The sequence below is a fragment of the Salmo salar genome, chromosome ssa12 (genome assembly GCF_905237065.1).
Source record: "Salmo salar chromosome ssa12, Ssal_v3.1, whole genome shotgun sequence".
Lineage (NCBI taxonomy): Eukaryota > Metazoa > Chordata > Actinopteri > Salmoniformes > Salmonidae > Salmo > Salmo salar.
Genome location: NC_059453.1, coordinates 5,534,762 through 5,650,969, shown reverse-complemented (window position 1 = coordinate 5,650,969; position 116,208 = coordinate 5,534,762). Strand labels below are relative to the sequence as shown.

Below are 116,208 nucleotides of genomic sequence, written 5' to 3'. Positions count from 1 at the left end.
CTGGTCTTACACTGGTCTCTTGAATAATGTTTACATACTGCTTTACTCATCTCATATGTATATATACTTCTATTCTACTGTATTTTAGTCAATGCCACTCCGACATTACTCGTCCTAATATTTATATATTTCTTAATTTTTTTAAAACTTTTACATTTGTGTATATTGTTAGATACTACTGTTTGGAGCTAGGAACACAAGCATTTTGCTACACCCACAATAACATCTGCTAAATGTGTATGTGACCAATAACATCTGCTCCAAAATGTGTATGTGACCAATAACATCTGCTTAATATGTGTATGGACCCATAAAATGTGATTTGATTTGATACGTAGCCGATGTAGATGCCCAGTTGGTCTGCTTTGGTTACAGGGGCCCTGGTCATGACATCAACCTGGCTGCTCCAGGCCAGGTCCTAATAATATATGGAGTGGATCTGACTTTTTAGGAACACCAGCACAAGTTAGATATCACTGTTGGAGCTAGGAACACAAAGCATGTTAGATATCACTGTTGGAGCTAGGAACACAAAGCATGTTAGATATCAGTGTTGGAGCTAGGAACACAAAGCATGTTAGATATCACTGTTGGAGCTAGGAACACAAAGCATGTTAGATATCACTGTTGGAGCTAGGAATACAAGCATGTTAGATATCACTGTTGGAGCTAGGAATACAAACATGTTAGATATCACTGTTGGAGCTAGGAATACAAACATGTTAGATTCGTTTTTTTATTTAAATTGGCAAGTCAGTTAAGAACGAATTCTTATTTACAATGACGGCCTACACCTGCCAAACCCGGACGACTCTGGGCCGTATCTCCACACAGTTTGCGAACAGGCACACGTGCTCAGTGGATGTGTTTTAATGTAGTTTACAATGGAAGTTACCTGCTGCAGTGTATCTCAGAGTTCTGTGCTCAGCTCTTTTCCCCGCCAGTTACTCTCTGTGTATCGTACAATGCGTCCATATGGCAGAGGGAGAAACATAACAAGAGTGAAGAGGCCTACCCACCGTCCCTCCATAGATGAAGCCCCATTTGTGCAGAAGTCCACCATTCAATCCCTATGGGGAATCTGTTTTTTTCCCCCATCAATATAGTCACGCAGCACACTGAACATCCTCTTTGTCCCGGTTCATGCTTGGGAATCGGGAGACAGAACAATATGTCCTCGCAAATAGAATCCCCCGACATGTACAGGGAACAAAAAAGTAAACGCATGGGCATCTCGGCCTTGACAGCTAACGTCCATTTGGAGAGCGTAAACTGGGGAGTTTTGGACTCGTTCAGTCAGTTTCCTCTTGATTGCTAGCAATAACATAAATGATTTGTTTACCAGTGTTCTCTGATAAAAGTATTGATGTGAGTTTCTGTGCCTCTGCCTCCCAACACATTGTTTTCACCATATCAATTGCGGCCGGTAATGTCAAAGTCTCTGCAGTAGTGTGTGGTTTCATAGCGTAGCAGGCCTAGTCATTCACAGTGGGAATGATTCAATAGTGTGTGGTTTCATAGCGTAGCAGGCCTAGACATTCACAGTGGGAATGATTCAATAGTGTGTGGTTTCATAGCGTAGCGGGCCTAGACATTCACAGTGGGAATGATTCAATAGTGTGTGGTTTCATAGCGTAGCAGGCCTAGACATTCACAGTGGGAATGATTCAATAGTGTGTGGTTTCATAGCGTAGTGGGCCTAGTCATTCACAGTGAGAATGATTCAATAGTGTGTGGTTTCATAGCGTAGCAGGCCTAGTCATTCACAGTGAGAATGATTCAATAGTGTGTAGTTTCATAGCGTAGCAGGCCTAGTCATTCACAGTGGGAATGATTCAATAGTGTGTAGTTTCTAGTCATTCACAGTGGGAATGATTCAATAGTGTGTAGTTTCTAGTCATTCACAGTGAGAATGATTCAATAGTGTGTAGTTTCTAGTCATTCACAGTGAGAATGATTCAATAGTGTGTAGTTTCTAGTCATTCACAGTGAGAATGATTCAATAGTGTGTAGTTTCTAGTCATTCACAGTGAGAACGATTCAATAGTGTGTGGTTTCATAGCGTAGTGGGCCTAGTCATTCACAGTGAGAATGATTCAATAGTGTGTGGTTTTATAGCGTAGTGGGCCTAGTCATTCAGTGAGAATGATTCAATAGTGTGTGGTTTCATAGCGTAGCAGGCCTAGTCATTCACAGTGAGAATGATTCAATAGTGTGTGGTTTTATAGCGTAGTGGGCCTAGTCATTCAGTGAGAATGATTCAATAGTGTGTGGTTTCATAGCGTAGTGGGCCTAGTCATTCACAGTGGGAATGATTCAATAGTGTGTGGTTTCATAGCGTAGCAGGCCTAGTCATTCACAGTGAGAATGATTCAATAGTGTGTGGTTTCATAGCGTAGCAGGCCTAGTCATTCACAGTGAGAATGATACAATAGTGTGTAGTTTCTAGTCATTCACAGTGGGAATGATTCAATAGTGTGTGGTTTCATAGCGTAGTGGGCCTAGTCATTCACAGTGGGAATGATTCAATAGTGTGTAGTTTCTAGTCATTCACAGTGGGAATGATTCAATAGTGTGTAGTTTCTAGTCATTCACAGTGAGAATGATTCAATAGTGTGTAGTTTCTAGTCATTCACAGTGGGAATGATTCAATAGTGTGTAGTTTCATAGCGTAGTGGGCCTAGTCATTCACAGTGGGAATGATTCAATAGTGTGTAGTTTCATAGCGTAGTGGGTCTAGTCATTCACAGTGAGAATGATTCAATAGTGTGTAGTTTCTAGTCATTCACAGTGAGAATGATTCAATAGTGTGTAGTTTCTAGTCATTCACAGTGGGAATGATTCAATAGTGTGTAGTTTCATAGCGTAGTGGGCCTAGTCATTCACAGTGGGAATGATTCAATAGTGTGTAGTTTCATAGCGTAGTGGGCCTAGTCATTCACAGTGAGAATGATTCAATAGTGTGTAGTTTCTAGTCATTCACAGTGAGAATGATTCAATAGTGTGTAGTTTCATAGCGTAGTGGGCCTAGTCATTCACAGTGGGAATGATTCAAGTGCATCAGCCAGGCCTTTTTCCTTTGATCTAAGGGCCCTCTGGTTGGATCTTTTAGATTTTAATCAATTTCATTTAGATTAAGGTTAACCACATTACAATGATTTTGAGAAATTTAAAAAATATATATATAATATATATATATATATATATATTTTTTTTTCCTCCTTATTTTGGAAATTCTCTAGCGACCCCATTTTAATATCAGGCGAATATTAGGTAACACTTCATCTTGTTCCGTTATTCAACTAAGCTTCATAGACTTACATTTTGGCGAGCAAGAATGACTAGCTCACAATTTTAAACATAACTTTTCATTAATGTGTTTAAAAATATTTATTTGATGGTTAAGGTAATTGACCCATTGTCAAACGCACTGTTAAATGATTTAACAATTTAAAGTATTTTATGATGTTAACCTTTTGTGAACCCGTTTTTTTTTGCCTTTGGGATTTGGGCATCAGACTTCAGAGCCCTTTATTGCAAAGTTGGGGGTTGCATTTTGGGGCGGCACGGAGAGGCCGCGCCTCCGCAACGGGACAATCAGGGTGGTGCAGAGATGGTGTCCAATCCGCAGACGCAGCTGCTGGCTTTGTAAACTTCACATAGGCATTTGGTGGCTATACTTCGACTGTGGAAGAAGGAAGCGCCATGGCCAGAACCAAGTGAACCGCTCGCAAATCCACCGGTGGCAAAGCACCCAGGAAGCAGCTCGCCACCAAGGCTGCGCGCAAGAGCGCCCCGGCCACCGGCGGCGTGAAGAAGCCTCACCGTTACATGCCCGGCACCGTGGCTCTGAGAGAGATCCGTCGTTACCAGAAGTCCACTGAGCTGCTGATCCGCAAACTGCCCTTGCAGCGCCTGGTGAGAGAAATTGCCCAGGACTCCAAGACCGACCTGCGCTTCCAGAGTTCTGCCGTGATGGCCCTGCAGGAGTAGCGAGGCCTACCTGGTCGGCCTGTTCGAGGACACCAACCTGTGCGCCATCCACGCCAAGAGGGTGACCATCATGCCCAAGGACATCCAGCTGGCCCGCCGTATTCGCGGAGAGCGCGCTTAAACGATGACCTGATCTCCAAAATCCCCCAAAGGCTCTCTTAAGAGCCACCTCCCATATTTCCGTCAAAAGGGCACACTTGTTCCATTTCTACACGTCCCTCTACATTTCCCACCATGTATGTTGTTGACGAACACGTCGTGTTCCCTGCTCTCGAGTCACTACAGACCGTGGTTCGATTCCAGGCTGTATCACAACCGGCCGTGATTGTAAATAAGAGTTGGTTCTTAACTGACTTGACTAGTTAAATAAAGGTCACATAGAAATAAAAGCTGCGTATTGCACGTTTTACTTGGCGGATTTCTAGCTTCAATATTATCTGCTAAAGAGAGGGATGTGACCACGAGAATGTGATTAGATGTATATTAGTATGCCTATAGTAGAACAGTCAAATGTTTACAAAGGAGGGGAAAATACACTAGCAGTAATGAGTGATAGTAATGATATAGGGCAAAGAGTCCCAATAATAGTGTTGGCATGGAGAATTGTCACAACGTAGCGAAGAAAAACATTGCATGCCAACTGACTTTGAAAGTCCCATATTGCAGTGCTGCTGAGAGACTCATGCTGAGGGGAAAACTTTACCGTGGAGCACGGAGGCCATCTAGTGGTTAAACGCGGGTACTGCCAACGTGTGAGCACGTCATAGTGGCTCCCTATCGGTAATGATCTTCAGCCCAGCGTTTCCCAAACTCGGTCCTCGGGTCCCCAAGTGGTGCACGTTGTGCTTTTTGAGAATCCAATTGCTCTTGTAATGTAACATCAGAAAAAGCATCAAATAAAATCACCAAACAGTACAATGAAGAAATGTTCCTTGTTGTATAAAGTGTTGTTTGAAGGCCCCGTTGGGAGTCTGTCAATTGCTTTGTAAAAATCGCCATTCCATCATTCCTGTCTCATGTGGCCGTTGAAGACGTGTCACAATCCTTGGTGGCAAAAACTCCATGTATTGATCAGATAATTACAACGTGCATTGGCCAAAAAGATGGTGCGTTGGGATGCTAGCGGAAACTTTAACATTTGTAATAAGCATGGTAACAAGCATTCATTGTTACACCCCTGTAATTACAGACAGCAATTACCACCAGTTAGATGCTACTATTACAGAGTAACTAGGAATTATTGTAATTTATTACAATATTTGGTACAGTGTAATTACATGTGTAATTGCACTGTACTAAAACAGACATTCAAATGAAGTGCTACCGAATATTGAAAGGAGAGGACGCTTTCAGAATGAAAAAGGGTGTTACAGTGGAAGAGGAGATAGAGGGTGTTACAGTGGAAGAGGAGGAGATAGAAGCTTTCAGAATGAAAAAGGAGGAAGATGAGGCTATCACATTGAAAGAAGAAGAGGAGGATGTTATAGTGAAAGAAGAGGAAGAACCTTTTGGAGTGAAAGAGGAGGAGGAGAGGAAGATTAACACCAGTGAGTTGCGTCATAAAAACAGGGGCACAAATTCTGCACTTGTTGAACTAATGTGTTGTTCAGTACTGTAGGAATATTTATAGGGGCAATCTGTGATTGGTACATGCATTTTTGGTAAATGTGTTTTTTTGCAATGACCTACGACAGAATAAAAGATGTAGTGAATATTTGTCTTATCTTCGTTTCTCACTCCAGTCTGCAGATGGCGACTTAAGTCTTTCAGTTGAGGCCTCTTGCGTGACGTCTAATCTAGTGGACGGGAAAGGACACTTCGATAACAACACGGTTACTGATTCAACCATCTCGCTAGTCAACATAAAACCGAAATATTGAATCTTTTGCTATTTTTGTGTATATTCATCTCAGTGTTTTAAACACACATTTGGTTAAGTATCTACTGGTTAAATGAACATAATTTACTTGTTACATTTGCAAATGTGTTAAGGTTATTTCTGAACCTAGCACTAGGCTAGTCGCTAGCTAACATCCCCGGACCATGAGCACACTTAGATACTCCACCCCTGCTAAAGAAGAGGAGGTCTGTTGCACAGAGAAAGAATCTCTGGGGCTGAACTTTGTCGTGAAAGAAGAACATGAGTATATTACAATGAAAGGAGATAAAGACGTTTTTAGAATTAAACAGGAGGAAGAGGAGGCTATCATATTGAAAGAAGAGAAAGAACCTTTTGCAGTGAAACAGGAAGAGGAGGTGCTCACATTGAAAGAGGAGGATGTTACAGTTAAAGAAGAGAAAGAAACTTTAGGAGGGAAAGAGGCAGAGGGGATAGAGGCTGTCACAGTGGAAGAAGTGGAGGTAGAATATTTCAGAATCAAAAAGGAGGAAGAGGAAGATATCACATTGAAAGAAGAGGAGGATGTTACAGTAAAAGAAGAGGAAGAACCTTTTAGAGAGGAGGAGGAGGCTCTCTCAATAAAAGAGAAGGAGGAAGGAGAGGAGGAGACAGAAGATCTGATTAACACCAGTGAGTATTGGCTTAAAAACAGGGGCACAAACTACCCTTGTTAAACTAATGTGTGTGTGTGTGTGGTTTTAAAGGAGCATTCTACTGAAGTTATACACATGACTTGTTAAAGGGACATGCATTTTTTACTTTTAAATTAATTGTATATAGCCTACCACAAACTTACACCAAACTTTGCCCCGCCCCCCTATGCTTTAGCAGCGAACAACGCAGACGGAATCAAATCAAATATTATTTGTCACCGTGAAATGCTTACTTACAAGCCCTTAAACAATGAAGTAAATAAAGTCAAGTAAAAAATAAAATTAAAAGTAACACAAGGAGGACGCATGGCTCTCGACCTTCGCTTCTCCCGAGTCCGTATGGGAGTTGCAGCGATGAAACAACACTGTAACTACCAATTGGATACCAGGAAATTGGGGAGAAAACGGGGTAAAAAAGAACAATAACAAGGCTATATACAGGGGGCACTGGCATCGAGTCAATGTGCGGGGGCAGAGGTCAGTCCAGGCAATTTGTACATGTGGGTAGGGGTAAAGTGACCATGCATAGACAAACAGTGAGCACCAGCAGTGTAAAAACAAAGGGGGGGTGTCAATGTAAATAGTCTGGGTTTCCGTTTGATTAATTGTTCAGCAGTCTTATGGCCTTGGTAGAAGCTGCCAAGAAGCCCTTTGGACGTAGACCTGGCGCTTCGGTACCGCTTGCCGTGCAGTAGCAGAGAGAACAGTCTATGACTTGGGTGACTGGAGTCTTTGACAATGTTTTGGGCCTTCCTCTGACACTGCCTAGTATATAGGTCCTGGATGGCAGGAAGCTTGGTGCCAGTGATGTACTGGGCCCTACACACTACCTTCTGTAGCGCCTTACGGTCGGATACCGAGCAGTTGCCATAAAAGGCAGTGATGCAACCAGTCAGGATGCTCTCGATGGTGCAGCTGTAGAACCTTTTGAGAATCTGAGAACCCATGCCAAATCTTTTCAGACTCCTGAGGGGGAATAGGTGTTGTCGTGCCCTCTTCACGACTGTCTTGGTGTGTTTGGACCATGTTAGTTTGTTGGTGATGTGGACACCAAGGAACTTGAAGCTCTCAACCCGCTCCACTACAGCCCCGTCAATCCTAATGGGGGCCTGTTCTGGCCTCCTTTTCCTGTAGTCCACGATCAGCTCCTTTGTCTTGCTCACATTGAGGGAGAGGTTGTTGTCCTGGGACCACACAGCCAGGACTCTGACCTCCTCCATATAGGCTGTCTCATCGTTGTCGGTGATCAGGCCTACCACTGTTGTGTCGTCAGCAAACTTAATGATGGTGTTGGAGTCGTGCTTGGCCATGCAGTCGTGGGTGAACAGGGAGTACAGGAGGGGACTGAGCACACATCCCTGAGAGTCCCCCGTGTTGAGGATCAGCGTGGCAGATGTGTTGTTCAGGATCAGCGCGGCAGATGTGTTGTTACCTACCCTCACCACGTGGGGGCGGCCCATCAGGAAGTCCAGGATCCAGTTGCAGAGGGAGGTGTTTAGTCCCATGGTCCTTTGCTTAGTGATGAGCTTTGTGGGCATTATGGTGTTGAACGCTGAGCTGTAGTCAATTAACAGCATTCTCACATAGGTGTTCCTTTTGAGGGAAAGGGCAGTGTGGAAGGCAATTGAGATTGCGTAATCTGGATCTGTTGGGCCGGTATGCAAATTGGAGTGGGTCTAGGGTATCCGGGAGGATGCGGTTGATGTGAGTCATGACCAGCCTTTCAAAGCACTTCATGGTTACAGACGTGAGTGCTACGGAATGGTTGAAATTTAGGCAGGTTACCTTCACTTTCTTGGGCACAGGGACCATGGTGGTCTGCTTGAAACATGTAGCTATTACAGACTCTGTCAGGGAGAGGTGAAGACACTTGCCAGTTTGTCCGCGCATGCGCTGAGTACACTTCGTGGTAATCCGTCTGGCCCAGCAGCCTTGTGAATGTTGACCTATTTAGAGGTCTTGCTCACATCGGCTACGGAGAGCGTGATCACACAGTCATCCAAGAACAGCTGGTGCTCTCATGCATGCTTCAGTGTTGCTTGCATCAAAGCGAGCATAAAAGGAATTTAGCTCGTCTGGTAGGCTCACGTCACTGGGCAGCTCGCGGCGGTCATTGCGGTCATTGCTGTCATGACGTTGCCCTCTTTGAGTACAGCGAGCACAGTTGATCCCCTCTACCATCTCCCTACTCTGCACCATCTCCCTCTGTCTCCTACACCCAGGCTGCTGTGGTCAGAAGGCGGTCGTAAATTCCAAAGGGAATGTCCTGCCTCACAGGCCACAGTTTTGAGACAAGGTGGTTTCATAGAGAGACAAAGGAATTCTTTCACCTCACAGGACGGGGGAACCGAACGACATTTATGTTCTGGAAAAGGTATAAAAGATCGGTGAAGTATCCAGCTACGAACTGGTCCGTTTGGTACAATTTTATGAAACTCATGAGACACAATACAGCCACATTACCATGGCTCTTTTTATATAATAGCCTCAGTGGTGAGACTTACATCTAAATGGTTGTATAAAATTATTGAATAAGGATAGAACTGTTTGTGATATTGTGCAATGTGATTTTGGACTGCTAACCTGTTAGGGCTAGGGGGCAGTATTTACAGGGCCGGATAAAAAACGTACCTGATTTAATCTGGTTATTACTACTGCCCAGAAACTAGAATATGCATATAATTATTGGCTTTGGGTAGAACACACCCTAAAGTTTCTAAAACTGTTTGAATGGTGTCTGTGAGTATAACAGAACTCATATGGCAGGCAAAAACATGAGAAGATTCTGTACAGGAAGTGCCCTCTCTGACCATTCCTTGGGCTTCTTGGCTCTGTTTATTGAAAACTTAGGATCTTTGCTGTAACGTGACACTTCCTACGGCTCCCATAGGCTCTCAGAACCCGGGAAAAAGCTGAATGATGTAATTCCAGCCCCTGGCTGAAACACATTAGCGCCTTTGGTAAGTGGTCTATCAGAGGACCATCAGACTGAGGCGCGTGCACGGGGCGACACCATGTTTTTATTTTCTCTCTCTTTGTACTAAAACACGATTTCCCGGTCGGAATATTATCGCTTTTTTACGAGAAAAATGGCATAAAAATTGATTTTAAACAGCGGTTGACATGCTTCGAAGTACGGTAATGGAATATTTAGAATTCTTTTGTCACGAAACGCGTCGGGCGCGTCACCCTTCTTTACCCTTTCGGATAGTGTCTTGAACGCACGAACAAAACGCCGCTATTTGGATATAACTATGGATTATTTTGAACCAAACCAACATTTGTTATTGAAGTAGAAGTCCTGGGAGTGCATTCTGACGAAGAACAGCAAAGGTAATAACATTTTTCTTATAGTAAATCTGACTTTGGTGAGGGCTAAACTTGCTGGGTGTCTAAATAGCTAGCCCTGTGATGCCGGGCTATCTACTTAGAATATTGCAAAATGTGCTTTCACCGAAAAGCTATTTTAAAATCGGACATAGCGAGTGCATAGAGGAGTTCTGTATCTATAATTCTTTAAATAATTGTTATGTTTTTTGTGAACGTTTATCGTGAGTAATTTAGTAAATTCACCGGAAGTTTGCGGGGGGTATGCTAGTTCTGAACGTCACATGCTAATGTAAAAAGCTGGTTTTTGATATAAATATGAACTTGATTGAACAAAACATGCATGTATTGTATAACATAATGTCCTAAGATTGTCATCTGATGAAGATCATCAAAGGTTAGTGCTGCATTTAGCTGTGATTTGGGTTTATGTGACATTCTATGCTAGCTTGAAAAATGGGTGTCTGATTATTTCTGGCTGGGTACTCTGCTGACATAATCTAATGTTTTGCTTTCGTTGTAAAGCCTTTTTGAAATCGGACAGTGTGGTTAGATTAACGAGAGTCTTGTCTTTAAAATGGTGTAAAATAGTCATATGTTTGAGAAATTGAAGTAATAGCATTTCTAACGTATTTGAATAACGTGCCACGGGATTCCACTGGCTGTTACGTAGGTGGGACAAAATCGTCCCACTGGCCCTAGAGAAGTTAATGAAGGAAACTCCAATTCCCTTTGGAGTCTTAACTAAGTCATCGGCACGCCCCCAGGGACACAGACGGACCTGGCATCATGTGACAGACTTTTCTACGTTCAGTATATAAACCCCCACCCAGAATTTCTTTCTTTAGACCAGCTTACCTCGAAGAGAGGGCCAAGGTTTGACCATGCATTCCTCTACTGAACTTTAACCAAACCACGTGGTTAAACTATCGAAACAGAATAATAACAAGTCTTTGATATTAATTACTAGTCTGCAGCTAGAAATTCGGTATCATTGAATGCGAAGACCGACGAAACATCCATTCTATAACGACATGAAGGAATGTCACTTTGAAAGATCCATTATAACCGAGAGAGAGAGAGAGAGGACGAAACTTTCCAACAAAGATCACGACGACACACTGAGCGTAAATATATATATATAAAATTAAAGTATGGCATAATTCTACTTTTTTTATTCATTTGCATCACTGTCAATGACATACTTTTATTTTGGAGGCAATCCGGAAAGTCCACTATTGTGCCTAATCCTTATTGTGGCTAGCTTCACAACATATAATCCGGTACGGTCGAACCTCACTAGCCAGATGAAGTTAGCTGGCTGCTTATAACATTAGCTTTGGGCAACAGGGTTAAGTAGCTGGCTAGCTATTTATTTTCATGAATTAAAGTTTAATTTCAATAGGCGAACAACAAGTGGCAACCTAGCTAATACTTACTCACAAGGATTCCTAAGAATAATGAAAATGACTGCAGTTTAGTACTGGTCATTGTTTTCAGGCTGGTTGTATTGTTGCTAGCAAGGTACCAAGCTAAAGCTAGCTACCCCAGAAGTTGCGATCGAACAAATTATGCTTTATTACCAACGCGGTATTGTAAACACATTGTTCGTGTCCGGTGTTTGCTTCTTTGCAGACTTTTTTGTACAGCTTTGACAGTGCTACTGTATCTTTTTTTGACACGCAAAGACCCAAACGGCGTTCCGTAGTATGTATGTCGTGAAGCTAATAGCAGTGACGCTATTGCTGTGTAACTCCGGTAGGGCAACATCTGAAAAATAGCGCACTTGGTAGTGTGTACCGGTGCTCGACCAGTCGGCGAAAGCCAACATAAACCACGACAGAGAACAGTTGCTTGTCAAGGGCAATGAATTCCATTATCTTGGCTTTAATGGATTTCGCCTTAGAGTTGTCTCGCTGAAATGTTCTTACTCTGTCAAATGACTGCTCGACTTGTTGACTGCCTGATCCACACAGCAGACATTGTGGGCTAGGTTAGGAATGCTGTGTTGCATGTGTAGCGCCAAATTTTACATGGCTTCATTACGTCATGTACAGTTGAAGTCGGAAGTTTACATACACCTTAGCCAAATACATTTAAACTCAGTTTTTCACAATTCCTGACATTTAATCCTAGTAAAAATGTCCTGTCTTAGGTCAGTTAGGATCACCACTTTATTTTAAGAATGTGAAATGTCAGAATAATAGTAGAGAGAATTATTTATTTCAGCTTTTATTTCCTTCATCACATTCCCAGTGGGACAGAAGTTTACATACACTCAATTAGTATTTGGTAGCATTGCCTTTAAATTGTTTAACTTGGGTCAAATGTTTCGGGTAGCCTTCCACAAGCTTCCCACAATAAGTTGGGTGAATTTAGGCCCATTCCTCCTGACAGAGCTGGTGTAACTGAGTCAGGTTTGTAGGCCTCCTTGCTCGCACACGCTTTTTCAGTTCTGCCCACAAATTTTTTATAGTTTTGAGGTCAGGGCTTTGTGATGGCCACTCCAATACCTTGACTTTGTTGTCCTTAAGCCATTTAGCCACAACTTTGGAAGTATGCTTGGGGGTCCATTTGGAAGACCCATTTGCAATCAAGCTTTAACTTCCTGACTGATGTCTTGAGATGTTGCTTAAATATATACACATAATTTTCCTTCCTCATGTTGCCATCTATTTTGTGAAGTGCACCAGTCCCTCCTGCAGCAAAGCACCCTCACAACATGATGCTGCCACACCCGTGCTTCACGGTTGGGATGGTGTTCTTCGGCTTGCGAGACTCCCCCTTTTTCCTCCAAACATAAGAATGGTCATTATGGCCAAACAGTTCTATTTTTGTTTCATCAGACCAGAGGACATTTCTCCAAAAAGTATGATCTTTGTCCCCATGTGCAGTTGCAAACTGTGGTCTGGCTTTTTTATGGCGGATTTGGAGCAGTGGCTTCTTCCTTGCTGAGTGGCCTTTCAGGTTATGTCGATATAGGACTCGTTTTACTGTGAATATAGATACTTTTGTACCTGTTTCCTCCAGCATCTTCACAATGTCCTTTGCTGTTGTTCTGGGATTGATTTGCACTTTTCGCACCAAAGTACGTTCATCTCTAGGAGACAGAACGTGTCTCCTTCCTGAGCGGTATGAAGGCTGCGTGGTCCCATGGTGTTTATACTTGTATACTATTGTTTGTACAGATGAACGTGGTACCTTCAGGCGTTTGGAAATTGCTCCCAAGGATGAACCAGACTTGTGGAGGTCTACAATTTGTTTTCTGAGGTCTTGGCTGATTTGTTTTGATTTTCCCATAATGTCAAAAAAAGAAGCACTGTGTTTGAAGGTAGGCCTTGAAATCTATCCACAGGTACACCACCAATTGACTCAAATGATGTCAATTAGCCTATCATAAGCTTCTAAAGCCATGACATCAATTTCTGGAATTTTCCAAGCTGTTTAAAGGCACAGTCAACTTAGTGTATGTAAACTTCTGACCCACTGGAATAGTGATACAGTGAATTATGAGTGAAATAATCTGTCTGTAAACAATTGTTGGAAAAATTACTTGTGTCATTGTAACGCCCTGGCCATAGAGAGGGGTTTTTGTTCTCTATTTTGGTTAGGCCAGGGTGTTACATGGATGGGCATTCTATGTTTATTTTTCTATGTTGGTTTGTTTCTTTGGTTGGCCGTGTGTGGCTCCCAATCAGGAACAGCTATAGTTCGTTGTTGCTGATTGGGAGTCATACATAGGCAGCCTGTTTTTCCTTTGGGGTTTGTGGGTGATTGTTTTCTGTTTAGAGTTTTTCCTGACAGGACTGTTTTGCTGTTGTCTTTGGTTTATTTTTGTAAAGTGTTCTCTTTTCTATAAAATTTCTAAGATGAACACACATCCTCCGCTGCACCTTGGTTTCATTACGACAACGGCCATTACAGTCATGCACATAGTAGATGTCTTAACTGACTTGTCAAAACTATAGTTTGTTAACAAGAAATGTGTGGAGTGGTTGAAAAAACGAGTTTTAATGACTCCAACATAAGTGTATATAAACTTCCGACTTCAACTGTACATACATTTTTTAAAAGGCACACGGAGTCTCCATATCAATGCATACACACAGACTATCTAGGTGAAATAGGGGAGAGGGGTTGTGCCGTGAGGTGTTGCTTTATCTGTTTTTTGAAACCAGGTTTGCTGTTTATTTGAGCAATATGAGATGGAAGGAAGTTCCATGCAATAAGGGCCCTATATAATACTGTACGTTTTCTTGAATTTGTTCTGGATTTGGGGACTGTGAAAAGACCCCCGGTGGCATGTCTGGTGGGAAAAGTGTGTGTGTCAGATCTGTGTGTAAGTCGACTATGAAAACAATTTGGGATTTTCAACACAATGTTTCTAATAAAAAAGAAGAACTGATGCAGTCGGTCTCTCAACTCTTAGCCAAGAGATACTTGCATGCACAGTATTAATATTATCCCTCTCATTACAATGAATTACAATGATGTCACAGTAGTGTCACCAGTAGTACATTTACCGTTAATTACCATCATTTCTAATATACAATATTTGTTTGGTTACGGTAATTTCTGTTAATGCATTCACTATGCTATTACAGTCTTACCATTGTCATGGACACGTTGTTTGCAGAGAGCACTATCTAGGCTACACTTGTGAGAAAAAAAGTTTGGGTTTATTTCATTGCATTTACGAGTTTTATTTGGAGAGCTCCTGTCAATCTTGAGTAAGGACACTCGCCTGATTACACATCGAAGTAGGCCTGTAGGCTACCTGGCCTGATTACAGATAGAAGTTGGCCTGTAGGCTACCTGGCCTGATTACACATAGAAGTAGGCCTGTAGGCTACCTGGCCTGATTACAGATAGAAGTAGGCCTGTCGGCTACCTGGCCTGCCCTCAAATGTAGGCCTATAAATGTGCACATTTCGGGGTCGGATTCTATTTCTTATTGTCTTAACTCACCATAACTGCGGAGCCTCTCAAAGTATTTTTTTTTCTTCGCCTCAAACAGCAAGTTAACAAGGTCTGTTTTTAACATCCATTGATAATGATAACAGTTCCCAAACGTAGCCTATTTAAGGAATCTTTTCAGCTCTCTCCCTTTGGAAAACCACTCAGCATGAAAGGGAAAAATGTCATGCTGTAAAACTCTGAGAGCCCAGAATATTTTATACAATGTTGCAACTTTGCTAGGGAGAGCTCTGACCAAGTTAATAGTTGGTACAATGTTTCCAGTTCCTTGCAGACAGGCCATGTGTAGCCAATGTGATTTACAGGATCATTTATTTTTATCAGGATATTTTCTACCTGTGGGCTGCAATGTTTTTATTTGTTGTCTTTATGTAGGCTATTTTTACATAGTTGTTAATAGAAGATAGATTTAGGTTTGTATCATTTAGATAGGATTTTGATGAACTAAATTCCATTGATTTTGAGATATGGAGACTTTATAATAAAGAAAATGAAACTGTTCCATGAAAATGTGCATATGAAAATCATAACTGGTCATAACTGGTCATAACTGATCAGTAGAAATGGTACGATAACTTGGTACTCCAAACGGAAAAAGGTTGCCGACTGCTGGCAACTTCAGGAGTGTAAAGTCAGAATCTGTGAAGGCCAGCAGTAGCAGCGGAAGGAGGGTCGGGAACAGGTTTTTTAAATTCTGATTAGGCTATTTGGATCTCTGGCTCCCTCTTTAGTCATTTGTGTATAACTTTTTTTGGCGCAGTGCTTAAAGCATCAGACAAGCCCAATAGCCTACATAGAGTTAATTTTATTCAAACATAGGGTGTCTAAATATGGAAAAATACACGTTTAACATTTTGATCAACCGATTGGTCAAAAGAGCAGGTGACTCTCGGTCGACCAAGAGTTGTTTTTGTCGGGGACAGCCTTACTCCGGAGGCATCCAGAAGCCAAACTAAGCTCCGTACCCAATGAGGAGGGCTCCATATAGCTCCGCATTGACATGATTGGTTGACGCTAGGTGAGGGCGGGAGGTCCTGTATTAACACAAAAACTCACTTCCTCGACAACTTCCTTCACAACAGCTCTGCGCTGCTTGGCGCAAGAAGTATGAATGCTCTGACTTCTGTAGCGTAAATTCTGCACGGCCAATGTAGCCGTTGGATTGACCATGCAGGGAATTTTAGTATTGTAGTACCGTCTAGGGGCTCTGGGTAGTGTTAGCTGGCTGGAGGGATGAAGTCAGACACTAACGTCTAAGGGCTCTGGCTAGAGGGATGATGTGACACGCTGATGTAACAATTGCTTACCACCATGGGCTACTGTATGCTGAAGCTTAAACTCTATTGGACCAGTTAGTTTCTCTACTGGAGCAGTAGGGAGAAATGAAAACCGCACAACTGAATAATTTAGGGAAAAGGATGCCCGGCTTGTATTTGGTAAATAGAAATTCTTACAAAAAATCAATCACCTTGAGTAAATATTTATATGTGAAATTTGTACAATGAGCTCAATATAAATTAAATACATCAACAGCGCAATAGACTTAGATATCGGCCATGTATCCCACCTTATGTTGCACATTTTGGGGAATATTCAGAGGTGGAAACTTTCCGTGGGAATATATGGGAAGTAATTGAAATATTTGGAAATTAATATTAATACCATTTAAATGTAAATGTTTTTTGCATTGGATATATTTATCATATGGAGACAGAAACATAAACCTTTTACCTTATCATAAGTAGACATAATTGCAAATGATTAAATCCTTCCAATAGAAATAAAAAAGTCGGTAATCGGTGAGGATGACGAATGCTTCCTTGGCGCCCTCCAGCCAGTGTCTCCACTCCTCTAATGCCAACTTCACCACCAGGAGCTCACAATCACTGACGTCGTAATTCCTCTCTGCAGTGGACAGTTTCTTAGAGTAAAATGCACACGGGTACCATTTCTGTGGATTACCCTGTCGTTGAGACAGAACTACCCCCCCACGCCCACCTCTGAAACGTCCACCACCACCACAAAGGGTATCGTGGGATCTGGGTGTTTGAGCAATGGGGTGTAGATGAAACGTCCCCTGAGTAGACAGAAGGCCTCGTTGGCTGCTGGGCTCCACACAAACCTACGGGAACCAACCTTGAGGTGAGAGGAGCGGCGATGGAGCTGAAGTTCCTAATGAAACGGTGGCAGAAGTTGGCAAACCCCAAAAACCATTGTAACCCCTTTATGGTGGTTGGGACTGGCCATGACCTGACCGCATCTACCTTCTTGTCGTCCATCCTCACTCCCTGCGGGCTTATTTGGTAGCCTAAGAAGGAGACAGCCCTCTGATGAAATTGGCACTTCTCAGCCTTGGCGAACAGGTGGTTAGCCAGGAGGCGTTGCAGGACTGCTCGAACGTGAGTGATGTGATCCTCCAGGGTAGCCGAGTAGACCAGGATGTCATCGATATACACGACCACCTGGTGTCCGAGCATGTCCCTGAACACCTCGTTAACGAATGCCTGGAACACTGACGGAGCATTGGCTAAGCCAAATGGCATCACCAGGTACTCGTAGTGGCCAGACATTGTGCTAAACGCAGTCTTCCACTCATCCCCCTCCCGGATGCGGATGAGATTGTAAGAACTCCGCAGGTCCAGTTTGGTAAAGAACCGGGCCCCGCGGAGCTGTTCGATGGCTGCCAGCACCAACGGAAGAGGGTACCGATACTTCGTGGTGATTTCATTGAGTCCTCTGTAATCAATGCATGGACGTAACCCTCCATCCTTCTTGGCCATGAAGAAGAAACCAGCCGACGCAGGAGAAGTGGACGTGCGGATGGAACCTTGTTGGATGTAATCCCTCTCTGCCCTCCGGGGGAGGACGAAGATACATTTAAAACAGCCATGAACCCCTCCATATGAATCTAGCTCCTTCTCTCCTCTCTCCCAGACTGCCGTGGCACATTCCAAATGCCCGCACAGTCGGCAGAGAAATAACCGTGGCAACCATGGCCATCTCGGTGGTGGGAGCTCCCATCCGGTGCGTAAAGTAGAGGGAGCACTGAAATAGGAAGCCACGGCATTTAAAATGGGATGCCGTCGTATTTATCTGGGAGGGACAAATGGGCATCGCTGACCTGAGCGGGTTGCTGAATGGGCTGTTTTTGGTAGCTCGACTGATTGTAGAGTATCCTCCGGGGAAAAACTAATTCTGATTGGCAGGGCCTGGCTCCTCAGTGGGTGGGCCTATGCCCTCCCAGGCCCACCCATGGCTGCGCCCCTGCCCAGTCATGTGAAATCCATAGATTATGGTTTAATGAATTTATTTAAATTGACTGATTTCAGTCTATGAACTGTAAATCTGTAAAATATTTGAAATTGTTACATGTTGCGTTTATATTTTTGTTCAGTATATATTGAAAGCAGGTGCTTCCACACAGGTGAGTCAATGTGCTAACACTAGGTACCAGAATCTCGCAGTATCCCTTTAAAGCCACAGTGTAAGATGTTTACCATCAAAGAGTGGGCCACCAACAAAACATTATTACCAATGGATCAAATGCAGCCTATGACATTGATTGAAATACTGCAGTCCTCAATATATATTATTATAGAGCTCTGCTCAGCCTAAAAACATGACATTATCTATTATTATAGAGCTCTGTTCAGCCTAAAGACATGACATTATCTATTACTACAGAACTCTGTTCAGCCTTAAAACATAACATTATCTATTATTATAGAGCTCTGTTCAGCCTAAAAACATGACATTATCTATTATTATAGAGCTCTGCTCAGCCTAAAAACATGACATTATCTATTATTATAGAGCTCTGTTCAGCCTAAATACATGACATTATCTATTACTACAGAACTCTGTTCAGCCTTAAAACATAACATTATCTATTATTATAGAGCTCTGTTCAGCCTAAAAACATGACATTATCTATTATTATAGAGCTCTGCTCAGCCTAAAAACATGACATGATCTATTATTATAGAGCTCTGCTCAGCCTAAAAACATGACATGATCTATTATTATAGAGCTCTGCTCAGCCTAAAAACATGACATGATCTATTATTATAGAGCTCTGCTCAGCCTAAAAACATGACATTATCTATTATTATAGAGCTCTGTTCAGCCTAAAAACATGACATTATCTATTATTATAGAGCTCTGCTCAGCCTGTAACATGACATTATCTATTATTATAGAGCTCTGCTCAGCCTGTAACATGACATTATCTATTATTATAGAGCTCTGCTCAGCCTGTAACATGACATTCCATGAGAGCAAGATTCTAGTTGGAACTCTACATCTTTTGTTTTTCAAATTACACCAAGATTCTTTTTAAATTAGAATTTGTTTCTAAACTGGCCTCAGGTTGAGGGATCTGATTTAGATTTAACCTCCTAGCAAGAGAGTAGTGGAGGTTTCATTCAGTTCTCTCTTTAAATAAACACTGTCTTTGGCAGGAGAAAGACCAGACTCAGAGGAACCAGAGACGTCCAAACCAGCAAGACGACGCAACTGCTCCCACTGCGGAAAGGGTTTTAACCAGTTAAGGGACCTGAAAAGACATGAGAGGACACACACAGGTGATAAATCTTTCCAATGCTCCCAGTGTGTAAAAAATGTTTCCTCATCAGGGTGCCTGAAAAGACATGAGAGGACACACACAGGAGAGAAGCCTCATCACTGCTCCCAGTGTGGAAAGAGATTTACTCAGTTAGGGAGCCTAAAAATACATGAGAGGACACACACAGGGGAAAAGCCTCATCACTGCTCCCAGTGTGGAAAGAGTTTTAACCGGAAAGAATACCTGAAAGAGCATGAGAGAATACACACAGGAGACAAGCGAGATAAACCTTTCCAATGCTCCCAGTGTGGGAAGAATTTTTCGTTGTTAGCGATCCTGAAAATACATGAGAGAATACACACAGGGGAGAAGCGAGATAAACCTTTCCAATGCTCCCAGTGTGGAAAGAGTTTTAACCTGAAAGGACAACTGAAAAAGCATGCGAGAATACACACAGGGGAGAAGTCCTACCACTGCTCCCAATGTGAAAAGAGTTTTGCCTGGTTAGCTGACCTGAGAAGACATGAGAGGACGCACACAGGAGAGAAGCCTCATCACTGCTCCCAGTGTGGAAAGAGTTTTAATCAGAAAGGAAAACTGAAACAGCATGAGAGAATACACACAGGAGAGAAGCCCTACGACTGCTCCCAATGTGAAAAGAGTTTTAGCCAGTTATGTCACATGAGAAGACATGAGAGAATACACACAGGAGATAAGGATGTAGGCTGCTGAACAGTGAGACATAGGACAGATGAAGGTCCAATACATGGTGGGACAGTAGGCCCCAGAGACTCTGAATGTTTCTTGACTTTCCAGTGTTTTCCCTCCTGCATGTTTTATAAAGGATTGTGTTTGTGGATTTGTTTTCTGGGTGCAGGATTTTGGTTTGTGCCCAATGCACAGCTGATTCAAATAACCAACTCATCATCAAGCTTTTCTTATTTGAATGGGCTGTGTAGTGTTAGAGGACCTGAAATCACATGAGAGAATACAGAGGCTTTGTTCTCACTGTTGTTTTTGACTGAGAATTGTTCTGATTTTTCTCTTTTCCTTTAAGTTGTTGTAATGTTCCGGATTCACTGACCTTCATGTCTTAAAGTAATGATGGACTGTCGTTTCTCTTTGTTTATTTGAGATGTTCTTGTCATAATATGGACTTGGTCTTTTACCAAATAGGGTCATCTTCTGTATACCACCCCTACCTTGTCACAACACAACTGATTGGCTCAAACGCATTAAGAAGGAAAGAAATTCCAAAATTAACTCATAACAAGGCACACCTGTTATTTGAAATGCATTCCAGGTGACTACCTCATGAAGCTGGTTGAGAGAATGCCAAGAGTGTGCAAAGCTGTCATCAAGGCAAAGGGTGGCTACTTTGAAGAATCTAAAATATATTTTTATTTGTTTAACACTTGTTATTTCGTAGTTTTGATGACTTCACTATTATTCTACAATGTAGAGTATAGTTATAATTTAAAACTCTTGAATGAGTAGGTGTGTCCAAACATTTGACTTGTACTGTACCTTGTCCATAATATAGAGGCCTATGGGATATTCATTGAAGAGGTTAGGAAGGAGGATGGTAAATGTGATCTGCATATTGGCATACATTTGTATGCCTTCTCGTCTGTGTACCTGAAGATGCAGACACAAAAATGAGCCGTTCAGTCATTTGCACCCAATACAGCTAGCCTTCAACATATTCGAATCTCTTTGTTGATTGATATCAATTGAATTTAGTTAATTTTCTGTTTTAGAGGGGCCCCCGTGTTGAGGATCAGCATGGCTACAGACGTGAGTGCTACGGAGCGGTAGTCATTTAGGGGTACTATGATGGTCTGCTTGAAACATGTAGGTATTACAGACTCAGTCAGGGAGATGTTGAACATTTCAGTAAAACCCTTGCCAGGTGGTCCGCGCATGCGCTGAGTACACGTCCTGGTAATCTGTCTGGCCTCGCGGCCATGTGGATGTTGACCTGTTTAAAAGTCTTGCTCACATCGGCGTCGGAGAGCGTGATCACACTGTCGTCCGGAACAGCTGGTGCTCTCATGCATGCTTCAGTGTTGCTTGCCTTTAGCTCGTCTGGTAGGCTCGCATCACTGGGAAGCAGCTTGGTAAATTGACAGTTATGCCAGAAGCCTAGAGGGTTTTTTCCCAGGCGATAACAGGACTACACTGATAACTCCAGCTTGGTTCCTATGTTTCCTGGCTCCCGAGTGGGTGGGCCTATGCCCTCCCAGGCCCACCCATGGCTGCGCCCCTGCCCAGTCATAAGAAATCCATAGATTAGGGCCTAATGAATTAATTTCATTGAACTGATTTCCACACAGGTGAGTCAATGTGCTAACACGAGGTACCAGAATCTCGCAGTATCCCTTTAAAGCCACAGTGTAAGATGTTTACCATCAAAGAGTGGGCCACCAACAAAACATTATTACCAATGGATCAAATGCAGCCTATGACATTGATTTAAATACAGTAGTCCTCAATATCTGTTATTATAGAGCTCTGCTCAGCCTAAAAACATGACATTCCATGATCACCAGATTAGAGTTGGAGATAATATACTGTGTTATATCTGCTATGACACTTTTATCTAAAGCAACTTAGTCATGCGCGCATACATTATAACATATGGGTGGCTCCAATGGGAATCGAACTCAGGACCTGTGGCATTGCAAGCACCATGTTCTACCAACTGAACCACAAGGAGCTCTACAGTTGTTTTTAAAAACAAATAATTGTTTAAATTATTAAATGTTTGAACACTGGCTCTGATTTGGATTAAACTTCATAGGAAGTCAGTTTTGTCACGTGGAGGTTTCATTCAGGTCTCTCTACTTAAATAAATACTCTGTCTTTGGCAGGAGAAAGACCAGACTCAGAAGAACCAGAGCCAGAGACGTACAAATCAGCAAGACGGCACCACTGTTCCCACTGTGGAAAGAGTTTTACCCGGTTAGGGCCCCTGAAAGTGCATAGGAGATTGCACACAGGAGAGAAGCCTTTTCAATGTTCCCAGTGTGGAAAGAGTTTTACCGAGTTAGGGCACCTGAAAGCACATGAGAGAATGCACACAGGGGAGAAGCCTTACACATGCTCCCTATGTGGAAAGAGTTTTTCCTTGTTAGCAAGCCTGAAAAGACATGAGAGGATCCACACAAGAGATATGCTTTTCCAATGCTCCCAGTGTGAAAATTGTTTTTCCTTGTTAGCAAGCTTGAAAAGACATGAGAGGAAACACACAGGTGATAAGACTTTCCACTGTTCCCAGTGTGAAAGGAGTTTTACACGGTTAGGGAACTTGAAAAAACATAAAAGAATACACTCAGGAGAAAAGCCTTTCCACTGCTCCCAGTGTGGAAAGGGTTTTACAGAGTTAGGGAACCTGAAAAGACATGAGAGGACACACACAGGAGATAAGCTTCATCGCTGCTCCCAGTGCGGAAAAAGTTTTACCCAGTTAGCACACCTGAAAGTGCACGAGAGAATCCACACAGGAGAAAAGCCTTACCAATGCTCAGACTGTGGGAAGACCTATTCCTCATCACGGTCACTTAAAAGTCATGTGAGAATCCACGCAGGAGGGAAGAAGCCTTCCCCTAGTTTGTAAATTGATATATTTCACATCACATTGACTTAATTTCTTCTCCTAGTGGGTAAATTGATATTTTTTACATCATATTGACTTAATTACTTGTGTAAATTGATATTTCACATCGCATTGACTTAAAATGAACCAGAGAACATACACAGTGCTCCCATTGTCTCATATTGTTGACTGAGAATGTGTTTACTTGTTTATACCATATTAAATTAAATGGTACAAAGTATACTCAAACTGTATTTGAATGTTTTTATTAGAAAACATGAACTGAATATGGAGTATGTCAGATTGAATATAAAGTAGATCAGATTCCATGTGTTTAAATTGTCCTTTTTTAAACTCTATGTGTGTGTTTATCTGGGTGTGTCATTCCTCCAGCACTACAGATAATCAAGTGATATTTGGATGTGATGCATTTGCTCCATTGTTTACATTTGCATTGTTGGCCCACTCTGAAGATTTGCATCTTACAGAGTGTGGCTTTAAGGCAACGGTGTCAAACTCAATCAGCAGACGGGCCATATTGATAAAACAGCTAATTTGCCAGTCAAATCAAATCATGATGTTTATTATAACAGAAAACCGTGCCTATAACTGGCCCAAACTGGCCATTGATTTATTAGAAAACATATGGCCCTTTGTAATGTCCACGAATGTACATAGGATGCTGTATATAGCATTTTAACATATTAAAACAAAAGAGATAAATATCCTAATATCTGTCCAGCCTTTGCTGCAATGCTTGCAGATGTGCATAATATGCCCCGCAACACTAATCAAAAAGTATTTAATAAAAATAATAATTCCAAATAACAAAAAAAATGTAGCTACGGGTTGTTGTAACTGAAAACAATTTTTATTTAAAAAAAAAAAAGATTCACTGCATGTTTCACCGGTGCAGTTGAATGCAGCATTGCAGTATGGTGCCACTCTAAATGTCTTGTAGTTGATTCTAGACTATAATAATTCTAATTCTAGCTCTAATGGTGTTGTAATAGAGGGCCTACATATTTCTCCTTTGCATAGAGTTTTGTTGCAATTTTAATATTTTTTGGGCTATTCATTGTCAAGCTTATCTGCAACATTATAGTAGCCCAGGACTGTAGCATATGTCTGACACTTTCCCTCCGCTTACCGCTGTAAAAACGGGACACACAAAAGCAGCGCAATTGACGTTGAATTTACAGATGCGAGCACATCAGGCTGTAATTTCATAAAGTAGATTAATCAACTGTTGACTCATTTATACTCGCTTGTGTGTCCTATTCGGCCCACGGGCCTTGTGTTTGACACAAGCGCAAAGCCTATTAGCCACATTATGACTGACTTGTGACCATTGCCTTTAGTAGAACCAGAACCCCACAGTAGAGGTGTAGACATAATAAATGTAATAACAGAGTCCCACAGTAGAGGTGTAGACATAATAAATGTAGTAACAGAGTCCCACAGTAGAGGTGTAGACATAATAAATATAGTAACAGAGTCCCACAGTAGAGGTGTAGACATAATAAATGTAATAACAGAGTCCCACAGTAGAGGTGTAGACATAATAAATGTAGTAACAGAGTCCTACAGTAGAGGTGTAGACATAATAAATATAGTAACAGAGTCCCACAGTAGAGGTGTAGACATAATAAATGTAGTAACAGATTCCCACAGTAGAGGTGTAGACATAATAAATGTAGTAATAACAGAGTCCCACAGTAGAGGTGTAGACATAATAAATATAGTAACAGAGTCCCACAGTAGAGGTGTAGACATAATAAATGTAGTAATAACAGAGTCCCACAGTAGAGGTGTAGACATAATAAATGTAGTAACAGAGTCCCACAGTAGAGGTGTAGACATAATAAATGTAATAACAGAGTCCCACAGTAGAGGTGTAGACATAATAAATGTAGTAACAGAGTCCCACAGTAGAGGTGTAGACATAATAAATGTAATAACAGATTCCCACAGTAGAGGTGTAGACATAATAAATGTAGTAACAGATTCCCACAGTAGAGGTGTAGACATAATAAATGTAGTAACAGATTCCCACAGTAGAGGTGTAGACATAATAAATATAGTAACAGAGCCCCACAGTAGAGGTGTAGACATAATAAATGCATTTCTATATCTTCGTAAATCTTTTCTACAATGGAGGAGGAATACCAAGATGGAGGAATACCATACAACAAATGTATTTTCGTTCGAAAAAGTTAATCCTTTATGTTCCAATAGCTTGTTCTTGTTAGCGCGTTCTGAAGGCTGCACCAAAAGTTCCGTCGTGCGCGGGACTCCACTTTCGAAAAAATGCATTTTTTTTTTATTTAGGTTCGTTCAAACGTCAAACGTTGTATAACATAAATCTTTAGGGCCTTTTTCAACCAGAGCTCCAATAAGATTCAAGGGGGACGATTGCATTGTGTTTCAAAACGTTTCGAAAGGGGAGGGTAGCCAGGGGCGCCGGCGTCATAATGGTGATGGCCCTCTCCGTGTGACCACGTTCCACTGCGTCTCATTCATTCAGTTTTCACAGTAGAAGGCTCAAATTACTTTGTAAAGACTGGGGACATCTAGTGGAAGCAATAGGAAGTGCTCAATGAACCATTGCTCACTGTGTGATTTACAGGCAAACTGATGAAGTTGAGTCCGCAATTCAGAATTCCACTTCCTGTTACGATCGGTCTCGGGGTTTTGACTGCCATATGAGTTCTGTTATACTCACAGACACCATTCAAACAGTTTTAGAAACTTTAGGGTGTTTTCTATCCACAAGTATGAATTATATGCATATCCTAGCTTCTGAGTTTGAGTAGGAGGCCGTTTAAAATGGGCACGAATTTTTTTCAAAAATCGCTGTAGCACCTCCTATCCTAGGCGAACAACAAGAGGTTAAACTCTATAAAGGGTATGTATCTATTACATCGATAAACAGTCATCTTATTAATCATTATCTCTTATCATCATTCTGAACAGTCGTAACCTTCTTGGATCAGCAAAAACCCCAGCCTTACTCATGATTCAGTACTAAACAAATTGGTTTAATTATTTATTTACTAGCTAACTAAATAATAATGTTCGGTCAGAACCAGCCCTCCTTAGGAAGGTTGTTGGCCTTTCAGTGGCAAGCTCTATGGCTCCGATTGTCCGAAAGAGATCTCCCCTTTCCTGTCTTCTACTGTTGTTCACTCTGGAAGATAGCTAGCCAGCCATGTCGACGTAGTAGGATAGTCTCACTTAGAGGAGCTTTTCTAGATATTTGACTCAAGACAGCTAATCAGCTGTCTCAGAGATTGTCTGGGAGGTGAGCTTCTCGCCTACACCTCGTGTTGATTATTCAGGATTCAGACCACGATGGACAAGAGCTGCAGCTCGCCGTCTCTCTGGTCTAAAGGAAGGTGAGTTTATTTCTTCACCTCGTGTTGAGGTTCAAAGTCCAAACCATTTCAAACATGTGGCTCCTGCCTCACATTTCCTGGTCTAATGTTAATTTTGTTGGCAATACTTTTGATGCACTCTCGTCAAAAGGGGATTGTTCCGTTAGTCTGACACGATCTCCAACCTCATTTGGGGCGTGGCTATTTACTTATACACAGTTTATAGGAGATAGATGATCTTATACCTCCTAATACCTCCTAAAATCAGATTCCTATCTTAACAAAACTACTGTCATCATTTGTCATATTGTATGTACAACAGATAAAGGGGATATACTTTCCAAGTTACAGTATTTTGTCCGTACAGTTTTTAATGACATCACAAAATGAAAAGCAATATTACATTCATTTTCCATAGCTCCCCACTTATCATGATCCAAGATGGCATAGCTTGCTACTTCCCACTTATCATGATCCAAGATGGCGTAGCTTGCTGCTCCCCACTTATCATGATCCAAGAGGGCGTAGCATGCTACTCCCCACTTATCATGATCCAAGATGGCGTAGCTTGCTGCTCTCCACTTATCATGATCCAAGATGGCGAAGCTTGCTGCTCCCCACTTATGTTTGAATTATTGTTCCATTATTCACGTTTGACCATGTTAGAGTTTTGGCGGGAAAGGTCTTTGAAACAAAGGCACATTTCTATGTGCATTAGAAGAAGACTCTCTCCCCTTTATCTTCAACCTTCATTTATGACAGGGTGTGGAGGTGTCAAAATCCTCCTCTCACCCTCTGCGGGTGAGAGGAGGTCTGGTTATTGTCAACCATTGCCAAGCTGATCTGACCCATTGTGATCTTCACAGGACAGTCATGACATACACCTGTGCTTGCTTGTCCATCTCTTTAGTGGGAAGGTGTTTCATCTGTGCTAGCCCAGGTGATATTTAATAGTAGCTGGTCCAGGTGATATTAAATAGTAGCTGGCCCAGTGCTCTAGTGGTCTTGAGATGTGAAGGGTCAACACCTTTAGTTGACTCTACCTATTTGATTTCTTTTAAAAAAAACATCCTTCATCTGATCTTCCCTGTTTTTGTTTTGCTCCACCATTTTGGTTTGCTTCCTGTCTAAGTTTGGTGTGGGTTTTATTTTGTTTACCTCTTCTTAGGCAAATTTTGGTTGTCTTTTAGGTCCCAGTTGTTGTTGCTAGGCAACTTTCAGTGGACACCCCCATGAGTGTCTTTCAGAACCCCTCCTAAAACCCCACCTGTTTCGTTTTGGTAGTTGTCTGTGACTCTTTGTTCGTTCCCCCTTCTGTTTGAGCAGCATTACTTGGTTTTCTTGCTGGGGAACGTAACAGTTAGTAGCTAGCTCGAAGTGAACGTTATTTATACTAAACAAAAATATAAATGCAAAATGCAACAGTTTCAGTCAATTGAAATAAATGAATTAGGTCCTAATCTATGAATTTCACATGACCGGGAATAGAGATATGCATCTGTTGGTCACAGATACCTTTTTAAAAAAATGCCTAATGATCTGGTTACGGTATTTTTGTGCATTTAAATTGCCATCGATAAAATGCAATTGTGTCAGTTGTCCATAGCTTATGCCTGCCCATACCATAACCCCACCGCCACCATGGAGCACTCTGTTCACAACGTTGACATCAGCAAACCACTCGCCCACCTGACACCAAAGATGTGGTTTGAGGTTGTGAGGCCAAATTCTCTAAAATAACATTGAAGGTGGCTTATTATAGAGAAATTAACATTACATTCTCTGGTAACAGCTCTGATGGACATTTTTGTGCGTATGGAACATTTCCCGGCATCTTATTATAGCTCATGAAACATGGGACCAACACTTTACATGTTGTGATTAGATTTCTGTTCAGTGCTGCTTCAATTTTTACTTCCAATAAAAAAGTGACTCCAAAATGACAACATTATTTACCATTCAGTCCCTATAAGCAAAAAACGTAAAACCGAAACACAACCAAAACAAACTGCAAGTGCATGCAACAAGTTTAAAGAGTCACAAGCAAAGTATTGACTACTTTAATACACTAAGTAACATTTTCTAAAGACATCAATCAAATGTATTTTAAGAAGCCTTTTTTTTACATCAGCAGGTGTCACAAAGTGCCTAAAACCTCAGACCAACGATGCCCATGTAGAAACAAACACTTATAACATCTTACAATGGGGGGGACATTCATCGTTTTGTTTACCCACTAGGTTGTTTTTCAATGTTAGTTAGTTTGCTCCTACTGTCTGCTGCTAGTGAAGAGACATCAGAGATCACCATTCAATGTTAGTTAGTTTGCTCCCACTCTCTGCTGCTAGTGAAGAGACAACAGAGATCACCATTCAATGTCAGTTAGTTTGCTCCCACTGTCCGCTGCTAGTGAAGAGACATCAGAGATCACCATTCAATGTCAGTTAGTTTGCTCCCACTGTCCGCTGCTAGTGAAGAGACATCAGAGATCACCATTCAATGTTAGTTAGTTTGCTCCTACTGTCTGCTGCTAGTGAAGAGACATCAGAGATCACCATTCAATGTCAGTTAGTTTGCTCCCACTGTCCGCTGCTAGTGAAGAGACATCAGAGATCACCATTCAATGTCAGTTATATATACACACTAGATGAGAGGAATGGAGTGCTGTTTTGAAGCCACTGCGCCTCCATTTTGGTACTCCACCACCATTCTAAAAACTATTTAGGAAGCTATAGAAATGTATTTATTAATGTCTACATTTGTTGTATTCTATTACAGACACCTTCCTGCATACTTTTAAATGATATTATGTGAACTAAACACAGAGGACTATTTGGTCTAAATGGGGGAGGAGAGATGAGAAACACAGTGAGATGTAGGACTCTAGACGGATGAAACACATTTTGTCATGGACATTGAGGGTTTCCACCATTATAAAGCAGTCAACTGGGTGGGACTTTCCTATTGGTTAAGGAAGTATCACACGATTCCATCCAGGTCATCAACTGGGTGGGACTTCCTATGGCAGTGTTCCCCAACTGGCAGCCTGCGGGCCGAATTTGGCCTGGTTTTATTTGGCCCCCAAAGATTTCTGAGCAACAAAAACAGAAGAGTTTTTTTTGTGTGTGGGGGGGTGGGGGGGGGACATAAAAGACTGTAAAATCACCAGCTCCAAGTGATTTTAATTCAAGAAATCTGTTCCCAAGTATTCCCATGCATAATAGAGAGACACGTGATTGTATAAAAATGTAAGCAAGGCGGTAATTTGCAGTCTACAAATTAGTTGTATTTCTGTTCCGACACTCCGCACAATAAAAAAAATAAATCGGCATGCGGCTGAATCTAGTTGATGATCCCTGTCCTATGGGTTGAGGGAGGATGACATGATTCCATCCGGGTCATTGGGAGGAATCAGCCAATTAAAATGATACTTGCCAGCAAACGTTCCATAACTGCAGGTTAAAGTAAAATCACCAACCTTTACTTTAATACATGTTCCAACACCACCCCTCTAGGTGGCAGTATGCACCTTTTCATTTTGTTTTACCAACTCATAGAAGTAGTAGAAGAAGAACACAGACTACTTCAACATGGAGAAGGCCTCAATGGCGTTACCCTGGCGCTTACAGATACCCTAATGGGACTTCTAAAAAGGTAATGTACCAATACTTCTCTATTGTTTTCCACCTTCAGACTACTCACCCAGAACTGTCCAGCACTACTCTCAAACTTCAGACTACATACATACTGGCAGACAACAAGCTCCATACTATACAAGAAGATTACATACATAATGGCAGACAACAAGCTCCATACTATACAGGAAGATTACATACATACTGGCAGACAACAAGCTCCATACTATACAGGAAGATTACATACTGGCAGACAACAAGCTCCATGCTATACAGGAAGACTACATACATACTGGCAGACAACAAGCTCCATACTTTACAGGAAGACTACAAGCTCCATACTATACAGGAAGATTACATACATACTGGCAGACAACAAGCTCCATACTATACAGGAAGATTACATACATACTGGCAGACAACAAGCTCCATACTATACAGGAAGATTACATACTGGCAGACAACAAGCTCCATACTTTACAGGAAGACTACAAGCTCCATACTATACAGGAAGATTACATACATACTGGCAGACAACAAGCTCCATACTATACAGGAAGACTACATACATACTGGCAGACAACAAGCTCCATACTTTACAGGAGGACTACAAGCTCCATACTATACAGGAAGATTACATACTGGCAGACAACAAGCTCCATACTATACAGGAAGATTACATACATACTGGCAGACAACAAGCTCCATACTGTACAGGAAGACTACAAGCTCCATACTATACAGGAAGATTACATACATACTGGCAGACAACAAGCTCCATACTGTACAGGAAGACTACAGGCTACATACTATACTGGCAGACTACAGGCTCCATACTATACTGGCAGACTACAAGCTCCATACTATACTGGCAGACTACAGGCTCCATACTATACTGGCAGACTACAGGCTACATACTATACTGGCAGACTACAGGCAACATGCTATACTGGCAGACTACAGACAACATACTATACTGGCAGACTACAGACAACATACTATACTGGCAGACTACAGACGACATGCTATACTGGCAGACTACAGACGACATGCTATACTGGCAGACTACATAATATACTGGCAGACTACAGGCTACATAATATACTGGCAGACTACAGGCTACATGGTATACTGGCAGACTACAAGCTACATACTGTACAGGAAGACTACAGGCTACATACTATACTGGCAGACTACAGGCAACATGCTATACTGGCAGACTACAGACAACATACTATACTGGCAGACTACAGACAACATACTATACTGGCAGACTACAGACGACATACTATACTGGCAGACTACAGACGACATGCTATACTGGCAGACTACATAATATACTGGCAGACTACAGGCTACATAATATACTGGCAGACTACAGGCTACATGCTATACTGGCAGACTACAAGCTACATACTATACTGCCAGACTACAGGCTACATAATATACTGGCAGACTACATACTATACTGTCAGACTACATACTATACTGGCAGACTACAGACTACATACTATACTGGCAGACTACAGGCTACATAATATACTGGCAGACTACATACTATACTGGCAGACTACAGGCTACATACTATACTGGCAGACTACAGACGACATACTATACTGGCAGACTACAGGCTACATAATATACTGGCAGACTACAGGATACATACTATACTGGCAGACTACAGGCTACATACTATACTAGCAGACTACAAGCTACATAATATACTGGCAGACTATATACTATACTGGCAGACTACAAGCTACATACTATACTGGCAGACTACAGGTGAGATACTATATTGGCAGACTACATACTATACTGGCAGACTACAGGCTACATACTATACCTACAGACTACAGGCTATATACTATACCAGCAGACTACATACTATACTGGCAGACTACAGGCTACATAATATACCGGCAGACTACAGACGACATACTATACCGGCAGACTACAGGCTACATACTATACTGGCAGACTACAGGCGACATACTATACTGGCAGACTATAAGCTACATACTATACTGGCAGACTACAGGTGACATACTATACTGGCAGACTACAGGCGACATACTATACTGGCAGACTACAGGCTACATGCTATACTGGCAGAATACAGGTGACATACTATACTGGCAGACTACAGGCTACATACTATACTGGCAGACTACATAATATACTGGCAGACTACAGGCTACATAATATACTGGCAGACTACAGGCTACATGCTATACTGGCAGACTACAAGCTACATACTGTACAGGAAGACTACAGGCTACATACTATACTGGCAGACTACAGGCAACATGCTATACTGGCAGACTACAGACAACATACTATACTGGCAGACTACAGACAACATACTATACTGGCAGACTACAGACGACATACTATACTGGCAGACTACAGACGACATGCTATACTGGCAGACTACATAATATACTGGCAGACTACAGGCTACATAATATACTGGCAGACTACAGGCTACATGCTATACTGGCAGACTACAAGCTACATACTATACTGCCAGACTACAGGCTACATAATATACTGGCAGACTACATACTATACTGTCAGACTACATACTATACTGGCAGACTACAGACTACATACTATACTGGCAGACTACAGGCTACATAATATACTGGCAGACTACATACTATACTGGCAGACTACAGGCTACATACTATACTGGCAGACTACAGACGACATACTATACTGGCAGACTACAGGCTACATAATATACTGGCAGACTACAGGATACATACTATACTGGCAGACTACAGGCTACATACTATACTAGCAGACTACAAGCTACATAATATACTGGCAGACTATATACTATACTGGCAGACTACAAGCTACATACTATACTGGCAGACTACAGGTGAGATACTATATTGGCAGACTACATACTATACTGGCAGACTACAGGCTACATACTATACCTACAGACTACAGGCTATATACTATACCAGCAGACTACATACTATACTGGCAGACTACAGGCTACATAATATACCGGCAGACTACAGACGACATACTATACCGGCAGACTACAGGCTACATACTATACTGGCAGACTACAGGCGACATACTATACTGGCAGACTATAAGCTACATACTATACTGGCAGACTACAGGTGACATACTATACTGGCAGACTACAGGCGACATACTATACTGGCAGACTACAGGCTACATGCTATACTGGCAGAGTACAGGTGACATACTATACTGGCAGACTACAGGCTACATACTATACTGGCAGACTACAGGCTACATGCTATACTGGCAGAATACAGGTGACATACTATACTGGCAGAATACAGGTGACATACTATACTGGCAGACTACAGGCTACATACTATACTGGCAGACTACAGACGACATACTATACTGGCAGACTACATACTATATTGGCAGACTACAGGCTACATACTATACTAGCAGACTACAGACTACATACTTTACTGGCAGACTACGGGCTACATAATATACTGGCAGACTACAGGCTACATGCTATACTGGCAGACTACAAGCTACATACTATACTGGCAGACTACAGGCTACATACTATACTGGCAGACTACAGACGACATACTATACTGGCAGACTACAGACGACATACTATACTGGCAGACTACATCCTATACTGGCAGATTACAGACTACATACTATACTGGCAGACTACAGGCTACATAATATACTGGCAGACTACATACTATACTGGCAGACTACAGACGACATACTATACTGGCAGACTACAGGCTACATAATATACTGGCAGACTACAGGCTACATACTATACTGGCAGACTACAGGCTATATACTATACTGGCAGACTACAGACGACATACTATACTGGCAGACTACATACTATATTGGCAGACTACAGGCTACATACTATACTAGCAGACTACAGACTACATACTTTACTGGCAGACTACGGGCTACATAATATACTGGCAGACTACAGGCTACATGCTATACTGGCAGACTACAAGCTACATACTATACTGGCAGACTACAGGCTACATACTATACTGGCAGACTACAGACGACATACTATACTGGCAGACTACAGACGACATACTATACTGGCAGACTACATCCTATACTGGCAGATTACAGACTACATACTATACTGGCAGACTACAGGCTACATAATATACTGGCAGACTACATACTATACTGGCAGACTACAGACGACATACTATACTGGCAGACTACAGGCTACATAATATACTGGCAGACTACAGGCTACATACTATACTGGCAGACTACAGGCTACATACTATACTGGCAGACTACAGACTATACTGGCAGACTACATACTATACTGGCAGACTACAGGCTACATACTATACCTACAGACTACAGGCTATATACTATACCGGCAGACTACATACTATACTAGCAGACTACAAGCTACATAATATACTGGCAGACTATGTACTATACTGGCAGACTACAAGCTACATACTATACTGGCAGACTACAGGTGAGATACTATATTGGCAGACTACATACTATACTGGCAGACTACAGGCTACATACTATACCTACAGACTACAGGCTATATACTATACCGGCAGACTACATACTATACTGGCAGAATACAGTTTACATACTATACCGGCAGACTACACACTACATACTATACTGGCAGACTACAAGCTACATATTATACTGGCAGACTGCATACTGTGCTGGCAGACTACATACTATACTATAAGACTACAAACTATTCTGGCAGACTACAGGCTACATACTTTACTGGCAGGCTACAGACTACAGACGATACAGGAAACAACAGACTGCAGGCTACATGCTAAAGACTACATGCTACATACTATTTCCTGGTTAAATAAAGGTTAAATAAAATAAATAAAGACTACATTCTCCATACTATACAGGAAGATTACAGACTACAACATTTAATGTTATAACATATTATTATTGAAATAAAAGAAAAACAATCATTGAAAGTGATTCACTGGCTCGCTAGCTAACGTTACTTGTATGATCTTTGTAAGAATTCCATTTGCATTGCTAGTTATAGCCTAATGTTAGCTAGCTAACATTGAACCTAGTTGGTTAGCTTTATTATGGTTCATTGTTTAGCTAGCTAGCTAACATTAAACCTAGTTGGTTAGCTTTATTATGGTTCATTGTTTAGCTAGCTAGCTAACATTGAACCTAGTTTGTTCGATTTGTTATTATTCATTGTATAGCTAGTTAGCTAGCAACCATCACTCTTGTGTTCCAATGGCACGTTGTGTTAGCTAATCCAAGTTTATCATTTAAAAAGGCTAATTGATCATTAGAAAAACCCTTTTGCAATTATGTTAACACAGCTGAAAACTATTTGTCTGATTAAAGAAGCAATAAAACTGGCCTTCTTTAGACTAGTTGAGTGTCTGGAGCATCAGCATTTGTGGGTTTGATTACAGGCTGAAAATGGGCAGAAACAAAGACTTTCTTCTGAAACTCGTCAGTCTATTCTTGCAAAGAAAAAGCCATATCTCAAACTGGCCAATAAAAGAAAAGATTAAGCTGGGCAAAAGAACACAGATACTGGACAGAGAAACTCTGCCTAGAAGGCCAGCATCCCTGAGTCGCCTCTCCACTGTTGATGTTGAGACTGGTGTTTTGCGGGTACTATTTAATGTAGCTGCCAGTTGAGGACTTGTGAGGCATCCGTTTCTCAAACTAGACACAAATGTACTTGTCCTCTTGTTCAGTTATGCACTGGGGCCTCCCACTCCTCTTTCTATAATGGGCCTTTGTACGCCTATGTAGATATTCCATAAAAAATCTGCCGTTTCTAGCTACAATAGTCATTTACAACCTTACACCAAAAGTGCTTTTCTTTAAAAAAAAAAAAAAAGAAGATATTTCTAAGTGACCCCAATCTTTTGAACGGTGGTGTACATGTCTAGACACTAGTGACCCATCCACGTAGCTAGATGTTATAGCCTCTCTTTGACCCATCGATTTAGAGAAGTGTGTCTGGGAGGCCTCATCTTATAATGCTAAAATATTTGTATCTGGAATTTGTCTTTCAGCATCAGTAGAACACACCTGACTCTCCTCCACCAGTCATACAAGGAGAATGGTCTAATACCTCCCATCATAAAGACCTGTAGAACACGCCTGACTCTCCTCCACCAGTCATACAAGGAGAATGGTCTAATACCTCCCATCATAAAGACCTGTAGAACACGCCTGACTCTCCTCCACCAGTCATACAAGGAGAATGGTCTAATGCCTCCCATCAAAAAGAGAGCTGGCCCAAGCAAGCACAGGTTACACCTGAAGCATGAGGACTTGCAGCGAGTTGTGAACTTCATCAACAACTACGCAGAGAATAATGCAATAGTATTACCAGGACACCACCCAGGACACAAACACTTTGGTGGAAAGCTGCTGCCATCTCATGTGACAAAAGCAGCGGTGTGGCATCTCTACAACACGTTTAGATTATTTAATTTACTTTCAACATGATTGGCACTACTTTTATTGATCTCACATTATTTGTGTATTTTCCAGAGCTACATGCAGCCAGGCTGTCTTCCTTCAGGAATCTATGGAGAAAATTGCTGCCCCACATCTCCAGCACTAAGTCCAGGACAGACCTGTGCTGGCAGTGCCAAAGGAACAACAACTATCAGGTCTTCAGATCTGCCAGAAGCTGTTAAGTCAGCCAAGCTGAAGAAGCAAGAGCAGCATCTCCTGCTTGTTCAGAGTGAGCGGTCTGTCTACCAGAAGATGGTTGCTGACTGCAAGACCACCTGTCAAGACCTGCAGTTGTCTCTGGGGGGCCCTACTGAACCAGCAAGTAAAGACATCAGGATGCATTACAGCTTTGGTTTTGCTCAACAAGTAAGCAACATTTCCTCCTTTTTATAAATGAGAAGCAGGCACACGCATCTTTCACTGACCTGTGTAAAAATAGAGTGACAGGGATGTAACAATTTATTTTTGTCTAATGTGCTTTTGTTATTTGCAGGTGCACTATCCTTCTGACCCTATGCAGCCAGGTCCTATCTACTTTTTAACTCCTCGCAAGGGTGGCTTGTTTGGTGTCTGATGTGAAGGAATACCACAACAAGTCAACTACTTGATTGATGAAGGCATGTCATCCAGCAAAGGCAGCAGCACAGTCATCAACTACATGCACCATTTCTTCACCAACTACGGAGTTGGGGAAACACGTGTGGACCTGAATTGTGATAACTGCAGTGGCCAAAACAAGAACAAGTTTGTGCTCTGGTATTGTGCCTGGCGTACCATGCACAACCTCCACCACAGTCTGGACCTTCACTTCCTGATCACAGGCCACACCAAGTTTGCCCCCGACTGGTTCTTCAGCCTCATCAAGCAGCGCTTCAGAAAGACCAGAGTGAACAATTTGTCTGAGATTGCTGGTGTTGTGAAGGACAGCACTGTGACAGGAGTCAACATCCCACAGCTGGTTGGACTGGAGGACGGTACGGTGCTGGTGGAAAGCTATGGCTGGCAACAACACCTGACTCCGTACTTCAGGCCGCTGCCACAGATCAAGCAGTACCAGCACTTCAGATGAATATCATTTTCATGGCATTGTATGAAATGAATGTAATTATCTAAACTTGGGAGGTGAATTGATGTTATGAAAGGTTGTAATGCCTTTCCTGTTTTACAGCTTCGATGCTCTGGAGCCTGGTGTTGTTGTTATTCCCTGTTTTACAGCTTCGATGCTCTGGAGCCTGGTGTTGTTGTTATTTCCTGTTTTACAGCTTCGATGCTCTGGAGCCTGGTGTTGTTGTTATTTCCTGTTTTATAGCTTCGATGCTCTGGAGCCTGGTGTTGTTGTTATTCCCTGTTTTACAGCTTTGATGCTCTGGAGCCTGGTGTTGTTGTTATTTCCTGTTTTACAGCTTTGATGCTCTGGAGCCTGGTGTTGTTGTTATTTCCTGTTTTACAGCTTTGATGCTCTGGAGCCTGGTGTTGTTGTTATTCCCTGTTTTACAGCTTCGATGCTCTGGAGCCTGGTGTTGTTGTTATTTCCTGTTTTACAGCTTCGATGCTCTGGAGCCTGGTGTTGTTGTTATTCCCTGTTTTACAGCTTCGATGCTCTGGAGCCTGGTGTTGTTGTTATTTCCTGTTTTACAGCTTCGATGCTCTGGAGCCTGGTGTTGTTGTTATTCCCTGTTTTACAGCTTCGATGCTCTGGAGCCTGGTGTTGTTGTTATTTCCTGTTTTACAGCTTCGATGCTCTGGAGCCTGGTGTTGTTGTTATTCCCTGTTTTACAGCTTTGATGCTCTGGAGCCTGGTGTTGTTGTTATTTCCTGTTTTACAGCTTCGATGCTCTGGAGCCTGGTGTTGTTGTTATTTCCTGTTTTACAGCTTCGATGCTCTGGAGCCTGGTGTTGTTGTTATTTCCTGTTTTACAGCTTCGATGCTCTGGAGCCTGGTGTTGTTGTTATTCCCTGTTTTACAGCTTTGATGCTCTGGAGCCTGGTGTTGTTGTTATTTCCTGTTTTACAGCTTCGATGCTCTGGAGCCTGGTGTTGTTGTTATTCCCTGTTTTACAGCTTCGATGCTCTGGAGCCTGGTGTTGTTGTTATTTCCTGTTTTACAGCTTCGATGCTCTGGAGCCTGGTGTTGTTGTTATTCCCTGTTTTATAGCTTCGATGCTCTGGAGCCTGGTGTTGTTGTTATTCCCTGTTTTAGAGCTTTGATGCTCTGGAGCCTGGTGTTGTTGTTATTTCCTGTTTTACAGCTTCGATGCTCTGGAGCCTGGTGTTGTTGTTATTTCCTGTTTTACAGCTTCGATGCTCTGGAGCCTGGTGTTGTTGTTATTCCCTGTTTTACAGCTTCGATGCTCTGGAGCCTGGTGTTGTTGTTATTTCCTGTTTTACAGCTTCGATGCTCTGGAGCCTGGTGTTGTTGTTATTCCCTGTTTTACAGCTTCGATGCTCTGGAGCCTGGTGTTGTTGTTATTCCCTGTTTTACAGCTTCGATGCTCTGGAGCCTGGTGTTGTTGTTATTTCCTGTTTTACAGCTTCGATGCTCTGGAGCCTGGTGTTGTTGTTATTTCCTGTTTTACAGCTTCGATGCTCTGGAGCCTGGTGTTGTTGTTATTTCCTGTTTTACAGCTTTGATGCTCTGGAGCCTGGTGTTGTTGTCGCCAAGGAGCATTCTGACTCAGTCGGGACCAGGTTTCAGCTGCTCCGCAACACTGACATCCTTCCTCCCATAGATGGTCTGCCTGTACAAGCACCACCTAGACTGGACACAGCTAGACAAACGTATCTTTTTGAGAAGATCAGGGAGTTCTGCGACGAAAAGGCCATGGACATCACATGCCCTGCACCAAAGTCAAGGGCAGGACAGAAACAAGCTATCCGAATGTAGATTCCCTTGTTCATGCGTGGTGTGGACTGGGGGAAGAGTTCTCAGTAATCCGGACTATCTGCAGTATCTCTATTCACATAACTCTCTCCTACCACACAGGCCATACGTTACTGCTACAATTTTCTTTTTATCCTGCTGCTCAGCCACTTTACCCCTGATTGAATACTTATAACTACTACCTCCTGTATCACCAGTATCACTGATATCTGTTTTTGTTTTTTTGACACTTTCTGTTTTTGATATTGCTATGCAAATATGCAAGTAACCATTTCAATGCACCGTGTACACCTTCTGTATCCTGTGCATGTGACAAACATTGATTTTTATTTGATATATAGTGTGTGTTTACCAGAGACAGTAATGTAAAGAACAACATGACCTGCACCAAAGTCAGATTAGGATATAGGACAAGATGAAGTGTATTTTTACCTGGAGTTTTCCTTATTGTAGTTTACTACGTCTACCACTTGTCTTAATCTTTGGTTGTTTACTACGCAATCTTACTCACTCTGTTTAGCACATGGCCTCACATGTGAATCCTTAAAGAGATGGGTGGGGCTAAGGCTTAAAAGGGTGTGAACGATGCTGAATGGGTGCAGACCAAGAAGAGCTCTCAAATAGTAGTACCAAAACATTCAAGTGCCATTTTCTCAAAAGTGGGGTTACAAGTTTATCAACTTTCAAAGCAGAATTACTTTCCCATTGTTCCTCTATTGTACAGTAGTGTATGATATACCCATTTGTAGCTCTGAGTCTCTACTTTTATCCAATGTAAAAATTAAAATATTTTTTTTTTTTTTACAACATAAGACAGAAAGAGATGCTGTTCTCTTAGAAGTTTCCAGTAAAATAAGTCCTAAATGTAAGGGATCGTTTGTCATCTGTAGCCCCATGATATCAGAGATTCCAAACGATGTAACAGAGCAGTACCTGAGATTATCTGTCTGGATCAAGTGCCATTCTGGGACTTTTTTGTGGAATTGTTTTGGTATTGAGTATTGTGATACTAAACCTGGTATCTAAGTCAAACTTCTGGTGTCATGACAACACTAGTATATAATGACGAGATGCATATGTCTCTGTTGTCCCAAAGGCGGGAAGGTAGGTGACAAGTTTAGGTCCAAAATAAACATTGGCCTTATTTTGGAACCTCGCTTGGCCTTTTCCTCTATGGTTTACACACTAAAGCTCTTCACGGATCCATCTGTACCTGAATACCCGAGACCCGGTCAGGTCCGACTCGAGAATTCAGGGTTCTGGGTTGGATCTGATCTGATCGTCAGGAAGCTGGGTTGATTACCATCCAGATAATCCGTCTGTCTGACTCTAGTGTTAGGTTCTTATTTTCCAGAGTAAATAATCCACGGACATTAGAGAAGCTTTAACCAAGTTTAATTCTTCCCAAAGGTTCTGTACAGCTGAAATCAGACCCCCAAACATTTCAGACATCACAGTTTATATGAATCCTACTTCATACACTCCTCCACCTCACAGTTTATATGAATCCTACTTCATACACTCCTCCTCATCACAGTTTATATGCATCCTACTTCATACACTCCTCCTCCTCACAGTTTATATGAATCCTACTTCATACACTCCTCCTTACAGTTTATATGAATCCTACTTCATACACTCCTCCTCAGTTTATATGCATCCTACTTCATACACTCCTCATCACAGTTCATATGAATCCTACTTCACGCACTCCTCCTCACAGTTTATATGAATCCTACTTCATACACTCCTCACAGTTTATATGAATCCTACTTCATACACTCCTCCTTAGTTTATATGAATCCTACTTCATACACTCCTCCTCACAGTTTATATGCATCCTACTTCATACACTCCTCATCACAGTTCATATGAATCCTACTTCATACACTCCTCCTCACAGTTTATATGAATCCTACTTCATACACTCCTCCTCAGTTTATATGAATCCTACTTCATACACTCTCCTCCTCACAGTTTATATGAATCCTACTTCATACACTCCTCATCACAGTTTATATGAATCCTACTTCATACACTCCTCATCACAGTTCATATGAATCCTACTTCATACACTCCTCCTCACAGTTTATATGAATCCTACTTCATACACTCTCCTCCTCACAGTTTATATGAATCCTACTTCATACACTCCTCATCACAGTTTATATGAATCCTACTTCATACACTCCTCATCACAGTTTATATGAATCCTACTTCATACACTCCTCATCACAGTTTATATGAATCCTACTTTATACACTCCTCCTCCTCACAGTTTATATGAATCCTACTTCATACACTCCTCGTCAGTTTATATGAATCCTACTTCATACACTCCTCCTCACAGTTTATATGAATCCTACTTCATACACTCCTCCTCCTTACAGTTTATGGCTCCACAGGAAAGAAGGTAACCAGATACCAACCCTGATTACTCCCTTAAGGGGAACTGACCTCACCCCTCACCTCCTGACCTCAACCCCTCCTTCACCTGATCCACAGATATCCATCTGTCTTCCCTATATCAACATATCACTCTCCTCACCTCCTGACCTCAACCCCTCCTTCACCTAATCCACAGATATCCATCTGTCTTCCCTATATCAACACATCACTCTCCTCACCTCCTGACCTCAACCCCTCCTTCACCTAATCCACAGATATCCATCTGTCTTCCCTATATCAACACATCACTCTCCTCACCTGACCTCAACCCCTCCTTCACCTAATCCACAGATATCCATCTGTTTTCCCTATATCAACACATCGCTCTCCTCTCCTCCATCAAACACATTCCAAAGCTGCCTTCTTTCTTCTGAGAACCATTAACTTCTAACATAACCCAGTCTCTTTCATTTCCTATCATTCATTTAATATCTCAATGTTCAAAGTTTAGCCGATTCCAACACTATGAATTAGAAATTCTGCTCTCAGTCTGAGTAATGAATTTAACTCAGATTTAATTATTGATCAGTTTCTCTGCTTCTCGGCAGAGAAACTGTTTTGATGTTGACGAGTTATTAAGGATAGAGTGAACTTGTCACGATCGTCGTAATAGATGGACCAAGGCACAGCGGGTACGTGAATGCTCATTTTTATTTATCCAAAACAAACACGAAAAAACGATAAACTGACGACAAAACAGTCTTGTAGGCAACACACAGCAATACAAGAAACAATCTCCCGCAAACCCCAAAACAAACATACTCCTAATTATAGGACCTTCAATCAGAGGTAACGATAGACAGCTGCCTCCAACTGAAGGCCCCAACACCAATTAGCAAAACATAGAAATATAAACGACTAGACAGAACATAGAAATATAACCAAAAACCCCGGAATACATAAATCTAACACCCCTCTACATACACAACCACCCCAAACCATATAAAACAAATACCCCCTGCCACGTCCTGACCAAACTCAAATAACAAATAACCCCTTTACTAATCAGGACGTGATAGTACCCCCCCAAAGGTGCAGACCCCGGATGCACCTGACAACAAAAATACCCAAAAAAGGAATCCCTAATCTAAAGGAAGGGAAAGGGGGGTGGCTGCCGTCAACGACGGCTCGCGTGCTACACCCCCCCTCCCCAAACCTCCTACAGTGGAGGTGGCTTAGGCTCAGGCCTTAGTCCCCTACCTGACCAGTCCACCCCCACTGAATACCTCTGCCTGAAGCCTGTCACTGAGGACCCTGGACTGTACTCTGGGAGCTCCGGACTGTAGGACGACTCTGGGAGCTCCGGACAGTGGGCCGTCTCTCTTGGTTCCGGACGCTCTGGACGAGGCACTGTCGCCGGACGCTCTGGACGAGGCACTGTCGCCGGACGCTCTGGACGAGGCACTGTCGCCGGAAGCTCGAGACTGGGCTGATGCACTGGAAGCCTGATGCGTGGGGCTGGTAGTGGAGGTACCAGACTGGAAACACGCACCTCAGGGCTAGTGCGAGGAGCAGGAACAGGACGAGTTGGACTGGGCTGACACACTGGAAGCCTGGTGCGTGGTGCTGGTACTGGATGTGCCAGACTGAAGACACGCACCTCAGGGCTAGTGCGAGGAGCAGGATACACTGGACCATAGAGGCGCACTGGTGGTCTCGAGCGCAGGACTGGCACCGACCGTACTGGCTGCGTGCCCACTTCCCCCTGGCAAATGCGGGGCGCTGGCACTGCGCACACTGGCCTGAAAATACTTGGCCTCGCCACAGTACGCATTAACCCGAAGCACGGGACCTGTCCCGTCATTGGTTCCTTAACAAAAGCACGGGGATTTGGCATGCTCCTGATGAGGTGGCAGATGGTCTCCTGAGGGATCTCCTCCCAGACCTGGACTAAAGCATCCGCCAACTCCTGGACAGTCTGTGGTGCAACGTGGCGTTGGTGGATGGAGCGAGACATGATGTCCCAGATGTGCTCAATTGGATTCAGGTCTGGGGAACGGGCGGGCCAGTCCATAGCATCAATGCCTTCCTCTTGCAGGAACTGCTGACACACTCCAGCCACATGAGGTCTAGCATTGTCTTGCATTAGGAGGAACCCAGGGCCAACAAGGTCTCACAAGGGTCTCACAAGGGGTCTGCGGATCTCATCTCGGTACCTAATGGCAGTCAGGCTACCTCTGGCGAGCGCAGGGAGGGCTGTGCGGCCCCCCAAAGAAATGCCACCCCACACCATGACTGACCCACCGCCAAACCGGTCATGCTGAAGGATGTTGCAGGCAGCAGAACGTTCTCCACGGCGTCTCCAGACAGTCACGTGCTCAGTGTGAACCTGCTTTCATCTGTGAAGAGCACAGGGCGCCAGTGGCGAATTTGCCAATCTTGGTGTTCTCTGGAAAATGACAAACGTCCTGCACGGTGTTGAGCTGTAAGCACAACCCCCACCTGTGGACGTCGGGCCCTCATACCACCCTCATGGAGTCTGTTTCTGACCGTTTGAGCAGACACATGCACATTTGTGGCCTGCTGGAGGTCATTTTGCAGGGCTCTGGCAATGCTTCTCCTGCTCCTCCTTGCACAAAGGCGGAGGTAGCGGTCCTGCTGCTGGGTTGTTGCCCTCCTACGGCCTCCTCCACATCTCCTGATGTACTGGCCTGTCTCCTGGTAGCGCCTCCATGCTCTGGACACTACGCTGACAGACACAGCAAACCTTCTTGCCACAGCTCGCATTGATGTGCTATCCTGGATGAGCTGCACTACCTGAGCCACTTGTGTGGGTTGTAGACTCCGTCTCATGCTACCACTAGAGTGAAAGCACCGCCAGCATTCAAAAGTGACCAAAACATCAGCCAGGAAGCATAGAAACTGAGAAGTGGTCTGTGGTCCCCACCTGCAGAACTACTCCTTTATTGGGGGTGTCTTGCTAATTGCCTATAATTTCCACCTGTTGTCTATTCCATTTGCACAACAGCATGTGAAATTTATTGTCAATCAGTGTTGTTTCCTAAGTGGACAGTTTGATTTCACAGAAGTGTGATTGACTTGGAGTTACATTGTGTTGTTTAAGTGTTCCCTTTATTTTTTGGAGCAGTGTATATAGTACACATAATAGTAAGTATTACTATATAGTACATGTGTAATAGTAGGTATTACGCTATAGCACACGTGGTATTACATTTTAAAGTAAATAGATGTAGTCAATATCAGCATAGAATAGGTTAAAAAAATATTATATTCTAATGGCCCATCCACAGGGCTCCCTGTATTTAATGGTCCGTCCACAGGGCTCCCTGTATTCTAATGGCCCGCCCACAGGGCTCCCTGTATTCTAATGGCCCATCCACAGGGCTCCCTGTATTCTAATGGCCCGCCCACAGGGCTCCCTGTATTCTAATGGCCCATCCACAGGGCTCCCTGTATTCTAATGGCCCATCCACAGGGCTCCCTGTATTCTAATGGCCCATAATCTAAATATCAAATAAATTCTACTGGACTGGAAAAGGAGGATAATGGACCGAACAAAACCAATTTTGGTGAAATACAAAAACAAATACATGTAAAACCTAATAATGTTTGTCCAGTCGCTGTTTGATAGGGACATAGTATAAACAATTCAACAGATCATGATTTGCCTGGGATATTCTTAGTGCATCTAGGCGGGTCAAAAGAAAATAATAACTGAACCCGGCGGACAGACACAGCCCATTAAACCACATAGGAAGATAGTTTTATCACATGGAGGTTTCATTCAGGGCTCTGTTTAGTATTTAACTAAATCATTTGTTTGTCTTTAGCAGGAGAGCGACCAGACTCTCACTCTGACAGCGGGGAGAGTCATTCAGGGGAACCAGACCCAGAGACGTCCAAACCAGCGAGACGACACCAATGTGGAACTACTGTGTGGAAGTTTTATCCGATCACAACACCTGAAATCACACAAGAGAACACACACAGGAGAAAAGCCTTACCACTGTTCCCAGTCTGGAACGTGTTTTACTCGGTTAGAGAACCTGAAAAGTCATAAGCAAATACACTCTGGAGAGAAGCCTTACCACGGCTCCAAATGTCTAATGGCTTTTACATGGTTAGCGAACATGAAAACGCACCAGAGGACACACACAGGAGAGAAGCCTTACCATTGTTCCCATTGTGGAAATAAATGTAGTCATTTAGTGAGCCTGAAAATGCATGAGAGAATACACACAGGTGAGAAGCCTTACCTCTGTTCCCACTGTGGAAAGAGTTTTAGGGTGTTAGCCTTTCTGAAACTGCATGAGAAAACACACACACACGAGAGAAGTCTTACCCCTGTTCCCATTGTGGAAAAAGTTTTAGGTGGTTAGGGACTCTGAAAACGCATGAGCGAATACACACACAAAAAAAGGAAAAGCTCTACCAAAAGCGGTTTACCCAGTTAGAAGCCCTGATTATGCATGACAGGACACACACAGGAGAGGATAAACCTTACCACAAGAGATTTAATTGGTTAAGGCACCTGAATAAGCATGAAAGAATACTGCTCTCATTGTGGAAAGACATTTTCCCAGTCAGAGGACCTGAAATCACATGAGAGAATAGAGAGGCTGTGTTCTGACTTGTGTTTTTGACTGACAATTTGTGTTTTTGTTTCATCCTCATGAAATCAAATTGTATATATGAAACCAGGATAAGGTTACTTTTGTTGTTTTTTCATTTTGAGACATGATCATGTCTAATATCAGATGTCTATTGGGTTTTGATGATGAGCTTTGATTGATTGATTTGATACAAGTATAAACCCTCTGTTGTTCATGATATGCTTTTCATATTGCAAAATGTACATAATTATATAAGCCTTTGTATTTATTATGGATCCACTCTACTCTTCCTGTGGTCCAGCAAAATTAAGGCAGTTCTACATTTTTATAACATTACAATACATTCATAACAGATTTCACAACATATTAAGTGTGTGCCCTCAGGCCTCTACTACCACATATCTACAACACAATCCATGTGTACATGTGTGTACAGAGCAACGATTTTCCCAGTTGTTTTAAAAGTCACATTATTCAACCATGGGAAAACACGGATTTGATTAATGCAACATACTTTTTTGGATTAAAATATTCATATCTTTCAACTGTGTTAGCCACTAGTGGACGTTCATTATATACATCTATGTATTGTTACACCATGCAGGTGGAGTAAAGACCTAGTCCTAGTTAGTCTACTTGTATTAATATGAAATTGCCTTACGCGCTGTTCGGACGCTGAATTTATGGCGATTTGAACTGAATAGAAAAATAACAACAGTAAACATGTTGACCCCCACGAGTGATGCAGCGCCCCCTTTGGCCAATCAGGATCTATGGAAAGACGCATCATTCCCCCAAGTTTTGTCAAAGTTAGGCCAGTGGTGTCTGAGATATTTTTGGGGTTAGCTAGACTCATATCCCTGAGCATGTGTGCCAAATTTCAGCACTCTGAGTCAAATAGATCAAGAGATATAAACATGTGCCCATTATAGCTCCACCGTGTGGTTGATATGAATGTTATTTAATATATTGAGTCTTGACAGTGTCTGCAAATGTTGTTACAATACGAATATCCTTGACTGATTTATATGTCTTTATGTGACAGTGCACATGGGTGTTTAGAGACCTTTGGCCATAGATGCCACATATCAAGTTTGGTGCAGATCGATCATTCGGTGCCGAAGAGTAGCGTTTTAAGTGTTTTTCACAAAATGTAAAAGTTACCAAAGTCAGAAGGCCCGCATACTTGACCAATCAGATGAGGGAGTGTATTCAGATTTGCGGGAAAACATTTGTTTAAATGACATTCGGAAAGTATACAGACCCCTTGACTTGTTCCACATTTTGTTACTTTACAGCCTTATTCTAAAATGGATTAAATAAAATCATCAATATACAAACAATACCACATAATGACATCACAATACCCCATAATGTCAAAGCGAAAACAGGTTTTTAGAAATGTTTGCAAATGTATTAAAAATAAAAAGACATACCTTATTTACATAAGTATTCAGACCCTTTACTATAAGATTCAAAATTGATCTCAGCTGCATCCTGTTTTAATTAATTGGACATGATTTGGAAAGGCACAAACCTGTCTAAGGTCGTACAGTTGACAGTGCGTGTCAGAGTAAAAACCAAGCAGTGAGGTCGGAGGAATTGTTTGTAGTGCTCCAAGACAGGATCATGTTGAGGCACAGATCTGGAGAAGGGTACCAAAAAATGTCTGCAGCATTGAACACAGTTGCTTCCATCATTCTTAAATTGAAGGAATTTGGAACCACCAAGACTCTTCCTAGACCTGGCCGCCCGACCGAACTGAGCAATCAAGGGAAAAGGACCTTGGTCAGGGAGGTGACCAAGAGGTGACCAAGAACTCCTGGCAGAGCTCCAGAGTTCCTCTGTGGAGATGGGAGAACCTTCCAGAAGGACAACCATCTCTGCAGCATTCCACCAGTCCGGCTTTTATAATAGAGTGTACAGACAGAAGCCACTCCTTAGTAAAAGGCACATGACAGCCACTTGGAGTTTGCCAAAAGGCACCTAAAGACTCTCAGACCATGAAAAACGAAATTCTCTGGTCTGATGAAACCAAGATTTAACTCTTTGGCCTGAATGCCAAGTTTCACGTCTGGAGGAAACCTGGCACCATCCCTACAGTGAAGCATGGTGGTGGCAGCATCATGCTGTGGGGAAGTTTTTCCGCGGCAGGAACTGTGAGACTTGTCAAGATCGAGTGAAAGATGAACGGAGAAAAGTACAGAGATTCTTGATGAAAACCTGCTCCAGAGCACTCAGGACCTTAGACTGGGTTGAAGGTTCACCTTCCAACAGGACAATGACCCTAAGCACACAGCCAAGACAAGGCAGGAGTGGCTTCGGGACAAGTCTCTGAATGTCATTGAGTGGCCCAGCCAGAGCCCGGACTTGAACTCGATCGAACATCTCTGGAGACCTGAAGACAGCGGTGCAGCGATGCTCCCCATCCAACCTGACAGAGCTTGAGAGGATCTGCAGAGAAGAATGGGAGGAACTTCACAAATACAGGTATGCCAAGCTTGTAGCGTCATACCCAAGAAGACTTGAGGCTGTAATTGCTGACCAAGGTGCTTCTGAATATTTATGTAAATGTCATATGTATTTTTATTTTATACATTTGATAACATTTCAAACAACCAGTTTTTGCAAGAATTGGCAATGTCACTAACATTCATAACATTGAGAAAGGACCAATGTCACTAAAATTCATAACATTGAGCTTTGATGCACATGTACTGACCTCGCCTTCTGGATGTTAGCGGGGTGAACAGGCAGTGGCTCGGGTTGTTGTTGTCCTTGATGATCTTTTTGGCCTTCCTGTGACATCGGGTACTTTAGGTGTCCTGGAGGGTTGCGCTTTCTTCACCACACTGTCTGGACCATTTCAGATTGTCAGTGATGTGTACGCCAAGGAACTTGAAGCTTTTCACCTTCTCCACTGCAGTCCCGTCGATGTGGTCAGCTCTTTCGATCAGCTCTTTCATTTTGGTTAAGTTGAGGGAGAGATTATTTTCCTGGCACCAATCCGCTAGGGCCCTCACATCCTCCCTGTAGGCCTGGGGGGTTGGGGGCAATTCCAGTCCTCTGGCGCCTGATTGGTGTCACAATTTTGCCCCATCCCCAGCTAACACACCTGACTCCAATAATCACCTAATCATGATCTTCAGTTTAGAATGCAGTTTGATTAATCAGCTGTGTTTGCTAGGGATGGAGAAAAAGTGTGGCATCAATCAGGCCCCTGAGGACTGGGGTTCCCACCCCTGCTGTAGATGTCTCGTCATTGTTGGTAATCAGGCCATCAGGCCTACTACTGTTGTGTAGTACAGTATTTAAATTCTCTCATTAAAAAAATCTGCACTAATCCATCAACACACGGTTGACTTTGTACGTTTACATATAATATTACACTTCGATTAAACAAACGTTTGCCCCCCCCAAATTTTTTACAATTTTTATTATCACCTGCGTTACCCACTCCAATCAGCAGATGGCGATGTGCATATTTTAGGCCATGCTGCCAGTGTGACGTCTAATGTAGCGGACGGGACACTTCTTCAACAGGAACAACAGTTAGTCGGCCACCTCCGTAGCCGAAAACATTAAATGTTTTTAGGCTGTTTTGATGTACATTAGTCAGTGTGTTTTAAACATACTTCTGTTTTGTCTACTTGCTGGTCCATTTAATGTATTATTTACGTTGTTTATCAGGTAGCTGGCTTGCCAAATTAGCTTTGCACTAGGCTAATCGCTAATGCTAAGTAGCTAGCTAGCTAACATCCCCGACCATGAGTTCACTAAACTACTCCACTCCTGCTAAAGAAGAGGAGGCCGTCACAGTTAAACAAGAAGTAGAGGATGAGGCTTTTACAGTGAAAGAAGAAGAGAAAGAAGTTACAGTGAACGAAGCTTTCGAAGTGAAAGAAGAGGAAGGAGAGGAAGAGGAGATGGGAGACCAGAGTAACACCAGTAAGTATGGTCTTAAAAACTGGGGCACAAACTCTTCAGTCCTTGAATATTGCTAGGTCACATGTTTGAAAACCAGCTATTGAAATGTAAAAGTTACTAATATTTATTTATAAACGTGGAAGTGCTTTATTGGAAAACCATAGGGTGAACAATCCTATGGGAAAACCTACCATGTGAACGATCCTGAGTTGGTTTTAGGTTTCTAGGTCACATTGTGAATGAGCTATTGAAATTAAGTTATTTGTTAAACATTTTATTATATAAATGAAAATAGTGTGCAACACTGGACAGTTGAAATGAGGTTTCTAAATCATGTGGTGAAAGAGGTGATTCTCATGAAAAGTGTCTGTGGACATATTTCTCATTACGTAACACTTGTTCAAGTTGCTGTAAAAACTCCAATATTTGTTTGTATAACGTTTTATTCCCCCCATGATGCATCATCTAGTGGAGTAGTCCTTAGATGAGCACACGTTATTTAACATTTCACTTACATGCGTTCAGAATGAGGGTCTTTTCTCAAACACCCCCTTTATGACACTGAACCTTGTCAATACCAAAATGACAAAAAAAGCAAAAATTTGAGAAACTTAGAGACCCATTACCTTACCAACATGGAGACATGAATGGGCTTTAGTGATGTGGTAAACACTTAGAGAACCATTACCTTACCAACATGGAGACATGAATGGGCTTTAGTGATGTGGTAAACACTTAGAGAACCATTACCTTACCAACATGGAGACATGAATGTGCTTTAGTGATGTGGTAAACACTTAGAGAACCATTACCTTACCAACATGGAGACATGAATGGGCTTTAGTGATGTGGTAAACACTTAGAGACCCATTACCTTACCAACATGGAGACATGAATGTGCTTTAGTGATGTGGTAAACACTTAGAGAACCATTACCTTACCAACATGGAGACATGAATGTGCTTTAGTGATGTGGTCAACACTTAGAGAACCATTACCTTACCAACATGGAGACATGAATGGGCTTTCGTGATGTGGTCAACACTTAGAGAACCATTACCTTACCAACATAGAGACATGAATGGGCTTGAGTGATGTGGTCAACACTTAGAGAACCATTACCTTACCAACATGGAGACATGAATGGGCTTTAGTGATGTGGTCAACACTTAGAGGACCATTACCTTACCAACATGGAGACATGAATGGGCTTTAGTGATGTGGTAAACAGTTTGCTGACTCATATGTCTCCTATTACTTCCAGATGAAGCTAAGGGCCTCTCATTACTAAAACACACATTTCTCTTTACCGCATCATTTTTAGGCCCGTTTCGGTAATGAGAACCTTCATTTCAGTAATGATAATAAGCTAATTCTAATGTATCGTCAATGGGTGTGCTGTGCTGGTAACTTTCATTATTTACTAGGACCATTGCTTTCACCTATTGTATAGATTATTTTGTAAACCAAGAGTTATCTGATTAAGTAGGGTTTGTCAATAAATATGGGTGTAAAAACCCTACTGTGAGGGGAAAAAAGTATTTTATCCCCAGCTGATTTTGTACATTTGCCCACTGACAAAGAAATGATCAGTCTATAATTTTAATGGTAGGTTTATTTGAACAGTGAGAGACAGAATAACAACAAAAAAATCCAGAAAAATACATGTTAAAAAATGTTATAAATTGATTTGCATTTTAATGAGGGAAATAAGTATTTGACCCCTCTGCAAAACATGACTTAGTAATTGGTGGCAAAACCCTTGTTGGCAATCACAGAGGGCCAACTACAAGAAACGTCTGAAACCAGGTTTGCACACATCTCAGGAGGGATTTTGTCCCACTCCTCTTTGCAGATCTTCTCCAAGTCATTAAGGTTTCGAGGCTGACGTTTGGCAACTCGAACCTTCAGCTCCCTCCACAGATTTTCTATGGGATTAAGGTCTGGAGACTGGCTAGGCCACTCCAGGACCTTAATGTGCTGCTTCTTGAGCCACTTCTTTGTAGCCTTGGCCGTGTGTTTTGGGTCATTGTTATGCTGGAATACCCATCCACAACCCATTTTCAATGCCCTTGCTGAGGGAAGGAGGTTCTCACCCAAGATTTGATGGTACATGGCCCCATCCATCGTCCCTTTGATGCGGTGAAGTTGTCCTGTCCCCTTAGCAGAAAACCCCCCCCAAAGCATAATGTTTCCATCTCCATGTTTGACGGTGGGGATGGTGTTCTTAGGGTCATAGGCAGCATTCCTCCTCCTCCAAACACGGCGAGTTGAGTTGATGCCAAAGAGCTCCATTTTGGTCTCATCTGACCACAACACTTTCACCCAGTTGTCCTCTGAATCATTCAGATGTTCATTGGCAAACTTCAAACGGGCATGTATATGTGCTTTCTTGAGCAGGGGGACTTTGCAGGCGCTGCAGAATTTCAGTCCTTCACGGCGTAGTGTGTTACCAATTGTTTTCTTGGTGACTATGGTCCCAGCTGCCTTGATCATTGACAAGATCCTTCCGTGTAGTTATGGGCTGATTCCTCACCGTTCTCATGATCATTGCAACTCCACGAGGTGAGATCTTGCATGGAGCCCCAGGCCGAGGGAGATTGACAGTTCTTTTGTGTTTCTTCCAGTTGCGAATAATCGCACCAACTGTTGTCACCTTCTCACCAAGCTGCTTGGCGATGGTCTTGTAGCCCATTCCAGCCTTGTGTAGGTCTACAATCTTGTCCCTGACATCCTTGAAGAGCTCTTTGGTCATGGCCATGATGGAGAGTTTGGAATCTGATTGCTTCTGTGGACAGGTGTCTTTTATACAGGTAACAAGCTGCGGTTAGGGGCACTCCCTTTAAGAGTGCGCTCCTAATCTCAGCTTGTTACCTGTATAAAAGACACCTGGGAGCCAAAAATCTTTCTGATTGAGAGGGGGTCAAATACTTATTTCCCCCATTAAAATGCAAATCAATTTATAACATTTTTGACATGCGTTTTTCTGGATTTTTTTGTTGTCATTCTGTCTCTCACTGTTCAAATAAACCTACCATTAAAATTATAGACTGATCATTTCTTTGTCAGTGGGCAAATGTACAAAATCAGCTGGGGATCAAATACTTTTTTCCCCTCACTGTAGGGTTTTTACACCCTACAATCTGGAGTTTGTGTTTCAGCAAAGAGCAACACTGCCACTTAAAGAAGGATATCCCCCCCCATTTTGACATGCGCACCTGTTTTAGCACCTACCTATAGTGTTGTTAGATATCCCACCTGTTATAACACCTACCTATAGTGTTGTTAGATATCCCACCTACCTATAGTGTTGTTAGATATCCCACCTACCTATAGTGTTGTTAGATATCCCACCTACCTATAGTGTTGTTAGATATCCCACCTACCTATAGTGTTGTTAGATATCCCACCTACCTATAGTGTTGTTAGATATCCCACCTACCTATAGTGTTGTTAGATATCCCACCTACCTATAGTGTTGTTAGATATCCCAGTTGTTGGTCTATATCCCACATATTTAGATACTTAATTAAAAGTCATATCATGTTATGCCATTTTCCCTTAGAATCCTATTCAACATAGAAATACATCTACAATACCTGAGAACCACACTTATCCACGTCTGATAGAGATCAGTACAGTTTGATGATGTATTGGGTTACTGAATCTCTGATAGAGATCAGTACAGTTTGATGATGTATTGGGTTACTGAATCTCTGATAGAGATCAGTACAGTCTGATGATGTATTGGGTTACTGAATCTCTGATAGAGATCAGTACAGTTTGATGATGTATTGGGTTACTGAATCTCTGATAGAGATCAGTACAGTTTGATGATGTATTGGGTTACTGAATCTCTGATAGAGATCAGTACAGTTTGATGATGTATTGGGTTACTGAATCTCTGATAGAGATCAGTACAGTTTGACGATGTATTGGGTTACTGAATCTCTGATAGAGATCAGTACAGTTTGACGATGTATTGGGTTACTGAATCTCTGATCAGTGGGTAACAGCCGGCCCCCCTACCAAGATGGTACCGTAATGCACCAATATTTAGGAAATATTAGTCTCAGTAAAACGGATACTATGTAATGTTGTCTTAATATGATTGATTGTGCATTTTGTTCTTTATCCAAATGTGTACATAAAAATAACATAATTATTACGAAGTAGATAAATACAGATCTGAATCTTAGTGATCCAAGAGCAATTATGGTGGAAAATATTTATATTTTTGTCAAGTGACAGCTATTTTCTCTGTTATCCTGTTGGGGCTAGGGGGCAGTATTTTCACGGCTGGATAAAAAAACGTACCCGATTTAATCTGGTTACTAATCCTACCCAGTAACTAGAATATGCATATACTTATTATATATGGATAGAAAACACCCTAAAGTTTCTAAAACTGTTTGAATGGTGTCTGTGTATAACAGAACTCATTTGGCAGGCAAAACCCTGAGACAGATTCTGACAGGAAGTGGATACCTGATGTGTTGAATTACCTTTAAGCCTATGCCATTGAAACACACAGGGGATTATTAATCTTTTGGCACTTCCTATTGCTTCCACTAGATGTCACCAGCCTTTACAAAGTGTTTTGAGTCTTCTACTGTGAGATCTGACCGAATAAGAGCCTTGGAACGGTGATGGCCGATTAGACTCTGGCGCGCGAGGTCATGTTGGGTACCCTCGTTCCAATACGTTTTAAAAGAGAATGCATTCGTCCACCTTGAATATTATTCATGTTCTGGTTAAAAAAGGCACTAATGATTTATGCTATACAACGTTTGACATGTTTGAACGAACGTAAATATATTTTTTCCCCTCGTTCATGAAGTGAAGTCCGGCGGGCTTAGATCATGTGCTAACAACACGGAGCTTTTTGGACATAAATGATGAGCTTTTTTGAACAAAACTACATTCGTTATGGACCTGGGATTCCTGGAAGTGACATCTGATGAAGAGAATCAAAGGTAATGGATTATTTACATAGTATTTTCGATTTTAGAGCTCTCCAACATGGCCGTTCGTCTGTATCGCAAAGCGTATTTTTCTGGGCGCAGTGCTCAGATTATTGCAAAGTGTGATTTCCCAGTAAGGTTATTTTTAAATCTGGCAAGTCGATTGCGTTCAAGAGATGTAAATCTATAATTCTTTAAATGACAATATAATATTTTACCAATGTTTTCTAATATTAATTATTTAATTTGTTGTGCTGACTTGACTGCCGGTTATTGGAGGGAAACGATTTCCTGAACATCAACGCCATAGTAAAACGCTGTTTTTGGATATAAATATGAACTTGATAGAACTAAAAATGCATGTATTGTCTAACATAATGTCCTAGGAGTGTCATCTGATGGAGATTGTCAAAGGTTAGTGCATCATTTTAGCTGGTTTTATGGTTTTGGTGACGCCTGTCTTTGAATTGACAAAACATTACACACAGCTATTGTCAATGTACTCTCCTAACATAATCTAACTTTATGCTTTCGCCGTAAAGCCTTTTTGAAATCGGACAACGTGGTTAGATTAAGGAGATGTTTATCTTTCAAAGGGTGTAAGATAGTTGTATGTTTGAAAAATTTGAATTTTGACATTTATTTGGTTTCAAATTTGCCGCTCTTGAAATGCACCTGCTGTTGATAGGGTGCACCACGGGTGGCACGCTAGCGTCCCACATAGCCCCAAGAGGTTAAACTAATCTATAATGAGCCTTTGGCTGATCAGTGGGCCAGCCCACTTACCAAGATGGGCCAGCCCCCCTACCTAGATGGGCCGGCTCGGTTTTCTGATAGGCTGAGCTAAGTTCACACAAACTCACATTCAAAGTCAACCGCAGCATCAGCAAAGAGACCTGCGTTTGACTCTGTCATCAGTTAGACAGCCAAGATCATGGACCGTATGAAATGGAAAGGGTGACTCTGTCATCAGTTAGACAGCCAAGATCATGGACCGTATGAAATGGAAAGGGGGACTCTGTCATCAGTTAGACAGCCAAGATCATGGACCGTATGAAATGGAAAGAGTGACTAAACGTGGAAAGAACACTTTCTACATTGTCACCTCACTCAAAACGTTTTTGGGTTGGCTAAAACAATTATTTGGTCAAACAGTAAAGTGCATTATCCTCGTGATTCCTGTAGTGAAAGTGTGTATGCCCTACCCCTGTTTCACCGGGGCCTGCTGCTGTAATGAGCGAGCCACTCTCCTCTTGCCCCGTGCGCTCCAGAGAAAGATGCAGAAATAAGCTTTTTGTGAGTATAGAAAAATTCTGCAATCTTTTATTTCAGCTCATGAAAGATGGGGCCAACACTTTACATGTTGTTTATGTTTTCGTAAGGTATATTATTATAGAAACCGCTCAGGCAATAAACATGACATTATCTATTATTGTAGAGCTCTGCTCAGCCTATAAACATGACATTATCTATTATTATAGAGCTCTGCTCAGCCTCTAACCATGAAATTCCATGAAACAAAAATAGATTTGAAGCTTTACTGTTAGTGGTGATAAGTGGCAGTGAAGCAGGGCTCCCTTGTAATAGATTATATTTGAAGCTCTACTGTTAGTGGTGATATGTAGCAGTAAAGCAGGGCTCCCTTGTAATAGATTAGATTTGAAGCTTTACTGTTAGTGGTGATAAGTGGCAGTGAAGCAGGGCTCCCTTGTAATAGATCTGTATCTCAATGGGTCTCCCCACTAAAATAAAGGTGAAATAAAACAAACAATGTTTTATTATTATTTCGCACTTGTTGCAAATATCTCAATGCCCGATTGTTTGAAAAAAGTATACTTCAACAATATTGAAGTACTGTATGTCAACACGACAACTCACACACCAAAAAAACGGCACAGATTGGCCCATAGGTGGCACTGTAAGAAGCATTCAAAGTAGAAGGTTCAGCCCGCCACCCTGTTTGACGTACTCAAATCATGTCCGTCTCTCGTACGTTTGAGTAAAGATAAAACAAATAAACATATCTCTAAAGATTAAATAAAATTCCATCTTTGTTAAAAATAAAAATAATTGTCTTCAATTAAACTGTAATAACTCCACTTCTCTCTATCAACTTGAAAACTTGAAGTGTTTTGATCGTTACATGTCCACAAGGGAGGATGTATAATATGTATAATACTTCCATGCTGCTGTCTCTGTCAGCCTGGACCTCGCTTTGTTCACGGGGGGCTTTGTCATTCTGAAACAAGGAAAGAGCCTTCATCAAACTGTTGCCACGAAGTTGGAAGCACAGAATCGTCAAGAATGTTATTGTATGCTGTAGCGTCTAAGGCACTGCATCGCAGTCACTACAGACCCAGGTTCGATCCCAGGCTGTGTCGCAGCCGGCCACGACAGGGTTACCCATGAGGCGGCGCACAATTGGCCCAGCGTCGTCCGGGTTAGGGGAGGGTTTAGCCAGCCGGGATGTTCTTGTCCCATCGCGCTCTAGCGACTCCTTGTGGCGGGCAGGGCACATTCACGCTGATGCGGTCACCAGTTGTACGGTGTTTCCTCTGACACATTGGTGCGGCTGGCTTCCGGGTTAAGCGAGCAGTGTGTCAAGAAGCAGTGTGGCTTGGCAGGGTCATGTTTTCGGAGGACGCATGACTCTCGACCTTCGTCTCTCCTGAGTCCGTACGGGAGTTGCAGCGATGGGACAAGACTGTAACTACCAATTGGAAATCACTAAATATGGGAGAAAAAGGGGGTAAAAAAAATGATAAATACGATTTCCCTTCAAGGGGCCCGAAACATGATAAACAGACCATTATGCCTTCTTCATCAAACTTTACAGTTGGCCCTATGCTTTGGGGCAGGTAGCGTTCTCCTGGCATCTGCCAAACCCAGATTTGTCCCTTGGACTGCCAGATGGTGAAGCGTGATTCATCCCTCCAGAGAACGCATTTCCACTGCTCCAGAGTTCAATGGTGGCGAGCTTTACACCACTCCAGCCGACGGCATTGCGCATGTTGATTTTAGGCTTGTCTGCGGCTGCTCGGCCATGGAAACCCATTTCATGAAGCTTCCGACTAACAGTTCTTGTGCTGATGTTGCTTTCAGAGGCAGTTTGGAACTCGGTAGTGAGTGTTGTAGCCGAGGACAGACTATTTTTACACGCTACGTGCATCAGCACTCGGTGGTCTCGTTCTGTGAGCTTGTGTGGCCTACCACTTTGCGGCTGAGCCGTTGTTGCTCCTAGACGTTTCCACTTCACAATAACAGCACTTACAGTTGACTGGGGCAGCTCTAGCTGGGCAGAAATTTGACGAACTGACTTGTTGGAAAGTTGGCATCCTATGACGGTTCCATGTTGAAAGTCACTGAGCTCTTCAGTAAGGCCATTCTACTGCCAATGTTTGTCTATGGAGATTGCATGGCGGTATGCTCAATTTTATACACCTGCCAGCAACGGGTGTGGCTGACAGCTGAATCCACTCATTTGAATGGGTGTCCACATACTGCTGTATATATATTGTGTATATTTATTATGATAAACACAAGTGTTTTTTTAAATACCGTAAATTCCGGACTATAAGCCGCAACTTTTTTCCCCACGCTTTGAACCTCGCGGCTTAAACAATGACGCGGCTAATATGGGTTTTTCCCACTTTCAAAATTTTTTCTCAAAAAAAAAAACATTCTGTGACGTGCTCAGTTTTTTGGCGGCATGAAGCTTTCTTTAGACCAATGAAATTGCCGATCTGGTTAAGGTCAAACAGTGACGAGAGCGACAATGAAAATGATCCAATATCGGATGAAGCAATTCTGAGGCTATTCAACTCCGACACCGAAGGAGATGACCTAAGTGGTTTCAGTGCACAGGAGGAGGAAGATAGTGACCAATGACTTTCTTGGTAGGCTACTGTTTACTGCTAATTTTTTATTTTTTGTTACGAGCAGTGTTTCGTTAAAGCCTATTTATTTTTGTTACAAGCCGTGCTTCGTTAAAGCCTGTGTAAAGTTAATTTGTTTCAATGTACCGGTAGGCACCTGCGGCTTATAGACATGTGCGGCTTATTTATGTTCAAAATAATATTTTTTTAATTCAGTGGGTGCGGCTTATATTCAGGTGCGCTCAATAGTCCGGAAATTACGGTATTGGAAATATTCTGAAAACCTGACCACAAATGTTCTGAACTCAGGTTATGGAGGGATCTAGTCTGTCTTAAAACTCATAGGGAGTAGGATTGCGTAAATCTGGTAACTTTCCATAAATTCCCTGGTTTTCCAGAAAACCCGGTCAGAAGATTCTCGGAATCAGGAGGGAATAAGTACACATAGTACACATAGTAAGTAGTACTATATAGTCAATATCAGCATACACGTGTAATAGTAGGTATTACTATATAGTACACGTGCAATAGTAGGTATTACTATATAGTACACATGTAATAGTAGGCATTACTATATAGTACACGTGTAATAGTAGGTATTATATAGCACACGTGTAATAGTAGTAGTACTGTATAGTCAATATCAGCATACGTGTAATAGTAGGCATTACTATATAGTACACGTGTAATAGTAGGTATTATATAGCACACGTGTAATAGTAAGTAGTACTGTATAGTCAATATCAGCATACGTGTAATAGTAGGTATTACTATATAGTGCATGTGTAATAGTAGGTTGTACATGTGTAATAGTAGGCATTACTATACAGTACACGTAATAGTATGTTTTACTATATAGCACACGTGTAATAGTAGGCATTACTATATTGCACACGCGTAATAGTAGGTATTACTATATAGTACACGTGTAATAGTAGGTATTACTGTGTAGCACACGTGTAATAGTAGGTATTACAATCCCATTTTAAAGTAAATAGATGTAGTCAATATCAGCATAGAATATGTAAAAATTAAATAAACTACATTTCCCAAGGGCCCTCCCCAAGTCGCAGCTGGTATAAACCTCCTCCTTCTATTCTAATGGCCCATCCACAGGGCTCCTTCTATTCTAAGGGGCCCGTCCACAGGGCCCCCTCTGTTCTAATGGGCCCGTCCACAGGGCCCCCTCTGTTCTAATGGGGCCCGTCCACAGGGCCCCCTCTGTTCTAATGGCCCGTAATCTAAATATCAAATAAATTCTACTGGACTAGAAAAGGAGAATAATGGACCGAAGAAAACCAATTATGGTGAAATACAAATAAATACATGTAAAACCTAATAATGTTTGTCCAGTCGCTGTTTGATAGGGACATAGTATAAACAATTCAACAGATCATGATTTGCCTGGGATATTCTTAGTGCATCTAGGCGGGTCAAAAGAAAATAATAACTGAACCCGGCGGACAGACACAGCCCATTAAACCACATAGGAAGATAGTTTTATCACATGGAGGTTTCATTCAGGGCTCTGTTTAGTATTTAACTAAATCATTTGTTTGTCTTTGGCAGGAGAGCGACCAGACTCTCACTCTGACAGCGGGAAATGTCATTCAGGGGAACCAGACCCAGAGACGTCCAAACCAGCGAGACGACACCACTGCTCCCAGTGTGGAAAAAGTTTTATCCGATCACAACAACTGAAATCACACAAGAGAACACACACAGGAGAAAAGCCTTACCACTGTTCCCAGTGTGGAAAGTGTTTTACTCGGTTAGATTACCTGAAAAGTCATAAGCAAATACACTCTGGAGAGAAGCCGTACTCCTGTTCCCATTGTGGAAAAAGTATTAGGTGGTTAGGGACTCTGAAATCGCATGAGCGAATGCACACACAAAAAAAGCTCTACCAATGTTCTTTGTGTGGAAAGCGGTTTACCCAGTTAGAAGCCCTGATTATGCATGACAGGACACACACAGGAGGGGATAAGACCTACCACTGCTCCCAGTGTGGAAAGAGATTTAATTGGTTAAGGCACCTGAATAAGCATGAAAGAATACATACACAGGAGGAGAAGACATACCACTGCTCTCATTGTGGAAAGACATTTTCCCAGTTAGAGGACCTGAAATCACATGAGAAAATAGAGAGGTTGTGTTCTGACTTGTGTTTTTGACTGATCATTTGTTTTTGTTTAATCCTCATGAAATCAAATTGTATATATGAAACCAGAATAAGTTTACTTTTGTTGTTTTTTCATTTAGAGACATGATCATGTCTAATATCAGATGTCTATTGGGTTTTGATGATGAGCTTTGTTTGATTTGATACAAGTATAAATCCTCTGTTGTTCATCATATGCTTTTCATATTGCAAAATGTACATAATTATATAAGTAGCCTTTCACAAGCCTTTGTATTTGTATTTATTATGGATCCCTGCTACTCTTCCTGGGGTCCTGCAAAATTAAGGCAGTTCTACATTTTTATAACATTACAATACATTCATAACAGATTTCACAACATATTAAGTGTGTGCCCTCAGGCCTCTACTACCACATATCTACAACACAATCCATGTGTACATGTGTGTACAGAGCAACGACTTTCCCAGTTGTTTTAAAAGTCCCATTATTCCACCATGAGAAAAACGGATTTGATTAATGCAACATACTTTTCTGGATTAAAATATTAATATCTTTGAACTGTGTTAGCCACTAGTGGATGTTCATTATATACATATGTATTGTTACACCATGCAGGTGGAGTAAAGACCTAGTCTGTTCATTTTAATATTACTGTTAGTCTACTTGAATTAATATGAAATTGCCTTATGTGCTGTTCGGATGCTGAATTTATGGCGATTTGAACTGAATAGAAAAATAACAGTAAACATTTTGACCCCCACGTGTGATGCAGCGCCCTCTTTGGCCAATCAGTGTAATTTAGCAAATGCCGGATCAATGGAAAGACTCATCATTCACCCAAGTTTCGTCAAAGTTAGGCCAGTGGTGTCAGGTATTTTTGGGGTTAGCTAGACTCATATCCCTGAGCATGTGTGCCAAATTTCAGCACTCTGAGTCAAATAGATCAAGAGATATAAACATGTGCCCATTATAGCTCCACCGTGTGGTTGATATGAATGTTATTTAATATATTGAGTCTTGACAGTGTCTGCAAATGTTGTTACAATACGAATATCCTTGACTGATTTATATGTCTTTATGTGACAGTGCACATGGGTGTTTAGAGACCTTTGGCCATAGATGCCACATATCAAGTTTGGTGCAGATCGATCATTCGGTGCCAGAAGAGTAGCGTTTTAAGTGTTTTTACAAAATTCAAAAGTTACCACAGAGTCAGAAGGCCCGCATACTTGACCAATCAGATGAGGGAGTGTATTCAGATTTGCGGGAAAACATTTGTTTAAATGACATTCCGAAAGTATACAGACCCCTTGACTTTTTCCACATTTTGTTACGTTACAGCCTTATTCTAAAATTGATTAAATAAAATCCTCAATATACAAACAATACCCCATAATGACATCACAATACCCCATAATGACATCACAATACCCCATAATGACAAAGCGAAAACGGGTTTTTAGAAATGTTTGCAAATGTATTAAAAATACAAAAGACATACCTTATTTACATAAGTATTCAGACCCTTTGCTGTAAGATTCGAAATTGATCTCAGGTGCATCCTGTTTTAATTAATTGGACATGATTTGGAAAGGCACACACTTGTCTATATAAGGTCGTACAGTTGACAGTGCGTGTCAGAGTAAAAACCAAGCAATGAGGTCGGAGGAATTGTCCGTAGCACTCCGTGACAGGATTGTGTTGAGGCACAGATCTGGAGAATGGTACCAAAAAATGTCTGCAGCATTGAACACAGTTGCATCCGTCATTCTTAAATTTAAGGAATTTGGAACCACCAAGACTCTTCCTAGACCTGGCCGAACTGAGCAATCAGGGGAGAAGGACCTTGGTCAGGGACCAAGAACTCCTGGCAGAGCTCCAGACTTCCTCTGTGGAGATGGGAGAACCTTCCAGAAGGACAACCATCTCTGCAGAATTCCACCAATCCGGCTTTTATAATCGAGTGAACAGACAGAAGCCACTCCGTAAAAAGGCACATAACAGCCCACTTGGAGTTTGCCAAAAGGTACCTATAGACTCTCAGACCATGAAAAACAAGATTCTCTGGTCTGATGAAACCAAGATTTAACTCTTTGGCCTGAATGCCAAGTGTCACGTCTGGAGGAAACCTGGCACCATCCCTACAGTGAAGCATGGTGGTGGCAGCATCATGCTGTGGGGAAGTTTTTCCGTGGCAGGGACTGTGAGACTTGTCAGGATCGAGGGAAAGATGAACGGAGAAAAGTACAGAGATTCTTGATGAAAACCTGCTCCAGAGCACTCAGGACCTCAGACTAAGGGCGAAGGTTCACCTTCCAACAGGTCAACAACCCTAAGCACACAGCCAAGACAACGCAGTAGCGGCTTCGGGACAAGTCTCTGAATGTCATTGAGTGGCCCAACCAGAGCCCGGACTTGAACTTGATCGAACATCTCTGGAGACCTGAAAATAGCTGTGCAGCGATGCTCCCCATCCAACCTGACAGAGCTTGAGAGGATCTGCAGAGAAAAATGGGAGAAACTTCACAAATACTGTTGTGCCAAGCTTGTAGCGTCATACCCAAGAAGACTCGAGGCTGTAATTGCTGCCCAAGGTGCTTCTGAATATTTATGTAAATGTCATATGTAATTTTTATTTTAGAAATTTTAACATTTCAAACAACCAGTTTTTGCTTTGTCATTATGGGGTATTGTGTGTAGATTGATGACATTCGGGAACAAGAATTGGCAATGTCACTCAAATTCATAACATTGAGAAAGGACAATTATTTTGGTCAAAAGGGTAAGTAGCATGCTCTTCTTTCAGATGCCTAGTAGCTAACTGTTAATAGCCTCATCTAAAATGAGTTCGCTAGCTGGCATCAGGGATTCCATTCCAAGCACAGAGGAGTTATTCTACTGGATAGAGAAACGTTGTTAGTTTCCATACAAGTCTTTCATTCTAATAGTAATATATATGTTGTTGACCTTCACCAGACGTCCAGCCTTTAACAGGAAAACAACAGTTGGGAGAGGAAAAGGCTCCTCTTTAAATGGGGTTCCATTTCAAGTTGTTGGCACAAAGACATATGAATGTCACCGAGGGGTAAGACAAACAAAGGGAATATGAGGCTGAATTTACAAGGCGGCAGTAATTGCTTAGACTGGTCATTGAAATTTATAAAATACATTTTAACAACATTCATTTCATTTTAATCATGTTGAATTACTAACTAACAATGGAATGTTCCTCAACAAAATGGAAGAAGATGGGACTTTAAAACAGATGTCCCAACTCTGTGGTCACTAAAGATCCAATGGCACTTATGAAGCCGGTCATCTGATTGGTCGAGGAGTCGGGCCTTCTGACATTGTGACTGTGGTAACTAGTGACGACCATGGGTCCCTGAGGCAAATTGGTTCCTTGTGAGGAAAGGGACCTATGTACTGATGACTTTAGGTCAAACGGGTGGAAAGGGCGTGACCTTTCAAAAGTTTACATTATCAGCGCCACCATCTGGCCAATCAGTGTCATTTTGTAAATGCCAGATCTCTATGGCAAGACGCATCATTCACCCAAGTTTCGTCAAAATCAGGCCAGTGTTGTCTGAGATATCGCATGTGACTAAGGTACCAACATACTAAAAGTACTAACGGAATAAGACCGTTCCACAGTCACGTCCACAATTCATCTAAGGGAACAATTAAGAGCAGCTTGGCAGGGTTAAGAGCTTTGCTTGAAGTAACGATTGGATTCATACAACCGCTCTCAACACTGCAGCAGACTCCCTCGTTGGTCTAGGGTCGAAATTAGGTATAATAACAAACTCTCACAGAAGTCCTCCACCTGTGCTTCCGTTGTGGGTGTGGTAGAAAAATCAACTGTTATTTGGATGCAAATAACATTAATAAGCATTATAATTTCCCCCGACAATGGAAGAACTGCTCAAGCACGCTTCATGAAACAGTCGTACTACACCTGCACCACGCCGAAAGAGCTGCCGAACAATCGTAAAAAGTACAACAATGCGCACTCTATTGTTTCAGAAGGCTAACCAATCTCCTTGCTCCGTCCAAACGCTACGCCACAAACATTAGTTTGTTCTCCGCAATGAGTCTGGATCAGAGTACAGAGTACTATGATTATTATTATTTGACCATGCTGGTCATTTATGAACATTTTAACATCTTGACCATGTTCTGTTATAATATCCACCCTGCACAGCCAGAAGAGGACTGGCCACCCCTCATAGCCTGGTTCCTCTCTAGGTTTCTTCCTAGGTTTTTGGCCTTTCTAGGGAGTTTTTCCTGGCCACCGTGCTTCTTTCACATGCATTGCTTGCTGTTTGGGGTTTTAGGCTGGGTTTCTGTACAGCACTTTGAGATATCAGTTGATGTACGAAGGGCTATATAAATACATTTGATTTGATTTGATTTACTTCCACCACGACTTCTAGAACAGAAACACTAACTGTTCTGATTGGTCCCAGAAACCGATGGGTTGGGTCAGAGCGGAGGTTTGAAACATCGTCATTGGAGTTGCTACTCTGATTGGTTGGAGATGAGCCAATCGCTGATTACTTTGTTTTGTGTAACACCCCTCATGTTGACGTCACCACAATCGACTTCAATGACGTCAGTCTCAGACTGAAGTATGTAGCGAACGATAGAACAGTGGAATAATTCAGTTTGAGACGTTAGGAAAGATTAACGACAGAGTGGCCTAAGAGAAAGTGACATTTTTTTGTTTGGTGTGGCGATAGAGCCCTGCATGAACTAGGGCTTTAATGCTCATGCGGATGCGCTGTAAAATCAAATGTAATTGTATTGGTCACATACACATAATAAGCAGATGTTATTGCGGGTGTAGAGATATGATTGTGTTCCTAGCTTCAACAGCGCAGTAGTATCTAACGATTTACAACAATACACACACATCTAAAAGTAAAATAATGGAATTAAGAAATATATAAATATTACGACGAGAAATGTCGGAGTGGCATTGACAAAAATATAGTAGAATACAGTATATACATAAAGTGAGTACAACATTATGTAAACATTATTAAAGTGACTAGTTTCCCATTTGTTTTAAGTGACCGGTGATTCCATGTCTATGTACATAGAGCCGCAGCCTCTAAGCTGCAGGGTTGAGTAACTGGGTGGTAGTCAGCTAGTGATGGCTATTTAACAGTCTGATAGCCTTGAGATAGAAGCTGTTTTTCAGTCTCTCTGTCCCAGCTTTGATGCACCTGTACTGACCTCGCCTTCTGGATGATAGCCGGGTGAACAGGCAGTGGCTCGGGTGGTTGATGTCCATGATGATCTTTTTGGCCTTCCTGTGACATCAGGACACCTAAAGTACCAGGAGGGTTGTGCCTTCTTCACCACACTGTCTGGACCATTTCAGATTGTCAGTGATGTGTACACCAAGGAACTTGAAGCTTTTCACCTTCTTCACTGCAGTCCCGTCGATGTGGATGGGGTCAGCTCTTTCGATCAGCTCTTTCGTTTTGGTTAAGTTGAGGGAGAGATTATTTTCCTGGCACCAATCCGCTAGGGCCCTCACCTCCTCCCTGTAGGCCTGGGGGGTGGGGGGCAATTCCAGTCCTCGGGCGCCTGATTGGTGTCACAGTTTTGCCCCAGCCCCAGCTAACACACCTGACTCCAATAATCACCTAATCATGATCTTCAGTTTAGAATGCAGTTTGATTAATCAGCTGTGTTTGCTAGGGATGGAGAAAAAGTGTGACATCAATCAGGCTCCTGAGGACTGGGGTTCCCACCCCTGCTGTAGATGTCACGTCATTGTTGGTAATCAGGCCATCAAGCCTACTACTGTTGTGTAGTACAGTATTTAAATTCTCTCATTAAAAAAATCTGCACTAATCCATCAACACACGGTTCATTTGTACGTTTACATATAATATTACACTTCGATTAAACCCCCCCCCCAAAAAAATTGTTTTATTTTTATTATCACCTGCGTTACCCACTCCAATCAGCAGATGGCGATGTGCATATTTTAGGCGATGCTGCCAGTGTGACGTCTAATGTAGCGGACGGGACACTTCTTCAACAGGAACAACAGTTAGTCGGCCACCTCCGTAGCCGAAAACATTAAATGTTTTTAGGCTGTTTTGATGTACATTAGTCACTGTGTTTTAAACATACTTCTGTTTTGTCTACTTGCTGGTCCATTTAATGTATTATTTACGTTGTTTATCAGGTAGCTGGCTTCCCAAATTAGCTTTGCACTAGGCTAATCGCTAATGCTAAGTAGCTAGCTAGCTAACATCCCCGACCATGAGTTCACTAAACTACTCCACTCCTGCTAAAGAAGAGGGGGCCGTCACAGTTAAACAAGAAGTAGAGGATGAGGCTTTTACAGTGAAAGAAGAAGAGAAAGAAGTTACAGTGACAGAAGAGAAAGAAGCTTTTGAAGTGAAAGAGGAGGAGGATGTTACTGTTAAACAAGAGGAAGAAGGAGTTTTCGGAGTGAAGGAGGAGGGGGAGATTACTGTCACGTTGAAAGAGGAGGAGGAAGGAGAGGAAGAGGGGCAGATTACTTTCACGTTGAAAGAGGAGGGAGGAGGGGAAGAGGAGGGGCAGATTACTTTCACGTTGAAAGAAGAGAAGGAGGAGGAAGAGGGGCAGATTACTTTCACGTTGAAAGAAGAGGAGGAAGAGGAACAGATTACTTTCATGTTGAAAGAAGAGGAAGGAGAGGAAGAGGAGATGGGAGACCTGAGTAACACCAGTAAGTATGGTCTTAAAAACTGGGGCACAAACTCTTCAGTCCTTGAATATTGCTAGGTCACATGTTTGAAAACCAGCTATTGAAATGTAAAAGTTACTAATATTTATTTATAAACGTGGAAGTGCTTTATTGGAAAACCATAGGGTGAACAATCCTATGGGAAAACCTACCATGTGAACGGTTTCTAGATTTCTAGGTCACATTGTGAATGAGCTATTGAAATTAAGTGGTTTGTTAAACATTTTATTATATAAATGAAAATAGTGTGCAACACTGGACAGTTGAAATGAGGTTTCTAAATCATGTGGTGAAAGAGGTGATTCTCATGAAAAGTGTCTGTGGACATATTTCTCATTACCGTAACACTTGTTCAAGTTGCTGTAAAAACGTTTATTCACCCATGATGCACCGTCTAGTGGAGTAGTCCTTAGAGGAGCACACGTTATTTAACATTTTTCACTTATATGCGTTCAGAATGAGTCTTTTCTCAAAAAAAACCTTTATGACACTGAACCTTGTCAATACCAAAATGACAAAAAAGCTCAAATTTTTGAAAAACTTAGAGAACCATTACCTTACCAACATGGAGACATGAATGGGCTTTAGTGATGTGGTAAACACTTAGAGAACCATTACCTTACCAACATGGAGACATGAATGGGCTTTAGTGATGTGGTCAACACTTAGAGAACCATTACCTTACCAACATGGAGACATGAATGGGCTTTAGTGATGTGGTCAACACTTAGAGGACCATTACCTTACCAACATGGAGACATGAATGGGCTTTAGTGATGTGGTAAACACTTAGAGAACCATTACCTTACCAACATGGAGACATGAATGGGCTTTAGTGATGTGGTAAACACTTAGAGAACCATTACCTTACCAACATGGAGACATGAATGGGCTTTAGTGATGTGGTAAACACTTAGAGAACCATTACCTTACCAACATGGAGACATGAATGGGCTTTAGTGATGTGGTAAACACTTAGAGAACCATTACCTTACCAACATGGAGACATGAATGGGCTTTAGTGATGTGGTCAACACTTAGAGGACCATTACCAACATGGAGACATGAATGGGCTTTAGTGATGTGGTAAACACTTAGAGAACCATTACCTTACCAACATGGAGACATGAATGGGCTTTAGTGATGTGGTCAACACTTAGAGACCCATTACCTTACCAACATGGAGACATGAATGGGCTTTAGTGATGTGGTCAACACTTAGAGAACCATTACCTTACCAACATGGAGACATGAATGGGCTTTAGTGATGTGGTAAACACTTAGAGAACCATTACCTTACCAACATGGAGACATGAATGGGCTTTAGTGATGTGGTAAATACTTAGAGACTCATTACCTTACCAACATGGAGACATGAATGGGCTTTAGTGATGTGGTAAACACTTAGAGAACCATTACCTTACCAACATGGAGACATGAATGGGCTTTAGTGATGTGGTAAACACTTAGAGACCCTTTACCTTACCAACATGGAGACATGAATGGGCTTTAGTGATGTGGTCAACACTTAGAGACCCATTACCTTACCAACATGGAGACATGAATGGGCTTTAGTGATGTGGTAAACACTTAGAGGACCATTACCTTACCAACATGGAGACATGAATGGGCTTTAGTGATGTGGTAAACACTTAGAGACCCATTACCTTACCAACATGGAGACATGAATGGGCTTTAGTGATGTGGTAAACACTTAGAGAACCATTACCTTACCAACATGGAGACATGAATGGGCTTTAGTGATGTGGTAAACACTTAGAGACCCATTACCTTACCAACATGGAGACATGAATGGGCTTGAGTGATGTGGTAAACAGTTTGCTGACTCATGTCTGTCTCCTATTACTTCCAGATGAAGCTAAGGGCCTCTCATTACTAAAACACACATTTCTCTTTACCGCATCATTTTTAGGCCCGTTTCGGTAATGACAACCTTCATTTCAGTAATGATAATAAGCTAATTCTAATGTATCGTCAATGGGTGTGCTGTGCTGGTAACTTTCATTATTTACTAGGACCACTGCTTTCACCGATTGTATAGATTATTTTGTAAACCAAGAGTTATCTGATTAAGTAGGGGTTGTCAATAAATATGGGTGTAAAAACCCTATTTAATTAACATAAAGCCACAGTCTGGAGTTTGTGTTTCAGCAAAGAGCAACACTGCCACTTAAAGAAGGATATCCCCCCATTTTGACACGTGCACCTGTTATAACACTTACCTATAGTGTTGTTAGATATCCCACCTGTTATAACACTTACCTATAGTGTTGTTAGATATCCCACCTGTTATAACACTTACCTATAGTGTTGTTAGATATCCCACCTGTTATAACACCTACCTATAGTGTTGTTAGATATCCCACCTGTTATAACACTTACCTATAGTGTTGTTAGATAACCCACCTGTTATAACACCTACCTATAGTGTTGTTAGATATCCCACCTGTTATAACACCTACCTATAGTGTTGTTAGATATCCCACCTGTTGTAACACCTACCTATAGTGTTGTTAGATATCCCACCTGTTATAACACCTACCTATAGTGTTGTTAGATATCCCACCTGTTATAACACCTACCTATAGTGTTGTTAGATATCCCACCTGTTATAACACCTACCTATAGTGTTGTTAGATATCCCAGTTGTTGATCCATATCCCACATATTTAGATACTTAAACGGCATATCATGTTATGCCATTTTCCCTGTGAATCCTTTTCAACATAGAAATACATATACAATACCTTAGAACTACACTTATCCACGTCTGATAGAGATCAGTACAGTTTGATGATGTATTGGGTTACTGAATCTCTGATAGAGATCAGTACAGTTTGATGATGTATTGGGTTACTGAATCTCTGATAGAGATCAGTACAGTTTGATGATGTATTGGGTTACTGAATCTCTGATAGAGATCAGTACAGTTTGATGATGTGTTGGGTTACTGAATCTCTGATAGAGATCAGTACAGTTTGATGATGTATTGGGTTACTGTCACGGTTGTCGAAAGGAGAAGCCGACCAAAGTGCAGTGTGTGTGTGTCGTTCCACATTTTATTTTCACTGTGAAACTATGCGATACATAAACAATAAACTGAAGTAACAAAACAACAAACCGTGACACAGAGGTGAAACATACACTACTCCAAAATAATTTCCCACAAACCCAGGTGGAAAAAAACCCTACTTAAGTATGATCTCCAATTAGAGACAACGAGGACCAGCTGCCTCTAATTGGAGATCATGCCAAACAAAACCAACATAGAAATACAAAACTAGAACATGAACATAGAAATACAAAACATAGAAAAACACCCGCTGTCACGCCCTGACCTACTCTACCATAGAAAATAACATCTTACTAAGGTCAGGACGTGACAGTTACTGAATCTCTGATAGAGATCAGTACAGTTTGATGATGTATTGGGTTACTGAATCTATAATGAGCCTTTAGCTGATCAGTGGGCAATAGCCGGCCCCCTACCAAGATGGGCTGGCCCCCCCTACCAAGATGGGCTGGCCCCCCTACCAAGATGGGCTGGCCCCCCTACCAAGATGGGCCAGCCCAGCCAGCCTGAGTTCATGCAAACTCAGATTCAAAGTCAAACGCAGCATCAGCAAAGAGACCTGTAGACATGACATCATCTATTATTATAGAGCTCTGCTCAGCCTATAAACATGACATTATCTATTATTATAGAGCTCTGCTCAGCCTGTAAACATGACATTATCTATTATTATAGAGCTCTGCTCAGCCTAAAAACATGACATTATCTATTATTATAGAGCTCTGCTCAGCCTATAAACATGACATTATCTATTATTATAGAGCTCTGCTCAGCCTGTAAACATCACAATATCTGTTAATATTGAGCTCTGCTCAGCCAATAAACATGACATTATCTATTATTATAGAGCTCTGCTCAGCCTGTAACATGACATTATCTATTATTATAGAGCTCTGCTCAGCCAATAAACATGACATTATCTATTATTATAGAGCTCTGCTCAGCCTATAAACATGACATTATCTATTATTATAGAGCTCTGCTCAGCCTGTAAACATGACCTTATCTATTATTATTATAGAGCTCTGCTCAGCCTGTAGACATGACATTATCTATTATTATAGAGCTCTGCTCAGCCTAAAGACATGACATGATCTATTATTATAGAGCTCTGCTCAGCCTAAAGACACGACATTATCTATTATTATAGAGCTCTGCTCAGCCTATAAACATGACATTATCTATTATTATAGAGCTCTGCTCAGCCTGTAGACATGACATTATCTATTATTATAGAGCTCTGCTCAGCCTAAAGACATGACATGATCTATTATTATAGAGCTCTGCTCAGCCTAAAGACATGACATTATCTATTATTATAGAGCTCTGCTCAGCCTAAAGACATGACATTATCTATTATTATAGAGCTCTGCTCAGCCTGTAGACATGACATGATCTATTATTATAGAGCTCTGTTCAGCCTATAAACATGACATTATCTATTATTATAGAGCTCTGCTCAGCCTGTAAACATGACATTATCTATTATAGAGCTCTGCTCAGCCTAAAGACATGACATTATCTAGAGAGCTCTGCTCAGCCTAAAGACATGACATTATCTATTATTATAGAGCTCTGCTCAGCCTAAAGACATGGCATTATCTATTATTATAGAGCTCTGCTCTGCATAAAAACATGACATTATCTATTATTATAGAGCTCTGCTCAGCCTAAAGACATGACATGATCTATTATTATAGAGCTCTGCTCAGCCTAAAGACATGACATTATCTATTATTATAGAGCTCTGCTCAGCCTAAAGACATGACATTATCTATAGAGCTCTACTCAGCCTAAAGACATGACATGATCTATTATTATAGAGCTCTGCTCAGCCTAAAGACATGACATTATCTATTATTATAGAGCTCTGCTCAGCCTAAATACATGACATTATCTATTACTATAGAGCTCTGCTCAGCCTAAAGACATGACATGATCTATTATTATAGAGCTCTGTTCAGCCTATAAACATGACATTATCTATTATTATAGAGCTCTGCTCTGCACAAAAACATGACATTATCTATTATTATAGAGCTCTGCTCAGCCTAAAGACATGACATTATCTATAGAGCTCTGCTCAGCCTAAAGACATGACATTATCCATTATTATAGAGCTCTGCTCAGCATAAAAACATGACATTATCTATTATTATAGAGCTCTGCTCAGCCTAAAGACATGGCATTATCTATTATTATAGAGCTCTGCTCTGCATAAAAACATGACATGATCTATTATTATAGAGCTCTGCTCAGCCTAAAGACATGATATTATCTATTATTATAGAGCTCTGCTCAGCCTATAAACATGACATTATCTATTACTATAGAGCTCTGTTCAGCCTAAAGACATGACATTATCTATTATTATAGAGCTCTGTTCAGCCTATAAACATGACATTATCTATTATTATAGAGCTCTGCTCTGCATAAAAACATGACATTATCTATTATTATAGAGCTCTGTTCAGCCTATAAACATGACATTATCTATTATTATAGAGCTCTGCTCAGCCTAAAGACATGACATTATCTATAGAGCTCTGCTCAGCCTAAAGACATGACATTATCTATTATTATAGAGCTCTGCTCAGCCTAAAGACATGACATTATCTATTATTATAGAGCTCTGCTCAGCCTAAAGACATGACATTATCTATTATTATAGAGCTCTGCTCAGCCTAAAGACATGACATGATCTATTATTATAGAGCTCTGCTCAGCCTCTAACCATGAAACAAAAATAGATTTGAAGCTCTACTGTTAGTGGTGATATGTAGCAGTGAAGCAGGGCTCCCTTGTAATAGATTAGATTTGAAGCTCTACTGTTAGTGGTGATAAGTGGCAGTGAAGCAGGGCTCCCTTGTAATAGATTAGATTTGAAGCTCTACTGTTAGTGGTGATATGTAGCAGTGAAGCAGGGCTCCCTTGTAATAGATTAGATTTGAAGCTGTGCTGTTAGTGGTGATAAGTGGCAGTGAAGCAGGGCTCCCTTGTAATAGATTAGATTTGAAGCTTTACTGTTAGTGGTGATAAGTGGCAGTGAAGCAGGGCTCCCTTGTAATAGATTAGATTTGAAGCTCTACTGTTAGTGGTGATATGTAGCAGTGAAGCAGGGCTCCCTTGTAATAGATTAGATTTGAAGCTCTACTGTTAGTGGTGATATGTAGCAGTGAAGCAGGGCTCCCTTGTAATAGATTAGATTTGAAGCTCTACTGTTAGTGGTGATATGTGGCAGTGAAGCAGGGCTCCCTTGTAATAGATTAGATTTGAAGCTCTACTGTTAGTGGTGATATGTAGCAGTGAAGCAGGGCTCCCTTGTAATAGATTAGATTTGAAGCTCTACTGTTAGTGGTGATATGTAGCAGTGAAGCAGGGCTCCCTTGTAATAGATTAGATTTGAAGCTCTACTGTTAGTGGTGATAAGTGGCAGTGAAGCAGGGCTCCCTTGTAATAGATTAGATTTGAAGCTTTACTGTTAGTGGTGATAAGTGGCAGTGAAGCAGGGCTCCCTTGTAATAGATTAGATTTGAAGCTGTGCTGTTAGTGGTTATAAGTGGCAGTGAAGCAGGGCTCCCTTGTAATAGATCTGTATCTCAATGGGTCTCCCCACTAAAATAAAGGTGAAATAAAACAAACAATATGTTTTCTTTATTATTATTTCGCACTTGTTGCAAATATCTCAATGCCCGATTGTTTGAAAAAATTATTCTTCGACAATATTGAAGTACTGTATGTGAACACTACTACTCAAACACCAAAAAAACGGCACAGATTGGCCCATAGGTGGCACTGTAAGAAGCATTCAAAGTAGAAGGTTCAGCCCGCCACCCTGTTTGACGTACAACCTAGAACCTTGGTACAAGTGTTTCTCATCATAGTGAACGTATTTGCCTCATGAGCCTATGACCTCCGCCATATCTTCTCATGAACCAAACATCTGATCGACGCCAAACTCAAAGTCCATTAACCATTAACTCAAATCATGTCCGTCTCTCGTACGTTTGAGTAAAGATAAACAACAAATAAAAAATATCTCTAAAGATTAAATAAAATTCCATCTTTGTTAAAAATAAAAATAATTGTCTTCAATTAAACTGTAATAACTCCACTTCTCTCTATCAACTTGAAAACTTGAAGTGTTTTGATCGTTACATGTCCACAAGGGAGGAGGTATAATATGTATAATACTTCCATGCTGCTGTCTCTTTCAGCCTGGACCTCGCTTTGTTCACGGGGGGCTTTGTCATTCTGAAACAAGGAAAGAGCCTTCATCAAACTGTTGCCACGAAGTTTGAAGCACAGAATTGGCCCAGCATCGTCCGGGTTAGGGGAGGGTTTAGCCAGCCGGGATGTTCTTGTCCCATCGCGCTCTAGCGACTCCTTGTGGTGGGCAGGGCGCATGCACGCTGATGCCGTCGCCAGTTGTACAGTGTTTCCTCTGACACATTGGTGCGGCTGGCTTCCGGGTTAAGCGAGCAGTGTGTCAAGAAGCAGTGTGGCTTGGCAGGGTCATGTTTTCGGAGGACGCATGACTCTCGACCTTCGTCTCTCCTGAGTCCGTACGGGAGTTGCAGCGATGGGACAAGACTGTAACTACCAATTGGAAATCACTAAATACGGGACAAAAAGGGGGTAAAAATATTTATAAATACTATTTCCCTTCAAGGGGCCCGAACCATGAAAAGCAGACCATTATGCCTTCTTCATCAAACCTTACAGTTGGCCCTATGCTTTGGGGCAGGTAGCGTTCTCCTGTCATCTGCCAAACCCAGATTTGTCTGTTGGACTGCCAGATGGTGAAGCGTGATTCATCCCTCCAGAGAACGCATTTCCACTGCTCCAGAGTCCAATGGTGGCGAGCTTTACACCACTCCAGCCGACGGCATTGCGCATGTTGATTTTAGGCTTGTCTGCGGCTGCTCGGCCATGGAAACCCATTTCATGAAGCTTCCAACTAACAGTTCTTGTGCTGATGTTGCTTTCAGAGGCAGTTTGGAACTCAGTAGTGAGTGTTGCAGCTGAGGACAGACTATTTTTACACGCTACGTGCTTCAGCACTCGGCGGTCTCGTTCTGTGAGTTTGTGTGGCCTACCACTTTGCGGCTGAGCCGTTGTTGCTCCTAGACGTTTCCCCTTCACAATAACAGTACTTACAGTTGACCGGGGCAGCTCTAGCAGGGCAGAAATTTGATGAACTGACTTGTTGGAAAGGTGGCATCCTATGACGTTGCCATGTTGAAAGTCACTGAGCTCTTCAGTAAGGCCATTCTACTGCCAATGTTTGTCTATGGAGATTGCATGGCTGTGTGCTCGATTTTATACACCTGCCAGCAACGGGTGTGGCTGAAATAGCTGAATCCACTCATTTGAATGGGTGTCCACATACTGCTGTATATATAATGTATATTTATTATTATGATGAACATAAGTGTTTTTTAAATATTGGAAATATTCTGAAAACTTGACCTCAAATGTTCTGAACTCAGGTTATGGAGGGATCTAGTCTGGCTTAAAACTCATAGGAAGTAGGATTGCATAAATCTGGTAACTTTCCATGAATTCCCTGGTTTTCCAGAAAACCCGGTCAGAAGATTCTCGGATTCAGGAGGGAATAAGTACACATAGTAAGTAGTACTATATAGTCAATATCAGCATACACGTGTAATAGTAGGTATTACTATATAGTACACGTGTAATAGTAGGTATTACTATATAGTACACATGTAATAGTAGGCATTACTATATAGCACACGTGTAATAGTAGGTAGTACTATATAGCACACGTGTAATAGTAGGTAGTACTATATAGCACACGTGTAATAGTAGGTAGTACTATATAGCACACGTGAAATAGTAGGTAGTACTATATAGCACACGTGAAATAGTAGGTATTACTATATTGCACACGTGTAATAGTAGGTATTACTATATTGCACACGTGTAATAGTAGGTATTACTATATAGCACACGTGTAATAGTAGGTATTACTATATAGTACACGTGTAATAGTAGGTATTACTGTGTAGCACACGTGTAATAGTAGGTATTACTATGTAGTACAATCCCATTTTAAAGTTAATAGATGTAGTCAATATCAGCATAGAATATGAAAAAATAAAATAAACTATATTTCCCAAGAGCCCTCCCCAGGTTGCAGCTAATATAAACCTTCCCCTCCCACCAAAAAGAGAATAGGAGTGATTTATATTGTACTTTACAACAATCTCTTTCTCGTAGACTCCAACTGTTCTGCATCCAGCTGCAGGGCTGTGACATGACAAGAACAAATGGCCCATCCACAGGGCTCCCTCTATTCTAATAGACCATCCACAAGGCTCCCTGTATTCTAATGGCCCATCCGCAGGGCTCCCTATATTCTAATAGACCATCCACAAGGCTCCCTGTATTCTAATGGCCCATCCGCAGGGCTCCCTATATTCTAACAGACCATCCACAAGGCTCCCTGTATTCTAATGGCCCATCCGCAGGGCTCCCTATATTCTAATGGCCCATCCACAAGGCTCCCTATATTCTAATGGCCCATCCACAGGGCTCCCTCTATTCTTGTCCCATAATCTAAATGTCAAATCTAGTCTACTGGACTAGAAAAGGAGGATAATAGACCGAACAAAACCAATTATGGTGAAATACAAATAAATACATGTAAAACCTAATAATGTTTGTCCAGTCGCTGTTTGATAGGGACATAGTATAAACAATTCAACAGATCATGATTTGGTCATTACTGTTCAGTTCCCTGGGATATTCTGTTAGTGAGTCTAGGCGGGTCAAAAGAAAATAACAATGACTGATCCCGGCCCACAAACAGACAGGGGTTGGATAGAAATAAGAATTCAGGAGTGAAGGAAGGAAAGAGAGGAAGCTCCTCTCCCTGTAGGCTTTACAGACGCTCCCCACGGACACAGGGGTTCGATATAAATAAGAATTCAGGAGTGAAGGAAGGAAAGAGAGGAAGCTCCTCTCCCTGTAGGCTTTACAGACGCTCCCCACGGACACAGGGGTTCGATATAAATAAGAATTCAGGAGTGAAGGAAGGAAAGAGAGGAAGCTCCTCTCCCTGTAGGCTTTACAGACGCTCCCCCACGGACACAGGGGTTCGATATAAATAAGAATTCAGGAGTGAAGGAAGGAAAGAGAGGAAGCTCCTCTCCCTGTAGGCTTTACAGACGCTCCCCACGGACACAGGGGTTCGATATAAATAAGAATTCAGGAGTGAAGGAAGGAAAGAGAGGAAGCTCCTCTCCCTGTAGGCTTTACAGACGCTCCCCACGGACACAGGGGTTCGATATAAATAAGAATTCAGGAGTGAAGGAAGGAAAGAGAGGAAGCTCCTCTCCCTGTAGGCTTTACAGACGCTCCCCACGGACACAGGGGTTCGATATAAATAAGAATTCAGGAGTGAAGGAAGGAAAGAGAGGAAGCTCCTCTCCCTGTAGGCTTTACAGACGCTCCCCACGGACACAGGGGTTCGATATAAATAAGAATTCAGGAGTGAATGAAGCAGCCATTTGCTATCACATATGAAAATAAATGGTCTTTTGGAGTGAAATAATGTCTTGCTTGGTTCTGTTTATATGCCTATATGAGAACGGGCAAGGCACAATCAGAAAGATGGCGTTATGCCCAGGAATGTAACCGAGGGTGGGAAAAGAAACGTTGTAGTCACTCCACAATACTAACCTAAATGACAGAGTGAAAGGGAAGCCTGTACAGAATCAAAATATTCCAAAACATGCATGCTGTTTGCAATAAGGAACTAAAGTAAAGAAAGAAGTTAACTTTATGTTTGGGGAAAATCCAACACAACACATCAATGAGTACCACATATGTTCAAGGTGGTGGCTGCATCATGTTATGGGTATGCTTGTCACCTGCAAGGACTAAGTATAAAAAGAAACCGAATAGCTCTAAGTACAGGCAAAATCCTGGAGGAAAACTGAGAAACAAATTCACCTTTCAGCAGGACAATAACCCAATACACAAGGCCAGATATACAGTGCATTCGTAAAGTATTCAGACCCCTTGACTTTTTCAAAATGTTGTTTTATGTTACTGCCTTATTCTAAAATTGATTCAATAGTTTTTTATCTTGATCTTAACCTCTAGGCTACCTATCGCCCATTAAACCACATAGGAAGGTTTCATTCAGGGCTCTGTTTAGTATTTAACTAAATACTTTGTCTTTAGCAGGAGAGCGACCAGACTCTCACTCTGACAGCGGGGAGAGTCATTCAGGGGAACCAGACCCAGAGACGTCCAAACCAGCGAGACGACACCACTGCTCCCAGTGTGGAAAAAGTTTTAACCGATCACAACACCTAAAATTACATGAGAGAACACACACAGGAGAAAAGCCTTACCACTGTTTCCAGTGTGGAAAGAGTTTTAGTCAGTTAGGGAGCCTGAAAGGTCATAAGAGAACACACACAGGAGAAAAGCCTTACCACTGTTCCCAGTGTGGAAAGAGTTTTAGTCAGTTAGGGAGCCTGAAAAGTCATAAGCGAATACACTCTGGAGAGAAGCCTTACCACTGCTCCAAATGTGGAAAGACATTTACATGGTTAGTGGGCCTGAAAATGCATGAGAGGACACACACAGGAGAGAGGCCTTACCACTGTTCCCACTGTGGAAAGAGTTTTAGGTTGTTAGGGATTCTGAAACTGCATGAAAAAGCACACACACGAGAGAAGTCTTACCCCTGTTCCCATTGTGGAAAGAGTTTTAGGTGGTTAGGGACCCTGAAAACGCATGAACGAATACACACACAAAAAAAGGAAAAGCTCTACCAATGTTCGCTGTGTGGAATGAGTTTTTCCCAGTTAGAAGCCTTGAATAGGCATGACAGGACACACACACGTGAGGATAAGCCCTACCACTGCTCCCAGTGTGGAAAGAGATTTAACTGGTTACGGCAGCTGAATAAGCATGAAAGAATACATACACAGGAGGAGAAGACATACCACTGCTCTCATTGTGGAAAGACATTTTCCCAATCAGAGGACCTGAAATCACATGAGAGAATAGAGAGGCTGTGTTCTGATTTGTGTTTTTGACTCATAATTTGTGTTTTTGTTTCATCCTCATGAAATCAAATTGTATATATGAAACCAGAATAAGGTTCCTGTTGTTGTTGTTTCATTTAGAGACATGATCATGTCTAATATCAGATGTCTATTGGGTTTTGATGATGAGCTTTGATTGATTGGATACAAGTATAAACCCTCTGTTGTTCATCATATGCTTTTCATATTGCAAAATGTACATAGTTATGTAAGTAAGTAGCTGTCACATAGAGTAGGCCAGAAGGCTAAACTGGAAAACCTAACCTCTATCAAAATAAAAAAGATGGCAGACCCGCAAACGTTCTTCTGTGCTTATTTACATAGTGATTCCGGAAAAGTAACAGTACTGCCATTCAAAGTATACCTGCTAGGGACAGCTAAAAACAATGCTGCCCCCATCCACAGCTCAATCCAAAATGCCTCTTCAATGAACTGAAAGAGAGGCTCCTTTTGTAGGGGTAGACCCTCCCATCAGAACAATTAACACTCATTAATTAAGCACTTACCTATTCAAACCTATATTTTCCATTCAACCAAACATACTAAAGTATATACATTGCAACACATTTTTTTATGAAACAATATCCCAATATAACATTTACAAAATCATAACACTACTGACATGGTGTCTTTTAATATGCCCCTTTACATTAACGAGCCATTCGGGACAGGCACTACAAAGTCAGCCCGATTCCCTTAGCTCGGGTCCTTATCCAGCATACCCGGAAGCTACAGCGTTGGAGAGAGAGAGAGGAACAGAACAAACAAACAAACAAACAACGTGCTCATCCCTAACATCGATTTGTATAATAAACGTTGCTTCAATTAAACATGAATGCTTATCTGTATACTCTTTATACCATAACCGGTTACCGACGGGAGGTAAGTGTAAAATGTATGTACTAAGATAGGGACGTTAACTGGTGTGTCGACCCACATTATTAACGTAGCTGATAACGGAGCAGGGAGGCGCGCTGAGTGTGTGTGTGTTCGTGTACCAAATGCTGCCTGCGGCCAGTGATGGACTTCTCCGTCACAGTAGCCTTGCACAAGCCTTTGTATTTGTATTTATTATGGATCCCCACTACTCTTCCTGGGGTCCAGCAAAATTAAGGCAGTTCTACATGTTTAAAACATTACAATACATTTATAACAGATGTCTTAACATATTAAGTGTGTGCCCTCAGGCCCCTACCCCACTACTACATATCTATAACACAAAATCCATGTGTACATGTGTATATGTAACCGATGTGAAATGGCTGGTTAGTTAGCGGTGGTGCGCGCTAATAGCGTTCCAATCGGTGACGTCACTCGCTCTGCGACCTTAAGTAGTTGTTCCCCTTGTGCGACAAGTGCCGCGGCTTTTGTGGCGCGATGGGTAACGATGCTTCGTGAGTGTCAGTTGTTGATGTGGAATAGAGTTCCATGTAGTCATGGCTCTATGTAGTACTGTGCGTCTCCCATAGTCTGTTCTGGACTTGGGGACTGTGAAGAGACCTCTGGTGTCATGTCTTGTGCAATAGATGTCCGAGCTGTGTGCCAGTAGTTTAGACAGACAGCTCGGCGCATTCAACAAGTCAATACCTCTCATAAATACAAGTAGTGATGTAGTCAATCTCTCCTCCACTTTGAGCCAGGAGAGATTTACATGTATATTATTAATGTTAGCTCTCTGTGTACATCCAAGGGCCAGCCGTGCTGCCCTGTTCTGAGACAACTGTAATTTTCCTAAGTCCCTCTTTGTGGCACCTGACCACACGACTGAACAGTCGTCCAGGTGCGACAAAACTAGGGCCTGTAGGACCTGCCTTGTTGATAGTGTTGTTAAGAAGGCAGAGTAACGCTTTATTATGGACAGACTTCTCCCCATCTTAGCTACTGTTGTATCAATATGTTTTGACCATGACAGTTTACAATCCAGGGTTACTCCAAGCAGTTTAGTCACCTCAACCTGCTCAATTTCAACATTATTCATTACAAGGTTTAGTTGAGGTTTAGGGTTTAGTGAATGATTTGTCCCAAATAAAATGCTTTTAGTTTTAGAAATATTTAGGACTAACTTATTCCACCCATTCTGAAACTAACTGCAGCTCTTTGTTAAGTGTTGCTGTCATTTCAGTCGCTGTAGTAGCTGACATGTAGAGTGTTGAGTCATCCTCATACATAGACACACTGGCTTTACTCAAAGCCATAAAACATATGTTTTTCCAGCAACAGACTATGATCGATAATGTCAAAATCCGTACTGAAGTCTAACAAAACAGCTCCCCCCCCCAATCTTTTTATCATCAATTTCTCTCAGCCAATCATCAGTCATTTGTGTACATGCTGTGCTTGTTGAATGTCTTTCCCTATAAGCGTGCTGAAAGTCTGTTGTCTATTTGTTTACAGTAAAATAGCATTGTATCTGGTCAAACACAATTTTTTCCAAAACTTTACTAAGGGTTGGTAACAGGCTGATTGGTTGGGTATTTCAGCCTGTTAAGGGGGCTTTACTATTCTTAGGTAGGGTAATAACGTTTGCTTCCCTCCAGGCCTGAGGGAACACACTTTCTAGTAGGCTTAAAATGAAGACAAGGCAAATAGGAGTGCAATATTGTCCGCTATTATCCCCCTGGCTTGTCTGACCCAGAACGGCTCATAGGAGCAGAAGCCTATCTCCTGTTTCTGTAGTGTGAGGCAGCTTGATGTACAAGTTCTTCCCCTGGACAGGATGCTAGTCTATTAACTTATTATATAGATTCATCAAATTTAGCCTTTGTTGAGTCTTACCTTAACCTCTTCCTAGGGAGTTTTTCCTAGCCACCGTGCTAGGAACATCTGCGTTGCTTGCTGTTTGGGGATTTAGGCTGGGATTCTGTATAACACTTTGTGACATCGGTTGACGTAAAAAGGGCTTTATAAATAAATGTGATTGATTGATTGAATAGTATTTTGTAAATGACTTGGAGATTGGGAAATGAATTTGATTAAATTTGATTGGATACCTAATTTGCATGTTGTTAATTTAATTTGATTACGTGATTTGAATATTGCTAATTGAATTTTACTACATAATTTCAATATTGCTAATTTAATTTGATTACGTGATTTGAATATTGCTAATTTAATTTGATTACGTGATTTGAATATTGCTAATTTAATTTGATTACGTTATTTGAATATCGCTAATTTAATTTGACCACATGATTTGGATATTGCTAATTGAATTTGACTACCTAATTTGAATATTACTAAATGTGAATGATTAAATGGATGAATAGTAGCATTTCTTGATTCTAAGCTTAACGTCTCTATTTGTTCCCTCAACATGGTGGGATCGTCTGTTTCTGTCTTTAGTCTACCCTCGTCTGTTGCTGTCTCTGTCTTGTCTGTTTCTGTCTCTCTCCATCTACCCTCTTCTGTCACTTTCTCTGTCTTGTCTGTTGCTGTCTCAGGCTCTCGTTTGTTACTGTCTCCTTCTGTTATGACCTGTTCTGTTCTCCTGGTGTCTCTCTCCGTCATATCTAATTCTTCTGTTGCTGTCTTGTCTGGTGTCTCTCTCCATCCCCTATTCTTCTCTCTGTCTTGTCTGATGTCTCTCTCCACCCCGTATTCTTCTGTTGCTGTACCTGCGTCTGCATTCAGAAAGTATTCAGACTCCTTCACTTTTCCCACATTTGTTACAGCCTTATTCATTTTTTTATTGTTTATTTTACCCACATTTTCTCCCCAATTTCGTGATATCCAATTACTATCTTGTTTCATCGCTGCAACTCCCAAATGGGCTCGAGAGAGGCGAAGGTCCTCCGAAACATGACCCGCCAAACCGCGCTCCTTAACACCCGCCTGCTTAACCCGGAAGCCAGCTGCACCAATGTGTCGGAGGAAACACTGTTCAACTGACAACCGTAGTCAGCCTGTAGGAGCCCAGCCCGCCACAAGGAGTGGGATGAGCCAAGTAATGCACCCCCGGTCAAACCCTCCCCTTTGTGCTCCGCCCTATGTTACTCCCTGTCACGGCCAGTTGTGACACAGCCTGGGAACGAACCCGGGTCTGTAGTGACGCCTCAAGCACTGTGATGCAGTCCCATAGACCGCTGCGCCACTCAGGAGGCCCACAGCCTTACTCTAAAATTGATTAAATCGTTTTTCCCCCCTCATCAATCTACACACAATAACCCATAATGACAAAGCAAAAACAGGTTTTTAGAAATGGTTACAAATGTATATATACACAAAAAAAATGAAATATGACAGTATTCAGACCCTTTACTCAGCACTTTGTTGAAGCCCCTTTGGCAGCGATTACAGCCTCGAGTCTTCTTGGGTATGACGCTACAAGCTTGGCACACCTGTATTTGGGGAGTTTCTCCCATTGTTCTCTGCAGATCCTCTCAAGCTTTGTCAGGTTGGATGGGGAGCATCGCTGCACAGCTATTTTCAGGTCTCTCCAGAGACGTTTGATTGGGTTCAAGCCCAGGCTCTGGCTGGGCCACTCAAGGACATTCAGACTTCTCCTGAAGCCACTCCTGCTTTGTCTTGGCTGTGTGCTTAGGGTCGTTGTCCTGTTGGATGGTGAACCTTCACCTTAGTCTGAGGTCCTGAGTGCTCTGGAGCAGGTTTTCATCAAGGATCTCTCTGTACTTTGCTCCGTTCATCTTTCCCTCGATCCTGACTAGTCTCCCAATCCCTGCCGCTGAAAACATCCCCCTCGGCATGATGCTGCCACCACCATGCTTCACTGTAGGGATCGTATTGGCCAGGTGATGAGTGGTGCCTGGTTTTCTCCAGATGTGACACTTGGCATTCAGGCCACAGAGTTCAATCTTGGTTTCATTAGAATCAGAGAATCTTGTTTCTCATGTTCTGAGAGTCCTTTTGGAGCCTTTTGGCAATCTCCAAGCGGGCTGTCATGTGCCTTTTACTGAGGATTGGCTTCCGTCTGGTCACTCTACCATAAAAGCCTGATTATTGGAGTGCTGCAGAGATGGTTGTCCTTCTGGAAGGTTCTCCCATCTCCACAGAGGAACTCTGGAGCTCTGTCAGAGTGACCATCAGGTTCTTGGCCACCTCCCTGACTAAGGCCCTTCTCCCCATTGCCGGGCAGCCAGCTCTAGGAAGACTTGGTGGTTCCAAACTTCTTCCATTTAAGAGGGATGGAAGCCACTGTGTTCTTGGGGACCTTCAATGCTGCAGAAAGGTTTTTGTACCTTCCCCAGATCTGTGCCTCTACATAATCCTGTCTCTGGGCTCTACGGACAATTCCCTCGACCTCATGGCTTGGTTTTTGCTCTGACATGCACTGTCAACTGTGGGACCTTATACAGACAGGTGTGTGCTTTTCCAAATCATGTCCAATCAATTGAATTTACCACAGGTGGACTCCAACCAAGTTGTAGAACCATCTCAAGGATGATCAGCAGTGTAACAGGGGTCGTATAAAGGGGACCAAGGCGCGGCGTGTAGAGTGCTCATACTTATCATTAAAGTTAACACTTAAACAAAACAACAAAACGACAGCCAACAGTTTCGTCAGGTGATACTCACAAAACGGAAAACAACTACCCACAAAACCCCATAGACGAACCCCAACTTAAATATTATCTCCAATTAGAGACAACACGAACCAGCTGCCTCTAATTGGACATCATCCAAAACTCAACCTAGAAATAGAAAAACAAGAACAAAACATAGAAACAAAAAAACAGACTGCCCACCCATATCACACCCTGACCTAACTAACCAGAGAAAAAACAGCTCTCATAGGTCAGAGCGTGACAAGCAGCTTGTGCTAGGGACAATAAAAAGCCACTCTAAAATGTGCAGTTTTGTCTCACAACACAATGCCACATGCCTCAAGTTTTGAGGGAGTGTGCAATTGGCATGCTGACTGCAGGAATGTCCACTGGAGCTGTTGCCAGAGAATGTAATGTTAATTTCTCTACCATTTCTTGTTTTAAATAATTTGGCAGTACGTCCAATCGGCCTCATAACCACAGACCACGTGTAACCACGCCAGCCCAGGACCTCCACATCCAGCTTCTTCACCTGCGGGATCGTCTGAGACCAGCCACCCGGACAGTTGATGAAACTGAGGAGTATTTCTGTCCGTAATGAAGCCCTTTTTTGGGGAAAAACTAATTCTGAGTGGGTGGGCCTATGCCCTCCCAGGCCCACCCATGGCTGCGCCCCTGCCCAGTTATGTGAAATCTATAGATTAGGTCCTAATTAATTTATTTGCATTGACTGATTTCCTTATTTGAACTTTAACACAGTACAATTGTTGCATGTTGCGTTTATATTTTTGTTCAGTATAGAAGTGTTCAGAAACATCTTCTATTCTCACAATAAAATTACAATAAAAGTGACTCCAATATGTTATTCACCATTTTTAAGGCCTATTGGGCAAAATATACTGCTCAAAAAAATAAAGGGAACACTTAAACAACACATCCTAGATCTGAATGAAAGAAATAATCTTATTAAATACTTTTTTCTTTACATAGTTGAATGTGCTGACAATAAAATCACACAAAAATAATCAATGGAAATCCAATTTATCAACCCATGGAAGTCTGGATTTGGAGTCGCACTCAAAATTAAAGTGGAAAACCACACTACAGGCTGATCCAACTTTGATGTAATGTCCTTAAAACAAGTCAAAATGAGGCTCAGTAGTGTGTGTGGCCTCCACGTGCCTGTATGACCTCCCTACAACGCCTGGGCATGCTCCTGATGAGGTGGCGGATGGTCTCCTGAGGGATCTCCTCCCAGACCTGGACTAAAGCATCCGCCAACTCCTGGACAGTCTGTGGTGCAACGTGGCGTTGGTGGATGGAGCGAGACATGATGTCCCAGATGTGCTCAATTGGATTCAGGTCTGGGGAACGGGCGGGCCAGTCCATAGCATCAATGCCTTCCTCTTGCAGGAACTGCTGACACACTCCAGCCACATGAGGTCTAGCATTGTCTTGCATTAGGAGGAACCCAGGGCCGACCGCACCAGCATATGGTCTCACAAGGGGTCTGAGGATCTCATCTCGGTACCTAATGGCAGTCAGGCTACCTCTGGCGAGCACATGGAGGGCTGTGCGGCCCCCCAAAGAAATGCCACTCCACACCATGACTGACCCACCGCCAAACCGGTCATGCTGGAGGATGTTGCAGGCAGCAGAACGTTCTCCACGGCGTCTCCAGACTCTGTCACGTCTGTCACGTGCTCAGTCTGAACCTGCTTTCATCTGTGAAGAGCACAGGGCGCCAGTGGCGAATTTGCCAATCTTGGTTTTCTCTGGCAAATGCCAAACGTCCTGCACGGTGTTGGGCTGTAAGCACAACCCCCACCTGTGGACGTCGGGCCCTCATACCACCCTCATGGAGTCTGTTTCTGACAGTTTGAGCAGACACATGCACATTTGTGGCCTGCTGGAGGTCATTTTGCAGGGCTCTGGCAGTGCTTCTCCTGCTCCTCCTTGCACAAAGGCGGAGGTAGCGGTCCTGCTGCTGGGTTGTTGACCTCCTACGGCCTCCTCCACGTCTCCTGATGTACTGGCCTGTCTCCTGGTAGCGCCTCCATGCTCTGGACACCGCTGACAGACACAGCAAACCTTCTTGCCACAGCTCGCATTGATGTGCCATCCTGGATGAGCTGCACTACCTGAGCCACTTGTGTGGGTTGTAGACTCCGTCTCATGCTACCACTAGAGTGAAAGCACCGCCAGCATTCAAAAGTGACCAAAACATCAGCCAGGAAGCATAGGAACTGAGAAGTGGTCTGTGGTCCCCACCTTCAGAACCACTCCTTTATTGGGGGTGTCTTGCTAATTGCCTATAATTTCCACCTGTTGTCTATTCCATTTGCACAACAGCATGTGAAATTTATTGTCAATCAGTGTTGCTTCCTAAGTGGACAGTTTGATTTCACAGAAGTGTGATTGACTTGGAGTTACATTGTGTTGTTTAAGTGTTCCCTTTATTTTTTTGAGCAGTGTATAATCCAAAACACAACCAAAACAAACTGCAAATACATCCAACACGTTTTTTTTTACTCAAAAGCTTGATGTGGTCAGTGACAGAGGAATATGGTACCAGACATGAATTTATGAATTCATCATAAATGAATTTGTCCTCATGACTTCACATGGACTAGATCCATAGAATGCCCTCATTTTATTTTAAACGGTAAAACAGATAAACATTCTTTAAATAAAAGGTGCCATTCTGTAATTTAGCTTCCCTGTCGAAATACACATGGAGGTGAATGTATCAAACTCTGGCGGTTTGCGTATGTGTTAATCAAGTGCTATTTGCATTTGCTCTGTTTACATTTGCATATGTTACCTTACATAATGTGGCTTTTTTAGAGGAGTATCAATAAGATGGCTAACTTTGATAAAGGACCCCAAATAACTACTGATTTTCTGGTTCATTACTAAACGTTTTTGGTTGAGTCAATTTCAAACATGTATTTTTATTTTTTCCCCCTCAGAATATTTAGGCAAGTAAGCTGGCTAAATCATTGACCCTGCTTTGTTCTGTATGCCTCAGGTCTAAGTGTGTTAACTTTATTAGGATCCCCATTAGCTATTGCAGCAGCAACTCATCCTGGGATACACATAAAACAAATAAATACATGAGAGTTTACACAAGTTATAGACAACAACAACATAAGATATTACATTACAAATAAAAAATGATGTGATTGCGTAGAGAAAAGTACTGGTAAGAAGTAAGAGAACATGCTATCTGGTTGTTTTGCAATGACTTACGACAGAATAAAAAATGTAGTGAATATTTGTCTTATCTTCGTTTCTCACTCCAGTCAGCAGATGGCGACTTAAGTCTTTCAGTTGAGGCCTCTTGCGTGACGTCTAATCTAGTGGACGGGAAAGGACACTTCAATAACAACACGGTTACTGATTCAACCATCTCGCTAGCCAACATAAAACCGACGTATTTACGTTTCTTTGGCAATTCTTTCGTATATGAATCTCGGTGTTTTAAACACAATTATGTTTACGTATCTACTGGTTTACTTCAAAGTAATTTGCTTGTTAACTCTGCAAAAAACGTGTTAAGTTTGATACTGAGCCTAGCACTAGGCTTGTCGCTAATGCTAACGTCCCTGACCATGAGCTCTCTAAGCTACTCCCCTCCTGCTAAAGAAGAGGAGGTCTGCTGGTCGGAGAAAGAAGCTCTGGGGCTGAACATTGTCGTGAAAGAAGAGGAGAATATTACAGTGAAAGAAGAGAAAGAACCCTTTGCAGTGAAAGTGGAAGAGGAGGCTATCTCAAAAGAGGAGGAGGAGACAGAAGACCTGGTTAACATCAGTGAGTACTGGTTTAAAAACGGGGCAAAAACTCAACACTTGTTGAACTAATGTGTGTGTTTTATAAAATCCGCAGATGGAACCATTGAATTCAGACATTAAAACCAGGGACGTAGCGGACCGTAAGCACTGTTTCAACCCCTTTTTATTTGCGAAATTGCGTTTTACATACCTTTTTTGTTTTGTTAACTGGCGTTTACCCACTTATTGCGTTCCCAGTGTTGATCAGAGCTCAGAACGTTTATATTCTTGATCTGAGTTCTTAGCCATTGAGTGGAATCATGAACAGTTGTTTGTTCGTTATGTTTGACTACGCCCCCCCGGATTTGCCTTGTTAGCAGCATGTTGCGTTTCTTTTACGCCTGCTACGTTCGTTTTTGCAGGGATGGGTATAATTTGTGGTACATTCCAACAGGAATCTGTTCCAAAAACGTTGTAAATAACAAGGTTGCCAAAAAAACAGCTCATACAAAGTTGTATAGTGGCAGAATAGGATACCGGGTAAGGAGTTTATTCCGAAAAATGTCTGTCCTCACTCTTGTAGCCTACGGACAAACATTAAGAATAAACTACGTGGTGAGTTGATGCCTATTCGGCAGCTAGTTAGTTAGCTAGGTGAATTATTCATGCTACTTTGTATGTGGCGTTTGTTGGCAACCTTGTACTTTACGAAGTTTTTGGAACATATTCCTGTTGTGACGTTCCACAAATTATACCCACCCGTTTAGATCTCGCCTGTCCTGGGACAATTCGAGGGCCACTGAGATGTGAAACAAACTACCCCAGCTCGGAGTCGGGCTCAGCAGACCAACGGCATGTGGCTATACAAGTAGGCAACTAGACACCGCTGCTGACAGACTAGTGGGTTTCCGAGATTCTGGATATAAAGTACTTTTTTTTCTATTGGACACAAAATAATCTGAAACACAACCAAAACAAACAGCAAATGCATCCAACAAGTTTGTAGAATCACAAGCTTAATGTAGTCATTGCGTGCTAGGAATATGGGAACAAATACTTATTAAAATAAGTAGGTGCCAGGCACACCGGTTTGTGTCAAGAACTGCAACGCGGCTGGGTTTTTCACTCTCAGCAGTTTCCAGTGTGTATCAAGAATGGTACAACACCCAAAGGACATTCAGCCAACTTGACACAACTGTGGGAAACATTGGCGTCAACATGGACCGGCATCCCTGTGGAACGCTTTTGACACCTTGCAGAGTCCCATGCCCCGACAAATTGAAGCTGTTCTGGGGCAGAAGTGGGTGCAACTCAATATTAGGAAGGTGTTCTTAATGTTTTGTACACTCAGTGTATGTTGCCCTAAGAGTTGTGAGAAGTTGGTAGAATCTTATTCCAAGTGATTCACAGCTGTAATGGCCCCCAAAGGTGCATCTACCAAGTATTAACTCAGGGGGGTGGAGAATAAAATCCAATTGTGATATTAGAATGTTTTAATTTTTTAATTTTCAATCAGCAACATGTTAAAAAGGTTAAAGAGGATGTAGCCCTGTAATACTGTTGAGATTGTCTAGCAGATTTAAGTCAAAACTGTAACTATGGAACATTCACTGTCTTCTTGGTTAGCAACTCCAGTGAAGATTTGGGCTTTAGTGTTGTAGGATATTGTCCTGCTGAAAGGTGAATTCCTCTCCCTGTCTCTGGTGTAAAGCAGACTGAAGCAGGTTTTCCTCTAGGAGTTTGTCTGTGCTTAGCTCGATCCCCATTTATTTTCATCCTGAAAAATCCAGAAAAACTCCCTAGTCTTTGCCAGGTGTCAGACATACACATAGCATGATGCAGCCACCACCATGCTTGAAAAATAATGAGGCGGTGGTTACTCAGTGATGTGCTGTTGGATTTTACCCAAACATAAGGCTTTGTATTTAGGCCAAAAAGTGTAACTTATTATGTGATTTGTTAAGCTACATTGTACTTATAAACAAACGGACTGAATACTTATGCAACAACTATTTCTAGAATGTTCTTTTCACTTTGACATTATGGAGTATCTGTGTAGATCAATGACAAAACAAATTGCAATTGCATCTGTTTCAATCCCACTTTGTTGCGCAAGAAAATTTGGAAAAAGACATTCGAAGGGGTGTAGATTTTCTATAGGCACTGTAAAATGGGCCACCAGCAAAACAATATCAAGGAAACAAAATGCAGCCTATAACATGACTGAATTTTATGAAATGTTGCAAAGACTGGCCTGAGGTGAGTGAGGGATCTAGTCCAGATTAAACCTAATAGGAAGACAGTTTTATTTAATGGAGGTTTCATTCAGGTCTCTGTTTAACCAAAACTCTGTCTTTGGCAGGAGAGAGACCAGACTCTGACAGCGAGAAGAGTCCTTTAGGGGAACCAGACCCAGAGACGCCCAAACCAGCAGGACCACACCACTGCTCTCAATGTGGAAACAGTTTTTCTACGTTAGGGAACCTAAAACGTCATGAGATGGCACACACAGGAGAGAAGCCTTTCCAATGTTCCCAGTGTGATAAGAGTTTTACCCAGATAGGGAGCCTGAAAAGGCATGAAGGAATACACAAAGAAGGGAGGAAGACCTACCACTGCTCTCAGTGTGGAAAGAGATTTACTCAGTTAGGGAGCCTGAAAACACACAAGACAATACACACAGGAGAGAAGCCTTTTCAATGTTCCCAGTGTGATCATAGTTTTACCCAGATAGGAAACCTGAATAGGCATGAAGGAATACACACAGGAAAAAAGCCCTACCAATGCTCCAAGTGTGACAAGAGATTTTTACGATCACAGTACCTAAAATCACATGAGATGACACACACACAGGAAAAGTCTTTCCACTGCTCCCACTGTGGAAAGAGTTTTACTCAGTTACGGAGCTTGAAAAGACATGAGGACACACAAATGAGAGAAGCCCTACCACTGATCCCACTGTGGAAATAGTTTTACTCAGTTAGGGAGCCTGAAAATGCATAAGAGAAGACACTCTGGAGGAAAGACATACCACTGCTCTCATTGTGGAAAGACATTTTCCCAGTCAGAGGACCAGAAGTCACATGAGAGAATAGAGAGGCTGTGTTCTGACTTATGTTTTTGACTGAGAATTTGTGTTTTTGGTTATGCCACATTAAATCCTATTGTTTATAATAAATCAGAGTCTATTCCCTTATGCAATTTATGTTCCTTTAACTCCCCTGAGTGCCTCTGTCAATTCAACAGCTATTGTATGCAGCAATCATGTGCCTATAAACCAGAATTATACTATTAACACTGAGACGGTTTGCCCTCGTAGGAAGTCCACTGTGTGCATATCACCCTGCACTAACATTAATAACATGAGCATGTCTACTTCTCAAATCAAATTTTATTTGTCACATACACGTGTTTAGTAGATGTTATTGCGGTTGAAATTGGCGAAATGCTTGTAACAATTCGAATCTGAGAAAAGTGCTAGAAATAGTCCACGTTAACACGTGTAGCCTTAGAAACAAGGGTCATGAAATCAGTAAGTCACTAGTAACAGATAACATTCATATACTATCTCTGAAACTCACTTAGAGCATAGCTTTGATGAACCAATGGTAGCAATACATGATTACAACCTCTATAGAAGAGACAGAAATTCCAATGTTTATACTCAGTCATATTCCTGTTAAGCTCAGAGAGGGTCGGATGTCAAATGCTGTGGAAGTACTATGGCTCCAGGTTCACCTGCCTCACCTAAAGCCCATTCTTGTGGGAAGTTGTTATAGACCACCAAGTGCTAACAGTCAGTATCTGGATAACGTGTGAAATGCTTGGTAATGTATGTGATGTCAACAGAGGTATATTTTCTGGGTGGCTAAATATTTACTGGTTTTCATCAAGCTGTTCACTCAAGAAAACGCTTCCAACTGTAACTAGTGCCTGCATCCTGGTTCAGGTTATCAGTCAACCTGCCAGGGTATTTACAAACAGCACAGTAATGAAATCATCCACATGTATTGATCACATCTTTACTAATGCTGCAGAAATCTGCTTTAAAGCAGTATCCAAATCCATCGGATGTAGTGATCAAAATATAGGAGCCATATGTAGGAAAACTAGAGGCTGGGCCTAACATAGTGTATAAGAGGTAATACAAGAGGTTTTGTAGTGATTCCTATGTTGATGATGTAAATAATATTTGTTGGTCCGTGGTGTGTAATGAGGAGCAACCAGACGCTGCCCTTGACACATTTATGACATTTCATATCCCAGTTACTAATAAGCATGCACCCATTAAGAAAACGACTGTAAAAACTGTCCAAACCTTGTGGATTGATGAGGAATTGAAAAATGGTATGATTGAGAAGGATGATGCAAAAGGAATGGAAAATAAGTCTGGCTGCACAGCCAATTGGCAAACCTATTGTAAATTGAGAAGTCATGTGACTAAAACTGTACTATGTACTACTGTACTACTGTGAAGAAACTGTACTATGAAACAAAGATAAATGGGTCCCGTTTTAAATGACCTACAGCTTATAAAGGGTTCATAAATCCTTCATAAACACTACATGAATGTGTCACAAAGCATCTAGAACCTTATTTCATGCTTTATAAAGGGTTCATAAATGTGGCATAACTGTGTGACATAACCACCAATGTCAAAATGTGACATAACCCACTATGTGAAATATGACATAAACCAATGCTTTATAAATGTCGGCATTAAGCACCAATTAATAAAGGCTTTATAAATCATATTAAATTGAGGCTTCATAAAGCATGTATAACCCTTGTCATGCATCTTGGTAGAGCATTGCAACACCAGGATAGTGGGTTAGATTTCCGGGACCACCCATATGTAAAAATGTATGCACGCATGACAGTAAATCGCTTTGGATTAAAGCTTCTGCTAAATTGTATATATTATATTACTGTAAAACATTTCTAGGATGGTCCAACCTCTTTCCCTCTTGGGTGCATAAAGCTATATTGGATCTGACCTCAACTTTACCCAAAATGCTGTGCTGCAGGATGACACAACTTCTTTCCCTCTTGGGTGCATAAAGCTAATATTGGATCTAACCTCAACTTTACCCAAAATGCTGTGCTGCAGGATGACACAACCTCTTTCCCTCTTGGGTGCGAAGCTAATATTGGATCTGACCTCAACTTTACCCAAAATGCTGTGCTGCTGGATGACACACACGCTAAAGTGCAGTCATACACATAAAAAAATATGTATGTTTTTATTTTTTGCCTAAGTTTCGTCTTTTTTTTCTCCCAGATTTTTTTTCTCCCAGATGATTTGCAGTAGTCCTACCTGAGATTACAGCACCATGTATTCCTCTTCTATTCCCATGCTGGAGACTAGGGCTTGATTACAAACTGTTACAATGGTGACAACATGTTGTGGCTGATCTTTTCAACAGTGAGGGGAATGTGTCAAAGACCTGACTGGGCCCAGCACCGCACGGTATGGCTTGTTATATTGTTGTGTTTGTGTACTTGAGGAACATGTAACCTGGTTTACTGTCAATTACCTTATGTTGGTGACTTTCATCAAGGTAAGAGTTTCCTTTTGTTGGGGACTTTCATCAAGGTCAGAGTTTCCTTCAGTTGGGGACTTTCATCAAGGTCAGAGTTTCCTTCAGTTGTGGACTTTCATCATGGTCAGAGTTTCCTTCAGTTGTGGACTTTCATCAAGGTCAGAGTTTCCTTATGTTGGGGACTTTCATCAAGGTCAGAGTTTCCTTATGTTGGGGACTTTCATCAAGGTCAGAGTTTCCTTATGTTGGGGACTTTCATCAAGGTCAGAGTTTCCTTATGTTGGGGACTTTCATCAAGGTCAGAGTTTCCTTATGTTGGGGACTTTCATCAAGGTCAGAGTTTCCTTATGTTGGGGACCTTCATCAAGGTCAGAGTTTCCTTATGTTGGGGACTTTCATCAAGGTCAGAGTTTCCTTCAGTTGGGGACTTTCATCAAGGTCAGAGTTTCCTTATGTTGGGGACTTTCATCAAGGTCAGAGTTTCCTTATGTTGGGGACTTTCATCAAGGTCAGAGTTTCCTTATGTTGGGGACTTTCATCAAGGTCAGAGTTTCCTTCAGTTGGGGACTTTCATCAAGGTCAGAGTTTCCTTATGTTGGGGACTTTCATCAAGGTCAGAGTTTCCTTATGTTGGGGACTTTCATCAAGGTCAGAGTTTCCTTATGTTGGGGACTTTCATCAAGGTCAGAGTTTCCTTATTTTGGGGGGTTTTCATCAAGGTGAGTGTTTCCTTAGGTTAGATGCTTTGTGACACATTTATGTAGTGCTTATGAAGGCTTTATGATGCCTTTATAAGCTGCATGTCATTTAAAGTGGGACCGATAAAGGTCATAAAGGATAATAGTAAATAAAATGTTGGGCAAAAAGGCAAACTCTGCTACATCCTTCATTGAATCAGATGGCTCATTAATCATAAAACCCACTGATATTGCCAACTACTTTAATAATTTTTCATTGGCAAGATTAGCAAATTTAGGCATGACATGCCAACAACAAATTTTAAACCTACACATTCATGTGTAACTGACCAAATTATGAAAGACAAGCATTGTAATGTACAATTCCGCAAAGTGAATGTGGAAGACGTGAAAAAAAGAATTGTTGTCTATCAAGAATGACAAGCCGTGGCCTCCCGGGTGGCACAGTGGTCTAAGGCACTGCATCGCAGTGCTAGCTGTGCCACCAGAGATTCTGGGTTTGTGCCCAGGCTCTGTCGCAGCCGGCCGCGACCGGTAGGCCCATGGGGCGGCGCACAATTGGCCCAGCGTCGTCCGGGTTAGGGAGGGTTTGGCCAGCAGGGATATCCTTGTCTCATTGCGCACTAGCGACTCCTGTGGTGGGCCGGGTGCAGTGCACGCTGACCAGGTCGCTAGGTGTACGGTGTTTCCTCCGACACATTGGTGCGGCTGGCTTCCGGGTTGTATGTGCGCTGTGTCAAGAAGCAGTGCGGCTTGATTGGGTTGTGTTTCGGAGGACGCATGGCTCTCAACCTTTGCCTCTCCCGAGTCCGTATGGGAGTTGCAGCGATGAGACAAGACTGTAACTACCACTTGGATACCACGAAATTGGGGAGAAACGGGGTAAAACTATTTTAAAAATAATAATTAAAAGAAAAGAATGACAAGCCACCTGGGTCTGACAACTTGGATGGAATAGTACTGAGGATTATAATAGACTATATTGCCACTCCTATTTGCCATTTTTTCAATCTAAGCCTACAGGAAAATGTTTTCCCTCAGGCCTGGAGAGAAGCAAAAGTAATTATGCTACCCATTCTGCTACAAACCCTTAGAAAACTATTTTTTTTCTTTGACCAGATACAATGATATTTCACAGTAAACAAATTTGCAATGGACTTTTAGCATGCTTATAGGGGAAGGGCACTCAACAGCACTTACTCAAATGACTGATGATAGTTTGAAAGAAATTGATAATAAGAAGATTGTGGGAGCTTGTTTAGTTAGACTTCAGTGCAGCCTTTGATATTATCGATGATAATCTGCTGCTGGAAAAACGTGTGTTATGACATCCCTGCTATATTGTGGATAAAGAGTTACCTGTCTAACAGAACACAGAGGGTGTTCTAGAATGGGAGCCTCTCCAACAAAATCCAGGCAGAATCAGGAATTCACAAGGGCAGCTGTCAAGGCCCCTTAGTTTTTTCAAGTTTTACTAACGACATGCCGCTGACTTTGAGTAAAGGCAGTGTGTCTATGTATGCGGATGACTCAACACTATACACGTCAGCTACCACAGCGACTGAAATGACTGCAACACTAAACAAAGAGCTGCACTTAGTTTCGGAGTGGGTAGCAAGAAATGAGAGTTACCTGCCTAACAGAGAACAGAGGGTATTCTTTAATGGAAGCCTCTCCAACATAATCCAGGTAGAATTCGGAATTCCACAGGGCAGTTATCTAGGCCCCTTACATTTTTTCAATTTTTACTAATGACCTGCCACTGGCACTGAGTAAAGCATGTGTGTCTGTCTGCCGATGACTCAACATTCTACACGACAGCTACTACAGCAATTGAAATCACTTGATAAATCATTCACTAAGCCCAAAATCCTCAACTAAAATCTTGTAATGAATAATGTGGAAATTGACTAAGTTGAGGAGACTAAACTGCTTGGTGTAACCCTGGGTTGTAAACTGTCATGGTCAAAACATATTGTTGCAACAGTAGCTAAGATGGGGAGAGGTCTGTCCATAATAAAGTTCTGCTCTGTTTTCTTGGCATTGCTATCATGTCCTACAGGCCCTAGTCTTGTTGCACCTGGACATACTACTACTACTGCCCAGTCATATGGCCAAGTGCCACAAAAAGGGACATAGGCAAATTACAGTTGGCTCAGAACAGAGCAGCACAGCTGGCCCTTATGTATGTGGAGAGCTAACGTCAACAACATGGATGTCAATCTCTCCTGGCTCAAAGTAGAGGAGAGATGTGTCACTGCTTGTATTTGTGAGAGGTGTTGACAAGCTGAAAGCACAGAGCTGTATGTTTGAGCGACTAGCACACAGTTCAGACACCCATACTGTACATACCCCACAAGACATGCCGTCAGAAGTCTCTTCACAGTGCCATGTAACTCAAAGTCAAGCAGTAAAATCGGATTTAAAAAATAGATAAAACTACACTTAATGGAACACACACACATATGCTAATACCAGTTCTGTAAAATACTTTAGAAAAAATACTTTAAGGTACTACTTAAGTATCTGTACTTTTACTTAATTTTTCTGACTACTTTTACTTCATTTACTTCAACAGATCCACAGATGATGCAATCTCAATCGTTCTCCACACTGCCCTTTCCCACCTGGACAAAAGGAACACCTATGTGAGAATGCAGTTCATTGACTACAGCTGAGCTTTCAACACCATAGTGCCCTCAAAGCTCATCACTAAGCTAAGGACCCTGGGACTAAACACCTCCCTCTGCAACTGGATCCTGGACTTCCTGACGGGCCGCCCCCCGGGTGGTAAGGGTAGGTAACAACACATCCGCCACACTGACCCTCAACACGGGGGCCCCTCAGGGGTGCGTGCTCAGTCCCCTCCTGTACACCCTGTTCACTCATGACTGCATGGCCAGGCACGACTCCAAGACCATCATTAATTGTGCTGACGACACAACAGTGGTAGGCCTGATCACCGACAACGATGAGACAGCCTATGGGGAGGAGGTCAGAGACCTGGCCATGTGGTGCCAGGACAACAATCTCTCTCTCAACGTGATCAAGACAAAGGAGATGATTGTGGACTACAGGAAAAAGAGGACCGAGCACGCCCCCATTCTCATCGATGGGGCTGTAATGGAGCAGGTTGAGAGCTTCAAGTTCCTTGGTGTCCACATCACCAGCAAACTAGAATGATCCAAACACACCAAGACAGTCGTGAAGAGTGCACAACAAAACCTATTCCCCCTCAGGGGACTGAAAAGATTTGGCATGGGTCCCCAGATCCTTAAAAAGTTCTACAGCTGCACCATCGAGAGCATCCTGACTGGTTGCATCACTGCCTGGTATGGCAACTGCTCGGCCTCCGACCTGCAAGGTACTACAGAGGGTAGTGCGTACAGCCCAGTACATCACTGGGGTCAAGCTTCCTGCCATTTAGGACCTCTATACCAGGCGGTGTCAGAGGAAGGCCCTAAAAATAGTCAAAGACTCCAGCCACCCTAGTCATAGACTGTTCTCTCTGTTACCGCACGGCAAGCAATACCGCAGCGCTAAGTCTTTGTCCAAAAGGCTTCTTAACAGCTTCTCACCCGCAAGCCGTAAGACTCCTGAACAGCTAATCAAATGGCTACCCAAACTATTTGCATTGTCGTCGTCCCCTTTACGCTGCTGCTACTCTCTGTTTATTGTCTATGCATAGTCACTTTAACTCTACCTACATGTACACATTACCTCAATTACCTTGACTAACATTGACTCTGTACCAGTACCCCCTGTATATAGCCTTGCTACTGTTATTTTACTGCTGTTCTTTAATTATTTTTATTTTTAAATTTTGTACTTATCTATTGTTTTTACTAACACTTGTTTTTTTTAACTGCATTGTTGGTTAAGGGCTTGTAAGTAAGTATTTCACTGTAAGGTCTACACTTGTTGTATTCGGCGCATGTGACAAATAACATTTCATTTGATTTAAATGCGTTGTAAAGTACTTTTTACTCCATACACTTTCCCTGACACTCAAAAGTACTCATTACGTTTTGAATGCTCAGGCAGTTCATTTATTTATCGCTAAAATGCGTTGTCAGCCTCTGATCTGGTGGACTCACAAAACACAAATACTGTGTTTGTAAATGATGTTGGAGTGTTGGAGTGTGCCCCTGGCTGTCCGTACATTTTTATAAACAAGAAAATTGTGTCGTCTGGTTTGCTTAATATCAGGAATTTCCATTTGTACTTTTACTCAAGTATGACAATTGAGTACTTTTTCCACCACTGTGCATAAGTACATTTAAAACCAGATACTTTTAGAATTTAACTCAGTCTGTTATGTACTGTTTTAATTTGTATGTAAATATATGATTTGTAAATTGCAAAATGTTCATTATTAAATGGATGAATAGAACGTGCATTTCTTGGGGTCTCCTGAGTGGCACAGCAGTCTAAGGCACGGCACTGCATCGCAGTGCTTGAGGCGTCACTACAGACCCAGACTGTCACAACTGGCCGTGACCGGGATTCCCATAGGTCAGCGCACAATTGGCCCAGCGTCTTCCGGGTTAGGGGAGGGTTTGGCCGGGGGGGGCTTTACTACTCTTTACTTGGCTCATTGCGCTCTAGTGACTCCTTGTGGCGGGCCAGGCTCCTGCAGGCTGACATATGTCGTCAGTTGAACGGTGTTTCCTCCGACACATTGGTGCAGCTGGCTTCCGGGTTAAGCGTGCGGGAGTTAAAAAGTGCGGTTTGACGGGGTCATCTTTCAGAGGACGCATGACTCGACCTTCGCCTCTCCCGAGCCCGTTGTCGATGAGACAAGATTGCAGTTGGATATCACTAAATATATATATTTTAAAATAATAATGTGAATTTTATTTTAACCTTGAAACCTCTTGAACTTAGTTGTTTTATTTCATTTAGTTAATTTGTGTTTCTTGTCGTCAAGATAAAGGTGTATGAAAATGTGTTGAGGTTCCGTAACAAAAAAACATTCACTACCTCATGATTGTTACCATCAGTATTAATCCAACATGTCAGAGGAAACACAGGTGCTGATTGTAAAAAAGGATAATAAAACATAAACTAAATTGTTTATTCTAGCCAACAATGTCATAAAAAATATTTTCAAAATTAGTGTAACAGTATAGCTTCGTCCCTCCCCTCTCCCCAACCTGGGCTTGAACCAGGAACTCTCTGCACACATCAACAACTGACACCGACGAAGCATCGTTACCCATCGCACCACAAAAGCCGCGGTCTTTTCAGAGCAAGGGGAACAACCACTTCAGGTCTCAGAGTGAGTGCAGTCACCCGATTGAAACGCTATTAGCGTGCACCATCGTTAACTAACTAGCCATTTCACATCGGTTACATTAGCACAATGTTTTGTCTGACTTCTTAGAGCCAATACTTGCCTCTGTGCAGACTGAGACCTGAATATGAGTACAGTGAGGGAAAAAAGTATTTGATCCCCTGCTGATTTTGTACGTTTGCTCACTGACAAAGAAATGATCAGTCTACAATTTCAATGGTAGGTTTATTTGAACAGTGAGAGACAGAAAAACAACAAAAATATCCAGAAAAACGCATGTCAAAAATGTTATAAATTGATTTGCATTTTAATGAGGGAAATAAGTATTTGACCCCCTCTCAATCAGAAAGATTTCTGGCTCCCAGGTGTCTTTTATACAGGTAACGAGCTGAGATTAGGAGCACACTCTTAAAGGGAGTGCTCCTAATCTCAGCTTGTTCCCTGTATAAAAGTCACCTGTCCACAGACGCAATCAATCAATCAGATTCTAAACAGAATGACAGATTTTTACAGATTTTTACCTTGTCAGCTCGAGGATTTTCAATCCAGCAACCCTTCGGTTACTGGCCTAACACTTCTACCCCCCAAGCTACCTGCTAGTCGTCTCTCTTCATTTTGGCCTGTTTTCTCATGCTAGTGAAGGGAAGTTACATGCAGCTATGTAGGCAAGCCTGTACAGCGTATCAAACAAGCTATATGTAGCCTGTACAGCGTATCAAACAAGCTAAATGTAGCCTGTACAGCGTATCAAACAAGCTATATGTAGCCTGTACAGCGTATCAAACAAGCTATATGTAGCCTGTACAGCGTATCAAACAATCTATATGTAGCCTGTACAGCGTATCAAACAAGCTATATGTAGCCTGTACAGCGTATCAAACAAGCTATATGTAGCCTGTACAGCGTATCAAACAAGTGTGTCCCAGACAGGCAGTTAGAGATTTAATTTTTTCAAGTTCATAACTTTGCATTCTCCTCAAACAATAGCATGGTATTCTTTCACTGTAATAGCTACTGTAAATTGGACAGTGCAGTTAGATTAACAAGAATTTAATCTTTCTGCCAATATCAGATATGTCTATGTCCTGGGAAAGGTTCTTGTTACTTACAACCTCATGCTAATCACATTAGCCTACGTTAGTTCAACCGTCCAGAGGGGGGATACTGATAATGTTAATGCTCTTTTTCCATCATCATTGCAAACAGGACGTAGACTGGCTAAATGGCAGCTAGACTCCTGGCTAACTGCTAGCTAGACTCCTGGCTAAATGGCAGCTAGACTCCTGGCTAAATGGCAGCAAGACTCCTGGCTAACTGCTAGCTAGACTCCTGGCTAACTGCTAGCTAGACTCCTGGCTAACTGCTAGCTAGACTCCTGGCTAAATGGCAGCTAGACTCCTGGCTAAATGGCAGCTAGACTCCTGGCTAACTGCTAGCTAGACTCCTGGCTAACTGCTAGCTAGACTCCTGGCTAAATGCTAGCTAGACTCCAGGCTAAATGCTAGCTAGACTCCTGGCTAAATGCTAGCTAGACTCCTGGCTAAATGGCAGCTAGACTCCTGGCTAAATGGCAGCTAGACTCCTGGCTAAATGGCAGCTAGACTCCTGGCTAAATGGCAGGTAGACTTCTGGCTAAATAGCAGCTAGACTTCTGGCTAAATGGCAGCATAACTATAAAGATTACATCATCACACAAAACGCAGATTATTTTTTGACCCAATGCATTATGTACACAGCGTCTTGTGTGTGCTACGGCAATATCTGTTACAACAGACATATTAGGTTGTAGCTTCCAAAATATATATATATTTTTGGAATGTTTGTTCAAATCGCATGAGGGTTTTTATTTCAGCTGTTCAGAAAATACAGTATCAGGTAGAAACATCATTTTTAAATGTAATTTAATCTTTATTTAACTAGGCAAGTCAGTTAAGAACAAATTCTTATTTACAATGACGGCCTATGAACAGTTGGTTAACTGCCTTGTTCATGGGCAGAACGACAGATTTTTACCTTGTCAGCTCGGGGATTCGATCTAGCAACCTTTCGGTTACTGGCTCAATGCTCTAACCACTAGGCTACCTGCCGATCATCATATTGATCAAATTGGTTGAGAGTTCAGAAGAGGGTAAAGAGAGAAACATAAATGTGTGTTATTTATAACATGGGCAGAACGTGATTTGGATACTTAGTTTTAACAAATACATTTTCAGGGGGGCGGGGCGGCGGTGAAAACTCTGTATTTGTAGCCTCTGCCTAAACTAAATACTCTGTTTGTCTTTGGCAGGAGAGAGACCAGACTCAAAGGAAACAGAGCCAGAGATGTCCAAACCAGCAAGACGAAACCCCTGTTCCCACCTCAGGAAGAGTTTTACCAAGTTAGGGATCCTAAAGATTCATAAGAGAATACACTCTGGAGAGAAGCCTCACCACTGCTCCCACTGCGGGAAGAGTTTTACCCAGTTAGGGAGTCTGAAAAGACATAAGAAAACGTACACGGGGAGAAGCCATATCACTGCTCTCAATGTGTCTTTGGAGTGAAAGAGGAGGAGGAGGTGACTGTCACAGTGAAAGAAGAGGAAGATGTTTTTGGAGTTGAGGAAGGAGTGATTACTGTCACATTAGAAGAAGAAGAGGAGGGGACTGGAGATTTGATTAACACCAGTGAGTTCTATCTTAAACAGGGGCACAAACTCTGCTGTTGTTGAACCGATGTCTCTGAATATCTCTGTCTGTAGTGCTTTAACCTGTCTAAATACTGGAGAGAGCAAAAAAAATAATAATTACATGATTTGTGCTCTACATGACGTGATAAAACATGATTTGTTTTTCAAATCTCAATGGTGTCTTTACGTCCTTAGTTTTTTAGTTATAAGGTAAGACAGACTGATCTGATTGAAATCTCTATGATGTGATTAGGTCCTTCATATTTTAGCTATAAGGTAAGACAGACTGATCTGATTGAAATCTCTATGGTGTGATTAGGTCCTTCATATTTTAGCTATAAGGTAAGACAGACTGATCTGATTGAAATATCTATGATACCACATCATATAACCTGTTATTACCACCAACTCATGTCTGATTTCAGGACATTTGGGTGAAATCTTGGCTTTCATTTTCTTTTCAAAATGATAAAGGGGAATCAAGACAACGAAGGATCATTTTGATTTGGATTAAAGGACCACTGCAGTCAAAAACATAATTTGTCTGTGTTTTTATCTTTATTTCCACACGGAGGTGAGAATAATATTGTGAAATGGTGAAAAGGATGATAATGCCATTTGTGTGTAAGAACTGTTTGAAAAGACTGCCTGAAATTTCAGCCTGTTTTAGTGGGCTTGAGTTTTAGCCTGCCTGGTGACATCAGGGATGTGATATGTGAGATTTGTGTTTGTTTTGATTCATCTTGTTGGTCTCCATTGGACAGTTTAGATTGAGTTGAAGGGAGGTGATATGTGAGAGTTGTTAGCTTTGATTCATCTTGTTGTGTTAGCTTTGATTCATCTTGTTCTGTTAGCTTTGATTCATCTTGTTGTGTTAGCTTTGATTCATCTTTGTTGTGTTAGCTTTGATTCATCTTGTTGTGTTAGCTTTGATTCATCTTGTTGTGTTAGCTTTGATTCATCTTGTTGTGTTAGCTTTGATTCATCTTGTTGTGTTAGCTTTGATTCATCTTGTTGTGTTAGCTTTGATTCATCTTGTTGTGTTAGCTTTGATTCATCTTGTTCTGTTAGCTGTGATTCATCTTGTTCTGTTAGCTTTGATTCATCTTGTTGTGTTAGCTTTGATTCATCTTGTTGTTTTAGCTTTGATTCATCTTGTTGTGTTAGCTTTGATTCATCTTGTTCTGTTAGCTGTGATTCATCTTGTTCTGTTAGCTTGATTTGTTGCTTGACCGTTAGCTTTGATTCATCTTGTTGTGTTAGCTTTGATTCATCTTGTTGTGTTAGCTTTGATTCATCTTGTTCTGTTAGCTGTGATTCATCTTGTTGTTTTAGCTTTGATTCATCTTGTTGTTTTAGCTTTGATTCATCTTGTTGTTTTAGCTTTGATTCATCTTGTCGTTTTAGCTTTGATTCATCTTGTCGTTTTAGCTTTGATTCATCTTGTTGTGTTGGCTTTGATTCACCTTGTTGTGTTAGCTTTGATTCATCTCGTCGTTTTAGCTTTGATTCATCTTGTCGTTTTAGCTTTGATTCATCTTGTTGTGTTGGCTTTGATTCACCTTGTTGTGTTGGCTTTGATTCATCTTGTTGGTCTCCATTGGACAGTTTAGATTGAGTTGAAGGGAGGTGATATGTGAGAGTTGTTAGCTTTGATTCATCTTGTCGTGTTAGCTTTGATTCATCTTGTCGTGTTAGCTTTGATTCATCTTGTTGTGTTATCTTTGATTCATCTTGTTGTTTTAGCTTTGATTCATCTTGTTCTGTTAGCTTTGATTCATCTTGTCGTGTTAGCTTTGATTCATCTTGTTGTGTTAGCTTTGATTCATCTTTCTTGTGTTAGCTTTGATTCATCTTGTTCTGTTAGCTTTGATTCATCTTGTTCTGTTAGCTTTGATTCATCTTGTCGTGTTAGCTTTGATTCATCTTGTTGTGTTAGCTTTGATTCATCTTGTTCTGTTAGCTTTGAGTCACCTTGTGTTTATTGTATTAATATTATTATGTTGTATTAAATTGTTGTATTAAATTGTGTTCATGTTCAACAGGGCTCCCTTGTAAATGAGATGACCCCTGGTCTTAATGGTGACCCACCCTTTTATGAATAAAAGTTCAATAAAAACAAATATGAGTTAATAGACCAATAAGAAAGAGTTCTAAACCTCTCTGCCAGTAATAGCTAGTTTTCCATTTTCCCCTTCCCCACTCAGACCACTCCCAGACACTCATAGATACATTCTTGTTTGAGAAATTGCTCTTTCACTAAGAAGTTCATTTTTGTTCATTTTTTTAAACATTTTAATTTAAAACAATCACAGTAAGGTACTTCACTGTTACCCAGAAATGATTTGAAATTGAGATAAAACAGCTGCATTGGACCTTTAAACAATAAAAAAAATAAAAATAACATCAGGTTATTGAGTGATCTAGTCTGGATTAAACCAGTGAGAAGGCCAGTTTTATCATGTGGAGGTTTCATTTAGGGTCGTATTTCTCCAAACATTTTGCAACTCAAAATGAAAAAAATGCATCTTTATACATACAATCCTGTTCTCTGTTTAACTAGATACTCTGTTTGTTTTGGCAGGAGAGAGACCAGACTCTCCCTCTGACAGCGGGAAGAGTCCTTCAGGGGAACCAGACCAGGAGACCCCAAAACCAGTGAGACCACACCAGTGTTCCCACTGTGGAAAGAGTTTTAAGTGGGTATATTAAGAACATGAAAGAATACACACGGGAGAAAAGGAGAAAAGCCGTTCCAATATTCCCAGTGTGGAAAGAAATCTACCCAGTTAAGGAGCCAGAAAATACATGAGAGAATACACTCTGGAGAGGAGCCTCACAAATGCACTCAATGTGGAAAGACGTTTAACCGGTTAGGTAATCTGAAGTCACATGAGCGAACACACACTAGAGAGAAGCCTTACAACTGTTCCCAGTGTGAAAATGTATTTTTCTCATCAGGAGACCTGATAAAGCATGAAAGAACACACTCAAAAAAGAGGCCCAACCAATGTTCCCAGTGTGGAAAAAGATTTACTCGGCTAGGGAACCTGAAATCACACGAGAGAGCACATTCTTTAGAGAGGGCTTACCAATGCTCTCAGTGTGGAAAGAGGTTTATCAAGTCATCACATCTGAAAGATCATAAGAGAATACACACAGGAGAAAAACCATTCCAATGCTTCCAGTGTGTAAAGAGTTTTAGCCAGGTAGGGAACCTGAACATTCATGAGATGTCACACACTGGAGAAAAACCTTTCCAATGCTGTCAGTGTGGGAAAAGCTTTACCCACTTAGGTCACCTGAAAACACACGAGAGGACACACACAGGAAAGAAGCCTTTCCAATGCTCGCAGTGTGAAAAGAGTTTTAGCCAGTTAGGGAACCTGAAAAGGCATGAGATGTCACACACTGGAGAAAAACCTTTCCAGTGCTTCCAGTGTTGCAAGAGTTTTACTCGTTTAGGGACCCTGAAAATTCATAAGAGAATACACTCTGGAGAGAAGCTTTACCATTGCTCCCACTGTGGATTTAAATTTACCTGGTTAAGCCAACTAAAAGAGGATGAAAGAATCCACACCTGAGAGAAACGTTATAAAGTCACATTTTATTTGTCACGTTCTACAGGTGTTGTAGATCTTCCCATGAAATACTGACTTACCAACCCTTAACCAACAATGCACAGTTTTTAAAAAGTAAGAAAATGTTGCTAAATAAACTAAAGGAAAAATAATAACACAAAATAACAAGGCTATATACAAGAGTACCAGTACTGAGTCAATATGTAGGGGTACAAGGAAGTTGTGGTAATTGTGGTAATATGCACATATAGGTAGAGGTAAAGTGACTATGGATAGATAGATAAACAGAGTAGCAGCAGCATATGTGAAGGAATGTGAATGTGTGTGTGGCGTCAATATGTGTTTTGTTTGTGTCCATGTGTGTTGGAGTGTCAGTGCAGTATGTGTGAGTGTGTGGTTATAGTCCAGTGTGTGGGTAGAGTCCAGTGTGTGGGTAGAGTCCAGTGTGTGGTTATAGTCCAGTGTGTGGGTAGAGTCCAGTGTGTGGGTAGAGTCCAGTGTGCGGGTAGAGTCCAGTGTGCGGGTAGAGTCCAGTGTGCGGGTAGAGTCCAGTGTGCGGGTAGAGTCCAGTGTGTGGGTAGAGTCCAGTGTGTGGGTATAGTCCAGTGTGTGGGTAGAGTACATCCAGCCTGTGGAAGAGAGTCAGTGTAGAGTAATATGACTAAAATAGGAGGGTCAATGCCAATAGTAATTTGATTAAACTCCCAGACTCAAAATTCAATGTGCATGTTTTTATTTTATTTCAACACATGGACTGAATATGGAGTATGACAGTTTTAATGTATACGCTCTGTGATAAATGGTCCTTTTTTAAACTCTGGCTGTGTCTGTACATGTGTATCTGTACGTCATAGGAGGTTGGTGGCACCTTAATTGAGGAGGATGGGCTTATAGTAATGACTGGAGTGGAATCGGTGGAATGGTATCAAATACATCCAACACATGGTTTCCAGGTGTTTCCAGGTGTTTCCAGGTGTTTGATGCCATTCCATTTGCTTCATTCCAGACATTATTATGAGCCGTCCTCCCATCATCAGCCTCCTGTGCTTTGTGTGTCATTGCTGGAGCACTACAGAGGGGTGATGGAGCACATAGAGGGGTGATGGAGCACATAGAGGAGTTTGGAACCTCCTGGAACACTACAGAGGAGAGATGGAGCACTACAGAGGGGTGATGGAACACATAGAGGAGTTTGGAACCTCCTGGAACACTACAGAGGGGTGATGGAACACAGAGGAGTTTAGAAGTTCCTGGAGCACTACAGAGGGGTGATGGAGCACTACAGAGGGGTGATGGAACACAGAGGAGTTTGGAAGCTCCTGGAACACTACAGAGGGGTGATGGAACACATAGAGGCGTTTGGAAGCTCCTGGAACACTACAGAGCGGTGATGGAGCACATAGAGGCGTTTGGAACCTCCTGAAACACTACAGAGGAGAGATGGAGCACTACAGAGGGGTGATGGAACACATAGAGGAGTTTGGAAGCTCCTGGAACACTACAGAGGGGTGATGGAGCACATAGAGGAGTTTGGAATCTCCTGGAGCACTACAGAGGGCTGATGGAACACTACAGAAGGGTGATGGAACACAGAGGAGTTTGGAAGTTCCTGGAACACTACAGAGGGGTGATGGAACACATAGAGGTGTTTGGAAGCTCCTGGAACACTAAAGAGGGGTGATGGAGCACACAGAGGAGTTTGGAAGCTCCTGGAGCACTACAGAGGGCTGATGGAACACTACAGAAGGGTGATGGAACACAGAGGGGGATGGAACACAGAGGAGTTTGGAAGCTCACTCTGGTCAACTCTGAGTTGAAGTCGCGTAACCATTAACACAAAGGTGGCTCAACTTTAAACTATCGCCTGCACTGGTCAGTTAAGCAAGAGGTGGGGAGTATGGGATATAGGAGAGAGGAAGTTTTTTCGAGTAGATACGGTTTGGTTATACGGATCTGAACGCAGTAGATATGGTTTGGTTATATAGGTCTGAACGCAGTAGATATGGTTTGGTTATACGGGTCTGAACGCAGTAGATGTGGTTTGGTTATACAGGTCTGAACGCAGTAGATATAGTTTGGTTATACAGGTCTGAACGCAGTAGATATGGTTTGGTTATACAGGTCTGAACGCAGTAGATATGGTTTGGTTATACGGGTCTGAACGCAGTAGATATGGTTTGGTTATACGGGTCTGAACGCAGTAGATATGGTTTGGTTATACGGGTCTGAACGTAGTAGATATGGTTTGGTTATACGGGTCTGAACGTAGTAGATATGGTTTGGTTATACGGGTCTGAACGCAGTAGATATGGTTTGGTTATACGGGTCTGAACGCAGTAGCTGTGGTTTGGTTATACGGGTCTGGACGCAGTAGATAGGGTTTGGTTATACGGGTCTGGACGCAGTAGATATGGTTTGGTTATACGGGTCTGGACGCAGTAGATATGGTTTGGTTATACAGGTCTGACCGCAGTAGATATGGTTTGGTTATACGGGTCTGAACGCAGTAGATATGGTTTGGTTATACAGGTCTGAACGCAGTAGCTGTGGTTTGGTTATACGGGTCTGGACGCAGTAGATATGGTTTGGTTATACGGGTCTGGACGCAGTAGATATGGTTTGGTTATACGGGTCTGGACGCAGTAGATATGGTTTGGTTATACAGGTCTGACCGCAGTAGATATGGTTTGGTTATACAGGTCTGAACGCAGTAGATATGGTTTGGTTATACAGGTCTGAACGCAGTAGATATGGTTTGGTTATACGGGTCTGAACGCAGTAGATATGGTTTGGTTATACAGGTCTGAACGCAGTAGATATGGTTTGGTTATACAGGTCTGAACGCCACGTTGTGGATGATAGGGAGACAGGAAACAGGTCTGTGGGGATGAGAGTTTAGTGGAGGAAAACGGTGGCGTGTGTGTTGATATTTTGTGAACTGTGATGTAGATAGGAAGAGACTGGACAGGTTGGGGTTTGGGTGGGGTAGTGGAGGGAGGTTAGTGGTGTCTAGGGCTTTATTAGAGAGGCTAGTTGGGGTTTGGGTGGTGTAGTGGAGGGAGGGAAGTGGTGTCTAGGGCTTTATTAGAGAGGCTAGTTGGGGTTTGGGTGGTGTAGTGGAGGGAGGGACATGGTGTCAAGGGCTTTAGAGGGTTAGAGAGGCTAGTTGGGGTTTGGGTGGTGTAGTGGAGGGAGGGAAGTGGTGTCTAGGGCTTTATTAGAGAGGCTAGTTGGGGTTTGGGTGGTGTAGTGGAGGGAGGGAAGTGGTGTCTAGAGCTTTAGAGGGTGTCTAGGGCTTTAGATGAATATACAGTATATATATTCTACAAACCCTACTGAGTATTCTCTACAATACTTTTGCTGCGGCACCCGCAATATGTTTTGCTTTATAAAGACAATACGAAATATGGCCATTTATGTGTGGCCATTTATTTGACCTTGGAACATGGTTTAAAACCCATATTTAATGCAGATGTTACAAATGTTACAAATATAAATAATTGTTAATGTTTAGACAATTACTTATCATATAATTAATAAATACAGGCCATTGACACCTTTCCACTATTACGTGTGGGACATTTATTTAGAAAATCTTCCAGAATTCCGTGACCCGGAAGTACTTTTTTTGTGTTGCTAACGGGACGCTGATCTTGTTATCAACCACGGTAGCTTGCTAGCCAATATAGCTAAAACTTTACACTTTCGGTGTGTATTGGCCACTGTTTTAAACACACTTGTGTCGTATAGCTAGCTAATTGTCGCATTTAATGTAATTTTACGTTGCTAGTAGTCAACTAGCTGTCTGGTTAAATTAGCAGTAGCACTTGACTTGTCATTAATGCTAACTAGCTAGCTAACATCCCCGACCATGAGCTCTCTAGACTACTCTCCCCCTGCTAAAGAAGAGGTCTGCTGGACGGTGAAAGAGGAGAAGGAAGAGGAGGCTGTCACCGTCAAAAGAGAAGTAGCGGGTGAGGCTGTTACAGTTAAACAAGAAGTAGAGGATGAGGCTGTTACAGTGAAAGAAGAGGAAGCTTTCAGAGTGAAACAGGAGGAAGCGAAAGCGCAGGATGCAGATGTTGGAGTGGAGGGGGAGATCACTGGACATCTGATTAACACCAGTAAGTACCATCTTAAAAACAATTCTGCAGTTGTTGAACTAATGTCTGCTTTTTAAAAGAGCGTTCTACACTTGACTATGTTGCTCTGTACTTTAGGAATTGTTAAAGCTACAAAAAGAATGGGGTCAACCAACAAAACGTTAATGGATTAAATTACATTACATTATATTGTTCCAAATCTCTTTCTGTAGTGCTTTGCTCAGTCTTTACTCTATACTCGACAACCCATGAGTAAATTATATATTTTTGAAAACATGTTTTGAAGCGCTACAATCATTAGTGTTTTTATCATCTCAATGGGGTCATTAGGTCCTTCATATTTTAGCTATAAGGTAAGACAGACTGATCTGATTTAAAATATCTATGATACCACATCATATAACCTGTTATTACCACCAACTCATGTCTGATTTGCAAATGATGAAGAAAACCGAATCAAGACGAGGATTATTTTGATCTGGATGAAATGTTGTAAAAGGAACTGGCCACCAGTTATTTAATTGAAGCATCAAGGCACGACAACCTGTGGATTATGGTGAGTAACACTAAGGGCTGTTCTTAGGCATGTTGCGAAGCGGAGTGCCGGGAAACAGCCCTAAACACCGTGTTATTCATGATCATTTACAGGTTTGAGTAAAATGGTTATTATTATCTGGCATGGGATAAGAATGTCTATTTCTTTCTTCCAGTGGAGATTAGTTGATGAATTACCTGGCTGGGCTGTGGGACAGTGGAGATTCAGTTGATGAATTACATGGCTGGGCTGTGGGACAGTGGAGATTCAGTTGATGAATTACATGGCTGGGCTGTGGGACAGTGGAGATTCAGTTGATGCATTACCTGGCTGGGCTGTGGGACAGTGGAGATACAGTTGATGAATTACCTGGCTGGGCTGTGGGACAGTGGAGATACAGTTGATGCATTACCTGGCTGGGCTGTGGGACAGTGGAGATTCAGTTGATGCATTACCTGGCTGGGCTGTGGGACAGTGGAGATTCAGTTGATGCATTACCTGGCTGGGCTGTGGGACAGTGGAGATTCAGTTGATGAATTACCTGGCTGGGCTGTGGGACAGTGGAGATACAGTTGATGAATTACCTTGCTGGTAGGGTTGCACATTTTGGGGAAAATTCAGAGGGGGAAACTTTCTGTGGGAATTAATGGGAATATATGGGAATTAACTGGAATATATGAAAATTAATATTAATACCATTTAAATGTAGATGTCTTTTTGCATTTGATATAGTTACCATATCATATGGAGACAGAAACATAAACCTTTTACCTTATCATAAGTAGACATAATTGTAAATTATTAAATCCTTCCAAAATAAAAAATAAAAACTATTTAGTTACGAATTGAACTTTAATTAAATGAGTTGACTCTTCACATGGGATGATTTCACTGAAGAACAAAAGAAAGGGAATATTGAATGATCCCCAATGATCCATCGCATCTCCCAAAAACGTTTTCAACATACATCTTAGAAATGATAGTCTAGAAACTAAAGCTTTGCTTGTCTTCCTCTCAGGCTTCCATGTCTTCTCCCTGGACCTCCTCAATGTCCACCTCTTGAACATCAGACTCTCAGGCCTCATCTTCACTGTCACTTTCCAACCTTGTTGAGGATGGCTCGTTGTCAGGCTCAAAAAGCCTCAAATTTGCCCGGATGGCCACCAATTTTTCAACCCTTGTATTGGTCAGCCTGTTGCGCGCTTTGGTGTGTGTTCCCAAACAAGGACCAGTTGTGCTCTGAGGCGGTTGATGTTGGTGGGATTAGGAGGGTGGTCGAGGCAACAGGGGAAAGAGTCTCAGATCCACAAAGTCCCTTCCACCAGGTGGCTGATGAGATATGTTAGCATGACTGCCATATTGCATCTCCATCCCAAAGCCCTTGCTTGGAAGTGTACTTCGCCAGACTGCCAAGAACCTTGTCCTCATCCAGGCCAAGGTGGTGAGACACGGTAGTGATGACACCATAGGCCTTGTTGATCTCTGCACCAGGCAGGATGCTCTTGCCAGCATACTTGGGTCCAACATGTACGCTGCGGCGTGTATGGGCTTCAGGCAGTTTCCTCTGCTTGGAGCAACAGTGAAGTGGGCAGGGCAGTACGGATTTCTTCTCTTACATCTGCAAGCAGTCTGAACATCAGACAGGATGGCATTGTCTCCCTCAATCTGTGCAATGGCTACTGCTATAGGTTTCAGGAGTTTCAGGCTGCTTAACACTCTCTCCCAAAATACATCATCCAGGAGGATCCTCTTGATGGGGCTGTCCATATTGGCAGACTGTGATATGGTCATTTCTTGGAGAGACTCCTTCCCCTCCAGGAGACTGTCAAACATGATGACAACACCAACCCAATGGGTGTTGCTGGGCAGCTTCAATGTGGTGCTCTTATTCTTCTCACTTTGCTTGGTGAGGTAGATTGCTGCTATAACTTGATGACCCTTCACATACCTAACCATTTCCATGGCTCTCTTGTAGAGTGTATCCATTGTTTTCAGTGCCATGATGTCTTTGAGGAGCAGATTCAATGCATGAGCAGCACAGCCAATGGGTGTGATGTGAGGGTAGGACTCCTCCACTTTAGACCAAGCAGCCTTCATGTTCGCAGCATTGTCTGTCACCAGGGCAAATACCTTCTGTGGTCCAAGGTCATTGATGACTTCCTTCAGCTCATCTGCAATGTAGAGACCGGTGTGTCTGTTGTCCCTTGTGTCTGTGCTCTTGTAGAATACTGGTTGAGGGGTGGAGATGTAGTTAATTATTCCTTGCCCACGAACATTCAACCACCCATCAGAGATGATTGCAATACAGTCTGCTTTCTCTATGATTTGCTTGACCATCACTTGAACTCTACATCCAGTAAATGAGTAGAAAAAGCATGGCTGGTTGGAGGGGTGTATGCTGGGCGAAGAACATTCAGAAATCTCTTCCAATACACATTGCCTGTGAGCATCAGAGAACCAGTTGCATACACAGCTCGAGCAAGACATTCATCGGCATTTCTGACTACATTCCTACATTGAGTCAAAAAAACTTCTGATTCCAGGAGGACCATGAGCTGTTGCTATCGATAAGGTGTCTGATTCAACATTTTCACCTCGAATAGAAGTAGAGGGACTTTTGTCAGAGGTTGCTTGTTGTGAGCGCTGAGGGAACTTTATGCACTTGGCCAGATGATTTTGCGTCATTGTTGCATTCTTCACATATGATTTGGCGCAGTATTTGCAAATGTACACGGCTTTTCCTTTTACATTAGCTGCAGTGAAATGTCTGCACACATCAGATGGTGCCCGTGGCATTTTCCTGTATAGATTAGAAAAAATGTGTAAAAAAAAAAGATATATACAATTCCATGTACAGATAAGTAGTTAAGCAGTTAGATTAAACAACTCCTTTGTAAGATAAATGTTTTAAAATGAAACATGTATGGATACAGGTGAGTTAACACTCCTCAGTTAGCAGGCTCAAGCAAGCTAAAACCCACATGGTAGCAAAAACTAACTAGCAGAAATTAACAAGTTAAAAATTATTTAAACACACTTTGCTGTAGGCTACTATTTACTAGTTACCAAAAAATCATGTATGTCATATACAATATATTCACCCCACCCAGTATTGTAATCAAAACTTACCAGAAAGCATGTAGTCCTTGGCTCAGACAGTGTAGTAGTGTTGGTTCAATAGCATCTCATTAGTGTGCAAGATCTTGAGAATCATCTGTACATGTGATGGAAGAATGCTGTGCATGCAGAGGGTTGCAATTCCATTGAATTGGGGATAGTTTAACCAAAATATGCCACAAGACCTAGAATTGCCTTATGTGTATCCCACAAAAAAAAGGTTCACTGTTATAAGCTAACTTTTTTGATGAATTTAAGCGAAATTCCCAGGCTTAACTTCCCATGAAAAATTTCCGGAAAGTTTCCGACCCTTTGCAACCCTACTGGCTGGGCTGTGGGACAGTGGAGATTTTTTGATGAATTACCTTGCTGGGCTGTGGGACAGTGGATGTACATGGATAATTCAAATGGAACTGTTATTTATTATCGTAAATAACTAACACCTGTCAACCAATCAGCACCCAGGATCCAAACTAATGATTTTATATTGAAGGATCTAGTCTGGATTAAACCTCATAGGAAGACAGTTTAATCATGTGGAGATTTTATTCAGGTCTCGCTGTTTAACCAAATACTCTGTTTTTTCTTTGACAGGAGCGATATCAGACTGTCACTCTGACAGAGGAAAGAGTCCTTCAGGAGAACCAGATCCAGAGACGTCCAAACCAGTGAGGCGACACCACTGCTCACAGTGTGGAAAGATATTTTTCAGGTTAAAGCACCTGAAAGAACATAAGAGAACGCACACAGGGGAGAAGCCTTATCATTGCTCCCAGTGTGGAATGGGTTTTGGACACTTAGGGTATCTAAAAGTGCATGAAAGAACACACACTGTAGAGAGGCCTTTTCAATGCTCTCAGTGTGGCCAGAGATTTGTCCAGTCATCACATCTGAAAGAGCATGAGAGAACACACACCGGAGATAAGCCTTTCCAATGTTCTCAATGTAAAAAGAGTTATAACAAGTTAGGGAACCTGAAAATGCATGCGAGAATACACACAGGAGAGAAGCCTTTCCACTGCTCCCTGTGTGAAAAGAGTTTTACCTATTTAGGGATACTGAAAAAGCATGAAATGACACACACACGAGAGAA

The 116,208-nt window shown here is 42.0% G+C and overlaps 5 protein-coding genes and 1 pseudogene across 7 annotated transcripts in view; all 6 read left to right on the top strand.

Moving 5' to 3' along the window:
• Window positions 1-3,690: 3,690 nt before the first annotated feature.
• Window positions 3,691-4,216, top strand: LOC123725380 (histone H3-like; annotated as a pseudogene).
• Window positions 4,217-5,800: 1,584 nt separating this feature from the next.
• On the top strand, window positions 5,801-37,821 carry LOC123723708 (zinc finger protein 501). 2 transcript variants are annotated; one of them, XM_045690536.1, is made up of 4 exons: window positions 5,801-6,523; window positions 19,311-19,433; window positions 36,583-36,915; window positions 37,043-37,821. In XM_045690536.1, the coding sequence occupies exons 1-3, from the start codon at window positions 6,037-6,039 to the stop codon at window positions 36,729-36,731; spliced, it is 759 nt and encodes a 252-aa protein (XP_045546492.1). In that variant the 5' UTR covers window positions 5,801-6,036; the 3' UTR covers window positions 36,732-36,915; window positions 37,043-37,821. The 2 variants fall into 2 exon arrangements, with proteins under 2 accessions (XP_045546492.1, XP_013986086.2); XM_014130611.2 differs by lacking the exons at window positions 36,583-36,915; window positions 37,043-37,821 and adding an exon at window positions 22,288-23,261.
• A 12,144-nt stretch (window positions 37,822-49,965) lies between these two features.
• On the top strand, window positions 49,966-61,918 carry zn391 (Zinc finger protein 391). The gene is given in 2 exon segments (NM_001146648.1): window positions 49,966-50,400; window positions 60,788-61,918. Coding segments are annotated over 2 exon segments (786 nt in total). The 5' UTR covers window positions 49,966-50,219; the 3' UTR covers window positions 61,393-61,918.
• Window positions 61,919-67,045: 5,127 nt separating this feature from the next.
• On the top strand, window positions 67,046-80,601 carry LOC123725379 (zinc finger protein 664). 2 transcript variants are annotated; one of them, XM_045690535.1, is made up of 2 exons: window positions 67,046-68,101; window positions 79,431-80,601. In XM_045690535.1, exons 1-2 carry the CDS (start codon window positions 67,648-67,650, stop codon window positions 80,291-80,293), a joined length of 1,317 nt encoding a protein of 438 aa, XP_045546491.1. In that variant the 5' UTR covers window positions 67,046-67,647; the 3' UTR covers window positions 80,294-80,601. The 2 variants fall into 2 exon arrangements, with proteins under 2 accessions (XP_045546491.1, XP_045546490.1); XM_045690534.1 differs by having other exon boundaries at window positions 79,428-80,601.
• Window positions 80,602-89,155: 8,554 nt separating this feature from the next.
• Window positions 89,156-94,435, top strand: LOC106564010 (gastrula zinc finger protein XlCGF7.1). Its single transcript, XM_014129974.2, has 2 exons — window positions 89,156-89,616; window positions 91,939-94,435. The coding sequence occupies exons 1-2, from the start codon at window positions 89,400-89,402 to the stop codon at window positions 92,544-92,546; spliced, it is 825 nt and encodes a 274-aa protein (XP_013985449.2). The 5' UTR covers window positions 89,156-89,399; the 3' UTR covers window positions 92,547-94,435.
• A 16,563-nt stretch (window positions 94,436-110,998) lies between these two features.
• LOC106564011 (gastrula zinc finger protein XlCGF17.1) overlaps window positions 110,999-116,208 on the top strand; it is a 5,923-nt gene continuing 713 nt past the window's right edge. Inside the window, exons 1-2 of the mRNA XM_045690532.1 lie at window positions 110,999-111,484; window positions 115,710-116,208. The exon at window positions 115,710-116,208 is cut by the window's right edge and continues 713 nt beyond it. Coding sequence (XP_045546488.1) covers window positions 111,232-111,484; window positions 115,710-116,208 — 752 coding nt within the window. The 5' untranslated portion in view covers window positions 110,999-111,231. The remainder of the gene's footprint in view (window positions 111,485-115,709) is intronic.

Excerpts from the sequence above, each read along its gene's own strand:
- LOC106564010 (XM_014129974.2), top strand. The coding sequence starts at position 89,400 with ATGCTAACGTCCCTGACCATGAGCTCTCTAAGCTACTCCCCTCCTGCT. Across the intron at positions 89,617-91,938 it reads AGAAGACCTGGTTAACATCA|GAGAGAGACCAGACTCTGAC; the intron begins GTGAGTACTGGT and ends TGTCTTTGGCAG.
- LOC123725379 (XM_045690534.1), top strand. The coding sequence starts at position 67,648 with ATGAGTTCACTAAACTACTCCACTCCTGCTAAAGAAGAGGGGGCCGTC. Across the intron at positions 68,102-79,427 it reads GGGAGACCTGAGTAACACCA|CAGGAGAGCGACCAGACTCT; the intron begins GTAAGTATGGTC and ends CTTTGTCTTTAG.
- LOC123723708 (XM_014130611.2), top strand. The coding sequence starts at position 6,037 with ATGAGCACACTTAGATACTCCACCCCTGCTAAAGAAGAGGAGGTCTGT. Across the intron at positions 6,524-19,310 it reads AGAAGATCTGATTAACACCA|GAGAAAGACCAGACTCAGAG; the intron begins GTGAGTATTGGC and ends TGTCTTTGGCAG. Across the intron at positions 19,434-22,287 it reads ACATGAGAGGACACACACAG|GAGAAAGACCAGACTCAGAA; the intron begins GTGATAAATCTT and ends TGTCTTTGGCAG.